General features: G+C 35.3%; 12 protein-coding genes across 13 annotated transcripts; 4 read left to right on the forward strand and 8 right to left on the reverse strand.

Annotated features, from left to right (window-relative positions):
• Window positions 1–1,826: 1,826 nt before the first annotated feature.
• LOC135696477 (uncharacterized) lies at window positions 1,827–4,565 on the reverse strand. Its single transcript, XM_089112404.1, has one exon. It carries the CDS (start codon window positions 4,382–4,384, stop codon window positions 2,606–2,608), a length of 1,779 nt encoding a protein of 592 aa, XP_088968530.1. The 5' UTR covers window positions 4,385–4,565; the 3' UTR covers window positions 1,827–2,605.
• Window positions 4,566–4,600: 35 nt separating this feature from the next.
• On the forward strand, window positions 4,601–13,584 carry LOC135687816 (uncharacterized). The gene is made up of 18 exons (XM_065204484.2): window positions 4,601–4,816; window positions 6,032–6,230; window positions 6,847–6,951; window positions 7,098–7,490; window positions 7,764–7,871; window positions 8,105–8,343; window positions 8,522–8,700; window positions 9,024–9,120; window positions 9,274–9,627; window positions 9,915–10,032; window positions 10,239–10,330; window positions 10,473–10,593; window positions 10,720–10,857; window positions 11,164–11,397; window positions 11,622–11,786; window positions 12,069–12,254; window positions 12,415–12,488; window positions 12,732–13,584. Exons 1-18 carry the CDS (start codon window positions 4,736–4,738, stop codon window positions 13,014–13,016), a joined length of 3,168 nt encoding a protein of 1,055 aa, XP_065060556.2. The 5' UTR covers window positions 4,601–4,735; the 3' UTR covers window positions 13,017–13,584.
• A 2,607-nt stretch (window positions 13,585–16,191) lies between these two features.
• Window positions 16,192–22,724, reverse strand: LOC135687815 (uncharacterized). The gene is made up of 5 exons (XM_065204483.2): window positions 22,589–22,724; window positions 21,206–21,234; window positions 18,702–18,872; window positions 17,833–18,013; window positions 16,192–17,118 (listed from the first exon to the last, which is right to left on the reverse strand). Exons 1-5 carry the CDS (start codon window positions 22,608–22,610, stop codon window positions 16,673–16,675), a joined length of 849 nt encoding a protein of 282 aa, XP_065060555.1. The 5' UTR covers window positions 22,611–22,724; the 3' UTR covers window positions 16,192–16,672.
• Window positions 22,725–27,428: 4,704 nt separating this feature from the next.
• On the reverse strand, window positions 27,429–33,907 carry LOC135696481 (L-seryl-tRNA(Sec) kinase). The gene is made up of 6 exons (XM_065215876.2): window positions 33,276–33,907; window positions 32,222–32,313; window positions 30,574–30,775; window positions 29,532–29,610; window positions 29,041–29,134; window positions 27,429–27,925 (listed from the first exon to the last, which is right to left on the reverse strand). Exons 1-6 carry the CDS (start codon window positions 33,722–33,724, stop codon window positions 27,570–27,572), a joined length of 1,272 nt encoding a protein of 423 aa, XP_065071948.2. The 5' UTR covers window positions 33,725–33,907; the 3' UTR covers window positions 27,429–27,569.
• On the forward strand, window positions 33,905–38,195 carry LOC135696486 (V-type proton ATPase subunit e-like). The gene is made up of 4 exons (XM_089112367.1): window positions 33,905–34,075; window positions 35,066–35,113; window positions 36,680–36,782; window positions 37,707–38,195. The coding sequence occupies exons 1-3, from the start codon at window positions 33,981–33,983 to the stop codon at window positions 36,777–36,779; spliced, it is 243 nt and encodes an 80-aa protein (XP_088968493.1). The 5' UTR covers window positions 33,905–33,980; the 3' UTR covers window positions 36,780–36,782; window positions 37,707–38,195.
• On the reverse strand, window positions 38,043–43,154 carry LOC135696484 (PACRG-like protein). The gene is made up of 7 exons (XM_065215882.2): window positions 42,850–43,154; window positions 40,623–40,687; window positions 39,944–40,034; window positions 39,468–39,602; window positions 39,191–39,298; window positions 38,340–38,420; window positions 38,043–38,233 (listed from the first exon to the last, which is right to left on the reverse strand). The coding sequence occupies exons 1-7, from the start codon at window positions 43,045–43,047 to the stop codon at window positions 38,180–38,182; spliced, it is 732 nt and encodes a 243-aa protein (XP_065071954.2). The 5' UTR covers window positions 43,048–43,154; the 3' UTR covers window positions 38,043–38,179.
• A 2,287-nt stretch (window positions 43,155–45,441) lies between these two features.
• Window positions 45,442–61,968, reverse strand: LOC135696485 (serine/threonine-protein kinase 10). The gene is made up of 22 exons (XM_065215883.2): window positions 61,323–61,968; window positions 59,323–59,487; window positions 58,309–58,357; window positions 57,711–57,769; window positions 56,599–56,689; window positions 55,987–56,059; window positions 55,595–55,652; window positions 55,262–55,398; window positions 55,016–55,097; window positions 54,228–54,335; window positions 52,891–53,679; window positions 52,433–52,575; window positions 51,475–51,598; window positions 50,746–50,874; window positions 50,510–50,572; window positions 49,834–49,914; window positions 49,162–49,291; window positions 48,819–48,943; window positions 47,641–47,847; window positions 47,152–47,277; window positions 46,450–46,563; window positions 45,442–45,737 (listed from the first exon to the last, which is right to left on the reverse strand). The coding sequence occupies exons 1-22, from the start codon at window positions 61,470–61,472 to the stop codon at window positions 45,618–45,620; spliced, it is 3,123 nt and encodes a 1,040-aa protein (XP_065071955.2). The 5' UTR covers window positions 61,473–61,968; the 3' UTR covers window positions 45,442–45,617.
• Window positions 61,969–64,731: 2,763 nt separating this feature from the next.
• LOC135696476 (DNA repair protein Ku70) lies at window positions 64,732–83,336 on the reverse strand. Its single transcript, XM_065215873.2, has 21 exons — window positions 83,177–83,336; window positions 80,618–80,725; window positions 79,697–79,771; window positions 79,211–79,258; window positions 79,029–79,083; window positions 77,359–77,455; window positions 76,527–76,605; window positions 75,094–75,117; window positions 74,857–74,940; window positions 74,461–74,540; window positions 74,106–74,286; window positions 73,474–73,536; window positions 73,027–73,078; window positions 72,294–72,382; window positions 71,462–71,590; window positions 70,567–70,678; window positions 69,302–69,385; window positions 68,378–68,455; window positions 67,463–67,551; window positions 66,749–66,826; window positions 64,732–65,068 (listed from the first exon to the last, which is right to left on the reverse strand). The coding sequence occupies exons 1-21, from the start codon at window positions 83,261–83,263 to the stop codon at window positions 64,955–64,957; spliced, it is 1,806 nt and encodes a 601-aa protein (XP_065071945.2). The 5' UTR covers window positions 83,264–83,336; the 3' UTR covers window positions 64,732–64,954.
• Window positions 83,337–83,351: 15 nt separating this feature from the next.
• On the forward strand, window positions 83,352–85,185 carry LOC135696483 (UPF0415 protein C7orf25 homolog). Its single transcript, XM_065215881.2, has one exon. It carries the CDS (start codon window positions 83,424–83,426, stop codon window positions 84,624–84,626), a length of 1,203 nt encoding a protein of 400 aa, XP_065071953.2. The 5' UTR covers window positions 83,352–83,423; the 3' UTR covers window positions 84,627–85,185.
• Window positions 85,077–92,955, reverse strand: LOC135696480 (solute carrier family 68 member 1). Its single transcript, XM_065215875.2, has 7 exons — window positions 92,751–92,955; window positions 91,358–91,437; window positions 90,861–90,914; window positions 88,546–88,959; window positions 88,024–88,123; window positions 86,643–86,911; window positions 85,077–86,258 (listed from the first exon to the last, which is right to left on the reverse strand). The coding sequence occupies exons 1-7, from the start codon at window positions 92,892–92,894 to the stop codon at window positions 85,814–85,816; spliced, it is 1,506 nt and encodes a 501-aa protein (XP_065071947.2). The 5' UTR covers window positions 92,895–92,955; the 3' UTR covers window positions 85,077–85,813.
• A 1,756-nt stretch (window positions 92,956–94,711) lies between these two features.
• Window positions 94,712–103,177, reverse strand: LOC135696482 (DENN domain-containing protein 10). Of its 2 annotated transcripts, none has more exons than XM_065215878.2 (9): window positions 103,053–103,177; window positions 100,710–100,903; window positions 100,034–100,066; window positions 99,571–99,769; window positions 98,169–98,280; window positions 96,933–97,102; window positions 96,410–96,448; window positions 96,210–96,304; window positions 94,712–95,257 (listed from the first exon to the last, which is right to left on the reverse strand). In XM_065215878.2, exons 1-9 carry the CDS (start codon window positions 103,165–103,167, stop codon window positions 95,084–95,086), a joined length of 1,131 nt encoding a protein of 376 aa, XP_065071950.1. In that variant the 5' UTR covers window positions 103,168–103,177; the 3' UTR covers window positions 94,712–95,083. The 2 variants fall into 2 exon arrangements, with proteins under 2 accessions (XP_065071950.1, XP_088968495.1); XM_089112369.1 differs by lacking the exon at window positions 103,053–103,177 and adding an exon at window positions 101,560–101,680.
• A 2,620-nt stretch (window positions 103,178–105,797) lies between these two features.
• Window positions 105,798–111,034, forward strand: LOC135696030 (E3 ubiquitin-protein ligase MARCHF5). The gene is made up of 3 exons (XM_065215293.2): window positions 105,798–105,957; window positions 108,007–108,703; window positions 109,696–111,034. Exons 1-3 carry the CDS (start codon window positions 105,857–105,859, stop codon window positions 109,813–109,815), a joined length of 918 nt encoding a protein of 305 aa, XP_065071365.1. The 5' UTR covers window positions 105,798–105,856; the 3' UTR covers window positions 109,816–111,034.
• Window positions 111,035–118,947: the final 7,913 nt, after the last annotated feature.

The raw sequence follows: 118,947 nt of genomic DNA on the forward strand, positions 1-118,947 counted from the left end.
ACCGTCAGTAGTAAGGATCAAAAATGAAAAACATCTGTTGTGCCAAAATGAAAAACAAGCTCTTTGTTGCTTGAGACACGCTCAATCAATTACGATCTATTTATGACTAAAAGCGGATTTGGCCTAGATGGGAAGGATCCTAGGAAAAAGCCATGTGCTCTGTAATTCCTATTATGAGCAAGCAGATTCAATAGAACTTGCAGCCAATCTTTGGCTGGGAAAGCAAAATAGATTTAATTTAAGCAACCATGGGTTTATCAGAAAATTCTATCAATTTGCATCCGCCTACTTTGTCGAGCTTAGTTCCAGGACAAACTCAATTTACTTCATCCCGTTTTCCGACTTCTTGCTTTCGACCTATCCATAACAAAGTTAATAAACATGGCCTAATGGCCCAGTCACATTGCAACACAGCCAGTGTTTATTTGCATATTTGCGGGTAGAAGCTCCCCACCTCCTTTTAATTAACGAAATTAAGTACAGTAAGAGCTTTCTTCGCTCATTGATTGATGGAATGAATAATTGCTGCAACGATATGACCGTTTTGCATGGCGTGCTAGTAACAAGGATCGACACAAAGCGCCCTGCCTCCATTTGAATTTAAGAAAAAATAGCCGCTCTTTAATTATTAAGTTTTACCTATGGCTTGATTTGTGATATGATACACGCATTTCATAAAAAATCTTGGGTGTAAAGAGTTTCTTAGGTGGTGACCCGATAATTGTAGAAAAAACCTCGAGGATGTTCAGAATAACGGTTTGCAGCCGACAACATTAGAAAATTTCCAGCCATTCGTGGTTAATTCTTAGCCCAGAAACTTTTTGGAGAAGACTTGCTAACAGATTCAGGCTAAGTGAATGTGACAGTGATAATGGTCATCGGCAAAGCTGTTTTTCAAATTCAAGTGTTGTAAAAATGTAGCATATCGATTGCTGATCAACTCAATTGGCAAACAATTTTGAACAATTTTTTGCCGGTACAAAATTTGAAAATGGTTTTGAAAAAAGCAAACATTTGACAGCATACTTGTAGTTTTTTTGTCTGACACCCCTGAGAGTGCAAAACGTCAGAATAAGGTTGCGAAAGAACAAGATGGGAAATATCTACCCAGTTGTGGATCGAAGTAAGCCAATTAGTAAAACGCTAGCACATGACTGGTAAAGTTGTCCATTACAATTGTCGTAGATATACATATGTGGAACCACGTGTTTTCTGAACTACCCTTATGTTTAGCAATTTGTCAGCGTAAAGTCCAACTTTCTAATGTAATAAATATTTGAATTAACAAAAGGGAAAGGTTGAGTAATATGGACTAATCTACTAAATGTTCCTTGAGGTTTAGCACCATGGATTTCTCTCTTAGTTACCAAGCAAGGTTAATTGTTCCTGGGACTTAAAGGTTTGATCGCATATCACAAGGAATCTTTTCCATAACGCCACATTAAAGCCCTTGGAGATATCATTTGCCGTGATTAACTGACAAATCTTTCAATTCAGAGCAATCAATTTCAATTTGGAAAAGGTTAAGCTCTCAAATGCTTATTTAAAAGGTTGGCTGAGATAGTCCACGCTACCAGAGGGATTTTAGTTTCAAACAAAAACCAGTAAAACCTTCGGTTAAAAATGCCAATAACTTTCCATATATCCGAAATGAGATGGAATCTGATCCTAACTTCGGATTTTTTAAGTATGGTTTCAAATGCGACTTTTCGAGTACATATCGTTTTAAACTACAATAAATCGCTCTAAAGTGTCAGAGACAAGATTTTTCTATGTAAAAGGTGCTTTTCGATAATAAACTTTGTTAAGACATGCGATTATGTGTCATCACAATATCTCTTTTAGTGGGTGGTGTCCTACAAATTAAAACACTTCACGTTATTGGGAGAAATTAAATTCTTCAAAAGAAAGCGTTTAATTAAAGAAAGGAAGCTTGATTCTTCAATTCGGATGCTCTTTTGAATTCATGTACAAAATCAGAACAATGAATTGCAGTTAACATCACAACACACCCAAAAAGCATTATTAAGCCCAAGAGGGGCTTGTTTAATTTCCAAGTTCTAGAGTGTGCTTCATAAGAGAGGGACTTATTACAGAGGGGGGGGGGGCTTTATCAAATATTCTATATCAAGGTTATAAAATTGCTTTTCCTGTTTATTCTGTGATACATCAATGAAAAATAACTAGCATTAGCAGCTTCTTAAATATAAATCCGAGAGAACTGCTAAGTCTATTAAAAAAAAGAGGCCTGGTTTAAAATCTGGATATAAAAGAGACTGGGCTTAGTATATAATTAACTGAAATTTATGGTAAACCATCTCGAATTTAATGATGAGGGGCTGACAGAGATTATGCTTAATATGAGCCTTTTATTTACAACCCAAAGAAATAGCTAAATAACAGCTAAGAATTAGCTGTTGTGAAGACACAACAACAATTTAAAATTATAAATTTCTAATTTATATCCCTTACTCATAGTAAATTATCAATTACTATATTGCCTGTAAATTGCAGGTAATCATTATACACAACATAGGTCTCTTGGACAAACTCTTGAAATATTTCAACATGAAACTTGTTAGGTAACTTCAAATCACAAACACCATTAGAAATCAAAATCTTCAATAACTTCTTCCTGAACCCTGCTTGCATTGTTTTCATTTTGCATAATATCATCATACCTCTGCTTTGCTTTTTTCCATCTAAAGTTGCCCGCCTTGCCATTATCATCAACTGATTTTGTAACCCCCGTCCCTAGTCCTTTGTTTTTCTCCCTGACAACCACATTAATAGGCTCTGTGATGCCTGTGCTTTGCTTCCCTAAACCTTCGCCTACTTTCCATCCCATCTTTTGCATCATTTGATGACCCTTGTTTTCTGACGGTATCATTTTCTTAACTGAAGCCTTTGTTGCAATGGCAGGCCTGTCATTTGTTATTGGCTCACTGCCAATATTCTTTCTTCTTTTATTAGCCCGATCAGTATATTTACCCTCTTCCATTGGTTTTAGTGCTTGCTTAAGACCATCACCATTGACAAGATATTTATTTTTCAGTTCCTTCAATTGCTTTTTTCTGTCTCGCTCTTTGGTTGAAACTGAAGTACTATAGTCAACAGGTTTAGATTCAATTAACAATGCCTGTACTTGCCCTGGCTCACATCCATCGCAGGTTTCCTGTTTCTGATGCACATGAAGGGCAAAAGCAGTGTTACCAACTTTAAGAAAATCTTTATGATTTATTTGAACCCAGTCACTCTCTTTCTTTTGATCAGATAATCTTTTTTCATTCAAAAATGTACCATTTATACTTCCTTTGTCTTTGATAAAGTATTTTGAATCTTTCTCCACATACTTAATTTCAGCATGGTTTTTGCTTGCATCTTTGTCAGGTACATTAAACACATGCTTTTTATCTCTTCCAATTGTCACCCCAGAACATGTCACCAAATATAAAGATCCTTCTTTCAGTGTTTCTGACTTTGTCACAATGGCTCTGATGCATGGGACACTCTCTGGTTCAGTTTCACTTTCAGTACTACTCAACTCTCCCTCACTTTTATCGTTATTGGTTGATGGGCTTGCTGCTCCTCCATTGCTTTGCTTTACATTCACTTGAGAATAGAATACATAACTGCCTTTAGTATTGTCATAATAATAATAAATTCCATTGTCATTGTCATAAAACAAATGTGTTGTAGGATCATAATACATGTGCGTATTCCAGTCATAATAAAGGCCACTTTTTTCGTCATATGACATTCCTGTGTTTGCAAATGCATTCTCAGCTGTTTCTTTGAGTATTTCAGCAACAGAGTCATTATTTGCAACTTCTTCAATTGTGTCTGTTTTTGTTGTTTCTAATTCATCTTTCTCTATCGCAGAAAGTGTCTTTGCCTGTGCTATTTCTAAACTTAATTCAGGGACTGAATTATTATAAGGGGCTTCATTTTTAACTGTTGAATTGTCTACATCCGCTAGCTCGTTCGAACTTTCTGTATCTTTTTCAAATTTTCCATTGAACCGAGAGGATAATTTTCCCAACCATGCATTCCAGTATTGTAGCTGAACATACATCGAGCTCACCGTCCCCGCCATCTCTTGGCGTTCTTTATCCGCTTCGTCTAACCTTGAATTCAATCGTTTGATCCCAAGTTTCGAGTCTTTCAGTTCCTTTTCGACTATCTCTAGCCTCCTCTTTAGTTTTACAGGATTATCGCGTGTTTCATTTCTATCTTTTGTGCCCTTGAAAGTTTTGTTTTTACGAAAAGGATCCAGAATAGGTGGGGACTGATTAGGACTCGTTACAGCCGGTAAGTTCTTCATATCCACATCTTCATCAGCAGGAGTGACATTTGTTTTCAACTCAGTAGCTTCTGAACCCATATCGATTCCAGTATATTACAGATAATTCTTTGTCAAATGCGGTGCTTTGAAAGTAGACCAGTTTGCAGTTTTTAGCGTTAAACGTTTTTCACATACCACAGTAAACATTTCTTGCCAGTTTTTGTAATGAAAATTCCCATTTTGATTGAGCCTCGCTCTCCCACCCCCTCGTAATCACTCTTAATCAATATTCCATATCAGTAGCTTTTGCAGCCCACTCTCATGCTTCATACATTCACTATGAAAGTATGCAAAATCCTTTGATATATCCACAGTGAATGTATAACGAGTTTGGGTTCAACATAATGCTAAAAGGTGCGCACGCGCGTTCTATAGGTAACCCTGTTTATAATGGCGGACAATAATTCGAAACCTGCGACTGAAAGTCAACCTGCAAATTCTCAGCGTTTAACCGCTGAAAATTCCCAAAAGGTATAAATGCCCACTATAGGGAAAAAATGTTTTTTCGAAATGCCTATGGTATCTGACGCCAGGAATAAGGGTCGATTCTTGGTTGGCGAAACGATAACCAGTTCTGTTTTCAAGTGCATGGGCCTAGCAGGAGCCGAACCTTTAGGGAGCATAGTATGGGTTTTGCGCGAATAAAGTGGCTTCATTGAGATGAAATTGCCCGACTGGGTCTTGAATTCGATTAATTTTGCCAGATTGAGGGGGGGGGGCAGGGCCCTCATGCCTCATGAACAATTTCTTGTCAGGCAGATGGCCATTGGCATGTCTATGTAGTATAAGTATGAACTGAAAAAAGAGGTGGAAATAAACGAGAAGGGGAATAAAAACGCTGAAGATACATCAATTGGGATTGAATTCTCTAAATTGGGTACAGTGAAAACATCTCTCTCGGTGGGGTCCCCAGAAGCACTCACATGATGACTACCTTATTCTTTAAAATTTCACGAATTTTAAGAGCTTTCTGCCAGGTATGACCAAGTTACAAGGGCAATCTAATCAAAATGGGATCATCCACTCCTATGGTTCCCTTTTCTTACCCCTCTGGTAACTTGCACATTGATTAATCTGTTCAAAATGCACCTTCCTAAGTTTAGACCAGTACAGACATGAAGGGACTGATAGGTTGAATTTTCCTATTTTATGAAAAGCTTTGCTTACAAGCTTTCAGAATTAAGAAACACAACATGAGATTGTGTATTTTTTTCTCAGGGGCAGTGGTCAATGGCCACTTTGTTAAAACATACATATCCACTCCATTTGCAGGAAATTCTCTGCTTGGCAGTTAGAAGATAATGCTTCTTTAAATAAAATTCTGAAAGAATAGTTAGCATTGATGGCCCAGCAGAGTGTTAAGAAATGTTTAGTTTCACTTACTCTCTATCAAAATCCTGGAAGAATGGTGATTCAATTCAAATAAAACAAACTTGATTACTGAACTAATAGCTGAAAATTGATATTTAAGTGGCATTTATAAACTACATTTTACAAATTATGCTAGCTACAAAGCCAGAATCCTTTCAGCCACTGGCTTTTCATGTATGTACAAGGATTTAGCTTGCTTGACCTCTAGTTAGTTTCATCCTTCTCATTTTGGTGATAATTCAGCCCATACTAGGTCTAGCCCAAATAATTTGACATATATAGATAAATTGAAAGAAATCTTCAAATTGATTTTAGCTAGCTGGGAATAAAAGGAAAAAGAAAACCCAGTCAGCTGAAGAGGCCATCAAAGAATTTGATGTATCAATGAATGAGCTTTTGTCCCAAAAGGAAACCAAAAAGAAAGTTTTTGTACAGATTCAAAAGGATTGTAAAACAGGCCAGCTGATTACAAAACCAAGAAAAATCTACGAACGCAAAAAACAAACTAATACATGTAAGAAGAGCAGTGAGTTTATAATAAAGAAAATCACAACAGGAACCTTAAAAATTTGTATTTTCCTTGTATTTGGGTGATTGCACGAATAAAAAAGGAAAGTTAAATCATGAAAATAGCACAGGAGATAGAGCAAGTTGTTGAAAAATTAAGAACTGTCAAACTTTATTTTAGATTGAGTTACATTTTCATGAAATGAAGGTACCATAACACATTAGGTTCTAACATATTGCAAACTAAAACTGATTTGGAAAAAAAGAAAAGCATCACAATAAAATAGCCAAGCAAAGGACTGCCACTAAAGGGTAATTTGGTTAATATAAGTTGCTGATAAAAGATTATTATTCATTCTGTTTGAATATTCAAAATAAAATTAAGCAATGCTGTCTTCTTTGTCAATAGCTGGCTAGGCTGTCTTTCAGGGCACTGGGCTCAAAAGGTTCTCCCAGTGTCCTGGGCAACTTATTTAATATTTTGATTAGTTTGAATATATTGCAATTAAATTGTAAATGTTGCTGAATCACATGAATTTGAACTAAAGAAACATTTTTTCTTCTGGTTTTACATAGTTTTTGATTGTTATCAGGATGCTAAAAGAAGAGTGCTTAATTTTTAGCTCATTCTGGTAAATCATCAGAATCATCCAAATCATCAGCATCAGCACTATTACCAGCTGCCCCATTTGCAACCTTTGATACTAATGATGACATCACTGAAAATGGTAAGTTTGGTCATCTCCCTCCTCATTTCAACAACTCTATCAGACTACACACCCCTTTTTGTAATTGCAATTGTACTGCTTAACTGTTTTTTGATAAATCATAAAATCTGCATCTTGTAAAATTTTAATGATTGATTTTTTTTCAGATGACAAAGCTGTTACAGATGATTCTGCTCTGGAATCCTTTGTCAAGTTTCTTTCAGATTTGGAACTTGAAACTTTTGGATCAACGGAGGGTGGAGAGAAGGAGTGGATGAGAAGAAAGCGTGCTTTAGATGAGAACTGGACAGGTATGAGAGAAAAGCTACATGCCTGGTCTCTCATGAAAGAAATTATGCCACTTGATGGATCTAAATGTGCATTTTGTGACAATGATGCGGAATTACGTTGTGCATCATGTAGAAAGATCCTATGTGTATCATGTGATGGTGAAATACATGAAAAGCAGCCATTTCACGAACGTGAGATTTGGAAAAATGGTTTCTTTGAGAGAATTTCAAATCGGGAAACTCTTTCCGAAGGGGTCATTTGCGTTAAAGGTAAATTTATTGTTTATATGAACAATATTAATCAAATAAATAAAAAGCTTCATGTTATAATATTTTGAAAACGTCATTATTTGAGGTTTTGTAATGAGCAGCCCCTTGAACTGCAAGCTTAGCGGCCATATGATGCAAAAAGTTTGATAGTGAACTATTATAAATACTGAATTGTTATTTGCGCCGATTTATGCTGTGGTATAGTTCTAGTTTCCATGCTGTTTGATGTTTTACAGTGTTAAAAGCTTTATTTTAAATTTTATGCCCTTGCAGAAATGCCCCTGCCGGTCTATTCACCACAAACCTGCCCACAATGTAGTGCTACTGCGTCTTTTAAATACAGCTGTGTCGACTCAGTTATTACCATAGTAACAGGAAGAGGTGTGTATTTCATTCTTACCCTTATAGTTTTTGCTTGGTTTTTTTGTTATATTGCTGATATTTCTAAAATTCTACCGGATATTTTACTTTTTTTATAAGACGAATTGGATATTACAAAAACTAGATAGTTAGGAATTAAAGTGAAGAGGAGAGCCAATAGACTTCCAGAAACTAAAAAGTATTATCTCTGTATTTCCATGGAGCTCCAAACAAAATACAACTCTTTTTTGAAGGACGATTTGAATTCAATGACACACTGTACCACTGTAGAAACTGCCTGCATTGTGTTATCGGTGGTAGTCAGCAGAATATGGTCCTGTCTGGTTATTGGCCGGCAACACCTCAACTTGGGCTGACATACTATACGATTGATCTATTTGAGCAGTGGAATGCAATCAGTTGTCAGTCTCCAGGAACATCGTTGTCATCCTTCGTCAAAAGTATAGATTGTATTTCTGTCAACGCTGGGAAGGTATGTTCTAAAGTAACATGAAGATGCTCCTATGTACTTTACACACGACGTGATGTATGCAGTAACGATGATTATTTGAAATTCATTACAATTATTAAATTTTGTTTTATTCTCGATGCTTTTATGTCTTCTATTTTATAGAAATCTAAGCATTTTTGACAATAGGTTTTTTTTCCAGCAAAGTCAAATAAATGCGACTTCTTTCGCGAAATCATTCCGCGAATGGAAATACAGTCAACATTTGGTTGCAAGTCATTTCACCGAAGACTCTTTTGCATGCCCTGTATGCGTGAATAAATGCCATTCAATTCACGTTGACGGTCACCGAAAAACATATCGTTTCAAGAAAGTACCACGGTAAGCCATTTGCCAAATTTTCAATAAAGCCCCGTCTGACCTTTGCTGCCATGTAAATATTGCCGGGGAAATGTAAAACCCATGGTTTCACGTTAAAACTGAACCATATTCTTTGTAACTATGATACACAGCGAATATTCTAAAGATTGAAAGGCCTTTGGTCAATGCCAAAAAGGTATGCCCAACTACTTCTTGACTGAGATGAGTAAAGCTGATATAGAACGCATCTAATTGACTTTGTTTTGACCTTTAGACCGCCCTAGGTAAAGCTATCTTTCATGAGAGAAGTATCCATAAATATTTCTCTTCTTTTACCATTTCAGTGGGGTAGAAGAACCATTATATAATAACGCATTCATCGCAAATGATGCCGAAGTTGCACAGCATATGAAAGCTGTTTACGACGTGATGGGTAGCCAGGTAAAGTATATTACCACTTCCTTTCTCAGAGAATAACAGCGAGTCTTAAAATGCCTAAGTCTATATGAATCGACTATAATTTGTATTTATGATATTGTAAGAAATTGAACAGTTCATAATATATAAATTAATCTAAATAACTATTCCTTACAGGATTATAAAGAAGATAAAATGTGTGGCTCCTCCTACTGGCAAGCAGCCCGCTCCAGAGCCAAAACTGGTTTTGCAACTCTGGATGAGACAGGACTTGTAGTAGCCGGCTGTCGCCATGTTATTGCTTTGAAAGCTGTAAACATGTTTGCAGGAGAACAGTATGGCTATGCTCTGTATCTGCACAAGGAGCTAATGTCTAATTTTAACATCCAGTTTTTGTGGCAAGATATTATGTGCAAATACTGGCCATGGCTTGAGAAAGTCTGCACAAGAATGCCGGAATTGTCACACCTGTTGTCGACGTCCAAAGCATTATCTGTTATGCATGCCAAAGCCCATTCACTTGACTGTCAGGTAACTTGTCTAATCTAATGATAATGATAAATCAGACACGTATTTTAGAACACAAAGCGTCGTGTATGATTGGAATAATAGCCCCAGTTATGCCCGCTACGCTGGCACGCTGCAGCCCTTCTGTCTACGAGAGTGAAATATGTCAAGAGTGTTTTTGTTAATGCAACACTCTGTTAATGCAAAATGTTAATGCAAAGAGTCTTTCAAAATTGATTTCGAGTTTAATTATGTTTTTCTCTACCCAGTTGTTTTTACAATGTCTTTATTGTAAAATAACATTTTTTTAGATTGTCTGGGGAGGCTTGTACCAGGAAAAAGCGGCTTTGTCAACTGGCGAGTCCATGGAGCAGTTTTTCTCCTATCTAGCTAAATGCGGGTTAACTACCAAGAACATGAATGCAGCTGGTATCTAATTTTTTTAAAATACTTATCTAGACGAAGTTATACCAAAGTTATGGAAAATGTCTTGAGCGAATACAAAACATTGAGTTTTGTTTAATTTAAAACATTGAGTTGCGTCGTGACATTGATTAAACGTTTTCCTTGATGTACTTTCTTCAAGTACTTGTAACTTAAATGAAAGTGAAGTTCATCTATGTTTCTTATTTCAGCTCGAATAGATTCGCTAACAGAACACACGGCGTTCTGGAACAGAAGGAAAATTGATAACTTGGCATTTTCATTATCAAAGCAATACAAAAAGGTGTCCTTTTAATTTTTTTAAGTTTCATCATTCTTTTTATCTTTTTCTCTCCTTTTAATCTCATTCTTTCCTTTACAAATCTGTATTACATATAAATTTAAGAAATTCTTTATATCCAAACCCGCAACTTTTTGTTTTATAGACAGTAAAGAAACTTAAGGAAACGGAGGATGGAATGAATTCATTACAAGTTGACTTTAGTGTCAATATAGATGAGGCCCAAATTCAAGACTGGGAAAGAGAATTGCGAAGAAATGCCCGTGGTAAGGAGGATGAATTAAACGATATCTTACGTTTCTCTAAAATGATAGATTTGCAGAAACTCTCATAGTGCTACTTAGATGATGCCCTATTTTTATTCAATTTTTTGGATTTCAAATGTGTTCTAGGCTCTCTCCAGCAACGCAGTTCAACGACCATTGTTGAATCTTTAGAGGAGTATTACAAACTCTACAACGAGCTTGAAGATGCATCCTCTCTCCAGACATTCATTGCAAACTCGAGCGAAGCCAGAAGTATAATTACAGGTTACATTCTATTTGTATTAATTTGATAAAAGCTTTGCTCATCGCTCGAAAGGATAATCTCTTCTATGCGTGAATCATGTTGCCTATACTACATTTTTAATTTTGTTGTAATCTATTATTTTTATATTTTAAAATTAAGAGATATTGAATTTGTGCTTTTATGCTATATGTAAGCGGCATTATGATCAATGTTCACGATAGAAGATAGGTATTTCACATGAGATGAATGTGAACAATTTTAGCAATATTTGATAATATCACCGGCAATGCTCATTACATTATAAGAAATCTGATCTGCTGTTTCAGGTCACGACGACATGTACCAGCTTATTGTCAGCAGCAATAAGGATACAACTGCAAAGAGAAGGCGGCTGGAGCAGTTAGAAACCCAACTGGCGTCAAAGGGTTACAACAAAGACAACATCCTTAACGACGGGAAACAGTTGTCAGCGAATAATGCCTTGGCCATATTGCAGACCAGAATTGTTCACATTTATCTAAATGTGCAACAATTACAGCTTGAAATTTCTCGACTAGCAGGTGACATTGATAAAGTTATTTCAAACTGATAATGTAAAGGAAATGCCAGCTTCACGCTAAAATATTTGCAGTCTGCAATTAATACTGTGCTATGCTAGTGACATCACAAGGAGAATCGCTTTTTAATACTTTTTATTTTTAAATATGGAGCCTTGATACATTCCCCTGGAAATGAAATTGGCTTACCTCTTGATAAACAAAATATAAACTTATTTCGTCTACAGATACGTCAAAGAAACGAACCAAATTACGTCGGAAGGTTTCTTCTACTGTTGTATTGCTTAACACTACAGTAGAAAAATACAACAAAGTCGCCCAGCTTCTTCAAGTACGAACCCTGGATCCAAATGATGTTAAAGCTGGGAAGTTCTCGTGGAAGGATCAAGAAGGTATGTGTTCTTTCAGTCATGATTTGCTCTCTTTATTTGTCAAATTCTTATGAAAAAAGGAATTAACAAATTAGCTGCGTGAAAGTTATCTTCAAAATTGCACTATAATCAGAAAGGAATTATGTTTTTAGAAAAAGACCACGAATTGCTCTCAGACATAATACAAGCTTGACCCAAAGATTAAGAAACAAACATGGTTGTTGCTGTAGAAATGTTTCTACCAATATAATAAAGTGTTTCTTTTCGAAATCAGTATTTTAGTTGAAGGTATTACTTTTCCAGCTTCCGCACAAGCAACACTTACAGAATGGCAGCAGAAACAACTGGTCGACAAATTCGTCATCATTAAGCGATGCAAAGAAGAACTGCTACTTTGTTTAGAAGAAATGAAGCTTTTTTGCGTCTTTTACAAAAACTTAATTGCCAAGCTGCAAGGAGACGTTTCGGTGCTCAAAAGAAGAATTTCAGGTTTTTATTTTCTCCAATTCATTTCAATGCATTTACCAATTTGGGTAGATTAACAGCAACACTATTTTCAACTTAATCTAGTAATCACACTTATGGATCAATCCACCCTATTTCTCTTTTGACATATCATTCTCTATAAGAATTTTACAATTTTTGATAGATCTGGAAGCTGGCTGTACCGTTGCCCAAGTCGTTTCAGAACTTGTGATGGATTCCTTTTCCATTGCTAAAAAGGTGCGCATACAGTTATCACATAAATTTGTCTTTACAACTTTAAAGTATGTGACTTTTATCATAGAAGATATCACTTTAAATCATAGAAGATTATCATAGAAGATAACACTTTTTGTGGTTTTGTTAACCCTTTAATTTTTACTCTAAAGCATTTCTTTAATCACGTTTTCATTACAGAATCATGTATAGAGGACAAAGACAATGATATTTAAATAAGCTTTTACTTTATGTGTGTTTCAACAGGAATCGTTTTTGCGCTGTTTGGAAAACGAGGTGCTCCATTCTCTATTGAAAGGCGTCTTGTCTTTAAAAAAGAAAGGCACCGTTGCATACAAAAGAAAGCTGTCTGCTAGTGCAGAACTTTTCCAAAAGGCTGTGGGAGAGGCCCCTGAATTTTTTATGGACATTGATGAAGGTGTGGATGAAGATGTTGACGATGATTTAGAAGAAGACCCGGTGGATGAAGAGAATGATGGGTTGAACGACGACTCCATTGATGCAGTCGTAGATAGTGTAATATTTACTTAAAAGTGTAGATAGCGTAATTTTTATTAATTTCACTTGCGAAACGTTTGGAAAAGTGCACTGTTACAACAATATATCTAATATAATTTATGCCCAGTCGAAAAGATATCGGTTTCTAATTAACCAAAACAATTATTTTGTGAGCTACCACTGCACAAATTCTCCATTTTCAATAACGTAGTTCAATAACGATATCAAATTTGTTTTTATCCATTATGAATTCATTATTTAATTTATATTAATATAATTTCCCTTGATTTGTGATCTTCTGATTGGATTCAAAAATGTCCCAGTTGCTAACCTCGCCTTCTCCAGAAAAATATTTGAAATGAAATATTTGAAATGAAATATTGGTGCGAAATTACTTTAGTATTCTTTTATAGCTTTTGTCAGTTGATTGGCACTCAACCCAGGGGCCGATTGGAATCCTTTTTGCATATCAGGAAATCGACCTTAAGGGGTCCAGAAGGTTGCATTTTGCGCCTTTGGTATGATTAATTGTAAGAATGCATCTAGAATTAACTATGTTGTGCATATATTAACTTTTAAGCAAGTCGTTGTCCAGATTCAATAAACGGTTTCACAAAGATTTCGAAGTTTTATTTATCCATCACTCTGCATATCATGAGTAGGTAGCCTTTGGTTGAAATCGGGAACTTTTGAAAAATTTATAGGACAATAATCCACGTGGCGTTCCAAAGTACCTTTGAGTGGGTGGGGGTGCAGCAAAGGAAATTTACATGCATTTTTTGTTTTATTTATCAATCGCTTTACTGAAAACCTGGCTGCACATTTTTTCATACGAACAATTTTTTAAGAACACTAGCCTCAAAATTGGTCAAAAGTCAAGAGCAAGTAAAGAACAAGCGAAGGCCGAGTAAATGATGGCTTACTCACTTTCATGGCAATCAAACACTCCTTTTGAGTACAATAGCTAGAGATTTTTGTGCTTACCCACTAACAAGAACAATCCAAGTTCGGAAAAAAAATAAAAACAGCCAGACTGAACTTCAATTTACTGGTTCCAGTAAAAACGATATATTTTAAAAACTGAGCTGTCATGGAGGTTTTTTGGGGGGAGGGAGGGGTACATTAGCTGCTCCATGAAACTCCGCAGCTTCACCAATAGGGTAAGATCAAGATTGCAAAAGGCTTTTGCTACTGATATGAATCATAGATAACGTAAGATCGTCAAAAGCAACCGCTATTTATTTCCCGTGTTAATTTGCCATGGTGATTGTGTACGTGTTCATTAAAGTCGATGAAATATTTCTTCCTTCTCCTGAAAACTGAATTGGCATTGAGCAACTTTTACTTTGCCCATCTTAAAGCTATTTGCTGCAGATCAGTTTTACATAAAAATATCTTTTTCACAACATAGAAGCATCAAAGAATTTACCATTTCATCCTTTGTTCTTGATCGAAAGAAAATCTATATAATTGTCAAAGAGCCAAATGTCCTTTGTTTTTTGGAACTGAAAAGGGTGATTGGAGGGCAAGTGCAAATGCCCGATTCGTAAGATAAAGCACTCGACTTTGATCAAATACTTCTGCTGCCGCATCTTTGATTAATGTTTTGTGGCTTCTCATCACCGTTATCATGACAATTTATGATAAGATTTTAGGAGGTCTACAAAGTGCAGGGGGGGGGGGAGCTTAGCATACACCCGTTAGGAAGCGTTGAGAATTTCTAGCAATGAAAGATTTTTAATGTTTTTAATTGAATTGGCTACCTGTTGTTTCTTAAAAAATTCCCACTTTCAATTGTTCTGTTTAAAATAATCTAATTCAACTTAACCACTGTAAAAAGAAAACAAACGATGCAGTGGTGCAATTTGAGATCCAGTGGAAACAGGGCTTCACAATTAAAACGATTCGAAGATATGCCTGCTCCAGAGTTTCAATTTTAATAAGATCTAAGATTCTTACATTGAAAGTCCCAAAATCCTAAGCTATAAAATTCACATATTTGGTCATAATATTTAGAAAAAATTCCAAGTGAACTTTTAAGTTTTCCAACTACAGTCGGATTTTCCAGCCTTGGGGGGGGGGGGGGCGTCACGCCCCCACGCCCCCTATTATTGACGCGCCAAAGGTTTGGAGCCTGGGGGACTAACGTTGGTTGTGCCCCCATTTTTTGCAAAGTATATCCTTTTCGTGTGCTAAGCAATTCAAAATATAGTTGATGTTATTTCTTAAGAATACTTTTTGGAAGGCCCATTATTCCTTTTCATAGCCCTGAATGTTCAGTTTTTCAGCAAGTTTTTATCTTTTTTAAGCAAGATAGGAGAACTTTTAATCTTTTCTGGTTTATCAAAGCCGTTACAGTAAAGTCCCGCCTTTAAGAAACTGCATTATAAGAAACTCAGGCCTGATTTTGCTAAATAAAACACCTCTTTGTAAGAAACCATCCAGGCTAGTTCATACACAGTTTCTTTAAAAAAGGTACATAGTAATATTATACGGTTTATATATTTCTATGTTTCTTCAAAGCTAGAACTAGCAAGTTTTCAACTGCTTTACAAAACCCAAAAGAAAGATAGATCAACCAATAAACAACATCAAAGTCCGACAATAAATACGACAAAGTCCTGCCTTTTTTAGAACATTTTTCAAGAAATTCAGACCCTGTTTTTTTGCCATAACAATAGTAGACCAATTGGCCAATTAAGGGAATCAATAGGCTCAATAGGCTGATTGAAAAAGTGGGTTTCTTGTGAGACTTTACTGTAAAGTTTCTAATACCATGGTACATATACCCTGTTTTGAAAAAGTATATTTGCAAATAAGAAACCATCAGGCTGTTTTTATGAAATGAGTTTCTTAAAGGTGGGTCTTTATATCATTTTCATTTCGATTACATTCTCTTCGAAGCAATTGCATAATTGATTTAGCTAATGGTACCTTTCGTATGCCAAAATATTCCTACGAAGGTCCCCTTTTAGAGCGATTCCCCTTTTTCTAGTGATGACATCTTTAAAGATTTCCTTCCTTCGTCAAACGATCTGCATCTTTGCAGAAATTCTTCAAATTTAGTTTATTGAGGTTTAGCTATGTGCAAAAGTATTTCTTGAAACGGCTATCTTAATCAAGACCTGCAAGACTTTTGTCTGGAAGCAGGCATATCTAAAAGTAGTTTTTGTGTCTAACAGAGAACAGAGAGAGGCATAAACAGATAGAGCATTGAACGTCGTTTTTTAGAATCAAAATACTCTGTTAAATGCGGGCTACAGTAAAAAAGGTATTATTTGCATATTAAAACGCTTTACTGTATCAACTTTTCAGTCAAGAGCAATTTGAAATCCTATTGAAATTATTCAACAACCAAACAGGGGAGTGACTTAAGGGAAGCGCAATATATAGTCAATTTTCTAAAAAAATTGTCTTCAAATCATTTATATCATTTGAAAAGGTTACATGAAAAAATACTATGTACAATGAATAAACAAAATTGTATTATACTTAGACTATTATAAAGCTTATTTTTAAAGACATTTCATTGAATCTATTGGCCCTAATTATAAAAAATGAAAAAAATCCTGCAAGAATACGTTTCTCTATACTTGAAACTTGAAACTTGAGAACAGAAAAAAACGTTATACACTTTTGGAAATAAATTTAGATGTTGCAAAGAAGAATGTCCTGTATACATCTAGTTATCAGGTGTCTAAAACAAAAAAACTTTTCTTCCCAACTGTTACAACCTTTCCAGTACGGCGCTTTGAACTTGCAGCTGCTGGATGCTGAGGTGCTGACGAAACTGGCAGAGATGTTCGACCGGTAACAGTGGTTGTGAGTGCAGTTGTTGGCAAAAGAGATGATTGAAGATTTGGCTCAGATTCTTTCAAAGAGGTTTGGGATGTTTCTAATATATCTGCCATCAATGGATTAGTGGCAGATAAGGTAGTAACAGGTTGACTTAATTCAACATTTGCTTGGAATGTCTGGTCATCTAGATTGGTTAGAGCAGTGGATGAGGTTGATGGCAATGTCCGGTCGTCCGGATTTGCTAGAGCAGGAGATGAGATTGGTGGGGATGTCTGGTCGTCTGGGTCAGACTGAGCAGCAGATAGATGACTGGCCGATGCAGATGAAGTTGTTGAACCTACAAAAAAATTTGTTTCAAAGCATGAAAGAAGGGAAAAAGTTACCAAGCTCTACTGTATATAGCTCAAAAGGCATGATCTAATTATTTTTTGGCATCTTGAAGTTCGGAATCACAGTTTTGGCAACATATAAAATGTGTTTCTTGACACCTTCATAAATGTTTTGCGAACACTGGATAGGTCTGCTAGATTGAATAGATCTTCCAGCTATGGCTCCCTGACCTCCTAAAGCCCTTCAAGGACAACCTCGCAGGGTCAACCTAGAATTAACTGCAAAAGGGATCATCTACATAGGAAGTTGATGTATTAAGTCCTCTTAAACACTATTTACACAAACGTAGAAAAGTAAAAACTTTCCTACCATATCAAAAGTCAAGCTAGTGAAGAGGAAATGGAAAAGATACTAAAATTACAATACGAAATCCATAGTTGTTTGTACTATATGCAATTCTGAAATCTCTGCTCAAACTTTGTTTAAATGAAAAGTCGTGATTTGAATTCATGTCCAGCGCAGACGAAAATAATTTGATGCAAAACAATTGCCGTTTTTGAGACATATTATTTGTGACACAATTATCGTATGGAAGAAAAAATTTCAATATTTTGATAAGTTACAGAGTGTATATACAGTGCTATATATTGATACAGTAATCTGTTAAATATAAACTAAATTTTATTCAACATTGAAACATTGAAACTTTAAATCTACTTACCAATAGGAAAGGCCTTCATTGCTTTAAAGACCTTATCTTTTATCGCCTCCTCTATTTTCTCACCGGCACCTTTTGTGGCATATGAATGAGCATAAACTCTGCCTTGCTTACTTGTTGGGTTGCTGTCGTGAATGAGGAAGAGGACTCCAGTCCACCCAGGTTTTGTTGCTAGTTGGTCCATCTAAAAGACGTATTTCCTGCATTAAATTTTAAAAAAATGTTCAAGCTCCAGTTTTTTTTACAGTTTTACTATACCTGGGATTATACTTATTTTGCAGCAATTAGCAGTTGAGCAATTAGCAGGTACGTACTTAGAATAAGACTTTTTAAAATGAAAATGTTAAACATAAACACACAAATATATTTTACTGTCATGAATGAAGTCTGCTTGTGGAAAAAAGGTTTCAAGAAATGAAAAAGGGACTTTTACCCTGCTTACAAGGGACAGAAGAAATAGGGTTACGATGCCCACTGTCCTATCTCTTCATTGCCAAAAACGAAAAAAGTCTGGGATCCTAATCAATTTGTTAATGAAAACTTGAGTGCGGAAGACATTGTGCCAAAATCAAATCAACAAATATTAACCTCCAGGTCCTTTTGCAACAAGTCTAGCAGGGTAACTATCTTAATTAGAATATTCATACCCAGCAATGTGATTAAGAGAATTGGTGAAAATTATAGGGGAACAATTTTTTCTCATTATGAAAAGACTCGCAGTTCTTCTTGGCTTGCGGGAGGGGAAGTAAGAATAAGATTTGCCTCAAATAGCCAGCTCTATTAGATAAAAACAGAACATAAAATTAATACACTTTTGAGAGATAATAAAGATTAAATGCAGAAAGCCAATGAATCTTGTAATGTAAACACACTCTTTCGTAAAGTTTTTCCTTTATATAGGAGTCTTTCATAGTTGCTGCATGATCGGAAATTTCGTCCCAGTTCTTTTGCTTTCTTTTAAAGGCGGAGCCACATGACTTGCACTTGATAGTCCTTAAGCCACAAGACTGATTGCAATTTGAGCAAACTTTCAAGCCATTTCTCTGAAAAAAGTAGCACAAATAACGATATTTCTGTGCTTTCAAATTGCTTGGAATGGGAATCTAAACACAATGTTCCATGTTATCACATATACACCTAATGTCTTGGTTTATAGGGACATGCATTTGTGATAGGAAAGAAAACTATCTTGACAGACACCTTTGTAAGGCAGACAAATTTTCGCCGTAAAATAACCAATGATTGAAGTAAATTTTTTTACGCAACTGTAAGCCTATAAACTTTGAAAAATTGACATTTTTGAAGTAAAATTTATCATCTTGAAACAAGTGCAATGAAACCAGTAATTAGAGGTAAAAATAGCCAAAGACTTGAGCAAGATCTATTGAGAAAATGTGAGCCAAAACCAATCCTGTAGGAAATACTTTGCATGGATCCTGTTTAAGATTAACAATGTGGACAGTAAACACTTTCCTAGACATCTACAGAAAAATAGCCTCTAAAATCCTGCAAAGACTATGTCATGTCTTTTTACAAAAACAATAAAATAAATAATCATTATTGGATATTTAAAGGTGTAAGTAAAAGTCAATAGTTGTTTCCAGGGGGCGTAGCTAGCTGGGGGGGTGTAGGGGGTATAACTTCATACTGTGTGAATATGTTGGTAAATCTTCAGTTTGTCTACAAAATCCCTAGTTTGTCGGTAGAATAATCTATCAGTAGGTGAAATAGCACCTAAATTCTTCTCTATCTATATCTTCGTCTGGAAATTTTTCTATTGATGACCCTCCACTCCCCTGGTCTTGAAGGCACCACTGGTTGTATCTATGGCTCAGGGCTAACTTCTAAAGAAAATGTGGAATTTGTATCAAGAGAAATGTTTTTTGTGGGACAAGGATTTGGATAATAAGTGACAGCAGCCAAGAAGATGAACAGCTGGATAATACATTTTTGATTAATTCCCTTAGAGAAATTTCAGGAACTAAGAACTTGTCATTTGACTGAGCAAAATTTGTGGTTTGTTCAAGAGCATCAAAGATAAAAACTTAAGGCAGATAAAAACAGAAATATTTTTTGTAAATCTTGAGTTTTAAGCATTTTGTGTTCTCATGAACCCATTTGAGCCTGTTTGATCTTTGATATCAACTAAACAACTTTCTCCCTCAATTTATGATATAGTAAGTTTGCCACCAGGTTGTAGTGCTATCAAAATAATAGAAAGGGCTCTTGAACAAAATGTTGAAATTACAATAGCTAAGTAGAAATTGGCTACATTTTGGAATTTATAAGGGGGGCTCAGCACTCTGAGACCCCCTAGCACTACACCCCTGGTTGCCATCAAAAGTTGAATGTTAGTGATTGCACACATATTCCTTAATGATTAATTGGCTCAGTTGCATTCATAATAAATGACAGGCAACTCATTAGAAGAGCAGCCATCAGAAGAATTTATAATGTTGCTACCTTATGTTGGAAAATAAAAAAATTTAACAGGAATAGAGTTGTCAGGTGATAATGTCACAAAATCTTTTTTTAAAATTTTTCCTCATTAAATACCACTAAATCTGCAAAATCAGATAAAGGTATTACAAATTGGCTGGGATATGATCAGATAAGCACAAGCCCTGGTCCCATCAAACCTCTGTAACTTTATGAACTGAGACAAAATACCAGTAATATGTAAGCAAACTTCAAATCTTTTATTGGCCATAGCTCGCCCAATTTTTGACTGATTTTGCATATATTGAACTTAACTGATTTTGCATATATTAGAGTAGTTAATTGTGTTCTCTTGTGTTATGTGGTCAAAATTGGAAAATTATAAAAAGGTATAGTTTTTTTGTGGCGTCACACTTGAGAACTCTATTAAAACTGAAAAACTACAAGAACAAGGAAAAAACTTCCTTAAACACTTCATTGCACATCACTGAATGCCTCAGTATAATAAGGCATGCAATCCACCACATGCCAGCAATTTTCAGAATGTTAGGCCTGCAAAGTGAACATGAATTTTGAGAACAGGTAATTTGCATTCTTCATCTATAGGAGTGAATTGGAAGAATAAATGAAGAAGGTGTTTTATAAGAACAATGAGTTGGTTTAATATCAAGTTCACAACTGATAGAGGGAAAGCTAAACCTTTCTTGATTTCAGAACCATAATGCATTCATTTTAAAAAAGATATATTTACATAGTTCCAAGCATATTGGCAAACCTGAAATGTAAAATATACTCTCAAGATGTCTAAATAAGCTTGAACCCTTGAATTTCCTGTTTCTCAAGCAATTGTTTGCAAAACAAACAAGTTTGCTGGGGTTTCATTGGGTATGAAAAGTGACAAAAAACAAAACACATGATAGTACAAGCATATTTTCACCTTTGCGTCAAATCCCTGTTGTGCCTGACCTACAACAACAAATAATTTCAGTAAACACAAAATTGTACCATTTAACTGATTGACTAAAATACCAATTAACTTTATATTGAAAACATTGGAAGGGGCGATTTCATCCACAGGACATTGATCTAAGGCACTCCAAAATATAAAGCAGGCATGAATTAAAGCTAAGCAGTATTTTCAACATAAAAAACAGTGTTTGAAGCCCTAAGAAAACAAGCAAAAAGTAAATAAAGATTAAATTTTCAACACAACCATTGGAATGGTGTTACTAAGCAAATTATAAAAGAAATTTACTAGTGTTCACAGGGAATTCTCTGGTTTAAGGTCAGATAACAAAACCATCCAAAAGTACAAGATCTTCACATTTCCCCTCTGGACATCGAAAAAGAGTAAAAGTGATAGTATAAGATCATTTGCAAATCGCAAGTTGTTGCTTATGTATGTATACAATGGAATTCAACATTTACAAAAGGTACTGAATATGAAGAAACTGGTACTTTCTAGCTTAACCCCAATCGCTATACCATAAATCCCTGGGGAGGGGCTTATTCAGGGGAGGGGGCTTATTTCAAATGTTGGTATTTTCCTCAATCGTAAACTTAAAGGAACATAATTTGTTTGTTGAAATCTGACAAAACTTATAGCATGACAAAGGCTGCCTTCCTTTGTGCTATTTTGTCGTCAGCCCAAGATGCAATACCATACCATAAAGCTAATGTAGCTGAGTATGAATTAGAATTAACCTTTCTGGGGGAAGCTAGTAACCAGCTAGTAAGTTGTCAATAATGCTTCCCATGGTGGCTTATTTGAGGGGGGGGGGTTATTTGCAAAAATATGATTTTTAAGATGGGGGTTTATTCGAGGGGGGGGCTTTCACCGAGGTAGGAGCTAATTTGAGGATTTACAGTAAGAAAATTGAATAATTCTAACTTTCAAAATCGAAAGCGGTATTAATATTTGATATTGACAGAACCCATCAACTCAAGTTCCACTTTTAGTCAGGTTGTAGCATAATTATCAACGTTTGGAGTTTTGGTTTATATTTTCACAAAATTACAGACATGTAGGATAGGCCTATTCAATAATATAACGCTTTTGACACATATTTCTATCTCACGTCTATTTCTCCAGCAGGAGCTTCTAGAATTCACAACCATGCTAATGACAGGGCATCTGGGGCAAGGTTTTTCTCAAAAATGCACCTTCTTGATGCAGGAAAAATTCCTAAACCGGGAAATTTAGACACGGGTTTTGGGTGATTTGTAGTAGCCTAGCATTGCTTTTGGGGAAAAAAAGCTTTCCTGACAAGATGAGTCATGACCGATGGGGTAGCAAAATATAACGACAACTTCATCTCACCATTGCTCCCCTTCTCGCTCATTTTGCCAGATTTGATAAAGAACCGCGATCGGCGCTAAAAATTCTTGTAATTTTCGCTATACATTCTACAACGCTGCATGCGTCTCTTATAGTGTTTTTGGACCTGTACTGCGCACACTTAAATACATTCATAGCATGTATAACGAAAGGTTTTGCTTACATACATAGTGTGTATAGGAGAGATGTGACTATGTTGGCTTTTGGCTCAGGAAATCGAATCCATTTCACGCCCCCTCTAAAATAAGGGACCCATTCCGAAAGCATTTCTAAAATCAGCGACCCCTCTTGAATGAGTGCCTCACTTCGGGACTTTCAATCAAATGAGTTGTTTTTATAAAAGTTTGGATTTTAAACGAGAAAGCAGAAATGGATGTTAAAAGTATATGCCAATGTTCTTGAATATACAGTTTTTGGTACAAGCTATGATGAGGCTTCCGTTTGGACATAATGATAATTTGGTTTAAGCTGTTCCTTCTTTATTTATTACCCTATAATTTACTTAATTTTAAAAGTATGATAATAAATATAATTGTTACCTGAGCACCCCCTTTCGAATTAACTCCCCAAAATGTCGTAAAGTACAGATAAGTAAAAACTATAAGCAAAACAAATAATTTATTCATTTTATTCCATTAGCCACTAAGATATCTTCTTTTTTAAGGAATTCTCGTTACACAAATTTCTATTCACCGTTCCGGGTTGATATCATCGATTCTGTATCTCGCTATCTAGAGACCATTCCAAAAAAACAACTTCAGATTTGAAATCATCGTCTTGAAATTAGATTTTACTGAGAACTTCATGCTGTTTGGACCGTCCGGTCGCGAGTTAATTTGTTTTGAATATTTAGACATTTTTTTATTTGATCGGAATTTGCTGCTGTAGTGAAAAAAATTCCATTGAAATTTATAGGCAAAGCTAAATTTTGAAAATAGGATAATTTGCTGCCTGTCGGCCCAAAAAACATGAAAATTTCGGCACAGACTATTTTCAACATGATGATTCAAATTCTATGATCCATTTTTGGCAAATACGAAGGTAAAAATTGCCCGGTACAAGAAACTGTTTTTTATCAATCCACTAACATATAAACAATATTGTATTCATTATTATTTTTATATCTAGCTATTTTGCTTCTTTTTTAGCTCTTATTATGTTGTGAATTTTAAAGTTGACAAACTGAGAGTAGACTGTATGCATGCGTGCACAAAAAGAAAATCATTTAAAACCTTCTTAATACTCTCTGTTACTCTAATTGGGCTAATTAACTAGTAAAAAATATCGGCGAGAAATATCAACAAAACATGGGCAATGATATTTTCTTGTAAAGCCAATTTACATAAGATTATCTTAAAAACTTTTTAAAAACAGAAAAATAGGAACAAAATGCTACAGTCAAAAAATGCAAGAAAAGCTAGTCCCATCGAAAACGATTTAATGACTTGCTTTAATACTAAACTGATTACGATGTCGACAAAAATTACTGGCTTTTTGTAATAATGCTAGTTTTATTTGGTAGAACCCGGATAAAAGTTTTTTCCTTTAATTCATTTTCGTTTTCTGTTTTAATTCATTATCGTTTGCATACAAAATGATAAGGAAAATTTGAAGCAAACACACTGAAGCACTTTCGTCCATGGTAGGCAAAAAATTTTTATCCAGGTGCAAATTGAAAGTAACTGGAGGGAAAAGATGGCTTGTCTGATTGGTTCCTTTCATTGCTAAAATCTTCGGACCTCAAACATGTTGGTTGTTGATTTCTTCAACACGGGGAGATTTTAAAACTAGAACAAGAAGTAGCAAATTTATATATTGCTCAACTCATTTAGTTTTTAAAATTCTGCTTCTCTTCTTCTTTAACTATGCGGTTTTAAGAGGATAAATAGCAAAACAAACAAAAATTCAAATCTTCGCGACTTTGCTGCTCCTAAGGTCAGCGGTAAATTACAGAATATATAAGCTGCCAGCAAAAATATATGGCTCTTTGAACACGTTTTTGGTTGAACATTTTACGGTGGTGTCACTAACTGCTAACAAGATTCCTTTGCGGCTAATGAAGGAAACGTTTTCCGTTAATTACAAAGCTTACAGAGTGCAAAATGGATTAACAGCTACTGACAAAAATTTACGATTTAACAGTGTAACGAGGGGCCGGCATATGGTGGAGCTTACATAGTCTATCATCCACCATTATATTTGTATTCGAGGTCAGACATTCTCTACATGGGTTCCAAGTTGACAGTACAGTCCAGTTTTAAACAGAAAGAAACCAATTCCTTAGCCACTAAAAAATGCGTCGAATAAGATTTCAGCAGAAAAACTTCGTCGAAAAATTTAGGACAAATTTTCAGAATTTCGTAATGACAAAATGTCGTCATCTGCAAGCCACTTCCAAGCAAGACATCTGCCATGATTTTAAATCATTTCTTTAAAATTCTTTCGAAATGTCAGCCTTCTTTTTTATCGGAGAGCAATTCTAGACACCACTTTACATTGTCAATGTAAGGGAGATGTCAAGTAGTAATCGCCTTTGACATTCGCGACAACTTTAATGCATAGTTATGTTAGTTTCCGTGTAAATGCTTCGATGTTATGTATATATGTCACTACTAAACTAAACACACTGTCCCTTGTTTGGCTACTCAACAAATTGGTACCGTGACCAGGATAGCCTGGTCTACCTGGGCGTCCTGGTGGTCCTGCTTAGTTGTGTTAGTTTACGTGTAAATGCTTCGCTGTTACGCATATATTTCACTATTAAACACACTGCCTCTTCTTTGGCTACTCAACAGGAAAAACGAATTTGTCAACGGGCTCCCATCCTTTCTTAGCCTATATTTTCGCGAAGCCTCATATCATTCTCCCTTCGAAAATCAGCTGCATTGAAAGAAACGCAACTGGACCCGTTATCTGATCTGTTCTCTTTACAAAACCCCAATGATAACTTTTTGCTTCCCTGTTTCTAAAGCGTGCTTAGAAGCCTAAACGTATGGCAAGGCTGTCTGTTCCAAACCTCCTTTAAATTCATTAGAAATCCCATTTTGAGTTCGAAGAACTTAATATTTTTGCATGATTTAATTCGTTGTTTTTTCTCTCTTAAAATATTATCGTAACGAAAAGACTTAACAAGTGAATAGATAAAATAAATTTTGTCCTTAGAGTCAAGGTTTTTGCAAGGCAATAAGAAAACAATCTCCCATTTCTTTAAAAGAATCTGTGAAATGGAAAGAACTTGAATCGAGCTGAAATTGCAAGTAGTTTAAGTCTCTATCATGATCAGACTTTCAAAAAGAGTAATGGCAGTTGCCAGCTCTCAGTTATTCCAGACACAGGAATCATGAGAGGAAGGGCCATTGTCCTGAAAACTACTTTCGGATGCAAGATAGAAACAAATTAAAAAGGAAAGTCGGTGTGGAAGAACCCCACAAGACTTACTGCAGAAAAAATAAGTCGAAGTGGAACATGGCCCTGACAGGGTGGCTTGGAAGATATAAGAGCAGACAGGCTTGTGACAGCTACAGTTGTGAATAAGCCACTATTGTGTATACAGAAGGAATTCGCTTTCTCTCTTGAATTGAAGGGGATATTCTTCTATAGGCACGCGGTACTGATCGGACAACTATACCGGTCATGTGCTTGCATCTTTCTGATTGGCCTATTTCGATCCACAACCGGGTACATATTTTTCATCTTGTTCTTGTTCGGACGCTTATTTTGACTCTGAGACGAATAAGCTTTCAGTATGCTGTAAAATGTTTGCTTTTTTAAAAGCCTACTGTTGGTCATGTTCCATGAGAAACATTCACAGCAGTGTTGTTTTTCTTATGAATAGGAGGATACTTCCAAGTTGCAAACAGACCATAAACAGACAAACAGACCAAGAATAAAACAGACCATCGCCAATAACAAAAGGTGCTCGTAAAATTGTTGCTTTCTGCTAAATTTAAAATTTTTGACGAAAGGCGCAAATAACTTTAGCGAAAGAAAGAAATAAATAGGCAGAAAAGACAGTAAGAATTATTTTTATCGAACAATGTTAAAAATGAACTCAGTTCCAAAACAAAATATGATGATGATGATGATGATGATAATTTTTATAATGACGACTAGTACAAGATCACTGATGTTATTTGCAATGCCTACAACATAATTATGAGAAAGCTTGATTTTTGCCCCCATATGAAAGTTTCAATCAGCGGATTCTCAGAATTCTTAGAATCGAAAAATGTTGTCGTGGCAAAATTTCGGCTCATTTAAGAAAGTGGTTGACGAAAACTTCGTCCAAGCATAAAATTTGTAACGACATATTTTTTTGCGGTTAATATAAGCTTTTCATTATGTTCTCATTACAAACAGTCTCATGGAGTTGTGTAGAACAATCAGAATCTGTGAGGAGACTGACCTACTCTACCCTCGTAAAAAGGACGCAAAACAGTTCTTTAAGACGACAGCGCGCCTAGTTCGCGAAACGGATAACTCTGTGATGAAGCTTCATTTGATTATATGAAATTTGATTGTTAAGTGATAATGCTATGTTCACATAATGAGATCCAAAAAAATTGAAAATAGGATATCCCTTCCCTTAACACGATAAACAACTAATTTATAAAGGATTGACGAAAAGAAACAAACAGCTGGGCTTTCACTCTGCAAGAAATCTTGTTTTGACTTGAATGTGTTGATCACTAGTTTTGATTCCTGTCGTTACACCTTATTTGTGAAAAACATAGAAAAATGGATTTGGTCTTGTGTATGCCAAATGCTTAAAAACATTCTGAAATTGGGTTTAGATAATAAACGTTATAGCAAAAACCATGAACCTTACAAGACGTTTCAATAGCTATAATAAGTTGAAAATTAAAATAACAAGATAAAAGACTAGATTATAATAGAGAGATTCTCATGCTTTGTATGAAATAATCAAGTCAAAATACATGTCCTATGTTACACCCATACTTATCTAAATACGTGTTGCACTGATGAAATCTTCTTGATTGTAATCATTAAAAAGATCTTGTACTTCTCCTTCAAAACTTTCGTCTTTCAATGGCAGTAATTCACTGCTGACGTCAACAGAAGCAAGACACTTTTCGGCCGTTTTACGAGAGTCGTGGCATCTCAAACCGCTAGAAGCCATTTCACATACCTGATCGGTGATTTCTACTTCAAAATTTTTATTTCTACCGTTGTTGGCCATCATTGAATCCAGTTTCTGCAAAGCTGTGCTTGATTTCTTTAATGCGCTCAAAAAAGCCTTTCTTTTTGAGTTCAATAACATTGATTCTCTTTGCAAATTTTCTTTGGGGAAATGCAGACCTATCATGTAAACAAATTGCAGTTGCCTCTTAGTGCTCAGAGCACACAACATTAGAAATATTTACCACCATTTAATTCGTTGTCAGGTATGCACTGCATTATTTTGTATATATGATCACTATCCTAGTCTCACTTTTCCTTTATCAAAAATCAAACAAACTACATCTTTATGCGACTGGAATTAAACAAGTCAATAGGACTGACATAGCAGAAAAAAGACTTTGCTTCGTCCTCAAAAAAACTCTTTCTGACTGTCCATAAGGGTCTTGAAATATGTAGCGTGTGTTTTCTAGCTATTTTTTCTAGCTATTTTTTCTAGCTATCTATCTACAACGACATCAGTAACATTATTCTGGAGTTGAATTTCATTTACAGCAACGAAGTCACAAGCATTCTCTTCTATGTAAAATTTCATCTACGCCATTCTGGTTATGCTACGTAAAATTCTTAAGTCTATCATTAAGGCATTGACATAACTTGTTATTCTGGCTATTTTCTGTATTCTTTCTTGTTAAAATATTTCTTTCAAAAAAATCCTTTCATTTTAATATGATTTATAGGAAGCAAATCTTCGAAATATTTCGCTAAAACAATTTTTTAACAACAAAATCAGTTTCATCAGCATATTTCGCCTTTTTGTTTTGCCCAAAGATGACCAGCATTTACTCTTTTTACATGAAAAGTTGCTCTACCTGGAGTTAAAGCTCTTGTCTCTTAACGATTTAGCTCTTTAAAAATGGAACAGAAAGCGAGACAAGTGACGGAGGACATCGGTTCTTAGAAATACCCACTGGCAGCGGTGACTGTTAGCACAAAGATGAGCAATGAAGCGAATTTTATTTACCCAAAAGAAAGTTAACAAATTGAATTTTTATTTATATCTGTTTTACCAAGGAAACTTTTCGATGTAATTCTAACGGTAAAGCAATATAATTAAAACAAATAACCTATCGAAAATCGTACATAACTCGGTTAAACTGCAAGTTGAAACATCGTAATTTCTTTGCAAAGTCCCTCTTCATTATTATTGAGAATATCTCAGTATATTTGAAGACCAAACTGTGCTATCAAACGTTTGAAGAAACATCTGAGATACAGAAGATTAAGAAAGATACCTTTAAGCCTTTTGATCTCGGTGGAAATCACCTTTCGGATAACCTGGTCTGCTTGGTGGATGATATTTGTCAAATTGACCTGACAAGCTGTTTCCTGCAAGGAAAAAATTTACTGGTAAACATTTCTCTGCAGGTTGAAATTTGATTCAAAGAAAAGCACTAATTTTTCCTAATTACTAGCCACCGTCATGCTGTACATCGGAAACAAAAAACCAAGCAATATGCTGAAGAAATATCCCTTTTAAAAAAGTCTGAATGGTTTCCCTCAAAAGTCTAAGATTTAGAGATCAAGACTATTAGTAAAGTTATCAAGCATCATAGATGAGCTTCAAACAAAATAATGGAAGAGAAATGCAAAGAACTTTAAGGACAGAAGAAACAATCAATACCAACCTCTTCTAATAAACGACAGCAGCCATTCAAAGTTTATCAGGGCATGTTACATCTATACCATAAAGCCAGTATCTTCTATATTTCATAATAATTTTTACCTTCTCAGCTGGATTTTCCTCCTCAAAGGGCTGCTCTGGATTTTCGAAACAGTAATTAATGAGCTTGAAGACTTCTAATCTGCAAGGTGTAAACAATTTATTGTGCAGTAAACTGCAATTAAATAAAAATTCAGGTTTGCGATATGCCTTGGCAACACACTACGGGATGTACAAAGCCTAGTTCATCTGAAACTACCACAGGTCGGTAAAATTTCCTTGGGAAACAGGCCATTACATCGCTGTTGATCCTAGTATTGTTTACACGACAAGGAGGGTCCTTCCATCCATTCAAAGGATTGCATTCCCACCACCAAAAAGAGTTCCGTTGTTTATGAGTTTACATGCCAGTGTGATTCTGGCTATGTAGTAGATACAGCCCAAAGACTGGGGGATAGGATAAAACAACATGCTCCTTCTAACATAATAAGCAAGGCTCTCTCCCTAAGAAAAAATTTACCAAAACTTGTGATTCTCCCATAGGGCAAAATTTACATGAAAGCCCAGATTACATACAAAACTATAATTGCGACATATGTTGGATTGGCAGAGTCTGGTTGTAGTTCCATCTAGCACTTTTAGAATCTATTTACATAAAAATTAAACAACTGCTTTTGTGTAGGCACAAGGGTTCGCTTTTACCCTATAAGTCATCATGGCCTATCATGGCCTACTTTTGTATCTACAAATGGGTATATATAATTTCTAGCTCAATCAATATACTGACGTCTTATAAGATTCTAAAAAGTTTGCAGTTTTCAAAACAGTTTTTAAATAATACTTTTAGCTATAGGGCAATGCATTTTCAACACTGTGACAAAGGAGATCGACTGCATCTAAGAACTTTTTAGACGTGCTACCATGGAAACAGGGGGGTCATAGTATTTGAAAGCGTCAAATGCAAATAGCAATGTCCTTAAATGTATGCTTAATCTAAAACGCTACAATTGCTATCTCAAAACGACATAAAAACAATCCAAACAAGGAGGGTATTTAAAATGTTTGGAGGAGAGAGAGATTGGGTGATCATAACACTCTTACTTACTGCTTGATTTCAAACATATCCTGTGTTGTGTTGTATTTCAAAGAATTTGATTCCCATTTATTTTTGTGTGGATCAGGGGCTTCAAATACAGAAGACATGTGACGAATTGTATCATCAGAGACTTGAGTTGATCTACTTGAATTCTGCCGCAGTAAAACATCCATATCACAAAGAAGATGCACTTCTAGGAAACCAATCGCATCTGCAAGGAGCAAAAAGAAAACCCACTGACACACTAAGAAAGAGACATTCTTCCATCAAATGAATATCCACGCTTGCCAATGAGAGAGCTGAATTGGGAGATAAGATGAGGATCTAGGAGCTTCCCCAAACATGATTTCAAGAATTTGTGTTCAAAATAGCTATAAAACGCCCCTTTCATAAGATCTTATTTGAATCCATGTTTGTACACATTCCGATAGAGGAATGTTTAAAATCAATATGAAAGAAATTAAACAATTATCATATGACAATTATTAGACAATATAAAAACATGACATAAAGATATTTGGGAAGAGCCAATTTCACTCTTTTTAGTCGTTATCATAGATACAGGATTGGGTACGGTGCCCATGAGAAATTTTGTTGATTGACTGAGGCCTTGTCCACACAGTGCCGGATTTTTTTGAAACCGAAACTATTTTTATCTGTTTTAAATAAATCCACGTCCGTACCACCAGCGTTTTTAAAAATATATCCGTCCACACGAAAACGCAAAACTAAATAAAAACGCTTGAAATTCGTGAATGAGCATGCGTGAATTGCTTGGTGCCATTTTTTCATTTGCTTTGTTTACTACTTCTGCACAGCAATAATAATTTTCAACAACAGGAAAATCACAATAAATGGCAAAGCAAAAAAATCTTCAGAAATAAGACTAGTAAGACTTTGTTGTGACAGACGATGAGGTTGTGCTATTACTAAAAATCGCTTATTATTATAAAGTTCATATGATAGGATTAGATATTCTGCTCCGAAACTAGCAGAACGATTACTTCACTTGGCATCTTGGCTGAAAATCGTTTGTGTGTGACGTCATTTAAAAAGTTCTTAAAAAGTTCCGTTTTTGTCATCCACACGTGAACACAAAAACGACGTTTTCAAAAATTTCTACTCTAGATAGCGTTTTCTAAAAGTTGCGTTTTCGCTGACAAAAAACCTCGGCTAGGTGTAGACAGAAGATTGAAACAGATAAAAATAATTGCATTTTCAGAAATATCTGTCATTGTGTGGACAGGGTCTGATTTTCATGAACAAAAGTTAACGATCTTGCTCTATGCTAAAATTGGTCCATAGAATGCTTTGCTCATATTGGTCCATAGAATGCTTTTTTTAAAGCTACTTCACAAATATTTTTATCCATTTTGTTTTGAGGAGAAATAATTATAAGTGATCTAGGGTTTGTTTCTGGTCTCATACATAACGCAGGGATGATGTTTTGATACTTTTTGGCCTAACCATTCCCCAAGTCTCAAGAATATACTTTACATCTTCATGGAACTGGAGCCTATCTAGCCATCAAAAAGTAAAGGGAATTTATATCTAGTAGTCACAGAACCAATTGGAGCTTGCAGCTTGGATATTTCATGACAGATCCTTTTTTTGCACATTGCCATAATTCTGAAAAAACAAAAGATGCATCTCTTACACTTTCTTGCAAGCTGATAATACTTGTACCTCATGCTACTGTAGAACATGTTATCATCAATAACAATGACATGTCTTGCATCACCATCACATCTAAATCAAGAAAGCAACCCAATAAATGCATCAAGATGTTTATACAAAACAAATAATTAGAGCAGCTAATAATTGCACTTTTTGATGATTTTTGTAGGATGATTCAGCCAATTTCCGTGAAGAAAGAGTCTACAATAATCTTAAGTTATATCATATAACCTATGTCAATAATCAATATAAACATACCAATAATCTTATAATGAATATCAATAATCTTTATCAACAAACCAAATTCTCTCTTTTGTTCTGACTGGGGTTTATTGACTAAACTTCCTAATCTAATACAAGATTATCAGAGAGGCAGGATTCTCAGAGGGGTGTTATCAGTTTTCTCGCATTTCACTTGTGTTTTGGCATAGAAATCATTGCATGTAAACTACAAAAATTGACAAAAGTTGGTTGGAAGGTTGACACAGATTGACTGAAACATTATTCACTCTTGCTGTCATTAAATTAAGACAGCAAGACTCAATCCTGAATGTCCAAAAATAATTCAAAGCTCAAAACACAGTTAAAATGCATTGGTTTCTTTTGTTCATCAAACACACATGCAGCAATATCAGAAAGGCAGGATTAATTTTTCAAAGAATAGAACCAGGGCAGAATTATATTTAGAGAGGTGGGAATACAAGAGGGTGGGAATAGAAGAGAAAATACAGTATTATTCAATGCCAGGTAGCGTTTTCAAGTTGAAACCCAAAAAACCCAACTGATAGAAATACAAAACAACTAAGAAAATTTCTTCAAGGTTCAAAGCTATATTAATTTATGAAAAGTTACAATTTTTAATAATTTTAAGAGAACTGTTTGATTTTCGCTAATAATTTGCGAAAAAGATAAAACTACAATCAATTGCAAATTAATTTAAAAACTATGCTTGCCAAAATAAAAGAATCTGGCACTTATTGGAAAATAGTGCAACATAGTGTAAAAAACCCTGTACAAGAACGAATGTAACATACCTTTCCCCCTTCATGGCAGATTCCCAACATTTGCAAACGTATCCAGGTTTTATCATCTCAATTGATTGTGATAACACATTCAATAGCTGTGAATGCTCTTTTTCAAGATATAATAGTTTATTGCCAGATTGTACATCTAGGAACAAACTAAGAATTTCATGAATCTTCTCTCTGTAACTTTTCCATGTTATACCGGCAGTTGCATTCCCGCTTAAACTTTTGTCATGGCTCAGCGCAACATCAGAATACAGCCCTTCAGGAATGATATCATCAAAACATAAATAAATAGTATGAATAACTGAGCTGGAACTTGAAAATTCTTTTTTCAATGTTTCAATTGATTTGTGATTATTGGTCTGTGATAATGTATGGATCAACTTCAAAGCAAATGTTGATTTTCCGACCCCTGGAAGGCCACAGAGCAATACTATGCAGCAACCAGCTACCATCTTGCTACGAAATTATATCTTTAGTAAATCCATTATATCTTTTTGCTGTTTATCACAATGCTTTGGGTAAAGTTACCATTATTCTAGCACAGTTTAAATAATGCTCCATTTTTGAGTCGCCATGTCAGACTTTGTTATTGTAGTTGTTGTTGTATTAAAACCTTCCCGCTAGTTACCAAACCTCCTGCCATCAGATGACCTTCTTCGCGAGCGACTCGAAGAGGAGAACTTTAAATTGTTGATTTGCTCATTCAGGATGGCTAGTGCAGTCATTCCATTTGTTGTAGTAACCTTAATCTGGCTGGGAGTTGGTGCTGTTGCTCCATGCTTTGTTAGAGGCCCAAACAAAAGGTAAGTTTTCAAACTTCAATAAAAACTACTGTTTTTTTCGATGGTTAGGCCTAATAAATAGGGCGAGTCAGGGTCTTGCTGTCTTCCACAGAGTTATTAGGCTAAATTTTTAATGTACCACTTGCCAGAAGGCTAAAGATAAAATTGTCCGGTGAAAGTATATAGTGTCGTTTTGTGTTTGACTTTGAAGCAAAGCAACGTAGTATTTATGCATTTTGTTTGTTAACAAAATGTAATTTTTCATGACCTGTTTTTAAGACATTATTTAGATTTTTCCCAGCAAATCACATTGTTGCCTTGACATACCCAAAGCATTTTCATTTTACTTTTCATAAACAATCAAAAATGAAGAAAAAATTCAAGAAATAAGCAGTTGTAGGCAGCAGAAGCTTTATGTTTTACCTGAAAAGATCAGGTTTCTTCTCACCTTTTAAGAAGTTCAAACCAATTTTAGCTGAATTGATGAAGTTCTGTCTCCTAGCTATAAATGGCTTTAAGAAATAAGATTTGATCTCCACTCTTCATTCCATGAATGTATGTCAGTATTATTTGGTCTGAGGGGGTGTGACTGCTATCATAGATACTTATTTGTACATATGTGTCTATTTTGCACAAGTTGTCAAGCATTCAAGGTGGCTCTGCAATTTTTTAAAGTGCAAACTTTTTGTCTTTGTTTAACTAAAAAGTGCAAGGGCCATACATTTTAAGCTAGATCATAAAACTATTCAGTGAACAACCAGTCTGCAGAAAATAGTTGCCCTTTATAAGATGCTCATTTGAATTTATTCTTCAATTGCAAATGAAAATAGGTATTTAATTTGAAATAGTTAAAATTGTTTTCAGGTGATAGAATAGGCAGCTAAATAACAGATGTGGAAAGGCAAACTGATTGTGACCTTGATTTGAAGTCAAAAGGTTTTTTATTAAATAACTTTTCTGCATACAGAACTTGATGTCTCACCAAAAACATCTCTCTTCTTCTTTTTTCAGCCTTATACAAACAATGTTGGTATTGACAGCAATAAGTGCATGGTTGTTGTATCCTTTCTGAGTTTAAAAAAACTTAATCATAAGTAAACTAAAATGGTTATTTTGATCCTCTGGAATATCACTCTGAAATTTAAAAAAATTAAGTTGTTGTGAAGTGGTGTAATAGTTTTAGAAGCAAACATTTCTAACTATCAGAATATAGTGTCTCAGCGAGAGCTAACTCTCGTTGACATAGTCAATGATGGTAGAGTATGATCTCTCAGGCTGATTCTTTTTAATTTACCGTAAAAGCTCTATTTAGCCCCTGAGGGCTTATTCATTTTTTCAGTCCTAGAGGGGCTTATTTGAGAGCAGGGCTTATTTGAAAGGGGGGACCATTAAGTATTCAAAATAAAACATATTATAGAAATGTGACAATGCTCTGGGATTTCTTTGAAAGAATAAACATCAGTGTCCTTTACATTAGCCGTGTTTAATGCACATGATTTATCACCATCACCCACGTCAAGAGACCCTCTCAATGGGCATGTTTTCTTTGTTTGAAGTCAGGGGCTAAAGACGGGTTCTTAATAGAGAGGGGGGCTTATATTAAATTTTGGCATGGTAATGGGGCTTAATAGAGAGGAGGCTTAATAGAGCTTTTACAGTATGCCAATTTACAAATGTTTATAGAGACTCATAATCATTTGAGCTGATTCACGATGACCTTTGCAGATTTATTATGACTCATGACAAATGGCATTGATAATTAACATTGCTTCATGGTGATAAACGCTTGTTCACAGCCATTTGCATTCATATCGCAAACTTGAAGAATTTATTGTTTCAATCGAAGTTTTATAGTTAGAAAAAGCAGCTTGTGATCATTGTAGTATATGTTTCTGAAGGTGAACATTTTAACAGCTTTACAGATTCTGGAAATTTCTTCATGACATACCTCCATCTAGGCACTGTTCCATCGACAAAACAGCTAATTGCAATTCAACCAATGATGTGAGAAAAGTTTCATGGAGAATTGAAGATTTTATCAAATAGAAAACCTTAAATCCTACAATAGCCATTTCCTCCTTTGTATGAATGCACAATTGCTGAATTGTGTGCTGCAGCTTCCTTTGATACTGTGCCAATTTCTCTTTTGGCACGGCCAAAATAAGAATTAGCAAAATTGACTTGCTGATGATGTTGGGTCAACATAATTTCATAGCCGCAAGCAAAAGAAAGGGGGACACTAATTGGAAGAAAATTGGAATTCTTCACGTAGCATTCTGTTACAGAAACCGTGTCACTTTGTTGGTTACTTGCTTACCTACTTACTTAATTACTTACAGGGTCCCCCACCACTCCTATATGTACTCATTATTTGTACATAAAAAAGAATGTTTGGTACAACACTTTATGATCTCAACCCTTTTTTATTTTTGGAGTGCATTTAGGATCACCAAATCAGTTATTTTTATTTGATGTTGCCTTGTATCATTAGAACTTTCCTCAAACTTAACGCTTTCTTTCCAGTGATTATCAATTTTGACTAGACTTAATGTTTTGGGATAATTTGATATTGTAATTTATGCATAGCCAGAGTCAAAATTGTTGATTTGCCTTAACTATTATCAGCTGGTTGTGCACCTATTTATGCCAACTTAATCCACTAATTGGCCCTGAGATCACACCCGAGATAGCAATCAGTATGGTCAAGCAATGGGGAAAAAAATAAAAGGTATTCTTATTTGTATATATTAAATCAATTCCTGAACTCTGAAGCAAGAAATCATATATAAAATCGAGGTCTGATATCCTATATATACAACTTTGACATTTCTTGGCAGATCTGTTAGGCAGTTTGCCTCCTTTATACATAAGGTTAATAGATTTTGTAAAATTTCTATTTATTTTATTATCTTTGTTATTTTTCTCAAGCATAGAAATCCTATCATTTTCCACATTTTCTATGTCAATGTGTAACTAGCAGTTTGCATGGTCAGTTGTGAAACCCCCTGTGGGTATTTAATTTTTGTAAATTTGATCCTTTCCAATACAAACAGTTGTTAAACTTGATACAATTTTAGACAGGCATCCCCAGCTTTAATAGAATCAAATTTCAATTCTTGCATAGGGTTGTCCGAAAAACAGACAGCTGTTGGTCGGTTTTATTGGGTGAGGCAATGGTCGGGGTTGCTCTCTTTTTAAAAGGGAGTTTAATCTTTGTTGTTAAAACAGGATAATGTTCCTTAATTTTTTTAGTATAGAGTGTTGTTTTGTTATGTTTCCCTTTCATTTTTTTTTCTTTCACCTCTTGAACCTTTTTGAAATTGATATAAACCATAAAAAGGCTGGGGCCCTTTTCCCTTCAATTTCTCTGCCAGTTGTACCTGCATTACTTCTGGACAAGAGCAACTGGTTAATACATTTCTAATCAAATATCAGGCTGCATATTACATGATACTATATTGCTTTTCATATTGGATTGGTCTCAGCTATCTGATATGAAAATCAACCCTCAACCCTAGGTTGGCAGGGCACAGTAATGTTGTTTGTAAAATCAGTTAATGCCTGACCCTAAAGAAATGGATAACAATTTTTTTATGAATTTTTTATGTTTTCCTAACTTCTTACTAATTTGAATTCATGTTTTTTTCAAAAGGTTAATGAATAGACTATGAATTTGAAGGATGAATGCAAACAATGATACTCTCACAAGGGAAGTCAGGAATTCTGATAATTGACTCTGATTTTTGTACATAAAGCCTTTTTGTGTTCATCAACTTGTTTTGATAAGATATTTCCAGTAATTTTTTCAACCTGTAGTAGTGTAATAATCTTAGGTTTGCAAAGGAAAACCCAATTGATATTAATTGGGAAAAATCTCCAACCATTAATGGACTGTCAGAGTATCAAAAAGTACCAGCAATTGCACCATTAATTTCTGTACATACAACAGCTTATGAATTTACGGCTTAAAAAGTAAAATTTACAAACATTCCCATTTTTCACAACAACAGTTTTAGTACAAATTATTTTCTTTCAACTTTAATTTCTTGTAACATTTATTATCTTGCTACAATAAAAAATCTGAAGCTTATTTTACAAGTTGATGTCAGATTCCAAATTATCTAACTAGCTCATTGAAGTATATGTTGGAATTCTTGCCTTTATGATCTTTGTGCTTTCCTATGAAAGGAAATTGTAACACTGCTTTAGATTGTCTCGTATAAAATATATTACCAATTGAAAATAATCAATAAAATTTGCTTACACAAAAGGGTTTGGTACTTACCTTTCCACCATTGTACTCCAGTCGCTGCAATGCGGAGAAAACTTTGTCCCTGTGGTTCCTGTCAAGAATTCTTCTAGATATCTGATGAAAGAAAGAAGGGACATATAATTTTGAATCAATGTTTTTTTGAAGGAAACAAAAATTATCAGGCCAATACCACAAATTGAAACTTGGGCAAATTGGGGAACTGCCTTTTCAGCAATAGTTTGCTTAATCTTGGAGGAAAATAAAATTAAAGGGCATGTGTCATGAACATGATTGGCTAATGCAATACAATTAGCTCTTTTGTTTAGTACAAAGCATGGAATCAAGGGTGAATTTTTACGGCAGTAAAAATTCAAGAAGAAGAAAATGAAAAGTCAGGAAACAATGGAATTCCACTTCACATGCTTTTGTTTTATAAGCCAACTTTTATAAGCCTGTGTAATTGGTAAAAAAGAGTGCGGGGGAATGACTCGGCCTTGGGTGATGGCTTGAAAGCACACATACAAAGTCAGGGGTCATGAGTTCGAGCCTCGCTTGGGTTGGTTATTTTCCCGCACTATCTATTAGTTGTCTTTAAAAATCCTGTTGTCTTTGCACCAACTGTTAATGTGACATATGCCCTTTAATAGGTAATCACCACAAATTTAAATTAAGGCTAGTTGGGAAACTTCAATAAAGCAATATTTTGCTTAAGAATTCAGGAAATGGTTGTTTTAAAATTAAAAAGAGGTGAATGAAAGTATAAAAGGGAAGTTTATGATGAAAAGAGGACAGTTTCAATCATAAAAGCTGGCTTATTTATAACATCATTAAGACCTGATAACACTATTGATTTTGTTGTTTAAAATATCATTTGAACAACAAACCTGTGGGAGAACAGACTTTAAGTGAGGATTCAATTCTGGTCCAGTTACATCACTTAATTGAATCAAAGCTTGCAGTGATTTGAAAAATATTTCTATGTCAGGAGACCCCTGAAGTAAAGAACACATGGAATTATAACAAAGGAGGTACAATTCTGAATAAAAATATTTCTTTTAAAAACGACAATGATGTCTTGACATTTGTCTCAAGCTAGACAGTAAATGAACTGCAAATTGCAACAAGGAAACAGAAAGTATTTAAAACGATGTGTGTACCAACCAGAGCTAGCCTTATTGGAGGTATGAGTTTGGGCAGCAGTGGGACTGTCCTTTCCTCTGCATCACCCACCATCAGCATTTCTCTAAAACCTTCGCAAGCAACAAAAGTGTAGGGGTGTCTTGTTTCTCTTAAACCCTAGATGTTCACAAGAAAAATGTTAAGAATCACATGGTTAAAAATTATTTACATCATCACAAACTTATGTGTTTAAGTGTTTGTCAGGTGTCTGTTATTTTAGTTATAAAATATAAACCTCTTTGTATCTGTTTGGATTTTTGCAATTTTCAAAACTATATTAAGAATCCTGTATAATTTTTTCCTAGAATCGTGATAATAAATTCCTTTCCCTTAAGAGCATTACTTTAAACATGCGTATCCATCAAGTTTTGAATATTCAGTACTAAGTTTAGTCCAAAAATAATGAAATGAATGAAAAAATTAACAGAAGAAGGATTAAGTAGGATAGGGTCATTTACCTCAGCTAGGGTAACTAGGATAGGGTCAAAACTAAGATTGTCAGGTTGTGTTGACCATTGCAGTTTGTGTCTCACAGAACCATGCTGTAGCCTGCAAATAATAAATTAAAGCAACTGAGTCAAAAAAGGGTTTAACTTAATTCCTATCCAACAAAACATACTAAAAATGGTATTTGCCAACAATTTTTTTGGTTGTTCAAAATTTAAATGGCTTTAAAGAAAGCAAAAATTTCAAGACATACTAAATGCTGTTGTCTACAGGCACGAATCTAGCCAAAATTTTTTACTGGTTTCGGGGTGCTTTCCCCTGCAATTTATTTGAATTTTCACTACCAGTGCACCTTTTATGTACCAGTATCACACTGGGGCCTTGCTATGTACCAAGCGTCCAAACTTTCAAGCTATGAATATTGATATCAAATATGATTTATAGGCACCAGTTTTCTTTGCATAAGGGAAACATATGGGCATCGGTTTTTACAGACTTTCAGAAAACCATAGCCACCAGTTTCAATATTGGAGCAAAGTTAGCATAGTCCAAATGGTCACTTTGAGTGGCAACTGATTTCCTAGATTTTGAATTCATCAGATACTTTGGGATAAAAGATGAATTAGGAACCCTGGCAGTTTGAAAGTATGGTGTGATAATAAATAAGAAATAAAATTAAGGCTGGCTTACCTGCATGGTACAGCACCATTGATATATGCAGTCTCAAAAGCAGATTTTGGAGTTTTGTCATCAAACTAGATAAAAGACAAAATACATAAACATTTGCTGTGATGGCTAGGTGCAAAAATTGATTGTGTCAGTTTGTAAAACATAACACAAAAATCAAAGTGGCTGTAGATAAGCAAACAATAGAACATTCAAATTAAGCTCTTAACTACAAAGGAAATCTTAAGTGTGTATGCCAAATGTTATGGTTCTCTGACCCCCTTACCCCCTTATCCGTGCAGGCCAATTTGGAAAATAACTCAGCTATATTCATGTCATATCATAAGTTTTGCTTTGGCTTATCATGGTCAAGGGATTTTTTGCTACCCTTTACTCTGAGAATTCTAAAGCTGAATGTACTTTTTTGACAAGTGGCTTATGTTGAAATTACAACATGAGTGATGTGTCGAAATTCTGAGCTAGCATGTTTTCTGACCTACACTGAATAATCTGGTACATTATGCAACTTACTACCTATCCTGATTTACTGTGCAATCAGTGGCACAATATGGAGTATTTGGGGGCGTTTGACCAACCTTACTCTTTACTGAAGATTGAATATTTTTTTGCATGAGTTGACATGAAGATTATTTCTTTGTCTTTATTTGTTCATTTAGAGTGAGGTCACATTAACCAAAATACTTGAGATTTTCAGTAAGTTTTTCCCTTCAATCTTGTATGTGATCATATGCTCTTGTAGAGTCTACTGTACAACAAACCTATGCCCTTATATCTGGCATAAACTACAGAAGTTTGGTTTGAGGTTTAATCAATTGATGTAAAATTGAAGACTTGGTTGAAAGTCCTTCTTGTGACACGGATACAGCCTTATACTGGACATGCCCCAGTCTTTGTAATACGAAAATGAACCATTTGGCTTTTTGCACCTCTTGATTATTTTGGAAGTGCGATCACTTGTGATACAACTGGAAGGCTTTCAGGCCCTGTTCACACAACACTGGATTCATTTCATATCGGATTCACTAACCCAATCCGGTACAAATATTAAGCTCTGTTCACACGATACCGGATTCATTTAGTATAGGATTGTTCACAGGGTGATGCTAGGCTTTAACACTGCTCCAAAAAATTCCTTGTCTTGAAGCAATTGCATAGCAACATGTTATTTGTTGTTTTGCTCTTTTTCTGATGAAATGCATTCTTTGATGTGACATATCTGATACACTGTTTTTTTTAATAAGAAGTATTTCAAAATCTAATTTTCCTTTGCATTAATCTTGTGAAGCTCATCATCATCGCAAGGAGCATATTTATTGTTTAACTGGAATCCACTGTTATTTTGTGTCTTGAAAAGAGTGCCAAATTGTTTTTAAAAACCCCAAAAACGAAGCTGCCTTTTCGAAACACAGGTTCCAGAGCAAAACGGTATCGGATTCTTGCGTGCTCAAAAGTGATTGATATGATGCCACTCCACATTCACAGTGGAATGGTTTGACTCTGCAAAAACGATAAACAGAGCGTATCTGATTCAAGGGCCATTGTGTGAACAGAAGGCCTATTAGATATGAAATGAATCCGGCATCGTGTGAACAGGGCCTTAATCTGTCATCATTCATTCCTGCTATCACAAAATATAGGGTGCTGCTTTCAAAGAAAGGTTTTGTGTTATAAATTGAACAAACACCAAGGAAATTGACAGAGAAAATGTCCTTGTTCTTTCATAATAATTTCCAGAATGTAATTAACGAATTGTTTTGCAATCATTTGAAGATATCTGAATCAAAACGAAGTTTTGTTTGTTCATAGACCCTACTGTCCATAAAATTATTGTCATGCAACATCATTGACATTCTTATAATCACTGAGTTAGCAGTTATGATTGCGTTTATTCATCAAAAACTCATTGAGAATTACTGGTACCTTTGGATCAGGCCACTTTTCAAGATAATATGGACAATAAATCGATTTTCATGAAACAGACAGAACTGCCGGCGACTTCGAAAAATATCTTCAAACTCTAAGGCTGTTGAATTTGTAAAAAAATTTTCGAGAATATTTTGCTCTGCGTTTGCAATGCCTTGCACACCTTGAATGATTTGCACACCAACAATGCCATTGTTGTGGACAAGAGGATATTTGAGAAGTCACCGTGTCTGTTTAATCAAACTAAAATAAAATGCTTAAGGGTAGAGTTGTTCTCGGCGAAACATTTAATCTATAAGGAACTTACTGGGTTGACAGTCTTCGCGTTTAGTTTGGCAGATGGCTTGGAGGTGGCAGCTGAAGTTTTTGTCTTGCTGAGCCTGGCATCAACTTCCTTAGTAGGGCGATTGCCATAGCTACTCTTCACGGCTGGGCTACTGTTTTTTGTTGGTAATTGCCGATGCCCAGGAACTGCAGGAGCACTTCGATTCCTGACGCTTCCCATCACGGTTCAAATATCATAGAAAAGATTCGATAGGTCATTTTGTTGTGCTTCACTACGGCTTGCTTACCCGCCAGAAACCAAACTTTAGGCCCAAACAAAACAGCCTCGATATGACTATTTCTATGGTTGCTCAATGATATAGAAGCGCCGAAGGCGCTAGATGTCTAACTGGGTATAATTGCCCTTTGAGCTGGTGAGGCAAAATCACTCAAGCGGTAAAAGGGCAAAAAGACGATTCCTCATCAGGGCACAGTATGGGAAATTGCAAGTTAGACGAAGAAAAACCAAGATTATCGAAAATTAGCATAATTTTGAAAGGTAAGTTATATTTTGCTAGCTTGCCGTATTAATTTCAAAAGTTTTAAGCCATAAATTGTGTTGTTAAATAGGGTTTCAAGATTTTTAAAATATTTATTGCTGCGGCGCTCGCACGGCCCACTCTGGCCCAGGCAATGTTTACCTTTTCAGGTAGACTGTTTTCGGGTTTATTTGCAAAAAACCAAATAAAATTTCAAAATTGGGTTTATTTTGTATTTTATAAGTTGAAGGGTAGATGTAAGCAAGTACTCTTGGTCTTATATCATTATGACAACTTGTTAAATGAACACTCCCCTACTTCGGCAACCCCCTGCATATGACTTCTAGTAAAAATTTCAGATGTAAGGAGTGAAAATTTTTATTATAAATATCCATTTCAAGTTTTTCCCTCTAACATTCATCAGCAAATCAGACTTTTATTTACGGACAACAGGATGTTGTAGGAAGGGGGCGTGGCTGAACCAGGATTGAAGATGACCTCTTTTACCACGGTTCCTTAATGTTACGATAAAAAATTAACACAACATTTTTGTATAAGCGCGACATTTTTGTAAATAAGCCCAAAAATAATCTTCCTAGAAATATAAATATTCTCTAAACCAGAGTGCCCTTATCAACGCCACGGTAAAAATTTTTTTTAAAAATCTCAAAACCCGTGTACAAACAAAAATTATGGCTTAAAACCTTCTAAATGCATACGGTAAGCTGACAAAATATAAGTTACCTTCCTAAATTAAATAGATTTTCTAAAATTTCGGGTTTCGTTTGCCAGCTTCGGATTTTCCCATACTGAGCCCTTATGCGGAATCGTCTTTTTGCCCTTTTACCGCATGAGTGATTTTGCCTCACTTGAGAACAATAGAGTTAGACATCTAGCGACTTCGTCGCTTATATATCATTGTGGTTGCTACCAAGTTTGAAAGTGGGACCAGGTCAAGTTCAATTTTGCAAACCATCTCGACTTCAACTTCCACATTTCATTATCAGTGATAAGAATTACAAACATAAACGATGAAAGTATATAGATAACTTTTTAGTCTTTGCGATGATAGGGAGAGGACAGGAGAAGAGATAATATGTATGTACCTAATGTTAATAACATATCAACTAAAATCAATGCAGTGACTTACCTTGCACCTACAAAGGTCCCCCAAATCACCCCAAGAAAATTGGCAACTGCGTTGTTGTAAATAGGTGGTGTAAATATGAATTACGATGTAAATATGGGTGATAGTTCTGATAATGATGTAGAAATGGGTAGTAACGGCGATGCAAAGATGCCTGATGATGTTATTATAATGATAATGTATATTCATAGGCGATGCTAATAATACAGTCAATGCAGTTAAAAATAGGGATGTTAGTTTGGATGACGGTGAAAGTAATGATGCGATGGCAGGCAATTTGGAGATCTGCAGCAAGAGAACAGATAGATCCAAGGGCCGAGACAGGTTTCGAAATCTTGGGGGTGGAAAGGCTTTAGTGATCTTAAATGAAGTAAATACTGTAGCTAAAAATAAAGTCCTTAAAATTATGTATTTAGGCAATAACGCGTTGAAGGATCTAAACACAATTTTCAATAGGCCAGTGTTTTAAAACGTTCCAAAGGCAATTTTAATGCTAAACATCCGATAAAAGGAAATTTATCCTTCGTTTATTCCTCGACTGATTTCACGTACAACTTTCTTCATAAAATTCTTCCCTTCCTCTGAGACGCTGCGCAAAAAACTTCCCCTAGCATGGTATATGGCAAAAATGGTATTTAGCATAAGATATATACTGTGAATGATCATTTCATCAAAAGCAGAGAGACGTGGATGCAATTTTTCATAAAGGAGAGCTTCTATTCGCCTTCAGTCTCGTTTTCATATGATCAAATGTGTTGTCTATATTACAAAATGAAACCCGCGATTTTACGATAAACGCTGTCCTAACGATCACATTTTAACTATTCTTTAGGTATATTATCCAGTAATGTTTACACTAATTCCGTCTATATTGGGAGTACAAAAAACACTTTTATATCTTCTTGGGGTACAAGCAGAGAAGATAATTTCAAGACAAAAACGCAAAGGATAAATTTACATGGGAATTGAATAGAAAATAGCTAACTATGATTAAATTAATCATTTGCCTACTTTTTGAGGGCTGTGGTATCGAAAAACATATAAATCGAATTCACAAAGCTCATACAACGTATGAGAAAAATCGTGGTTCGGTATAATTCGACGATATTTATTAAATTTGAAATGTTAAGAGCTGTTGCCCTTTTCACTATTTCCAGGAATATCTTCCGGAAGTGGACTGCTGCTAAGCTGATAATAGAATTGTCGCTGTTCATTCTTCTGTCGTGAAAATTCATCTTCTAAGGTCTATAATGAAGAGCATATGCAATTAAAAGAAGAGATCACGAAAACACATTCCTTAAACGACGTAGCAACAATAGGAAATATTAGCGATGTTATTTCCAACGAACGTTTCACACAATGTCTACTTAATCTACTTCCAGAATTTTTTACTTTTGGATCACATAACTTGTAAGACTATTATGGAATTTCTTTGAATGTGCGAAATCAACTAAATGTGTAAGAAATTTGCTGAAGTACAGGTTCTTTCCTTATCCAGTCCCTGTAAGTTGGTCTCTGTTCATAAATTTATGAAACAACCAAAAATAACAGTCATCCGTTAGCAATTTTCTTAATATTTCACATAATTTTGAAGTATTCAGCCGATTTTCCATGCTAAAAGAACTAAATTATATTATTTTAACTTATGTGATCAAAACTCAAAAACTCCAAAAATATGTTTTTATGACGTCACACACGAGGAGTCTGTTATGATAACCAGTGAGAGCACTGAAAAGAAAACAAATTCCAGGACGGTATCGAAATCACGAAACGATTTTATCTTCTTTCGTTGGTAGACTTCAGTTTTTTTGTTCCCGAGTCATCTCTGGCCTTTTGCATTAGCTTGTTTCAGACTCCCTATTTTATAATTTTGCTTATAATGACAGAGGACGCATTTTGGTAAAAAAAATGTTTGAGCATTGCTTTTCTCCTATTAGGTCATTAAAGACATATTCACCTTTTTCCTCGGGCCTAAACTTTCCCGCCATTGCTGCAACTCGGCACCATGCTTCTCATCTCGGTCTTTGAGTTTCTCGGTCTCACTTTGGGTCAGCATATGACACTTTTCATTCTAAAAGCACAAATAACATAAATAATCGCACACGAATGGACTTAAATTTGAGGTCAGCCTTGGTTTTAGTGCGAAAAATTCGTACAATGAAGTTTGGAGTCATTTAAAAAACGAGGTCGTAAACTGAATTGGTGTATTGTAAGGAAAGGTCACCTGGCTTCTGTGTCTAAAAACATTATGATGCTCGGTTGAAGACAACCAAAATAAGAAGTAAAAATAAACGAAATCCAATCATATAGGGGAAGCAAAATGTGTTTGCTTTAGAGCAAAATTTTTCCGGTGACCAAAAAATCATTCTTACTGAAATTTCATTTATGTATTAGGGGTCCCCTAAAAACCTTTTAACCGTTCAAAAACCTAATAAATTCAGCAACAAGGCAAAGAAAAGAAGTTGAAAGAAAGAAAAAAAACTTTGGAAGCTAAACGAATTCCGATATCATAACCAAACTACACGTCCATAGTTTTCAGAGAGAGCTTGGAAATGTTTTGTGTTTGAGGATGAAAAAAACCCAGGCAATACAAAACTTGTTAAGTCTGTACATATTATAATACGTAACTATCTGATAGTTTATCATATAAAAAATCTACCTGAAGCTGTTTGAGCTCCTGCAGCTCGTTTTCTGCAGTGGTTTTCAGTTCATCCTCTTCAATCTCTTGCCGAAGAATCATCTTCTCGTACTGAGTACGCGCGTTTCTTGTTAGAGCATCTTCAAACTGAAAGGAAGATTTTCCAAGAATTTAAACTATTTTCCGTGAACCGATACGTATGTAAAAAAGAATGATATCTTACGCATATAGCAACGCCAGGGAGCTAAACACTGATTCCTATGCCGGTTAGCAGTGGCTATGAACAGAAAAAAGCTTCCTATAGCCTCAAACTGCCTCAAACGTTTGTCTGGCTCAATCCTTTGTAACAGCAACGGCGAATAATTATCAAAATAAGACTGAGAGTTATTGATAATAACTTAAATAATGCGCATATGAGAAGCTACTCGATTAGATCGGTCTTGTGCGCTTAATCAAATCAAACGTTGACAGGCCTCGACGTTTCATCCAGGCCTGAGTGACGAAACCTACCTCTCTTAATTGCTCTTTGTCACCAGAGCTCAAATATCCCATGATCGAATCCCGCTTTCTGTCTGTTTTGAGCTGCCTCCTCAAAGCCTGAACCTGGTTCTTGATCTCATTTCGTTGGATTTTCGGCAGCCTCTTTTTCTCCAAATCATGTCTTCGCTTCAGTTCTTCGTCCTTGATTCGATACAGCCGGTTGTGTTGCTCAATTTCCTGCAAAGACAAATGATTGTATACACATGCAAAAAAATTCATGCGAATCTTTTAACAATATAGTTTAAATTCATGCGAATCTTTTAACAATATAGTTTACATTTCAATGATTGGGGGGGGGGGGAGGAAGGGGTCTCTTCTCGATTAGTTTACTTATTGAGAGATCTCCTCCTTTAAGTAATTCCCTTCATACAATTAATTTATTTTGTTCCTGTATTTGTATTTATACATTGCATTATATTGTATTGTTTTCTATTGTATTGTCTTGTTAAGTCTATTTCAGGGTTATGTATATAGTTTCGTACTTTGATGTATTAATTTATCATATAAATGCTTTCATTTTCTGTAATATTGCTACTTTTATTATAGTTTAGTTTAATCATTTGCTTATGTTACCTTTCAAAAATAATTTGTATGTTGCGAACTAATATGTTGATAATTTGTTGATAATGTGATAATTTGTATGTTGTAAATGATTGGCTACACATGCAAATACTTCCAAGCGAATCTTTTAACTTAACAGTTTACACTTCAATGGTGAACAAAAAGCGTAAAAACAGTTTTCTGTGCTGCTGATTATAAAATCTAAGCTAAAAAGCACTCGAGCCTATGAAACAACAGTGCAGAAGAGATTCTCATCGACTCATTTGTGCAAAGGTATTTCAGCTCAATGTGCATGCTCTTTCACTCCAGGACAGGGGGCTGCCTCCCCCATTTAAAACTCTCTCTTGTTCGTCTTCCCAACAAATCCGTTGTTTCTACATCCCATTAAAAATAAACCTGCTCATATATTTTTTGGAGAGAGGGGGGGGGGGGGTGCTTTGGCTGTCCAAAAAGATCGTATGTCTTGACAAAGCTCTAATGTACTAAAAATAATGAAAAAATAATCGAAAAATGTCATCTGCTTTTAAAAACTCCCTTTCCGCAGGGGGTAAAAACATGCTGCAAACAATTTCGAAGAGCAAAATCACCTTTTTGTGCCTTGCAGCCATTTGCGTTCGTTGAAGATAAAATGTCTCTTGTAGCTGCGTTTTTGTGAGTTGATGCTTGCGGTGGATATGTTCTTGCTCCAGTTCCCATTCATCCGATTTCCAGTCTTAAAGAAATAAAACGACTTTCACAGGCTTGCATTTGACAGGCACCTTGTCATCAGAGGGAAAATTCTGCAATTTACTTCAACCAATTTAACATCGCTTTGGGCATCCACTATTAAATTTTGCTACATTTTGTAAAGGATTTCCGATAGCAACAAAATCATCGCCCGTCATTTTCAAAGGAACATTTTTTCTTAATAATTTACATTATCAAACATACTTCTGAGGAGATTATGTTTTATTTCCAAAAATCCCATCTCCATTTCAAATATTTTGCGAGTTCTTTCTTCAGTTTTCTCCCTGTGGAAAGTTTCAAAGTCCAATGCTTGCCTTGCTTTGAATTCACGTTCCTGAAAAAGATGGAATAAATTCAACCACATTGGCTACAAATTATGCCGCAAAACGGCCATGGGACGTGAAACATTATCCTCATAGACAGAATTCGTATCAAAAACTCCTGCTAATATGTAACTGACACTAACAAGATTTCTTTGAGACAGAACAAAATATCTAACTTCTCTAAACTTAAAATACCAGCTTATTTTTTGAAGGTTTACCTTTAGACTGAGGGGCTACCGTGCCGAAATAATGAAAAATGAAATGGAAATGAAATAAAACCCGGGACGCTTGAATACAAGCTAGAAATTCGAGTGGAATCATCACAATTTCACACAGTATGACAAACAGTTATATGCCTTATATAATTTTTTAACTAGATTATTCTAGAGCTTGTTGAAATCATTTAGAAGTAGAAACTCTTTTAAAAACAGAATTAAACATAGCACACTCGTGTCTCCTATCCTCCAGTCAGGTAATTAACCCAATGATCAGAAAGGCTGTTGGTTTGTGATTATTTAATACATAAAACAAACTAAACAAAAGAGAGACATACAACATTTTGGTGCGAATAATCCAACAGCTCTTTTCTGCGTCTGAACTCTTCTTTTCGAACAGCTTTGGGCATTTTATCTGTCTGAAATTGGAAAAATAATAAAACCATAATTTTGTTTGTATTTCGATGCATATAACTCGAGGATAAATTTGATAAGCAAAGTAACTTTGTAACAAGATCCTGATTTGGCGGTGCGTTTTCTTGTTGCAAAAAGGAATTTTTAAATGTGACGAAAGAAGTCTGGCAACTAACATGTACATTTGAATCTGCAATCAGCAGAATTATTTCAATTCAAATCCAATTCAAGTCAGTCCGTAAAAACATCATGCTTTTAGATTCATTGAATTCTTGCAGCGTCAGTGCTAAAATGTGCTGATTTATCAAAAAGTTTGAAACGACTATCTTGGCACTGATTCATGGTAAAGCTGATTGTTTTTAAATTTTATTATCTTCACAGGACTATAAATTAAAATTTTTTCTCAAACCACAAGGAAGTCTGCACAAAGCTGTTTTCCTTGACACTTCGACAGGATATTACTCAGCATTTAGTTCACTAAAAGATTCTAAGAAGAAAGCAAGTGCTAGAAATCAAAATCTTTGTTCGCCGACAGACAGCAACTGTATTTTCTTTAACATTTGATGCTTAACAGAAATGATAAAAGCTACGTGGAGATACCTCTTTTTTAAGCGCCTTCTGTTCTTCTTTGAGTGATTCTTTGAACTCTTTGTACGACTTTTCCTGTGAACAAGTACACCATATATTTCAGAAACAAGCAAATTAACATAACACCTTGCCGTCCTGTGCCTTTACTCACAGGCTGAGTTCCGTTTCTATCAGGTCTTGAGCAATAATAATGAATCTTGCATCAGATAACCCTTAAATAAACAAAATCTCGAGCAAAAGTACTTCACCTGCTCAACTTTCAACTTTTTCTCTAAAACCTTCAGCTCCTGCTGTTGCTGAACCTCCAGTTTCTCGATGTCCCTCTTTTGCAGTTTGCCTGTCATCTCCAATTTCGTTTCATATACTTTCTTAAGCTCCTAGAATGTATCGAGATAAAAAAATCCCAAAATCAATTAAATAAACTTTGAGAAAAAGAAACACTAACCATCCAACTTGGGCCTGGTTGAACGTCTAGGCTAAAAAATGTCATCACTGTTCCTAAATCATTGTTATTTCATTGTTGTTATATATTCTCATCATTTAACATAAACTTCAATACTTCATTTTATAGAATTACACCTGCACTAGAGGCAGACAAATCGCCCAAATGTTTTCTTATTAAAAAAATCAGATGTTCTTTTGAGGGGTTAAACCAATATATTTATTTCTGTTCCATTCTTTGCAAAAATAAAACCACTTAATCTCATTGTATTACTTCAAGGCAACATTTCTCATTATTTCTTCTTTTGCTAGTTATTTACTTTTAAACACAGAAAGTTCTGCGTACATAGTGTAGAATAAGACAAAATGAAGTAAGTGATGAAAAAATAATGATGACACAAAACAGGGAATTTTGGAAAAGCCTATTCTCCTTTCAATGATAACGAAACAAATTATTTTCAATTCGCCAAACCTGAGTTTGTTTTTCGAGGCTATCTAAGGAACGGTAAAATCGTGTGACACAAAGGGATGCTTACCTCTTCTCCTTGCCTGAACTTTTCCTCCATTAAATCCCACTCCGACTTTATCTTCGCCATCAAATCGTGACCTTGCTTTTGCTCATCTCTCCGTAAAATTTTCATTTCATTAAGACCTTGCTTTCTGCAATTAAAATCAATTCACTGGTATGGAAAAGTTGCCTTGTACCGGAGAAAGGTCTTTTAATAATGGGAAAGACATGAGTTTATTGATTTCAGTTGTGCTATGCGAAGGGAAAACTTTTACTGAGAAGAACAGTAACGCAAGTCTTACATGGAAGTATCACACACGAAAGTATCAAATACAGGTGTACCAGGATGAATTTACACTAGCGTTGCATCAGTAAATGTGTTCTTTAGGAAACAGATATGTTGATATGAGCTAAGGTTATTTATAGAAATAGAATTAAAATTAATAAAATTAAGAACATTTACTTTACAGACAGCATGAAAAGGTCGTGTGGCCCTTTTCTCTACTCGCTGCCTTTAGCTTCCTTAGCATTGCAACCAAGTACCCATTTGCCACTGGTTAGAGAGGATACTTGCGTTTAAATGGAGCTGGGCTTCAGAACCCCACCCGCCCCATGCAGCCAAGCTCGATCGGCTTCCCCAACAACACAATTTTATATTTTCTGCAAGTTGTTGGTTAAATTATCGTCAGAAGTTATGGCAGCAACAAATATCAACACCTTGAAAGTTTGTCTCTAGCACCATCCCCGTCTAGCCTGCACCTTTCTCTACTGCATTAAAACGGTCTGGACGTTGGATAACGCTTTTGAGTTGGCAAGCAAAATGATTCCAATTTCTTCTGCTTTGCTGAAATTCTAATTCATATTACGGCTAGGTAGAAAGACTTTAAGACTAGGTAACTCTTAGTCGCCAACTTGTAGGGGTACATAAAGAGTTACCAATTTGTGAGAGCATACAAAAACAGAATTGCAATTAGAGATTTGAATACCTCAAAAGCTGCTCTCTTCTGACCGCGGCTCTGAAGTCCTCTGAGCTGACGTCAACAATTCTTGATGTCGTTTCCGTGACAACCTTTCCATTCACTTCATATTTGCGAACTCTTGTCAGAGTTTTGTACTGCTGTGATTCACCCTGAAAAACACATTACACAAGGTTTAAGTGCAAAGACAAGAGAGCTGCCCCGCTAATCATAAACAGAAAGCTCTGAGATTTTTATATCAAACGTTGCTGTTCATTAAGAAAAGTTTTACAAAGTATTACAATCTATGAAAGTCGAAATCACAAAAAAGCAGTGAAACCCAGAAAACAACTCTGGAACTGAAAATACATACTTGGTTTCAGATTGGATTTCCTCAATAGCACTTTAAATAACAAATTTAGAGCTTTTCGACATGTGTCCGGTATTTTAGAGGATGAATCACAAAACGCAAGGAAACAATATAATACCTTTTTAGGGCTCGTAACAGTGCTACCCGGCTCAGACTCTGAGAGAGATTTATCGTCTTCATTTTCGTCCTTCTTTCGACTATCCTTTCCTTTTTCATTCAACCCTAACTTGTCAAGTTCTGCTTTCAATCCTAGGACATCCTTGCCCGTGTTTTCCTTCCCTGTCTCCCCTTTGCTTTCACTAGCAACCGTGCCCGTCTTCTCCATTTCTTCATTTTTCGGCTTCATTTCCTCCTCTGCCTTTCCTGACCTCTTTCTTCCTCTCTTTTTCTGTTCATCCCGTGCTGCCCCTGGGCTTGCTTCTCCCAGCTCTTCCAGCCTGGCCAGAGCATCGTCTAAACGTGAAGAGTATTTGTCTCTTTCTTCTGCATCAAATGGCAGGCTTGGTTTTGTCTCTTCGTCCTCTGCTCCTTCAGCTTCAACATTTTGCACTGGGACCTCGCCTCGTTTCTGCAGCGAAGGCAAGTCGTTTCTGACAGCATCCTCTTTTTCAATCATCTGCATTTGCGCCTCCGCACTAGCCTTAAATCCCACAAGTTCAGCGGTCGATTTAGCCCCAGCCACCGGTTCCTTCGACTTTGCTTTGGTGATGTCCGTGTTTTCATCCAAATCATCGTACTCGCTCATCTCCTTGATCCTTCGCAGAGGCATGGGGGGAATCCCACTATCACTGTCTCTAACGGAAGAGTCGTCCTTCTGACTGGAGCTACTGTCGTCTTCTGTAGCTATGCTGTTCAGAGTGTCCGATGACAGCGATTTGGTGATATTCTTTTCATTCGCTTCTTTGCCCTTTCACAAGAATAACACACCAACATAAACTATGTAAATCATTACGACAAACTTAGACTGAAGAGCTAAAATATAAAATAGTAAAGAACAAATTGAGTTTTTATTGGTTATTTACTTGCAAACTTTGGAAGAGCATCCTCAGCCATTCAGCGATATGGTTTTGCTAATCAAATTACAAGAAGAAAGTCAAATAAAGAGAAAGAACAAAGGATGGTGATATCCATTTATTGGAAGCAAATACTGGTCACGTGTCTGACAAATGATATTTCTCGTTTCTCAGCCAAACTACTTTTTCAGCACACTTGTTACATATACCGGCATAGTGTGTTGATTTTGTGACGTCAAAGATTATGTCAGAAAGCATCTATAATATTTGCAAAATATCGTGGTACCGCTAGTTTTTTCGATGATTTATTGGGAGAAAAACGGCATTTTAGAGACTGCAGCGCAAAAAAGGCAACTGTATGTCTTTGCTATGAAGCAGCATTCTGCTCTGTACACAGTTGTTAAAAACACAAATGTGAAGGATTGCTGCACATAATACTCACATCTTTGTCTTCCGGTAAATCTTCAAGCACCTCGACAACTTCACTTTTCACTAAACGATATAAGTCCACTAACGGCTGATTGTCTGAAATTTCGCGAATAAAAGGGTGCTGGAAAATAAAAACAGTATCATTAATGCTGATTCGTGAAACAATCAGGTTGTAAGTTAGTTGTTTTATGTGAGAGTCAGGTCACTAGACCATCTTGTTCCTTGTGGAAATCATCTTTGTGAAGAAAATGTTATACTTTACAACATTCTAGTCGCGTCAAGATTATATATGATGTAAAAGGCAGAGAACAAGCAAACAATGAATTAAAACGAGTGGTTAAAATGATGACATAGAATTGATATTTGAATACATTATCCTGGGAGAAATTGCTCTGGGAGTCAAAGACAACAAGGCTTCAAAGTAAATTCTAGTCTTGTTTGCAATTTGAACAAGCAAAATTTGATATTGGTTCACATGCTCCCAGATAATAGCCTCCTCGATATCGTAGGTCTAAAAACATCGTTAACACGAGTGATTCTGCCATCGGTCAACATCTTTTAGACAACCCAGAATGTGTCAAAGTCTATAATGACGACATGTCTCAAAAAATTGGCAGAACCAGGTCGTTTTTATCTAGCAATTTTGGAATCGATCTGCATACAAACAAAAAACCGCTATTGTGTAGACAGAAGGAGTTCGTTTACACTCTTTGACTCCAGTGGTTAGTTGCTAAGAATATTTTTAATAATATAGGATACTTGTTGGTTAAAAAAGGAATAAAAGCAAGAGATAAAACAAACCTCTAACAATGTTTTGGCCGAAGACCTGACGGTGGGATCCTTTAGAAGGCAGTCTTTTATAAAATCATGGAATTCAGCAGACCTGAACGAAGGAATTTGATAAAAACAAGCTACAGGCTAATGCAATACTTCTGTTTGCAAAAAAGAGAGAAATCAGTTGCTCTTGAAATTTTTTTTAAAAATTACAAATAACATTCTATTAGGGTTATCATGAATGAAAGGAAAAACCGCCAATTCGCTTCTTACCAGTTTCCTTTATTACTCAGTGAAGGAGGATCGGATTTCGTTATTTTGAATAAGACTCGCATTGGGTGCATCTCATGGTAAGGAGGCTGCATCTCAGCAAGTTCTATCAAAGTGATTCCAAGACTCCAGATATCGGCCTGAAGAAACAATGCATTGGTTAAGAAAAGTTTAGCCTGTTTCTCTGCTTGCAAACTTCGAAAAACTCAAGTTTCAGTTGCAAAGTTCTAAAAGTTTAGGCATATTGGTGAGAGGAAGGATGAACACTTTTTTGATTCTGCGAAAAACATATATACATTTGAATTATTGGCAAAAATCGGAACTTGACTATCATACCGAGTAATCGTAAGGATTGTCCTTGCATGTTTCTGTTACGACGACCTCCGGCGCCATCCTAAAGAACAAGTTAAACATTCAATAATCCTTCCACAAAACATTATAAATAATAAAGTTCAGCAAAGACAAAAAAACTTCTGAGAATTATTTCAAAATTATATGCTTAACGTGAGATTAAATAAACGCACGTACAAATTATTCTTCTTAGTCAGAACAAGATCGATTTACCTTGCTCTAGAGGGCCTTGTTTAATGAGAATGAGATGGATTTTTAAACTATGAATCCATGACTTACAGTACAAATGAGCTCGATCAATTGCTATCCAGCATTTATAAACATTTCAATTATATGTCTGACGCATTTAGCCTTTAAACTCAATTATAGAGACGAACCAATAAGGAGTTCCAATGAACGTGTCCCTTCTCTGAGAGTTGCGCTTGTTCTTTGCTGATACACCAAAATCAGCTACAAGAAATTCAAGCAAGAACGTTTTAGTATTAAGCATTAAAATGCAAATGAAGGATTTGATAAAGGTTTAACCAACGACATTTTCCTTTAAAGGATCCATAGTAGCTTAGATCCTTACAGTAAAACTTTAAAGTGAAAGCGTTTTGGCGAAAAATCTCGTTTCAGTCTCGTTTCATCCGTAGCCAAACATTTCTTACCACGTTTTCCAGATGTTGGACAAAGTTCTTAAAGAAGATACGTTCATTTGCTTTTTTATTGAGGTACAAGATGCTCTCATCAGTTGATCAGTTAAAAGGTTAGAAGAGTTAGTGTTTAGATCATGAGAACAAAAATACAATCGGCACAAGTCAATGATCTTCACACAAAATGAACTGGGTACATAACACCAAAAATAGATTGGCAATAAAAAGTGAACAGGAATGCGACCTGCAGATCAAGATGCGATTAAATTTTGATCGCATCTTGATCAGGAAAATTTTGCGATTGAAAAGATGCGATTAAAAAGTAAATACGATCTAAAAAGTTAAGTTTCATACCCAATTTGATATTTCCATCTTCTTTAAGAAGAACATTCCCAGCTTTTAAATCTCGGTGGATAACACCTTTTTCATGGAGAAATGCAAGGGCCTAAAAATTTTTATAAATTGTCGACATGTGAAAAGCACTTTATGCATTCGTTTTTAAGTCAATAAATTCTATTTAGCTCAGAAAGACTGGAAACAAATAAACAACTTACAAAAAAAAGGATTTTTATTGCTGTTGAAGACTACCATTAAATACATGATGTTCGAGGGAATTCAGTTATCCCCTAGGGGATAAACTTCTATTGGATGAATTCTACAATAGGCTATTGTTAAATGCTCGAATTGATGATTGTTTTATTTGGGATTCAAAGAAGAGACAGAACTGAGCAGAACAGCCATAGGCACAGGAGATAAAGGGGGTGGGAGGGCTGCAGCCAGGCTCCAATCAGGCAGTTTCATCTCAATAAAGCAATAATATTCTGCAAGATCTATGCATAGCACCCTCAAATGTTTTGCATCTGCGACAACCATGATAACAGCAATTAACCAGGAAGATGGCCACCTGATTCTTCAATGTTAAAAGAAGCATTGCAAGGGGACACAAAAGGCACAATACACTGTCATCTAGCCACTCCTTTGATGACTCATAGAGCAAAATGACAGTATCTACTAACTGCTTCTCAATTTTAAAACATGCAACAGAACCTATTGTTGGTGCTAACCAATCAGAGATGGAGGATAATGTCTGATAAGAGACTGCGATTCAGCCTGTGTTACTGTCATTGGTAAATGCTATGTATTTATGTCATTGGTATTACAGTTCTGCAATTTATACCAGAACACATAATATTTCTCAAACAGACAAATGATACCATGATGCTATAATACCATGAATACCTTAGTAACCTGAGAAAGACAGAATGCTTTACCACAATCAGAGGGTGTTAGTGACTGAATGCAATAACAATGGCTGTTGACAACTCTTGGTTTGAAACAAAATCATATCACATGTAATAGATTAGATGTTTGACCACTAACACCACAAACTTGTTTTCCCCTCTCATTTTCAACACAAAAATTCTCAACACTTTCAGAAATGAAAAATCATTTCAAAGGTAACATACCTCAACCATTTGTCTACAGATGACTCTTATGACATCCTCATCAAGGCCTCTTTCCAAATCTATTGTGCAAAAAAAAGAAACAAATTTAAATAACACCACAATATGTGTCATTATCCCCCATAAAACAAAGATAAGTTGTAGAAACATTGATACATGTCTCAATATATAACTTGGTATCTCAGGAAGAAGAATAAGATGTTGTCTTTAAATGCACTTATTATACTCATTTTAGTATACTCATCATTTTTAAAAAAGAAAATTTTTTATCCTAATGCCATGCCATCAATAAGTAATAAAAGTATTGTGTGTTTAAATGTTGCAGATACTCGGTATAATATAGGAATTTTATTGTGGCATACAAGCTAGCCAATTTTGTCAATGAAACAATAGGCTTTAAAACAATATTTTCTGTCCTATGGAAGCTCCAACTTCAGAATTACAGGCCTAAATTTTTCAGCACTATCAAAACAATGTTGTCAATAATGGCTTAAAGGATTAGAGAACAGTTTAACTCAAAGCTTCGCATATTTGGCAAACATCAGACATCAGTAATAGCTATGATTAAAGCAGTATAACTGAAAAAGTAAACTTAGCTAACCAAGAACAATGTCATCCATTGCACCACCAGGGCAAAATTCAAGCATCATCTAGTTAAAGTTGAATTTAAATAAAAAATCAAAAGTATGGCAAAATATTATTCACTAGCCATTAGATTTGTCAGATTTATATCCAGCTGAACAGTAAAAAACTGAAAATGTATCTGTTGAAATTTAGCCTGCAAAATTCATACCCTTATTGTATACATCTTAATCTTGCTACATCTAATGTCACATAAAATGCTTTGCAAAGATTACAAAGAATGCAAAGATTGAAGTTTCCAAAATTTGCAAAGAATAAAAGGTTACAGTGAATGTATGCAAACAGAAAATGAGAAGCAGTCAGAATATTTGTGCATATTTGTGATATTCCTGAAATATATTATTTTACAAAAATTTCCAGCCAATATCATTAACTTAAAAATGAAGCAAAAAGGTCATGTTGCCCCTGTTTATATCTTCTTTAAGAGGAACAACAATTAAAATGTTGAGGGCTGTGTTCAAATATGCAATACCACCTCAACTCAAAGTTCAACATTATTTTATTAATTGGATTTCCTCTCTACAACCACAAGAGATAATTGTTGGTTTCCTTATCCTGGCTTTATTACTATCCCATCTTTTGCAGCATTCAATATTTGATAGTTTCTTTTTACTCAGTTTGAGACTTGTCAAAATATGAGTAAATGGTAAATGATTAAATTATATCAAGGTAACATAGATACACATGTTGAAGATCTAAAATCTACTTAAAAACTATGAAATACAGTTCATATCATTATGTATACATTCCACCGCATTAAACATGATTATGTATTCTACACCACACTGCAGAGATTGCAATTGGCATAAGACTCAAATGGGCAAAGATAGTTTTCAGTTTGGAAAACTTTGTGGATGCTTGCTTTACAGTGTGGAAAAGACTAGCATATAACAACTATGATTAAAAACCCTTGACATTGTCTTAAAGATGTTCTACAAAAAAAGAATGACCCAGGCAAGCCATAATTACATACCCAAAGCTTACTATCATGAACATAAGCCTGGAACATGTCAACAACATGTTTATTCTTGCATTCTGACAAAATGTCAATCTCAACCATGAAATCTTCCAATTCTGCTTCATCATTTATGGGAACTATTTTTGCAGCTGCTAAAAGACCATCACCTTTGCGCTGTGCCTGGAAAATAGTATTGGAATAGCCTGAAAATCAATTAAGTGACCTTTAATGATTTAAAAATTGATCCATAAATATGCTTCCACTTTGCCATGCTAACTTCAGGTCCCTAATAAGGAAGCTAAAAAAGTTTGGCGTGGTTTGAAGAATTGACTTTCAAAAAGATATACTGAAAAGTTGTCAGGGGGGGGGGGGGGGTTATAGAGCTTGTGTGGTTGGTCATTTGTTCAATTGTATAAACAAGACCAAATATTAAACTTTATGAAAAAGACCATTCAGGGTATGGACCTGACCATTATACGGTCCTTAAAATCATCAGGTTTTAAAAGGGTAATAATAATTTGTTTGTTAATGACCTAAATTTTATTCACAATTTAACTAGCAATTTAGCTGGCTGGCCAAAACCTAAGTCATGAAAAGTTATTTCTAGTAATCTTCTATTGCTGTTTCTCTTGAAGGCAAGACATATTTTGTTGTGGTCAGGCAGGCCTTTAAGTACCAAGGCTAGAGAAAGATTATTGCCAACCTTAATTCCGGTTTGAAAATAAGTGTAGGCTTTTGGCTTTGAAAACTAGTTCATACTTTGAAAATGATAAATGTATTGCTTTTTCAAAATCTATTCTTAAAAGTTCACAGCAAATTTTTATCTAATCATTTTACTCACACAATATTACTGTTCTATACTGCCTAAATTTGAAGGGTTAAAAAAACTTTACTTCAAAGACAAGTTGTTGGTTTTCTCATGAATGCTTTAAGCTGGCATTGGGAAGGAAGCAAAAAGCTGTCATTGGGAAGCAGAAATGCAAGGAGGAAACCTCCCATTAAGATGATTTTCTTTTGGTATTTATTTTAGCTGAATGCAGTTTCTGACTAAAAGGCCATTCTTTAAAACAAACTTCAAGTTTAATTTGTTTGTTAATTGTATAACTGAACCATTTGAAGATTTTTATGTGGCTAATCACTGGTTATAAACTGAATTGAAAGCTGTTAAATTTGTGCACAGACTTTGACATTAAACTATGTTGACATTAAACTTTGTTAAAAACTTTTATTTCCATTCAAAACAAAATGAGTTACACATTTATCTCTTTGTTGCAAATGCTTTTTCTAATTGATGATCAAACACCACACAAAATGGAAATACCTAAAGTGATTATAAAAGATTGTTTGCTATGTTAAAAACATAAAGGGAGAAAAGAACAAACTGAATTATAACAATATCACAAAAGGATGAGGACTTAGCTAGAGACCATTAGACAAATAAACAGTAATTTGTTTCTATGGTTGTGCAGTCTGAATCAGGTTTCTTTGTGTTCTCTGTTGAAAGCGAAGGCTCTTTTATTGAGCAATACCTGATGATTACGCAACCAAGCTTACAAACCCTGGTTTTTATGCTAAATTTAGCCTCTTTTGTTTTGTGGCCAACGATAATTGGAATTTTGATAGACATAACATTTTAAGATTTTAAAGACAAATCGGAAGGAGCAAACCAGGATGAAGATTTCATTTCCTTCATATTTTTTCCCGTTTTTTCCTTGAAAATACCTAAAGAAAACTGATGAAACAAATTTTCACATTTGATGGTGTCGAGGAGGCTATGATTAAAAGTACTGATAAAATGTGGCGGATAGAACAATATCAGGGGCAAATTCCATGAAAAGTAATGTAATTCGTTGGGTCCCTAAGCAGATAAGATACACCATAAGCTTTCAAGTTGGGGAAGAAAGATTTAAAAATCCCAGACTATCTAGAAAATTACAATGACTAGGTAAATAAAACAAGTGAATTCCCGCAGTTATGCATTACATTATAACCTGACAGTCAAAGGTGATACAAACCTTGTACACTTTGCCAAATGTTCCATCTCCAATCTCGTTGACGAGCTCCCAAATTTCATTGGGGTCAACCCCTTTAATAACATTTGAACATTCCTTTTTCCTCTCTTTTTTCGAGAAAAATGGGAAAACATTCTTGAAAAACACTGACATAATGACAGCGAAAAGATGACGGTAAAATTAGGCGGCAACTCGACAGGAAACTTGTCAGTTTCTGAGAAAATCTTAGGCCATAACTCTCTGATTCACTTGCACTATTAAAGGTTCACTCCAGGGCAATATAAGTTAAATCAAGTACAGCAGATGACCTTATCTTCTTCTCCACTGAATCGGCTTTCAGGTTTCGCTATGTGTACAAGTAGAGAATTAGGAGGATATCATGTATCTCCTATTTAAAAAAATTAAATCCGCAGGAACCGAAGATGATTTCGCCTTTCAGCCAGCTCCAAATCAAGGTAATGCTTGCCGGAACTTTGATGAAAACAGGGTATTATGGTCGGGAACTGTCATCCTTTAAGCATCCTCGATTTGCGTCATTCTTCGTCATTTCAAACTCGATTAGAGTTAAAAATTATACTCAACGTGTTTCAGCCCACCTTCCTTCTTGACATCGAGTGTTTATCCACCAATTACATCCCGTGCTTAACTTGCTTCTGCGTTGGAGCACATTTGTCCTGTCCAACTCTGTGCCAATACATTGATCCAATGTAAGGAAGTTTTCTGAACCAAATAATTTTGAGCTTAGTCATTTAAAATATTGTTTAGAATTTTGATAAAAACAATTTATTTTGAATGGAGTACCGAAGTGTGACGTCATCAAAATATATTTTTTGAATTTCTTGAATTTGGCCACATAATCTGAAAGAACGGCATTAAATCCCTCTCAATATGCAAAATCAACTAGATATTTTGCAAATTGGGCGAGATAATGCCAATGAAAGATTTCAGGTTTGCTAACGGATTACTGTTATTCTGGCCTGGTTCATGAAGTTATGAACCAAGACTAAATTTACAGAGGTTTGATGGGGAAGAGCCTGTGCTCATGTGGCCATATCTCAGCCAATTCGTGATGCCTTTAACTGATTTCGCATATTTACAGGTATTTCATGATGCTCTTTTAGGTTCTGGGATCAAAATTCAGAAATTCTAAAAATTAGATTTTTATGATGTCATCACTTCGGTACCCTATTCGGGCCCGTTGAAACCGGGAGTCTGGGGTGGCTGGAGCCCCCCGAATAATTGTCAAGCTATATTATGTTTCCTTTACGAAATGAGAAGGAATACAATGGGCAGCCCCCCCCCCCCAATATGAATTTTGTTCCGACGGCACTGCAAATTATTTTTTTTCTCAATAAACGAGTCGCAGAAACGATTTGTAAAAACTTCTTGCTGACCATCTTGGAGCCTTCTAGCAAATTGTCCAAATTTCCAGTTGCCTTATTTAGAAAAATTAAGAGATAAAATATTAATGAGTGATAATTTGGCATACTTTTTGAAAGATTTATCAAGCTGGGTACTTTGCTAGCCATGTTTTGATTTTCGAATCTTCGCCAGCCAGATTTTAACCTTTGCTCAATCAAGAATTTACACTTAAAATTGAAAGCATTCCATTTTGTGGGCTTTGTTTCAAATAGCAAATGCTAAAGAGCTGTTTAGTACCTATTGTAATGTTGAATAAACTGAGAAAAAATAACCTTTTGTTGGGGCGGCCGCCCCTCCCAAATGCTCAGAAAGTTGGTTTCTGAGAAAGGTGCAAATCTACAATAAAATTAGAACCTCAGGAGGGGAGTGATATATTTGACAAAAGTAACACGTTTTAAACGATTGGAAAAAATGACTGCAAGAAATCTTCTGAAGCTTATTTAAAGCCAATCTAAAAGACATGGTCATAAAAATTTCTTTTGTCTCCTGTCTCTAATGTTTTTTCCCATTTCCACTCGTTTTTATAAAAAAACGAGTGTTTATATAGAAAAGTTATTGGCATTCTTGAGACTTTCCCTATACAATACACTACAAGGGCTATAGCCAATCAACTTTTTCGCTGATGTATGAAATTAAGCCTAAAGTGACCTTCTATGACGTGGTCGCTGCAAGGAGAAGAAAAGAAAGAGAGACAGTTGCAAACAAAACATCGAGTCTGTTAGGGGGGGGGGGGGGGGGTGTGACACACGTATGAATCCAATTCCATATCCAATCCTTTCCCATCCATACAAGAAAATTCGGGCTAGAAACAATAGTAAAAGGCAGGCCACGAATCGAGAATCCCCAGGGTAGCCACCCAAAATTTTTATATACGGGAGGTCCATCTGCAAAATTCCCCTAAAGTATCAAAAACAAATTTAAAAGACCTTAAATTACTAGCTAAAATGTATTGCTAAGATCCAAAAATTCAAAAATACAACATTTTGTTGTAGAGCACATAAGAGGCATCTAGTTATAGTAATTTAGACTGTTTCCTAAAATAATCAGTTAAAACACATCGGTTCTTTGTTTGTGTTTTTGGTATTGTTATGTGGTAGTTGGACCAATAAGTATCAGCAAGGTATATTTTTAAATAAAGTACCCAAAAGTATCAGATCATAAGTAAAATTATTACCAATAATTACTGGACGGACCCCCCTCCTGTATATAAAAAGTTAAAGTTACCCCCTTAGCGAGAAACACGCATTTATAATGAAAAAAAATCCTTAAAAAGCCACTTCTTTACATGGATTAGATATTTTCAAGATGGGCTTTTTCCATAAAACTTTTTCACCCATCTCCTCCTGGCATATTTCGTCCCCAGGCTACTGGCAAATTAACCACTTGCCAAAAATATCAAATCGTTAAAATTTTATTTTCAGCTAGATAAAGCAAATAGCCAAAATTCACATATCGCACCAAAGAGCGAATATCTCAGGCATTCAGTCCATTGAATGCAATGCCAGATTAAGTCCAATTTTTTCCTCATGCTACACTATAAGGGCTTGTTATTTGGCCTATTCAGCTTCAGGAAAATTCTCGTTTATTATTTCAGGAATGGGCCTAATGCTGCGGCACCAATAACACACACCTTAAACAGACTCTCGCTGACTAAGTCCATTTTGGTATGCAGTCGCCATTCGTACATAAGACAAGAAATCTGAAACCCGGAAAAGAAAATGTGAAATTTACAGCATGCAAATATTTTAGTGTATTGACGTGAGTGGGTAGAAAACAAACCCACACATTAATTCAAGGAGCTCGAGTGACCGATTTTATAAAAGGGCAGGATTCCACAAGGGGTTACATGGAACAGTTTCATATAATTTTAGCGAATGTATTGAAGTGATGTTATCCAAAAACAATAAGTGAAGAAAGGCATCCACAAATCACAAGCAGGTTTTGTTCAGTTGAAAGTTTAAAAGTCTGAAAGAGATTTCTATAAAAACTGTTACCACATATAGCAAATACGTTGCAAGCCATACATCAAATATACAAAGGGTTTGAAATCGTCTATAGAAAGGCATCCCTATTTATTGATCTGGATATAATCTTGACTGTCTGCGGCACTTTTTTATTGCTGTAGCTGGCTTTCAGAAGTCTGGCTTTGAACAAGAGAGCTTTTAAAGTTGCTGACACGAAGCCATTGGATGGGGGTATCATCATCATCATGACTATTGCAGGTGCTTCGTAATGGCTTCAATAAGGTCAGCTTTCTTTGACGACGCAGGTTTTATTTCTTTCGACTGGCAGAATTCTTTCAAAACTGGAACAGTCAATTTGTTTAACTGCAATGAAATTTAATTATTTATGTTTAGGGGCGTTGAAATTACCAAAAACTTACAGAAATTGGCACTTAGCTCATGAATGATGCACTGCTGTGAAGAAAGTGCTGCTGTGATGAATTTAACTATTCGAAGCACAGCTATCCGTAAACACATTTGCTTGCTGGAAACATTAGCAAATGTCTCTTAATCAAATTGAAATCAAATGATTTGCAGGTTAGCGGACATCCTGCATAGTTGCTTTTTATCTTCTTGTACTTCAAAACAGATGAAAGATCGAAAACCTGAAGAATTAATAGTCGATAATTGTGGAAAACTCATACAGGATGACGTCATCATCCCTCGTAAACACGAATCAAGTCAATTAATAATACATGATATCTTAAAAATTGATAGACGAAGGTGAAAATTACACAGAAACAAGAGATTTAAGAAATTCGCCAGAATTCAATTAATAAAGACCGTTTAAAGCAGCAAAACAACGAAGTTTCTAAGCATTCTGCTATTCCTTCAGTTATACAGCCTTACTAGTCCCAGTCCTTCCCCAGACGGCAACACCTTACGTCACCACTTCAGAAGCAAAATCTATCAACGTTTGTTAGGCAATTATTCCCAATTTATTGAAACACGATTTCTTAGGTGTTTCAAAACTACCTTTCATCAAATGGTCAGATTATTTCTCAAAGAAACCCATCTTGAAAACACTTGTTAAATAGAAAACATAAGGATTACGGAGACAAATTTGAAGACATAAACATAAGGAGACAAATTTGTCATCGATTCATACGAGTTCCAAGGATACCAACCTGATCAAGTTTGAAACTGCTAATGCAATAAAATATGTTAAAAAGGACAAACTTAAAATTTGAATTTTATCGTGCGTGTTTGGTAAAAGAGGTTTTTTTTACCGGTTTCGAGTGTAGACAAAAAGTCTCAAAAAAAGTCGCCCATAATTTCTTTCAAACAGGTTTCTCCTATCAAAATCTTGTGTCTTTGGCAATGACCAACTGGCAGTGACCAAGACATATTGTAGAAGGAAAATAGAATTAAACAATTAATTTGATGATCCTATTGTAAACAAACAGTTCTGGCGTCTAGCAAAATAACATATTGATTTGGAAAAGTCATATTCAAACGTTATTCGAGTAAACACAAGCTGGTTGAAGAACAGGTAAAATGACTTATATTTTTAATTTGTACTACTGCAGGCAAATGTTTAACGCTTTGTTTAGCAAACGAAATTTGTTCTAGGAGGATAAATGCAACCAGATTTAATTTAAACCTGACTTCTACCGAGTGTATATTTCAAGGGTTGTTTGGTGTATGTTATGTGCCAAGAGGAAAAGAAAATTCGAAATGGTGAAAAGTAGAGAAAAGGAGGAGGGTTAAAATTGTGAAAAAGAGAATAAATATCCTTATTCTTATCGGGTAAACGAGGAACTCCGAGGAAATTTAATTCAAACATTGCGAAAGCAGTTCGAATTGTCGTAAAAATCCAGAGATGATGCTATGTCGGCTTAGTCTATTTGTTTATTCACTCAATCCATTTGATCATTCGATGTAGGAAGTTAGTTTAAATGCTAACTTTGAAAGGGGAGACGAATGTGCCAGTGTTAAATGAGAAAGAATCTGGGGTCATCAACCTCTTCCAAATGAAACCGCTGTTGACATAATCATACTTACTTGATTTTTCTTGGCTTTCTCCTCGATTTCAGCATCACTCACTTCGACCTTTGCTACCTTAGCCGGTTTGGCTCCAGCCTGAAAAACAAAAGGCAGGAAGTGAAAACTATGGGGTTGCAGTCTAGAGTAAAACGAGTCAAAACAACCAGCACTGATTGAAACTTGAAGTCTCTTGCCTATATACAACTGCCCAATACCAGTGCTGCAAAACAACTTGTTTACACCATCTGATTGCTATTTTGATGATCTAACGCAGAACTTTCAACATTACTCCCATTAAAATTGCATACAGCAGTGATATTCACATCAAGATAACAAACGGTCGTGTCAATGTTTCAATTGCATATACACGCAGAAGCTTATTTCATGTACACCTTCGTTCTCTTTATGACATGTGTATTGGCCTTCGCTCAAGTACTTGAAATAGACGAAATAATTTTTCAAAAGAGTCTCTAACAAAAAATCATTTCAACAAAAGTTATCAATTCGTTTCGGTTTTCATCATAACCATCAGAAGGGTTATACTGTCCTCAGGCAATAACCCACAGCAAATTAACTGTGATCTAAACCATAATTGCTGTTCTCCCCTAAAACCTTTAAAGATCTGAGCTCAAATTCACAGACAACATCACAATATCTCTGAATCCAGTAAATCTACAAACTGGGGTTTCAAGGCCCTGTTCGTTCGGTTAAAATAAAATGCTTGCAAGATACCGTTGGATCATAACCTTCCGGAAACACCATATTCTTGAACTCATTGATGATCTTTCCAGCCCTCTTCTCCATAACCTCTACGTCAGGCACTGGAAAATAATTTGTAAAAATAAACCCAGATATCTGTAGGATCAAATACACTGCTAACGTCCGTTTCCAAAACGTCCCATAAAAAATCATACATGAATGCACGGCGTTGAAGCAATTTTATAAAGTTATAATGACGATAAAATCAAAGCATTGCTGATTTTCCTCAAGTTATTCAGATTGCTGTATTTAGATGATCAGAAATTGTGGACAATGTTAGCAAAAGTTTAGAACAATAAATACTGGTAAAATCTTGTTAAGTTTTTGCTACTTTAGTTGCACTTTAACAGTCCTTTGCTAACCTGACGATTAACTTTCTGGTGGCAAACGCCTACAGAAGACTATTGATAATCTAGGGAACATCTTTTGAACCTTTAAATGTACAGGACCCAAACACGACCTTTTGGTTCAGCAGGCATTTTTCTTTATTCTTAACACATATTGTTAATAGGCTGTTAACTTGTCAAGCTGAAAGAAGTTCGTGTATAAATATCGATAAAATGAAAAATAGCTGAAGGTAACAGATAGAGCTCATGACATTACAGTACTATAAACGAGAGTAAGGGTAGCACCCAGCGGGTGGATACTTGACCTATAAAGTGACGGGGGAATGCGAAAAACCTTCTAAAACCCTGACTTTGTCCCATAAAAATGTGAAAAGCATACCCCCGGGGGTAGCACTTCAATGGCGAATTAACCAGAGAACTGCTTTCCTTTCAGCGTTTTTATAATCGTTTTTATAATCTTGTAAAAATTTTCATGCGAGCAATATCAGTAAGAGCAAATCAAGAAGAAACAAGTGCAAATTAAAAAAGTGCTGGAACATACTTGTGGTATCATGGACAGGCTCAACATCATCTCGATCTAAAGCAATTGCTTCTAATGTTCTTAAAAAATGTTGAAGATCTAAAGGAAAAAGAATACAAAATTCTAAGCAAGAAAAGGAAGCTTACATTATCATAAAAAGAATCTGAAAATTACAGAACATATTCTCAAAATTAAGTTTATTTTCTCAAGCCCTGTTCTGCACTCAACCCTATCCTATTGTGGTGACTTCGATTGTTCACCTTGTGTGGAAAGTCCTCCCTCATAGCATTTCCGGTGTGCAACGTGATGGAAGCTCCGATGGCTCCCTTGCGCACATAGCTAATCGGGGAGGGGGGTGTACGAGTCACAGGCTTTGGGCTTCGATTTGAAAACATGACCGGGTAGCTTAGTTGATAGAGCAACGAATTCCATTGCTATTGATCGCGGAAGAGGGCGAAGGGGGCGAAGGGGGTCGCTTTCCAAATACAATGCTCTTTTATTCTAAAACAATGAGATAATGCGGCACCATTTTATCAAAACAATAGGCTTGCCCATCCCCCCAAATTGTCCGCCACTGCTATTTAAACTGGAGGGAACGAAACGGCCCAGATCTAACACTTAACAAAATATAGTAAAAGATGAAGTGTTGATACAGCTAGGTCAATAAAAATCAGCTGTGGCTAAAATCTGTTGTAAGGTTAATAAAAATGACACCATATGACAGACACTTTTTTTCCAAGGAAGGGGCTGCAAGTGCTCCTGAAGTTTAGCTGAATGTAAACTTTGTGGTTCAAACAATCGAGTATATGTAAGGTTTGGGTATTTTAATGAATGAAACCAACTTTCTACCTAAAGGGCAAATCGTTTTCAAGTAGAGACATGATAAAAACTATAAATTTTTCTGTAACTGAGCTTCAAGGGTGTGAAAGGAGACTCCTAACTTACGTGGGTTTTCAAAATTTTCACTGCTAAATTTGAACTTCAAGTTGTTGATCATTTCCTTCGCTTTGTCAATCTGTTCGTGTGTCGCTGCAAAATAAAGACAGTTCATAATCTCACAGTATCCACCTGAAGATTTGTTTTCTAGGGAAAAGCAAACTTGTAACCTTGATTTCGGTTTCATGTGAGAGGAAAACAGAGCAATCTTCATTATTATGAACGAAATTTGTCTGTGCTGCGAGGAAATCATTAAAAATTGGAGCAGTTTACTGACTAGCTAACGCTAACAAGGGTGGACATAGGCATTTTTGGGACAGCCTGTTTCACTGCTATTGCAGATGTAATTTTTTCCATTTTTCACGATATAATAAATCAGGTGTAATCTGACTGCAGGCAAATGTTGGCTAATTTTTAATCTTTTAATGCTGATTGTTTAAGAATCCTCTGTGATGATGAAAATGGTGACAGTGCCTCCATTAAGTCCATAGATAAAGCACCTGCCACTTGCTTGCAAAGGCTGCAAAAATACAGGTACAGATTAACGGTTGCGATATGAAACAGTATATTGGCTGCCCTTTCCTTGAGGGCACTGGAGTGCAACTGAACTGGCTTGGAGGATTGCAACTGGCAGCAAAGGAGGAAAAGTTGATTAGTTGGGACTTGGGGGCACAACAGAGGAATTCTGATAGGCTGTTAGTGAGATCCCCTTATCAGGAATCCCCAAAGAGAGGAATCCTCAAGGGGAGGAATCCTCAATTGGAGGAATCCTCAAAGGGCTGAATCCTCAACGGGAGGAATCCTCAGCTTTCTGTCTGATAAAACGCCGGGATAAGGCTAAAAAATTGGAAGTTAGCATAAAATTTAACAGAAGGCCAGTCAATAGACGATACCTTATTACGGAAGTGCTTTTGATAACTAGCTTTCTCTTGGGGCTCTTGAAGAATTTTATTTTTCATATTTAATTTGCATATTTTTTCGAAGTACACCTACACTACGCTCTCATTCGTAAATAATTGCTCTATATCAGTAACAGAGTCTAAATAGAAATAGCAGAACCTTCACATAACTGGCAGACCTCTTGGCACGAGGGGCAAATCACTCTATAAAAATTTCCTATTGTTTTATCACAAAATCCATGAAAATCATTTTCTTTTCTAGAAATCTCGTACGCTATTTGCAAAAGTGAACTGCCCCTCGGCTTGAGACAATATTTGCCCCGAGGGTCCTCTTTAACTTGATGTAACTTCACACGAATAATAGAAAATGAAAACCTTTGGGGGCCTCTTCGACATTGAGCTTGCGAATGTCGTCAACATATGGAAGGAATATCAAGTTGAATCCCGAGGGCTTTGACTGATAACCATGTTCATCGTACTCTTCTTTCTGTTGAGAAAATTCAGCAAGAATCAGCGTTTTCATCAAAACGTTTACAGATATAAAATATATTTGAAAATTGACGTTTGGCATGTAAAAATAAGGCGCGTTGGAACAAAGCAGCTTGAACAAAGCTTGAACAAAAATCTGTTTTATTTCCGAGACTATAAAAAACATGCATTATTTTGCAGATGGATTCATTGTCGATTCAAAAGTGTACCCCAAAAGCAAAAAGAGCAGGAGCAGTAAGTAGTGGAGTTGGTAAATAACAAATTGAAGATGAAGCTGCACGACAATTCGCAGGTCGAAGGCATAGTCTGTTTCTCGCTCCGTTCAACGATCTCCCAGCAACAGTTCTGAGAATTGCTCTAAAAACTACCAAATAAGGCTTCAAAAAGCGCAGCGAATATGACATGACTGATTTCATTTTAATTCACTTCATTTTACAATATTCAAAAAGGTTACGTTTCACAAATATAATATATTTTTCAAACCGACACGCAAGAACGAAAAATAAACAAAAATGAAAAAAACGACTAAAATGCTTAATTTACTTAGAAAGGAAAAAACGGAATTGAAACTACATCCTCGTCTGAACTTGTTCTTAAAGAGCTTTTGCGAATCTAAAAAGCCGATAATGGTTGAAGGCATACATACAAAACCGAAGGATCAAATTCCCGTAGAATATACATAGGAAATCTTTATTCCTTTCTGAGAGAAATGGCAATATTTGAAAAAATTTGAGAGAAAGACGAAAAGGAAAAGAATTATTAACAAGAAGCTTGGACAAACCTGTGGAGATAATGCAACAAGCCTCGGCACCCGGTGGTTTTGACCGATGTAAGAACAAATTGCAACAACATTCTTCGCCAGGCACCTTTTCAGCAGCGCGGTGAAAATCAATTTGCTACCAGATATAACCTGATAAAAATAAACTGACATTTGAATCCAGCGAATATAACTGAATCGATGAGGCTATAACAAATTTTTATATCTTCTTTACGCAGAAAAGAGACACTTATTTTGCTTCCTTCATCTCTTTTTCTTTCTTTACTATATAAGTACCTAGGGTGCATCTTAAAATGTCTTTGATTGGATTCTTTGAGTACCCTAAATGGCTAAAAAATTGTACACTGAAATGATGTATACTGCAGCTCATACCGTTTACTTAAGTTTCCATAGCAACAGTTGCCATGTCAACAAATTCCTCTATTCATCCAAGTCTACGTTACTTACTCTTTCATTTGGATGGTTGCTTATCTCCTTAAGTCGAGTGGATTTGAAACCATTTTTAAAGTTTAAGCCTGGTCCAGCATTTCCAGTCCATAAAATACACCCTGGTCACAGGACCAATCCAAAATATATTGTAAAACAAAATTTGATCATTGTCTAACGTAATGTAAAATTTCATGCGCATAGAATGAAATTTTACTGAAATAGAACCATTTGAACTCTACCATATGCATTTTTGTGCAAAGGGTATAAGACCACCTTAACTCTGGAGTTAACGAGATGGTAATTTTAACAAAGCTAAAATAAACCAAATATACCAATTGAATACAAATAAATGCAAAAATATAGTCTTCAATGTGAGCAATTCACGTGCCACAGGAGAAAATCTCACCTTCTCATCAGGGAAAATAAACTGACCAGGTTTGACATAGTAATAAGGTTTCATCAGATCTTTTGATTTGAATCCCAACAAATGAAGACCTGAAAGAAGGGCAGTCTGTTTTGAAGGTAGTAAGGCAATTCGAAGGGCTAGATAATGCGAGACGTGAGCCACGTCTTTGATTTTCGATCTTACAAGGCTTATGTCTACGTACTACAAGCAATACTTAACATAAACCACTGTAAAAGAAGGATTTTCGAACAGATTCAAGCCTGTTGGAACGTAGCCAAATATTTTTCCTTTTAGAGAGCATAAATATTCTTCGGGAGGCGGTTCACTCCAGTAAATTCGCACGTGTGAGCAAAAGGCGAAGGTAATATGAACAGGGAACATGTGTGAAGGGGCGGGGAGAGGAGGACAGGGGTTTTCGCCTGCCTAAGAGGGGGCTTCTGCAAGGAGGCTTCTGCAAGAGGGCCTCTGCATGGAGGGCATTCGAGATACTTACAACAACTGCTTGGAAACCTAGTCAAATAATAATATAATAATGATATTAAGTAGTTGATTTTTTAAAGCGACCCTATATTATACAATATTCTGCGGCGCATACAATTTTTACGTACAAATATATTAAGCTAAAACAACTCTTACAATTACAATTAAGACCTTTGAAAGTTAGATACTGTATTTGTCGATATAAATGATAAATTAAAAATCAAATGCTTCTTGAAAAAAAGCTAATTCCTACCTGGCTCTCCAAATGTTTTCATTTCCTCAACTTCATTTTTCTCAAAAAGGACCTGGCAAAAATTGCTAGTTAGAATGAAGATTAAAATGTTTTTGACATTCAATGCGATCAAAAGGCAACTGTAAATTACAAACACAGTCATAGATAATTAGACCTCAAATACTAAGTGAGAGGCATTCTCGCATATTTCACAATTACATAAATCAAGTTTCATGAAAATTACGTTTACCCGTTTGTCATAAAGTGCTCGATGCCATAAAAACAGAACTGTACATGCTTTTTGGTGTATAGAACAGGACAGTTCTGAGTTGGTCCTACGTCCTGTTCCATACAACAAATAGTGCAAATATAGTTGAAATACTAGATTCAAATTGAAATACTAGATTATGTAACCATTTAGAGTGCTAAAACAAAAACAAAAACTTAAAGAAGGTTTTAATTCCATACTTTTTCACCTCCAAATTTTCTGGCATACTTGATGTCGGTGGGCATAAGCTCCTGCCCAGTGTCCTGAAATGTAAAGACGCTATCTATTACATCATATCATATAATCGTTTCAACATGGAACATATTAATTCAATTGCACTTGACACACTTTTTCTCACCACACAAAGAACCTTTGTATTTTCCTTGGTTCCTTCCTTATCTATGTGCATTTCAGCTCGTTTCTTGTGATAGTGACATTACATTAACACCCTGACTACACAAAATTTATTTTCACGCATACTGTCATTTTTCATCAGCACTTGGTATCAGTCTGGCTTTTCCATCAACTTAAGGGGTTTTCCATCAAGTTAAGTATGCATGTATAAAATTTAGCTGAAGTTAGATTGCCATTCACTTTACGAAAATAAGGGCAGCTTTCGCTGTAATAAGAAAGTAACCCTTAACAAATAACTATGTTTAGCCACAGTCCCAGCACCCCAGGAAACTTTTGGCAACAAAAACATTGGCAAATACAGCAGAGAATCAATTAAGTGAAAATGTGAGCGAATGCTACGACACCATACATCATCAATGGAATGAGCGTTGTACATTATAATTTACAAGAGAGATAAAAGAACCTCCTCGAAACGCACCGCGCATATTCTTTTCGTAACCGTGGACAGTTCTTCGTTGCTTCTGCTGTCCACCTTCACGTAATTTGGCTTTCGCGCTTTCCTGGCGAGAGCGTACACTCCAACACCAAACTCGAGATCTTTCGATATCTTGAATGGCAGTCTTGATATGGCTCTCTTCTTGTACTCTTTTCCTTGCACTCTACAACATGAAAGGCTTACCTATCAAAGTAGCAAAAAATTGAAAAATATTTATGCATACAGAAAATTTTTTGCTCTCCCTCAATCGAAGTATAGTATTACCCTAAAAGAAAGCATTGCATTGATCTTTAGCGAATTTTAATTACGCATGTAAAAAGAAAAAAAGATCAGCAACCTTGCTAAAAGTTCGTCGAATTTTTCAGATGGATCAGCAAGAATTTCTAAATCCTCATCTTCGTCACAAAAAACGACATCCTGTAACAAGATTCTTTCAGGTAAAATTCACGACAAATTGATGTCAAAACCAGAAACAGAATAGACATTAAGAAGGAGTAGGTCAATGCAATATATTTAACAGACGATCATAACAGAATCAAAGAATTAAAACTCTTGTAGAATTTGCAAGCCCGGTGATAAAAACTATGAATGTTAAAATACAAAATACCAGATCTTCAATGAAAAATAACCAAAAGTTAATAAGATGCCAATTATTGGATACTCCTGTCCGATTGACATAGAATTTTTTTATCAACAAAACACAAGAAGCATACTAATCGTTACCTAGAATTACCTTATAAAACTTCTGAACATCAAACTTGGAATCAGGCTTTTGAATGTGCATCAAATCGATAAAAATTCCAAGGTCGCTGAGGTCCTTAAATGAGAGAAAGATTTGGTTTCAGTAGAATTTTAAAAAGTAAAGAAAGAGCATATTAAAAGTAAGGAATAAAATGAATCTAAATAATCAGCTAAAGATGTCAGAAATAAAAAATACTTAAAATATTAATTTAATTTGATGAGCACCAACCTTTGCTTTCTTCAATGCTCTTCTCTAGAGAAGAAAACATGAAAAATTTAAAAATGATGAAGAGTTAGAAGAGTGAGAGAATGATTTCAAATATGTCTAAGCAACAGGGTCCTAAAGCAGGGCATCAACATTTTTTTTCCTTCCTGCCACCGGACAAAAATAATGCATAAATTTCCTGCGAGAAGGTAAAGATAAAAAAAGAAAGGATCACATTCTTACAACCATAATGATGTGTCACCAGTCTTATGAAAGCATAAGCTACATTTATAAAATTTTAGGCAAGTTTACTATCACTTCAAAGTAATTTTTTTCACGAACGCCCAAATTGTTCTGGAATAGGGGCTTAGCTATAATAATTTACTCTCTAACTGGTGAATATCCACTCAGAATGTTAAAGTTTACTAGAATGCAGTTGGAAAAGTACAAGTGGAGATCAAATTGAGGCAGATGCTATCTTTAGGAAATGGAAGCAAGCATTAGAATAAACAACATTAACAGAATGAGCTTAAAAAGATTAATCATATGATGTCCCTGTATCCATGGAAGTTTTTAACAAACTATTTGATTAGATATAGGCCAGAATCCTGAGAAAAAATCAATTGCAAAAAGCATAAGAGAAAATTTGCTTTAATCAGCAAGAATCACTGTTGTGGGCAATGTACGGTTGGGGCCTTGCATGCATCATCAGCATAGCAAAAATGTGCAAAATTTTCAAGAATTTTGCAAATTATAATAAAGATCCTCAAGACAGATGAAAAATTGTAAACTTTCATCAAACAAGAATTTTTAAAAACATTCTCAAGGGTTCTTAGGTAGAAAAACCATTTTAACCTGTACAAGGCACATACATAAGATACATTTGTTTGATCTTCATGTTTTTTATGAACATTAAAGAAACAAAGCTGCTTGTTGGAAAAGAGCTTATTTTAAAAAAAACCTGCAGAGCTTTATTTATGAAAAATTTCTTGCGATCGTCCCGTCACATGGTCGGGTGGGTTTTCATGCACTGTCCTAAAGTATCGAATTAAAAACTCAGGTCGGATAATTAGGATCATGCAAAAACTCATATGAAGAAGATTCTAAAAGCTGCTGGATCTTGAAAACTCTATCTGAAACACTAAAGAGGAAGTATGAGAAAGAACCAATGGAAAATAATTTGATTGGCGTTGACGAGCAAGGTCCATTTTTATGATCCTCTCTTCTTATAAAATACTCATTTCTAACTATGCTTTTGCATGAATTACATGGATAATTGTATAAGATATTCGACTCCACCTGAAAGAGATTGCTCAAACAACACAAAACTTGTCGAAACAGAAACTCTAAAGAAAAATGAAAGCAAATCAACCAATAAATCATAAAAGCACAAACAATTCATTCTGTTTATTTGGAGTTTGGTGTTTTTGGAGTTTGCATACCCATGTGGCACATACCTTTAGATCCAAGTTTAGTTCATGAGGATCGTCTGTATTCGTGAATAGCAATACTCGTCGGTTAGCCATCTTCATCGTACTAAGACAAATCAAGTTTTTCAAATAAGACAATATTAGCACAACCTTTTGTATCCTTTAAAGTGGCGCCAATTTTTGAAGGAAAAGACGAATTCCGTAAAGAAGAAGTATAATCTTTGTGATTTTGAAAAAGTTTGAATTTATTTTTGAATAAAAATTCATCAATAAAAAGACCGCTTTCAACAAGATTAGCCAAAGGACAAAATTTGAAGCTAAGCAAACCGTTGTCAGGGATCTGTTGGTATAAAAACATTCATCAAAACTTGCAAAATCTTTAGGTTCCACATTGAGGTTTATAAATGTCTTTAAATCCTGGGGTATAAGTGTGTCCTGTGTAAGACCAAATCATACTTGAGGCTACTACAGAGTGCATCAAATCATCCAGACCCTTTGTTTCATTAGACGATGAAGATCATTAACTACAGGCACTGTATCTGGACTTTTCCGTAGTTTTCTGGTGTGTGAGGCATATGTGTGTATCTGTTTGTGTCTACTATTAGAAGAGGTTTTGTTAAATTGTGAGTGTAATACAAAGGGGAATCGCTGACGATATGTCCATTCCCGCTATTAATGACACTTAGTTAATTAGCCTTGTTGTGGTTTTATATATTTGGTTTCTACTGAACAAAAAACATAACACGTTTTATTTTTTCTTATATTGTACCATGATTCTTCTAAATTTTTCTCTGAAAAATCCAAAATCTCCAAAGGCAAACACAAATGTAACTTTCCATTAAGACGAAGCAACACTTACCAGCTGGCAAAAATATTGGAACACGCCCAAAGGACGTCAGACATCGAAAATTGCGGGCTGTGTCCTAGAGAATTCTCAAATTCACCTTGCTCAGTATCTGCAAATGAAAAAGGTACTTTGAGCGAGAAAAATATAACTGACAGTATCCTGAAAAAATCGCCAATGCAGCGACAAAAAAGACATCGTGATAGTAGTATTCCAACGTAAATCCATTTCTATTCTATTGACGTAAATCCATTTATATTCTATTGACGTAAATCCATTTATTGACATTCCAATTTTTGACAAAAATCCATGAAAATTACAGAAAGCCAAATAGTTTAGATACATTTTGACAGTATCCTGAAGTAAGCTGTCAGTAGCAGCCACAGGGCGATAAGTCAATTATAAGGAAACAATATTATGCACTTGAAAAGAGGGGTGCAAGATTAAAAAAAGGGATCCAATTTTACAAAATCAAGCGGTGGGCAACAATCCCGAGCTGCACCCCAAAAATCAACTAAGGCTTAACTGATTTTGTACCAATCTTTCGTCATACGGCCCCCAGTTTAAACCAAACGTTTTGAGATTCATGCAATAAAATTTTTCAATTTTCACTAATTATCCATCCCTCATCATCAAAAGACATTGTTTTTCATTTCAAAATTTTTAAATTTTTACTTTCCAATTTACCAGAACTTATACTGAGTGTTACACTTTTTGTTTTTTGAGAATGAGCATGGTATTCACAGGCCTTTCCAATTAAAGTCCAGTGATATTTCCGGTCAATAACCAATAAACTGTCATTGTGAGTCCTGATTGTTATAAGTTTTTTAAATGGCCAGTAATTCAAAGGGTCAAGCCATAGAGCTATCTGCTTTCGCAAGTATCGCAAGGACGAAGTTAGCGGATCAAAGACCGAAGATAGGAATGGGAAGACAATTGTGGTTTCGATTTGGTGTAAAGTTTGCTCAAAACACAAAAGCGTTATTTTATCAAATCCTCTTAGTAAAGGAAGTGCCAGGAAAGCAATTGAATCGTACGTCAATGGAACGAATTCTGATTCTTCCACTTCTTCTGACTCCGATTCTTCATCGGAATTTGAGCTAGACATTGACGAACTGCAACTATAATGTGTTTTTTTTCTTTTAATCCTTTATTATATTTCTAGATACAAAGTATTTACATGCAAAAACACGCCGTTTTCGCCTACTTTAACGTAAATATATTATTTGGTAGAACGCGCGCCTTAGCAAGGCGAGGCGCGCGTTTGAGCACGCGGCCGCTAAATTGCTCACGGAGAGGCCTGTATTCAGCCCTGTTTACGAAGTACTGGATAACTGCTTATAGTCGAGTTTGATCATTTTACCATACCACAATACTACTTGTGATAGGCTAACTGCCATAAAAACAAGAGCAAGTCACTAACACTGTCCAGCATTGAACTTGAAAGAGAAAACGATTGCCAAATACTACACCAAACAGTTCTTTAAATGGGCTTTAAAAATCAAATATTGGATCGTATGGCTAATGTATAGGATGTAAGGTGTATTTCTACTGGCATAACAGAGTGACCACCAGGTGCAGGAAGGCTCCTGGCTATCATGACAGCATTGCCACAGTTTAACCTGATACCCTTTCAAACATATAAACGATGTAATTCAACGATTATAACTTAGTTTTCATTTTACCTTCCATCAGTGCTTCAAGCTCCTTGATTCTTTCAGCATCAGGTGTATCCAGTCGCTAAAATTCAAACCACCAAAATTACGAATTAAAAAAAACAAAAACAAGGATTGCTTTACACGTTTATGTCAAAAGCAGAGAAGAATTTCAGTTGTACACTGTTTTACTGGACAAGCAATGCACCCACCTGGACAAGGTATATGTGTTTGAAATCATTGTCGTTCATTGTTTTCTCCTGTTGAAAACAATTTGATCGCATAAAGTGACCATAAAACTAAAACTATTACCAACATTCTGCCAATAAAGGGAAATGAATTGAGAAACATGGACGACAAGAGGTATTGACCCTATTTAACTACAGTGGGTAGTCAGGTTCCTTTTGTATTTGAACAATATATGCATGAATTTGTTGCTGACAAGAAACATAGGGGCTAGAAACTTAGAACTGCTAGTACTATTGAGGAGTACCAAACCGTATGTCATTGATTCCCAAAAATCTATCATACTGGTTTCTACAAATGCAACTGCACTGACAATTTGAAATTCTTGATAATAAGGCCGCTAAGGGACAGTCAAATAGAAGACACATCTATACATAAAGGCCGCTTCTTGGTATAAAGATTAAAATTCATATAGAGTTAATAGAATTACTAAAATCAACATTTTAACTCACAGTCCCAAAAAATACAACTGCCACAAGATCTCTATCACTGCTGATCGCCTTTCCCATGAGTGTGTTCCTTGCACACTAAAAAAAATATTTTCAGACATTAAATAAAGTTATTCAAAACACATCAAATACAACCTCCTTATTCTTAGCAAAGATTTCAGGCCTATCATAGGTCATACAAGACTCTTCTATAACTTTGCTTTCTACAAAACGTTCATGTTGCTTCTCAAATTGGTTTTAAAATATGGTAATTGTTACCCATTTTAAGTATGTTCTTCTCCAAAAGATTTCCACTTTCATATGAAAAAAGCTGCCCAGCGTAAACTTTTTTCTCAAAATTCATTGACTTTTTTTTGCAATGTTTTGAACTTCAGAGTGATGACAGAGATTCTCATAGGTAGAAATCATGTGTAGCCAGTGGTAGTACCCATCAGTGCATGACCACATCTTTAATCAGCTATTGCTCCCAGTAGCATGATTTATCACCAGCCACACACTTCTCAGTTAATTTTTCTTACAGTTCTTTGAAGCAAGTAGAATGACATGGAATGGAAATGTGGTTGAAAAAGCACAAGAATGATATCAGCTTGACGTCTTTGAAATTTGTTAAGGTTGGAACTTGCTCCTTTTTTGTATAAGTTACAACATTTTACTGCTAAAAAAAGACTTATTTTCTTATAATGTAATTGTTCTGAATTTTTTGCTTTATATGATATTAAGCTTTATTTTTCAAATGAGGTTTTATTTTTAAAATTTTCTTAACCAATGTCCTATCATTCGTCTTATCAAACCATATTCCTCAGTAATATACTTAGAAACTCATGACAAGACCTATTTCCTTCAAAAACCTTTCAGAGGAAGAAAGCCTTGATTCTCCTTTAAGAGACCATGCCTGCAAAATCAAAATGCTAATGACATATTTACCTTCAGGCACATATAGAATGGACTTTCCCCATCTTTGTTTTTCACGAACATTGGCCTTGTGGCATCAATAAGCATAATAACACCATCACGACCAGAGCTCCAATTAGCCTTGAAACAAAATTGATTTTTAGAATATTGAACAAAACAAAATTGATTTATGTATAACTAGGGTTGAATCACAAAATTCTAGGCAAAAAAATGAGAACTAAAATCTATGAAAAGAAAGGTGCCTTTCCAATAAGATGTGTGCAGCAATGTGAGAGGACAAAACGATAGGATAAGTGACAATTCCAATAGCTTGAAAAATATATTTCTAATAAACTGAACTGATCTGAACTGTCACATCTAGAAGGCAGACCAGGACATCATTGACAAGTGTAGCTTCTCAAGGTACCAAAACTACCTTTTAGTGCAAGGTAAAAAAACAAGAAACACTGAGCCTATTTTGAACCCTTCCTAAACAAAACCCTTACATCTAATAGATTAAGTATGGACTCAGTCTGGTGATATATTGCATGCCAATTAACGGTATTGATATGGATAAAGGACAGAAACAAAGGACCCATAACTTATATTGCAAATGTCCTTTTCAGGAGGAGTAAGTGCCCCTTTTCAGTTGAATATTTTTGGATGACTGATGACCAAGAATAAGTGCCCTTTCAGAGTTGTGACAAATCATCAGTTATTATTTTTCTGAGCCTGTATACTCTTAAATATTTTCTGTATTTAGCATATTCTTAAATCATTTTTGATCAGCACCTTGTATAAAAGAACAAAAGGCTTTTCTTTCCATAATTTTGAAACTTTGCCTTGAGCTCATATCAAGCTGTGCAGTTATTTATGAAAATCAGACCTGTTTTCAATTAGCAGTTTATAAAGCAAAAAATTGAAAAGCCTGTGAGAACAACTTTTGGTAAGCAAAAAATCATACCTTTTGCAAACTTTGCGCATTGCCATTATTTTTTAAACTTATTCTATGACATAAGCAATTTTGAGCCTCAATATTATCATAAAGCATTTTCTTACAAAATTTCTTTAGAAATTACATGCATGTTTGACCCTATTGCAGAATATGTTGGCATCTCCTCATCTTTCTTATAACTTGAGCAGTATGGAGATAAGAAAATGCCTCTATTTGAGTCGTAGACAACTCCATTGTTCAACACCATTGCTCATTGTTTGTCAACAAATATTTTATGTACCCTCCATGCTAGCATGTGATTTCTTATGATTTAATAGGTCTGGGCAGGCTGACTACTGCTCAGTGAAGCTGGAATCTGCTCTACATTGACTTGGCCCCCCATGTTAACAAGCAATGTCTGCATAACTGTCTGTTTCTGCTTAGTGCAACTTTGATCTGCTCATTACTGGCAAATTGCCACATTCCTGTCATGCAATTTCCATAGAAGTAAGAATTCAAAAACATTTCAATCAACACTCTCTGTGGTTAGTTTATGCTTGACTAATTGGGAAAAGTTTGACCTGCAGTGCAATCAACTCATCACATCATGGGAGGCTAAAAAGAAGTCTATCAATTTCTAAGGTTAAAAGAGATGGAATCAGCATTTAAAGGATCCTTGTTCTTATAAGTTTTATGAATAATACAACTACCGTTCAAGCAGTAATGGTGGTAGTCTTCATCCTCCACTGAGAGAACTGGATTATAGTTGCCAGGCTGCAAACTTTGTCTGGTGTCCACCAGATTATAACCATTACAAATGATTATAGGATTAGCCGTGCAAAAAATTATTTGTATCCAAATGTATCAATTTTTGACAAAAATAACTCGTGTATTTTTTACCTATTTTTTACATCCTTGGACATTGCATCTTGGCAATTAATACCTTTGGTTGCAAAAAGTTATGTATGTTTTAGTTGAGACAATGCAAAAATAAGTCTTTAAATTGCTTGCTGATACAGATAACAATATCAAAGTTTTCAGACTGACATAGTTGTATCTAATAGAACAAACAGTCTGCATCAAGACCTGATTTGTATGTGCCAGAATTGTAGCCGGCATAAGTTTTTTTAAAAACTGGCTGCTGTTACCCTAGGTTGATGAACTGATAAATATGAAACTAAGCAGTAATTTGAAAATTTCAAGTTATTAGAACAGTAAGTTAACATTAATTGAAGCAACATTAGTAGGCTGCTAGCAAAGGGGTAAAAATGAGAGACCTGCATTGTGTATTGAAACCTTCTTGTTTTGTGCTGTGTGTTCGTTTTAGTGAACAGGTTTAAAAAATTTGTGAGCCATGTATACTGCCACTTTTTTCTGGGTAAATTTTGGCTAGAATCTATGGCAAGCAGAAATCTTTGAATGCATACTGGGTTGGGTTAGTTAAGAGCTTCCACCCAGATTCGCCAGCTCTCTGTAATTCCAGGCATAGGAATCACGAGATGTGGCCACATCGAGAGGAAGGACCAGGACACTGCTCGATAAGCATAAGCCTCTCAGTGTCCTAAAAACTACCTTCGGATGCTAGGTAGAAATAAATACAAACACAGAGTTCTAACTTAGCGCCACAAATACCAAATTAAAAATAATTCATCCCTTACCCCATCATCTAGGTCTTCTTTGCCTTGTTCAAATTCGTCAAGGTCGTCCAGAAATCCCTTTGTATCTCCCCAGAATTCTGTTGTCATCTTGAAGAGTGAAGTTTGGGAATGTTGAAGAATACAGCATCAACAACAGTTCCCCCCTTCCCGCTTGAACAATTCTTGGGATCGAGGCATTCTCAAGATTATTGTTGGCAACAGTGGTAACAGCAACAGAGGCAGTTTTTGTCATGCACTGTTGATTGCAATGGAAGATTTACTTGAACAAAGAAAACTGAAAGCAAAGAACTTGGTTTTTCGAGCAGAAAAATTAAAAAATGTTGAAGGGAAAGCAAAGCTGCAAAAGAAGATAGTTGCTGAACAAGAATTTTTAAATTCGTTAGAAAAACGATTGAAAGATGACGACAACCAAGCATTGGAAAATAATCTTAGAAGCAGCAATCTAGCCCATCTTGAAGCTTTGCTGACAACAGCAGAGGCAGCTAGTAATTTAGACAGTATTTTAAAGAAAATTCCATACCAGATAAATGATAAAATTATCGGAGAATTAGTCGTTGATGTGGAAAGCCAACATGGGAAATGCTGGTTCAAAGTGTTTGCACGTAATCCAAATTCTTTGCATAGAATATGGGAGGGGCTTGGTCAGTATGGCGATAAAGATGTCTGTAAGGTTGCCTTAGATTACAAGAAAGCAGCAAGCCAGCACCTGATTCACTTTTGCCAACCAAAAATTGTGTTTTTGTTTGCTTGCGGAGTGACAAAATCTGTTGCTAAAGATTTGGAAGAAATGAGAGTTCACGTTGTGGGGAACCAAATTGATGACCCAGATTCAGAATGCTTTGTGAAAATTACAGATGTAGCAGACTATGAATTGATGCAGTCTTCGGTTAGTTCACTTGTGACTTCATGGGAACTAAGCATAAATGCTGAATCAAGTATTAGTAAAGTCAATCTTGATGTCACTACACTAATTGCCATAGTTTCATCACTGAGCAATGGAAATTGCCATTTTGAATTTGAGGATGAAGTTTTAAATGCACAGGCAGCAGAAGAAAGAGACAACCCTGTTCTCCCATCCCTAAATAAGTTTATTCATGGCAAAGACCTCTTTGCTTCAGAAACAGCCATAAATGCCTTCAACTCTATTTTAAAGACAATTGGTGGCAAAATGGAACATAAAAGAGCAGAAAAACTTGTTAAACAGTTGACTATTGTTAAGGATTCTCCATCAGAAAGATCTTTGCAACTTTGTAAGAGTGCCAGTATTAACTCAAGGTCTAAGGTAATATTTGGGACTGGAGACTCATTACAGGCAATAACAACAACCGCTAATAGGTCAGTTGTGAGGGCAGCCCAGAACCAGGGGGTTGCTTTCAGTGTATTTCTACATGCACCCAGGGCTTTGACTGAAAAAAAGGAAACAAAAGCGAGGGCTTTACAATCAAAATAAATACCATAGAATGTTCTTGCGTTCTTTAGAAACATTTACATTTTCAAAATAATCCCAGTGAAACTGGAATTAATGATATAAATGGTAATGTACCATTGCTGGTAATTAATAACTGGCTATAACATATGGTATAGGGTCAAACAAATATCAGTAACAGCAGTACACATAATGTTGTTATGTCATAAAATGTTGTTATGTCATTAAACCAATTCCAAATGGTTAGCTTTTACCTACAAACCTTGATACCATAGACCACAGGAAACCTCTCTGGTGAATCCCTGTACGACTGAGTAAAATACCGATTTCATTGTTATATTTTTGACCTGTGTTAGGTATGAACTATTCGTGTTGTATCTTACCTCCTTGAATTATGTGTTTCTGCACTGCTGGTGCAAATATAATATACATTTGAAAAATGATTGTTTGCAGTGAAGACAATTTACAACTATATACAAGTCACAAATTTATCATTCATTATCAAATATGATACAAAAATATTATTCTCTGTCAATTAATGCTATGATTCTCTGTCAATTATTAAAACTGCTAAGGTTACAAAGATAGTATTTTCTAGGGCCTCTATGCTTTTAAATAATTTTACATTGATAACACATGCTGTTTTTCAATATAATAAAACTTTAATTTGACATCAGTTTAACTATTTGTATCCCTGAGTACAACAATAAATACCTAAGTCAGTCTGAATTTCCTTTAATTAAAGGAGACATCTTCCAAAATTTGTTTTTCAAATTATATTAAATTTTATTATGTAAACAAAATTATATTTCAAGGCCCCAATATAAAGAATTTACCTAAATCATGAAAGGCTACACTATAATTTCACATACAATGATGTGCTCAAGCAAAGAAGCAAAGCATATATAATTTGTATCCCATAATTTTATGACCTTCTTAGAAGATAAATACTCTCGATTACCACTGATAATGGAGCAGCAATATCAGTAAGGAGAAGATCAATTTCATTTGTTGAGACAAATATATCAAGCTACATAAATGTTGTGAACATTTTAAATTTGGGTTGTTTATTAGCTTCATACTATGGTAATTAGTCTTCTTAACTAAAATAACATTCTAAAACCAAAACATCTGAGCAATATTACAATTTGCTGATATGCTAATTACATCCCCATCCCAAAAATATCTACATAAACAACCAACTATAATTGCTAATAATCAAAAGCCCCATTAAGCTCCTCTTTGCTCTTACTCTCGAGGCCTGCTCTGAGTGACTTTACTTTATTCAATCTTGCCCCATGAAGTTTGAAATTAGACCATGCAACAAGTTGTAATAGTCCACAAACGATTGGCACACACACCAATACATTGAAACTTCCTTGTCTCAGTCTATCAACATTGTTTGTATTTTTGAGTGATGGTAACACCTGCTTTGAATTTTCATCAAAGAAAACTGAAGTGCCAGTCTGCAGGAACAAAAACCATGTACCAAGTAATGGAGCCAAAGTTTGCCCAGGTTTGGATAATAAGGCTGCCATGCCAAATATCAAAGCAGAAACTGCATTTTTTCTTCTTTGTAATACAAAGTCTTCATCAACCAGATCACTTATGACCAGGCTGAGCAGCTTACATGTTCCTTCTGTGAACACACGATTACTAGAAAAGGAAAATCATTTTTTCAAACTTGGAACAAAGAGAACTGTGGGTATGAGCGAAGTCATAATTGAGTGTTTGCATCAAATAATAAAAGGGAATGCCACAGAAAAAGAGCAGTGTCAAATCTACTCTGGATTTTGGGGCTTATAAAATTTTCACTGATAGACTAGCCACAAGTCATGTCTAAAGGACAATAAATAAAATGAATGTATAATATGAATCTTTCTTTCAAAAGAATGCAATAAAATGTAACTTGAGCAATTACTAGTCTTATGAAATTGATAACACACTGGAAGTTATTTATATTATTTATATATACTTTGCATTCTTTGGGATTCTAGTTGTCAAGTTCTTGACTAGAAGTTATTTCTAATGTTAAAATACCTTGCAATAAAAATACACAGTATTATCCACCAGCCAGGACCCAGAAGCCACATTGCCACAGCTAACACAACTTTGATGCAAAACAACCACTTGATGATGAAGTAGGAGCCAAACTTCTGGCACATTGAGAGAAAGTAAAGATTGTTGATGTGTGGAATCAAGAAGGAAAATCCAAGAATCAGTGCACCTGTGCCTGGTGTGATAGTATGACCAAGAAGGTGCTCAATAAATAGTGGAAAGAAGTTGCTGTTGAAATGACAGTGAAATACCTGTAACAAAAAACACATGTTTGCAAGGTGCGGTGACCACATATATATTAACTGCATTTGTTAAAGTTAAAAAAAAGAATACTGGAGCCGAATATAAAACTGTTTAAAAAAGCAAAAATTTTGCAACATAATAAAGCTTTTGTTTTAAAACAATTGTAATGATTTTGTATTTAATCAATTTAATAAATGTTCCTTGTTGTGTGTTTAGATCACATGTTCTGTTAAATCCTGTTGTGAACGCCTTTTTATGGCAATGTGTTTGTCTCTCAACATGTACTGTGATGCTCGTATTGTCCTGTTAATTAGCTTTTGTTTATGTTATTAGGTTATTAGAATGTGTTGAACACGTTATAAGTTAGTCTTTCTATTGCAGCATTAGAGATAACACCAAAGAAGTAGTATTTTTTGTGCGTTACTTATTCGGGCCTGAGCTCTTTGGCCTAGCTCTTCACTCCATCAACGAGCTGGTTATTAATGTGCTATTCATTGTCATAACAAGAACCTTGATCATTACACAATGGGAAAATAAGACGCAATCTTATCAAAACAATAGGCTTGCCCCCAATGTTTGACCAAATGTCCACCACTGACATAATACATTACATTATACAATGCTGTACAAATATTTTTAAATAAAAATAAAACAATGATCCCCTGCCACTTAGCAGCCTCTTTCATATTCATATTGAACAAAGCTTTCCCAAGATTAGTATCATCATAAGCACAAAATTACCAAGCATGTAGCTTCTAATCTATTGCCTTGTCTCCAGCTTTTCAAGCATAATTTTGTAAACATTTCTATTTTTTTGTTCTTGTTTTAATAAAGATTAAGACAATTTTATTGATAAACATATTAAACCTTGCTGATTTGTAAAAATAGCTAAGTTTAAATTTATGCATTCCAGTAGTTCAGGAGGGAGCGTAACTCAAAGTTTGCAAAATCCTGTCAAAAGCTTATTGGAGGAAGGCTTTCAAAAGATGGCAGTACTTATTTGAGAAAATTAGAATGCTTTTGTGACTTAATAAACTCCTTATATATGCTCTTAGTGCTTGTGGATTTTATTGAGTCAGCTTACATTTGAGATGAATACAGAGTTATTTAAAGACTTTACCTGAATGAGATTCATCAATGCAAACCACAAGAAATTCTTCTGCCTGAACAGTTGCTTTGCATATTCAGTTGCTGATATAGGCCTTTCCACTTTTTGAGTGCTGCATATAAAACAAGAAACCATTATACAAATGAATAGAACAAAATATATGAAAAGGCACAATATAGTTTTACCAAAATTATAAAAAAGTTTATTTTCATTGTCTGGTATTTCTCTAAACTTTGATTTTCTTGCTAATCTAAACTGTTTGAATATTAAAATTAGACTTGCAAGTAAGGGCACACATCAGGAATTTGTACAGTGCTGAATCAACTCCTCCTAAATGTTTGCCCCAAAATAACATTAAGTACCTGAAACTCCTCTACCATCTAAAAATCTTATGGAATTTTCTCCCTGCTGGCCATTTAGGATTCAATCTTCATAAAATATGAATAAAAAAAGTTTAGCTGTTAACAAGTGCTTTCGCAATAATAATAATAAATGACCTTTCTAGTAAGAATCATATTTTTAAGGTATGAATACCTCTCATGTGTTATGACTGAAAACTCATGCATAGCTTGTTCTTTGTCTTGTCTACCTTCATATTCCCATTGAAGGATTGTACAGCAAATAAGAAATCCGAATACGACAGCAGTGGCAATACTAAGGCACAAAGTTTGGAAAGGTAGGAGTTTATTCTTATTCCAGACTGCATAGGAAATAAACACAGAGGCTGAACCAAGAGCACTAAAAAAGGAGCAGTATGAATTTAACTTTGCTCTATCAGCAGAACTGATTGCCATGTCTGCTAGAAGAGCTTGGTGGTGAAGGTCAACCATTGTTAAGAACCCATCGTATAGACAGAGACAGAAAACAAACTGAACAGCAGCTGGAAAGACAGGAAACCAAAACAGAAGAAATGATAAAGCAAAGAGAGGACCAAACTTCTTTAGTGCCCTGCAAAAATACAAAAAATAATAATAAGGCAGTTTTGCCAATAACATCTCAAAAAAATATATATCCAAAATTAAACAAACATAACACTATTAAATAAGACATTTCTGTGTTCTCCTTTACAAAAATAATTAGCTGTTGTATGTGATGGTTCAAATCATTAGTTTTGTAAGCATGCTAGATGTGAAGAAAAACACACAAATGGAAATAACAAAAAATAAATTTACAGGCAAAATAGACAAAAAATAACATAAGATGTTGTTGACATTGGATAATGAGGAAAGTTAAAACTCAAAGGAGAAATCTAAAGATTTGGATGCAAAAGTTGAAATCTAGAAAAACTTCAAATTTTACTAAAACAGAATCTTACAAACAAACATAAACAACTCAAAATATAACACCTTGCATAGCCTTTCCCCAGGATAAGTCTTAGACTATTGTGAGATATCCAGCATGAAATCTTGCACATGACCACGGGTATAAAGTTTGTCTCGACTTTTTATTAAATGTTTCTATTACATTCTGATCATGTGGTAGCAGCTTCAAAATTCTCAATTGAATATTAAAATATTAAAACAGTAGCAAAGTTTTGTATGTCTTGAAGTAAATTCAGTGGAGGCTCGTGACTTTCACAGTTGGGAGGGCAGACCATCAATACTTCTACAGCCCATGCGCAATGTGATTTGTTACCCTAAATATTAGAATGTAATGAAAAGTAATGTAATCATGCCAAGTTTTTGCAAAAAGCCTAGGCCTTAAGTAAAAGTTGAAAAATAGCTCTTCAGAATTGGAAATTTATAGACTATGCAAAATCATATTTTCTAAAACAAAACAGCACAGAGAAATTTTCTGCTCCTGGAATCTGGATAAAAATACACATAAGAAAGCACCAAACAGTACACTGAATGAATTCACTCTTAATCTTTATTATAGGTTTTAGCCACCCCACCCTCCCAAATATTTCCACAGTGTGCTTAAATCCATCAAAAAATTGCCTTGATCTTTGTTCTTAAACATACTTAGTCCCCTAAAAACGTTTAGCCCCCTCAGTCTGTGATATGCTTCCTAGCCATTTGATTGTAGATAATCTAAGGCATATTTCTAGATCTTTTAGTCATTATCTAAACACGAAAAGTAAATCTTTGTTGCCATAGAAAGTCAATCATAAAATTAGGAACATAATGAGATGTGAATGTGGCTAAAGCCAATTGTTATGTCTTAAGTACCAACCAAGTCAACATCCTATTATTGATTGAGACAGGAATCCTCCTGTAGAATTAATTTCTAACACCAAGGAGGAGCCATTAAAGCTTAAGGAAAAAACAGCTTTTCTTGGTACTAACAGAAATATTTTTCAATAAGAATTAAAAAATAATGGGGAAAAAATTTATATCCAGTCATTATTAATTCTTGTACAAGAACTTAGCCCTTCTAATTTTAAGGCTTGCAAAAGCATTTATGACATAAGCGAAAGCGTTGTCTAAGCTAAAGCGAGTGAGGCTATTGTTCATTGCAAAAGTGAGGCTAAGAACTAAACTGGTAGCAAGAAACTTTTTCTAGCAGAGATATAAACTCAACCAAAGTAAAACTAGCTTCAAAATTAAATATGAATATCCTAGATTTCCTTTGAATCTTTTTGAGGGGGGCATTATCCCCAGTTGCCCATTAGCAAGAGCCGCCACTGGGCAAATTACAAAATAAAGTCCAAACAGTATGGTCCAAGTTAGGTATGATAACATACATAATGCTAAAACATAATGCTAAACTTCAGCTCCCACTTTTCATACCAGGGTGTTATTTGCTTTAAGAAGTATGGAGGGGCAGTGCTCCCTAGCCTCTTGGATTTGCTGGCCTTGAAGTAGGTCAAATCTGATTATTTGAAAGGAATTTATTAGAAATAATACCTGATTCTTTTTAGCACAATCTCATTGCTAAGGAATTTTCTGTTTCTTGGATCACTAAAAGAACAAGACATGTGTTCTATGACCATGACAACAAACCAAAACTCAGATTTTGGGATCGTTGGAGGGTCATGGTAGCTAACCTTCTGATAGAAGATGGTACCTGATGATGATGAGAAGAACAAGATTTTAATTGAAAATTTCAGAAACTAAACAAATTAATTTACTATCAATTTTGATTATGAATAATTCACACAAAAGTTTGCCATTATGGACATTCCTGACCTTGCTATGGTCAGATCCAAACAAGACCACTTCCAGCAGTTTCTGAAAGCAGATAAGGGATCTGGATCTGCAAGACCAGATGCTAATGCATAGCCAATATTTACCAGTTAGAGTGTAACTCCAATGAAAACAACTCAATTCTAACATATTTGACAGCAAATCTTAGCAAAACCATTTGAGCCTGAAAGTAAGAAATAAATCAACTAAAATCTTACCTTGTTGATGACAGAGATTTGTGGTCACTCATCCACCCAAATAATGGATCATTAACAGAGTTCCAAATGAGAAAAATCACCTAGAAGATAGAGTTTAGTATGAAGTAGGTTTAAGTACAGACCTTTTAACCTAAAATTGTAAAAACTTTGATATTTTAGACTTTTTCTTAAAAAAACAGGGAGATTTGGCCCAAAACAGGGAGATTCCCGGAATTTGTCAAATCACGATGAAATAATAAAACTATTATTTGGTTAAACTTATAAACAACATACCTGTAAAAAGTCATGCTGGGCAAACATTTTATGACAAAAAATATAATAGGAAACTTCTTCATAATGGTTTATCTGAGTTCTTATTAATTTGTAAATGTTAAAACTGGGTCTCCAAACATAACTGGTTGAGTTGACTGGTTCTGAAGTATTAAGTATTGTCTAAGTTGACCTAAAAAAAGTAATTTATTATTTATATTAGTGATAAAGTATTTATCTTAAATCTTAAATATATTAATCTTAAATCTTCATAAAGAAACCAAATTTGATTTCTAATTTTTTTGGGGTATGAATTAGATGTAAGAATTTTATTTGCTGATTAGAGGAATAACTGATTCCACCAAGAGGCATAGAATTAACGCATAAAAGTTGCATAAATCAAAACACAACTCCCTTGAAGAGCAGCAATAGGCCCTAACAGTTTATTGTATATAGGTTGTAAATTTAATTAGATAGCTCTTTGATATGCTGAAGGGTTTTTGTATGTTAATAATTTAATATGAATATGACAATATACCTTAATATAAAAAATATTTATTTTTTTAGACTGCAACTACCAAAACCATTGTTCAACATAAATTATGATAATTTTAGCTATATACCAGCATATCATTAACTTTTAAATATGAAAATATGTTAAAAAGAAAAAAGATAAAATTAACCCTCCCTATGAGAAGAATTGAACCTGCCTAGGAAAGGAGTAAGGGCAGGTCATCGGGTAGTGCCAAAGAAAATATAAAATTTTACAATCCAAATTTGAAAATAACTCTTAACAACCCCTTCCAAAAATCATATCAATAAAATGTCTGAAAATTTTGAGACAACTTCAAGATTAAGACAAAATATTGAATTTGTTACGAAATTCACTCTAAAATGTAGGACTTTTCTTCAAAACTTTGGCAAACATAATATTTTGGTAGGCCACTCACTTATAATCAGTCCTTATATTCAATCTCTAATAAACGTATGCGACTTTTTGGATATCGGATTTTCACGTTTACCATATTCACAAACATTATTTCGTTTAAGATCTTTTTAGACACACAAAACAATTAGGTAATAATCAAATAATATTGCCTTTAAGTTGGTAGGCCTTTTACTTCGCACAATGAAATATACATACCTCTCCGATCCAGAAAGACCTGCTATCAATCTTGTATACATTAACAAATGTATCTACATAATACAACAAGAATATGTTATTCAATAACGAAATAAACAATGCTATTCCGCCGTAAGCGGCGTGATATGTTAACTTCACTTCCATTTTATCATTTCATCCTTCTCGGTGATGGTGGCCTCGGGAAGACTACGTCATCACGTTCAATGGTAACCCCGCAACCGCGAAGTTCGAATTCCAGGGGCCGAAGCAAAGGGGGCAAAGGGTATGTTTCCATTCAATAGGCCCAGCCCTCTAACCGATTTTAGAAATCCACCCATATTTTTAGAGAATACTCAAGAAGTTTGTCATTGATAGAATATTGTTCCCACTGAAGCTGCAATTCCAGAGCTGAAGAATGCTTGTTGCCTATTTTTCAAAATACAGAGAGTTGATAGACTGCATAACAGACATGCAACAAAGCAATTACTTAATTATATGCCGAAAAAAAGATTTATGAAGTCACACATGAAGCTATAGTATCTATGAACTTATTGTCAGTGGTGCAAAACGCGGAGGTGTGGGGGGGGGGCAGATTTCCCCAAGTTTTGCTAAATTGTCGGTTAAGGCACGCTTTTGTCGGGTAAATTATGCCATTTGTCGGCAACTTTGCTTATTTTTGTGGGCATTGCCCCCCCCCCTCTACAACCTGAGAAATGAATTTCTGCCACTGCTTTTTGTCATTAGCTGCGTCGACATGGAAGATATGAACATATTTGTTTTCAATTCCACATAATTCTCAGCTTCAGTATTTAAATTTTTGGCATCTTTAATGGCTTCTAGACCTACATAAAATGATACAGTCACCTGATTTGCTAAACGCATTTGTCTGCATTCACGCTAGACATTCGTTTGAAGGCTTATGGATACGACTTAAAGCTAGATGAACAAGAAGTCTTAAACAAGGATGAGATTTAGTGAAAATGAATGTAATTGTAGCACAATAACAAAGATATTGAAATCGGAAGGTAATTTTACCATTAAAAATCGTACAAAGAACGTCGTACAAAAAAATATGTTTGTTATATTTTCTATTGATTTTCAAACCATCAAATATTCAACTTTGAGATAACAACAGAAAACAGTACAGTAAACAGACAAATGACCAAAGCAGATTTTTAGAGAAACTAAATCACGGAAAACTGTAGGTTTTTGCACATTATATAAATGCATTTGCACACCCTTGAACAGTTGCTAATCAGCACAAAGCTTTAAATTTGAAGCAAACAATCTTTCATGGAACACTGCTCCATGCGAATGCTCAAATTTTGATTAACAGTTAAAATTCGCAAACACAAATTTCTGTTTAACTAAACATTTTACATGTTTATCTGGGCTGAAATGAAACCTATAGAAATGAAGCTATTGGTCTAAGCTATTTGAAGTAAAAAAATATGCATTTAAAGGACAGCAATTTGCCAAGCGAAAGGAAATACAAATTGATCTCAAAGTAACCCATTTTACCGAGGGGCTAAGGTTTTCCCCAAAACAAAAATGTTTCTAGGGATATTTAAGATAAAACAACAAAATGTCTACCAAAGGTGTAGGTGATTTCCATGGAATGAATTGCTCATCGCTTTTTATCACCTTTATTTTGAATTTCAATTCAAGTTTCTAATTAAAATATTTTTAGAAAATACAGTAGTTATCAGCAATTATGATCATTTGGTTGGAATACTAGAAAAAAAGCTATGAAGTTCTTTCCTTTCTAGAAGCTTGATTAGCTTGATTCGTTGATTCGAATCAAGTTTATTCGTTGGGTTGTCAATTCGTCGGGTTGTCAATTCGAATGATTCGTTGAATTGTCGTAAATTTAAACTTTTGGCATATGCCCTTCTACCACAGTAAAAACTTAACTATTTGTCGACTTCTTCATTTGCTTTGAGCACAAGAACTGTTTATATGTGAAAAGAAATGACAAAGCCTTTAATTTACAAATTTTTAAATTACAAATTACAGCAAAAGCTTAACTGGTTTTTAGAATGCTTCATGAAATGTAGCTTTCAAAAAAGATGCATTCAGATAACATTTACTCCTTCGAAACAACAGTGAAACATGTATCGACGTCATTTGCTTTGAAGTTTACTTCAATAAAAATAATGCAATTAACAAACATAGACTACGAAAAAAGAATTGTGCATAATACAAACTTTATTCCTCTCTGACATAGTAAAAATTATCAATATCTATTGTTCCTTCTATTCTGCGTTTATTCATTTAAATCCTCAATTAAAAAATAGTTTTCTGATAACTCAAGTTAAAAAGAAATTCTCTTCTTTCCGACTGAACAAATTTTATCAGTTTTTCACTAAATTCTCTGCAAATGCAAGATGAAGCAGAAAATTTTGCATAACAGCAGAGAAGTTTCTTGACTTTATTGTTTCCAGAGTGATACCAGCTTCAACGCCGTCTTCATTAATGCCAAGTGACTTCAGATTTGAAATTATATCTTTAGTCTTGCCGGCCAAAAGCTGCAAAAAAGGATTTAAAAAGATAAGATTATATCAAACATCTTTATGTTTGGATATTATCAATGGCTTATAATGGAAGAAATCATCAAATCAAATTGAGTTGGTTCTCTAGATAATACAAGAGATCTGAAGATGGCAGAAAATAGAGGAAACATCGCATAATGACAGAAGGCAAGCATAAATTTCATAACAAAAGATAATGAATTTCATGACAAAAAGATAGCGAATCATTGGAAAAGATAATTGCAGATTAAGGACATCTGTTGATGGCTGACAGGAAAGCTAAAGATACCGAACGACTCAAGCAAAGCCCTTCGCGGTTCACTCATAAACCTTTTTGGTATTATAACGAAAAGAAAACAACACTTCTCATTTCCTAATCATCTTCAAATAAAAATGAAAATAGGGGAAGACGGAAATGCTTGGCTGGCGCATGAGCAGTCAGTGTCTTTTAAAGGAAAAAGCAGGGTGATTAGGCTTCGAATAAAGATTATCTTGCCTATGACTCTTGTCTACTGGCCACAATACTTCACTTAGTATTTCAAACATCATTAATCGCTCTAACTGCAATGCTTTTCTCTTTTAGGTATTATGTTTCCTACATTTCAACATTCACATAAAATTAAAAAAATCACAAAAATATAAGTTTTTAGATTTTTTTTAGACCCAGTTTGTGGACAGGGCCTTGCCGTTTGATGCCGTTTTGCCTTTTAAATTACTTTAGGCCTTTTAAACTATATTTGCAATTCCCGATAGATTCTTTCGGTTTTCAAACGATAACACCAACAGGAATCATTTTCAAATCGAATTAATTCAAAAATCATTTCTATTGTACATTAAATAGCAAAACCTTTCATCGCAAATGAAAATAAAAAAATGCATGATTTCTTATCAATTTCATTTGTAAACAGCATAGTGAGGACTTATGCTAAAACACTAGGCCTAGGCATACCTTCACTACTTGTTGGTCGGTGACATCTTCATCGTTTGCAGCCTCTACTAGGGACACTGCAATCTCCTTGTGAAGTTTACCCATTTGAAAGTACTCTGAAATTATAAAATTTTATAATATTGACGTCTTCAAATAAAACAAACAGAGCTGAATTATAAATAAAAGGTAGAAAGGAAAGGAGATAATAACATCATACATACCTTTTGCATCAGGATTGATAGTTATTTCCCCATCTTGCACTAAAATAAAAATATAATATCAAGTTCTTCCTTCTTAAAACAAAACGAAGGTACTGACTTTCCTATAGAATATAAAGGACGAAGGCATCAGTACTGCTCGACTGAACCCAAACGAATTCATGTGATGATGTTCAGATTAAAAGGATTTAAGGAACACTTCAATGAACCGAGGGAGCAATGGAAAACTAGTTCATTCTAACATAAAAGGCCCAAAAAGTTACATAAAACTGTGTTTTTCTTTCGACAATGTAACATGAAAAAGAAACGAGGAATATTATTTCCTTTTGAAAGAATGTAGCAGGAACTCTCCCATTCATTTAGCAGAAAAAGGTTTCTCGCCAAAAAGCTTGAAAGATTTAATGTCTTGTTTGCCACCACTGGTAACTAAAAACCAAAGTATAAAAATTTACGTTTCTTGAAGTGGGAAAAATACATTCGAAAACAGTTCTAAAATTCTTAAGGTATAAAAGCCTCTGTTTCTTACAATTGACAAAAATGTCATAGAGGTCTGTCCTTTCTTCAACCGTCGGATCTATAAATCCAGCAACAAATGTAGGCCTTCTTTTCAGCTCGTTTATTTCAGCATCATCGAAACTTGTAAATGGAGATACAATACTCCAATCCTGCCTATGCCAAACCAACGCAGGAAGGGTCCTGTAAAATGGACGAAAAATTGTCAGGAAAAATACACATGATGGCTGCAATTTAGATAAAGACTTTCTTAGGTGTCACTTTTATGATCCAATGATAGCTGTTCCCATGACTTCTACCTTGAGTTGGAGTTGAACGCTGGTTGGACAGAAAAGGACAGACACAACGAATTCTTTTTGAAAGATACGGACATTTGGAAACTGCATAGCTAAGTGCTATAAGAATCTTCTGTCATACGCACAGACTAAAATGAAATCATAGAAGTTGCATATGGCCATGCTAAATGCATAAAATATTCGCTTTTCGAGTTGGAAAGTATTCCAGCAAAGACTAAAGGAAACAATGATCCCCTTGAATGATAGGCCAAATTATAGCAAAATAACTACTATAAAAATACGCATTTTCAAATGTACCCCAACAACAGATTTAACTACGGACATACTAAATTTATTAGAGTCTTAGAAATATACTTTCGAAACTTGAAAGTGATAGTACTTAATGTAACCAATCAGAGAAACGTGAGGCAGGAGGTGTCCTTACAGAGACATTAATATAACCATAGGCAGTCAGTGAGAATGTCCCAATGTTATAGCAATTTTTTCACTACTTCTTTTATGTTTACGTACAAGAAAGCTTAATCAAACTGATTAACTAACTAATAAACAGCAAGGTTATTAAATTTACATATATTGTTATGATTAACAGTCCAAGCACACAGTATTACTAGCAAACTGCTTAAACAAGTCTCTGGTCCATTTGTTCCTAATTTGCAATATATTTAAAATGTCATTGTCCTTAGTTTCCTCCTTGAAAACCTTCAAAGATCGTGAATGCCTGTTTTCATTTGGGAAATGCTTCAAAATTTATCTGCACCTATAGTACAATACAATGCTAAGTATCAAATCCATATAACTTATAATTTATCCCCAAGTTTTTTTAAGGCTTTATTAAACTGAAGGAAAGTCAGCATTTAAAAATTTGTTCCATAAATAATCTTTACCAAAAATCAAACAATCTGTGTCCAACTGAATTCGATACAAATGCGATACAAATGTAATCAAAGCAGTACCTGCAGACATGAAGAAGGGTGTCAATCTTGTTGCTGAAGACAACAACCCTCTTTTTCAAAAGTAGTGCAGCGTATATGAGGATGGCTTCCACTCCAAACAACTGAATTACTTCTGCAAAATGGGAAGTAAAATGATAAGAAAATTAAAAAGAAATGAACTTCGTTCGAACTTTAATGCCAACTCTGATCTGATGTAGGAGTTGTCATTGTTATAATGGTTCTTGTCTCTAATCCAACCTTGCCAAAATTTGGTATAATACAACTTGTCTAGCCACCATATTCGATCATTGAGCACACAGTTGCATTGACTAATGGGCATTGAGCAAGGGCAGAGCAAGAAACCTCATTTGGAGAGGGTCCAAGTGATTTAAGATCACAGTTTTATTGCATCTGAGAATAATTCAAGTGCAAAAACCACGACCCACCAGTCACAGCGCAGCCATTGGGCTAGCAGGGGCTATAGCCCCTCCACTTTTTTGCGATAATACGTTAGAAAACTTTTTGGAAAGCTTACTCTAGCTATGTTCTAACGCAACATTGAATAGTATAATCCTAAGAAGTAGTAGTTTTTCTCAACTAGGAACCCTTTTTGTTTCTTTTCTAGGTGTTTTTCTTGATGTTTTGTTATCCCCGAACTAATTTTATCTATTTTTATAGCTATTGATATCTTCTCTGAATCAGATTGTTTATAAAATCCCAGTAGAAATAAGCCAGTATTTTCTAAAAGGGGCGTTTTCCGGCGTTCTAGAGGGCGTGGCCTCAAAAAATTTCGGTCACGCCCTTTTCAGCCCTCTCGCATTTAGACTGGTGCGCGGTCCCTGAGACCCACAACCACACAGCTTTCCTGCATATGACTAAAAGAACAGTACGGTGAAAGAGGCCCTTTTTCTAACCAAACTTGAAATATCAATTATTACAGCATCATGTCACACAAAATCATTTAATATTATAATGCTTGTCTTGGTTGTGTATTTTTCATTAAACAATTTCACTTCATGTTCATTACATGTTCAAAAAGTATTGCACTACCCAGAAAAAATTGTTTGGTATTGCACTACCCACAATTAGACAAAAGGAAATATTCAACAACTATTCAAGTCAGACATTGCATTAAGTCACAAGTACGGAAATGGCACGAGTCTCCTTTTGCAGACAGAGTACCAGTGAAACATTACATGCCAGTGAATTATTTTTTAAATAGAACGGAGCAACAATTTCACTGCTCTGAATATTTATAAAAATTGGTTTCCACTTTCTTTCAAGTGGACGCTTGAACAAAATTAAAAAGAGATTTATTTTTTTGTACCTTAGCGAAGCAAAGATTTACAAGTTTAAAAGCTTTTATGATATGGTTAGGCAGTCGAATTCTATTTGGTTATAAGAAGAAGTGTATTTTCACCACCTTTTAAGCAGATCTTTAGCAACGCATTCCTTGGGTCAAAGTCTTTTGATGTAACAATAGCTCCAGTAGAATCATCCTCAACAAAACCCTTGGTATACAATGTCAAGAACCCTGTCAATGTGCTGGTTGGGGTTCCTGATTTTAAATACGATTTCAGAAAGACAGTTCCAACAGCATTGCACAGTTCTGGGTTGAAATTCTGTAAGAAAAGTTTTGAAATTTCAATTTCTTTTCAATGCTAAAACTAACAAACCTCAGAAATCTACTTACTAAAATGTAGATTTATTAATAAAAAAATTACTAAACATTGAGTAAAACTTGTTCAAAATTTGATTTCGATTTTTTATAGACATCATTTTTCATTCAATCAACATAAAAGGCAACGAGTTACATCTGTATTTTGCAGAAAAAAAATGAATGGTATCTATAAAAGTTAAAAATTAAAACAAGGTTAGAAACAAACCTTTGAAATGATGACCAAACTTATAGCAGTCACCTAGAAGAAGGTTCATAAAGAATTACCAATAGAAAGAAAAAGCTATTCATAAAATGCTTGAAAAAGCTGAACAAAAGCATCCTGAACAAAGGCTGATTTGAAAGGCAAGGATTGGGGGTGTTGGATAATGATTGGATTTTGGTGTGATGTCCTTCCATTGCCCTGGAAATGAAGGAAACATCCACTTCTACATTTCAAATTATCTTGAATGAATCTTTGCTTTGTGTAACATAAATTCCAAACTTAATTATTAAATTGGTGTTCATTTTTACAAAGATAAAGAAGATAGACAAAGTTGGATGTTGCTATGTGCCATGTCCTTGACACTGAAAGTTCTCATTGTCTGATGCTCTTCAGTTCAACTCCAAAAAGATAAAAAAGACTTAACTTGCAGGTGAAAGCTGATTATTACAGGTACATTATGATCTGCCAATGAATTCCTTGTTATCTTTCTGGACAGAAATTCAATAAAAAGGCCAAGTAATAGCATTGTCAAATATGAAAGGCCAAAAGAGGCCAAGGAAAGGTGGCAGGTAAAAACTTAAACTGTCTGTGTGTGATTTACGAAAAATTTTGCTGAGTCACGGATTAGTTAGGAAAAAGAGATACAGGGAAAAATCAAGGAAGAACAAGGTATACAAACCATTGGCAATTTAGAATTTTCTGATATTTTCACTGTTATAAAATGGTACCAACTTTTATTGAACTGGCCATAGACAAATGGTGTGCCATCAATACCACATGCCAAAGGACACTTCTTCATCAAGAGTTCTTTAAGTTCTTTCTCAATCGATGGATATGTCCAAGTCCAAAGTAGATCTCCATTATTATCTTTTTCTAAAAGATATTTCATATGATATCTGTTACAAGAGACTATCAAAAGTCGCACAACATCACAACTAAACAAATTCATTTAATTTCACCTTGTTTTAGGTCAAAATATTAACGAAGACAGGTTGATTATATCATCAACAAAAATTAAGCCTGACATCTCACAGGAGGTCACCTGACAAAAGATAGAACAAGAAAATGGGAAAAATCAAATTTTCTGCTGGGACCATCAGGCCTTTTTGTAAGAAAAAGCCCACATGAGTGGCTCATTGCTCATGTGATTTCTTTGCGCTTAAGCAATCACTCTGATAATGAAAAAATTGTTCCTGTTATAAGGCACTCTTTTGTTAAAGGTAACATCAAATGAAAAAGACCTGTTACGATGACCTTTAATGTACTCTAGGAAAGATTAAATACCCAGTATAAATATGCTTCGTTCATAAACTTTATGGACACAACGAAGGTCATTGCTGGATGATCGTAAATGCCACATGATCGCAAAATGTTGTTCTATTTCTTTTTAAAAACGCTTTTACTGCCCAGAAAATGTCCTCAATGATATTGTAGTTCAAATACCAGTACCTAAAGTATTCCCAAACATTGTCTGTGGAATTGATTTTTCAAAAGCATTTTTTTACTGAGATGTGGTTAAGTCAGCTTACTTATATTTTCTGTGTTTTGATGTACTGGCTTTGTTTCCTGTGTTTTGATGTACCGGCTTTGTATTGTCTATGTCACTTGCTTGATTCACAAAAGACAACTAGAATTGTGTTAACTGATATTTATTCCTCACAATTTGCCGTTTTGCCTGAATGATCAAACGCTTGCGTAGTTGGGTTTGCGCAAGTGCTGATGCGATCGGGAGTGATCGCTCCTGTCAAACGAAAAGTGTTTAAATTTATCCGAAGCTGTGACCAGGCATGAATACGAACAAACATGATTATATAACGTTAATTGAACAAAACCAGGCCTAATACAATGGCTAACACATTCGAGGGTAAAGCAGCGTGGTAAGTTTTAACAGGTTAGGGGCCCAGGGAGCGCTTCTCGGCCTAGTTATTTGCTGGAATAACGGTGTAAATCGGCGGTAGATATGTGACGTTCGTTTGTCTCTTCGACGTGAGTAAACTTTGGAATATTTTGTCGAGAAGGAACGTGGTTGTGTCAAGAATCAAGGAAAGATGGCCGAAATTACGAAAATTGAACCTCTTGGCGGTACAAACTATCAAAGCTGGAAATAAAACATGAAACTTGTGTTGATGGAACGTGGATTATTGGGTTTTGCAAGGGGCACAGAGGAAATTCCAGGAAGTGATGAATCTGTTGCCGTAAGGATCGAAATAGGCCAATCAGAAACATGACCACATTACTTTTGAGGTTGTCTAATCAGTGCTGCTTGCCTATAGAAAATGTTACAAATGGATCCTAAGATGCAAAAAAACTCCTTCCTTCTAGACAATAGTGGTGTTCTTTTCATTTTTACAGAGATGGATTGATTTGAAACATGTTGCCTTTTTTCATAATCTGAAACATGTCACCATTATAGTTTTTCATGCAAACTGGGTTTACCAGTAAATGCCCCTCGATTATGGAATTGCATGTTTTGGTCGTTATTTTTGATCTGCAAGACAGAGTAGGCTGTTCTCTTCAGGCAAAAAATTAATGGCAAAAAATGCAATTACTAGAGAAATCAACTATAAAAATAAACCAGTGAACCTTTGTAAGTTTTTAGGGTCCTGTAAATACCATAGGTTGGACATAAATGCATTCTGCAGAGCTTATCAAGATAAGGCTTATATAGAAATGTAGAATAACAAAAGATTTTGAGGCATTCTCCTTAACCAAAAAATCTCAAAACTGCAGTGCTAATATTTAACAATACAATCTTTTACAAGATTATTTGCTGGAGAGAACATTGTCTCTAGTCTGGATCAAAGCAAATCAAAAGAAAAAACGTTTATTCATTTAAATCAATAAATGAATAAACGTTGTTTGTTGTTGACATTTCATTTACCCCCCGACAATAAACAGAAAAGATTACTGTGGCTACATCAAATTGCGCTTATATTGGCTTATTAATGAACAGTAGGGAAACGAAAATAAGTGAAAACCATAGTAACCATTATTTACAAACAATGCTGTAATAATTGCTTACCTAAAATACCAAGAACATCAGGCGGAGCTCCCTTTCCTGGAACCATCTTTAGTTGCGGCAGGTAAACGAGGCTGAAGGGACATTGAAAGAGAGACAGCTCATCAGAGTTCTTCATCAAAGAGTTTTCTTCGAAGATGGGGGAAACATACCCCCTTTTTAGAAACAGAGGTAAAAGATTGTCAACTGTGCTTCCGCTATGTGCGAAGACGAAGAATATGTTATATCAAACAATAGAGCTTTAAACAGTGGCGTTAAACCGGGCCAGGGGTGGGGGTTGGGAGTATTTCATGAAGATCCACCAAATATTTGTCGGAATATTTTGTGAGACCAAAGAGCGTCGAGGCATGATCTGTTGCGTAACATTCAAAGGCATTTGGCATCTATAAGTACAGCGAATCCAAAAATAACTCGATCAGAACACGCGCGTTTAAAAGGAATTTGAAACTACTCACGTGAATCCACTTTAGGGTTTCGCCGCTTTTCATAAAGGTTGAAAATGTTCACATATTTTTCTCTGTGTCAAGTGGCTGTAAGCCACTTTTACCTGTGTCGATTGCCTTTAACCTCTTTCTATCTAGGATGACACTTTATCCTATATATAACAGGAGCAGTAGCATGCAAAAAATGAAATCGAAATATGATTATGATTAAACTTATTACAAGATTTTGATTTTATGTTAACATTCAAAATGCAATTGTATCAGCAGAACATCGCAATTAAATTGTGAGGCATGGGCCTCGTCCGCCAATTTGATCCAGTCTTTTTGCTGATCGTTGCAGTAAGAAAATAAAATGGAATGCTTTCTGTTGATAAATTTCCATGTTAGCAACGTTTTAATGCCAGTGCTTTTACTGTTAAAAGGTCCTTAGAGAAATAATTTTTATATTTTATTTGTGTTTTTATGTTATAGATAACAAATTTAAGATACCGAGCCATTACAATGTCATAAACGAAAACAGCTTTTGCGAATTAGCTAAAATTCACCTTACCACCAAAAATTCCTAGCTACGCCGCAAAACCAAATTGCCAATATCAAATTTTAAATTTCAAGTTTCATTCTCATTCAACGACAAATTTCACAAAAATTTTACTGATTTTTATTATAAAAACAGAAAATTACTACTTATGTTTCTTGGGTAGAGTACATTCACATGAATCATTATGTCTAATGACAAAATCTGACCGCGTAACAAGGCGTTTACAATTTTGTTTAATTTCCTACCAAACTTCTGCTTTTATATTTCATGTGCTCTTAAATCAATTAATTTCAAGACTAAAGCGCTTGAGGACGTCAGTGATGTTGACTGTCTTGCGTTTTAATTTGGCCCTGAGTTCAACATTTGGGCTCCTATATTTACTTTTTATATCGCTTTCATAGCCTGCGTGCAGACTTCACTTTCCGTTGCGAAGGAAAGTAAACGCAACGGAAAGTAAAGTTTGCACGCAGGCTATCGTTTTCATTATAACACAAATTTCCCCATCGCTCTCTGTACATATGGCATTTTCATAACAATGGTATTTTTCACAAGAACCATTTTATAAGAACACGAGCCTCAAAATTGGTCAAAAATTAAAAACAAATTAAGAGCAAGCTGAGGCTGAGGTATTGTAAAATGCAGTTTGAAAAATGTTTTATCTTGAAAACGAAGATTTTTAGCCGCTATGTTCACATTGCTCCGTATTCGTTTTTATCCGTTTTCATATCGATCCGTTTTGCCTGTTCCCACTGCTCCGGATACATTTGATAACGGTAAAAAAAGAGGACGCGTTCACATTGCTCCGCTCTTGATAAAAAGGAAAACGCCACTAACTGGTCTACAGCACTCGCGACTGCTAAAAACTTTTTAGACAACTCACTGCCACTTATATTCCTCCGAGTAGTGTACTAACTTCGAGTTAATCAGCCATGTTAAGAAAAATTGTTTAAATTGGCGCGGTCTAAGCATCTTGCTGTATTGTTGTTGTTGTTGTTAGCGTTTTCGAAAGTATCCGTTTTCGGTGTTCACACTGCGTTTTCGCGTTTTCAAAAGACTCCGTTTTCAAAAGTCTACGTTTTTGCAAAGTGCGTTTTCAAAAGTCTCCGTTTTCAAGGTGGAGCAGTGTGAACGCAAGGCACAAACAGATACTTTTTTATCCTTTTTCATTTGAATCCGGAGCAATGTGAACGGGGCCTCACTTTGTTCACAAATGAAGCCAAACACCTCCCTAGAATGAAAAATTACCAATCACACTGCCTACTTTTAGCAACCCTTACCAGCGTCAGATTTTGGTAAAAGGCACATCAAATCTTTGTCTTCGGATCTGTCATGACTGGAAGAGACATTTTAATTTGAACGACCAATGAATAAAATGAAAATCTGTTTTTTGTCAAGTTTACTTATTTTGGCATCAGTGAAATTTTTTGTGAGGGGGCTAAATAGACAGAGGGCAAATTAAATTTTTACTTCTAAAAAAGGGGCTGATAGGAGAGGGGGCTTAATTGAGAGGGGGCTTAAAAGAATATTTACGGTACATTCGAAATACTACTGAAATCAATGAAACACAGTATTTCAGCGCTTTATAGATTCCTTCAAAGTCATGTGGCTGAATTTGAGAATGCAAATTTGGTTTCCCTGAAAACGAAATTACGTTTCTGGAATTTATCTCCCCACCCTTCCATGATATTTTTCCTCTTTCGAAATAAAATGATTAGTTTTCAAGAAGAACAGCACGGATGACCCACAAAATGAATGGAATTTTCGAAGAATAAACCTCTGCGAAGGTGATTTCTTGAACGGCCGCCCACAGGACGCGAAGAAAGAGGATGATGGAAAATGATGGGGAGTGTTTCGATAGTGGAAGAAATCCCGGAAAGGATGGAGAATACACGGGTGTTGTTCAGCGAGATAGGACCCAGAGTGAAAGGTATATACTGATATTTTAACTGAACAACATTCCTTTTAAGGAAGTAACCACTACAGGCATTGCAGAGCTGTATGTTTGGTAGGCCATGTAAAGATTAGCCCTTAGAAACTGAATTTAAGTCAGGTGTAAGCCTGGAAGATGAACTTGAAACTGTGGTGAATCTCACAATTTATGGATCTGCATTGTTCTTTAATTATCTACGCTTTTCTTATCTACGTATGTCTTTGAATTGTTTCCTTTGTCGCCTGAAAATTCGTATTCCTTTCTCTGTTGGAGGCAGCACCCTTTGTGTAAGCTCATTAAAGAGACAATCGTGCAGCCGAAGCAATGTATTTGCTTTTAATTTAAAATGCCCGATCTGATTTCATATCATCGTCATTTTAAAACGGGATCGTTCCTTTTCGATTTTTGTTAACATTTGCCAAGAAAACGGCAAAGGTTTTCTTGCTGTAAGCTATAAGAGATAACAGTTTAACTATATGATAAAAAAATATAGGCTAGCCTTTTTTTTAAAAAACAATTTACAGAACAGTTTCATATTTGATGTAAATATGTGATTTCTGTACAGTTATGCAATACTCAGAAAGTGTTATTTTAAGTTTACTAGGAAATAATGATTCAAAATATCCAAATGCCCCTGGCAAAGCTTTGGTGAGTGAAACCTCAAATGAATGTTTCCTTTGATAGTCTATAACTTTCTAACATACTACTGGAGGTGATGTATTTACCCATGGCTTGACATTGATACTCAATTGTAACACTGAAGTAAACTCGTTCTAATTCTAACATTATAGGTTATAGCAGCAATTAGAAATACAATTTTTCTTTGACAATTTTATGTGTTTATTGATTTTTAGACTTTATACACACAGTTGAATCCATAAAGGCAGACCTGGGATACTTCAGACTTTCACTATGTCAGATCATTATTTTCCACCCCTTGAAGATTCAACTTAACATGTTGAAACATATTTATAAAAGTGACATTCAATATTGGATGAATTTTGCATTCATTCTGTTGTGAATAATAGCTCAAAATGTAGAGCTGAACTAGCAATTTTTCATAGAAACTAACAAATTTTTAATTTTTTGATTTCAATCATAGAATGGTCAAAACATCACCCTGCAAATACTGGCCATGCCAGCTTATATATTATTTTCTTGCTTATAATTTGTGTACTTAGTGTATCCTTTTAATCTAGTCAATGCCAATTTTGTCATTATTCTCATTAGCACTTCTTAATTATCTTTAAAAACTTTGTCAGGGTGAAATTTTGTCATAACATGTCATAAGTTTTGATTGCATTATGTTGGAGAAAAGTGGAATGAAGCAAAAGTGGTCAAAAATAATGAAATGGAAACATAGCCTTATTTTGCACTTTGCACATTTTTTTAAAAAAGTAACCTGTCAAACTTAACAATAAGAGCTAAGATTAACAGTGAATAATTGAAAGAATTATAAATTGTAACTTTGAATATATACTTGAAGAAGAAATGAAAATGGCAAATGCATAATGTCTCCATGTAGGGTTTGCCTGAACAAACTACCCATCCCTTTGATGGTCTGCATGAAAATTAGATTCCAAAACAAATTGGTCTTGATATGGGTACATCTGCACTTGAAGGACTTTTTTGTTAGCAGCAACAGATAAAAAGAACCGATTTCAGCATATAACCTATATGAAGCTTTGTAGTAGGGTAACTTTATGTCATGGAACTAACATTTTGAGAATTCCCTGGTGAAGTATTTTGATAAGGACCAAAAATAGTTACTTGATCATAGAGGTGTGGAAAGTTGATTTGTACCCTCTCAAAATCACAAAAGGATGCCTAAAAATTAGGATAGATGTTAAGCTAAATATCACCTGAAAAATGGTTTTTCATCTAAGCATTGTTAAAAATATTTTTCTTCATCTTTGTTTGGGTGCAAAATTCCCCGTAAGATTCTGGACAATGTACAGGAAATTTCATACCTAAGTATTTCATTAGTTGTATAATGTTGTTGTTTGTATTAATTGTTTTTTCTAGCTTGTTCTGTTTATGTTTTAGAGGAAAATGCTGTTGGGTATGTTTTGCAACAGAAGAAGACGAACCAGATGCCAAGTGGATAAATCCATGTTTGTGCCGGGGATCAGCCAGATGGGTTCATGTTGTTTGCTTGCAAAGGTGGATTGATGAGAAGCAAGCAAATAATCCCACAGTGCGTGTTTTCTGTCCCCAGTGCAACACTGAATATCGTATTAAATACCCATCATTTGGTCCTGTCCTTATAATTATTGACTACGGGGACAAACTTCTCAATAAGGTTTGCCCTGCTTTGGCTGGTGGCATTGTCCTTGGCTCTCTATATTGGTCAGCAGTTACATATGGAGCAATAACAGTTATGCAGACTGTGGGCCATAAGACTGCTTTTGAAATGATGGAGAAAGAAGATCCCCTGTTTCTTTTAGCTTTTTTACCAGTTATACCTTTTGGCCTTATCCTTGGTCGCATGGTGAAATGGGATGATTATTTACTACAGCTCTGGAGAAAACACTCACCAAAGCTTTCATCGTGGATTGGAATAAAGGAGCCAGAAGGGAGTGTTGAGGATTCTGCAAGAGTGCCAGTTGAAGGTGGAAATGGCATGGATTTTGTTTATTCTACAAGAGTCTTGTGTGGTGCACTTCTGCTTCCCACATTTGCATCAGCATTTGGAAATTATTGCTTCAAGAGTGTACACAGTGCATTCAAAAGAACATTATTGGTACAACATTTTACTATACTTTATTATATTACAACAATGTAGGAATAAAAATAATCAAGGAACAGAGCTATGAGCTGAGAAAAAACAACAAAATTACAATATAATTGAATGAGTTAATACATAGTTAAAAGTATTCACTAAATGCTGACTATATTTTTTGGTGAAAATTCAAGGTTATGAAAAACATTACAGGTACTTCTATATAATACTGCAACCACATCAGTTGTCTATATATCAACTTGTCTAAAGATTGATATATAATGTTTGAAATATAAATACTGAATAGTTTTTTAGGAACTCTAATAAAGAAAAATGTGAATCAATGTAGAATAGTGCAATATAAAAAGGAATAGTTTACAATTAAAATCAGTTGAGTCATAATGAAATTGATCGTCGTTCCATCTAGCAGTTTTGGAATCTATCTACATAAGCACGAAAAAACCGCTATTGTGTAGACAGAAGGAGTTTGTTTCACCCTAGGACTCCATTGGTAACATTCTCAATAGGCAAGCGGCACTGATTGGTCAACCTCAACATTCATGTGCTTGTGTTTCTGATTGGCCTATTTCGATCCACAACTGGATATATATATATTTCCTAGCGTAGAGTTTTCGATCTATGTTCTGACGTTTTAAACTCTTAAGAGTGTCAGATGAAAAGCTTTAGTTTACTCAAATGTTTCCTCTTTTTGAAGCCATTTTCAAGTTTTGTACCACCAAAAGACTGTCTGCATAATGAAATTATAAAATCGCTGAAATCATTTCAATATTACCTATAGACTGTTATCTACTTAATTAAAAGACTGCTTCTGTAAAATGATAACCAATGATTTTTGTTTCTGAAATATTATTTTTTTATTGGCCATTTGGTCATGCAAGTACAAGTGGCAATTCAAAAAAATTGACTGTTTGTTATTGCTTTTCTTTCTTGCAAAGTACCTTAGTTTAGATACACTTAAATTCATTTAAGCAAGCATCCATATTGTTTTGCAGGGTGGTTTGGTGTTTGTGGCTGTAAAGGGTGTCATACGTATGTATTTCAAGCAGCAGCAATACTTGAGGTTGTGTCGAAGAACTATCGAGGAGTACCCTCAGAATTCATCTGCACTATAATGGAACCTACAAAGGAACCACTAAAGATGCTTATTAGCTCAAGGGTGATGGTCAAATATAATGTATTAGGTCAAGTGTTATTGGCATGTTTCCACTCAGTTTTGCTTTTCGCTTGCTTAAGTTTTACAGCATTTCACAGAAAGCAGGATTGCAAAATTAGGTAGAGTGAGAAGCTGTTAATCAAACTGGCTGTAATGAAGTAATGCTTCTGTCTGTTACTTGCAATGTGCACAATGTTACAGCTTTTAGCAAAGTATTTAGAAGGTTTAGCAAATATTTTTGTTGATCAGGGGCAAATTCTCTTATCAAAATTGTTACCTCCTTTTTATAGCTGTTGGTAATCCAAATTTTCCATCTGAGAATTCTGTATGAATATTAAACACTATTATATTTACATTTATTGCCAAAACTTCCCACATCTTTTCAAAAATAGTTTTCATTAAAATCAAGTTTACTATCTCCTGGAGCTTGCATGGGTGCCTGCTCAATGAGGGCCAAAGGGGCAGTTGATAAAATCCCCTTCCCCTTTTGAACTTAAACAATTTTCCTTTTTTTGAAATCTTTGAAATCTACACTTTGGCTGCTATGCCCCTTTGTCCACCTTGATTGCAGTCATCCCTGGATGTTTACACTGTATACGATTTAAGTAACCAATTCAAGTTAGCATCTTGTTGTTGTAATGGAGTTCTTATAACTACAAAGAATTTCCAGTTGGATAGTATTGTCGATTTTGACACGTGCCCCAACAGGCCTGCACCTGAGGTGTATATGCACAAAAACCAAAAACACCCCACTCAGGTGTACCAGCACTATCAAATTTCAATTCCATAAACGAAGTTTTCTAATGTGCCCTCAGCTCTACACATTGCATCTTTGGTATGCCATTGCCATGCTCTGCATACTGGGAAAATTTGTAATGAGTGAATAGCCCCAGCTTGCGGTATTGATCGAGAAGTCCACGTGGAAATGAGACTTTGGCAACACAAACCAATATTGATGCAAAGATTTTAATTTCATTCAGTTTAGATTTAGTTTTCCAAACCGTTGTGATTTATTTAAATAATTACTTATCCTCTTGAAAATGTTCGTTTTAGATATTGTAAACTTGTTTGCTTCTTATGTTTCATTAGTCTTTATATATAATTAATTTGATTTTTTTATTTTTGATTGGTTCGTTCACATAATGCCGCAAAATAGTATGACAAAATATCGCAAACTATCCTTTTTATTTTGTCCAAGGAAGTCCTTTGTGCACAACTGGTCGATTGTAACTAATTCAAGCTGCTAAAGTTTGTTCTCTATAGCCTATAATCAAACAGGTTTGTGACACGTTAAGTGGGAATTTTCACTTTCAACTTGTGATATTTCCGTATCAAGAGTGCAGTGCTTCCACTTTCCAATAACGAATTTTCCATATTTTTTCCCTTCTTTGTGTTCAAATTTTCTACTGATTTCCTTCCATGTTTATTTGCGAAAAGGCTTCAAACATGGCAAAATTGGTTGCAAAATGGCTGCCTAGCTACAGCATGCTGCAGTGACAAAGTGCCCAACTAACCTGCTTGACCAAACTGTTACAATTAAATGGCACCCAGAACTCATTCACACAGCAAAATAGTTATCGCATTGGAGCATAGACATAGGAGGTAATTGTGGGTAGAGGCATATTAAGGCAAAAAGGGGCACAGCAACAGCATAGGCTTTAAATAGGAAAACATAGCTTCTGATTTTGACAAATTGAGGACATGTGCCCCCTATGTCCCCTGTGCGCCTGGCCCCTAGTGCATACATCGGGAAAATCTATTCGAAAAAGATTTTGCAATTCGAAAAAAACTAAACAAGGCGATCATTATAACAGTCATCAAGTGCTTTCTATACTTTCTTTATAAACTTTCTTTTCAAATTAAGATGCTTGATCCCTCACAGTTGCTTCCTTAGCCATCATGTTTTCGCATTAAGTTTACATCTTAAAAAGATTTTTAAAAGCTAGTGTCATCGTCAGAAAACAGCATCGACGTCGGTGATTCTGTTTATACTGAAGAATATATAAGCAATGTTTTCAAGCCAGAATAAAAGGCAAAGATAATCTAGAACAAAATGAATTTTGAAAAATGAAAATGAAAATGAATAATGAAAAGATTTAAAAAAATGTCTTTGCTATCCTTGTATTTCTATTCCTTTTTTCTTCCAATTTCATTTCCTTTTGGAAGGAAATTTCTTCAGAGTGGAAGCATCTCAGGAGTGGGCATTGAGTGACTATCCTGCATCTACACGCTAATCGCATACTTCGATTCGATTTGAACTCATTTGGCTGCCTTGCTGTGATTTGATATGTTGAGAATATTCATCAGTATCGTCATCATCATCTCAACAATACCTACGTCATGTGGCCCAGCTTTTGCAATAAGCTTTAACAAAGTGAGATTTCTAAGAAGGATTAGTTGATAGCCAAAGGTATGAATAGGCACGGCTATTCAATATTTCGTGTATATATTTTTTGCAGTATTTCTGTTAACTTCAAGCATTGAATTGAAGATAACTGAAATGATTTCGATGCCAGCTTTTGTGATGGCTTAAAAAATATTCCAAGAAATGAAGCTTTTCAAAGCTTAAAAAGGTAGTCCAAGAAATGAATGTTTTCGTAGATAAAGATTGAAGTTTGAATGCTTTCTTTGAATTCCGAAATACAAAACGAATTTTTTAAAGTAGTTGTCGGGTCATATCGTCTTATTATGTTTTTAACCCGCCTATCAGTTTTATATTGGAAATTTTATCAGTTTACGGCCATAAGCGCTACAAAAAAAATTAGAACAGGGTTTATTTGTTTTGATCACTGCACATATTAAAAATATTTTGATGTTGCCTTTGGAAAATTTTCATGACCATAGCCATCAAACTAACTGTAGCGTACGGCGTAAGTGTCCTGTATGAAATTTTCGAATTGCACCACCTCTCGCCCAAACTTTTACAAAAAATCTTACTAAAGAAGAAGTGGAGTATGTTTAAACTTGTTTTCGAGAATAAAAAACTTAAAGGGGAAGATGAAGGACAAAAATATTTGTGAGCAACTGTTAGTAGGACTGAACAAATGTTAGAGAGATTTGAAAGAGTATAGTCAGTGTGACTGTTATGGTCGCGATTTAATATTGTAATACTCTTAGATAAGATACTTGTGATTACAAGTAGTTGCTGCAATCTTTTGACCATTTTTTCATAAGCTTTTAAACCTTAATCAAACTTGATCAGGTTAGAGACAGGTAACAAATCCCCACCTTTAATTTTGGCGTTTTCTGTAAAATGCGGGCCTTGACTGGTAAAGCCATAAGTGTAGTTTAAGAAAGGGTTCTCTGATGACTCTCGACAAGTACGTTGTAAACCTAATTTAGTTTAGACTGAGATGAAATAGTTTGAGGCTTTCGGAAGGACGAGAGTCTATTTTATAAATTCCCTTTGAGAATTTGTAATGCTTGATCAAGAAAAGGCCCTCGTCAACGGTTACCCCGATATTTTTTACGTTACAGATTTATTCAGAAAATTTGAAGTCATTAACATGAATTATACAAAAAGGAGGACCAAGGCATTATCCTTGCGGCATCCCACAAATATAGGCACATCTCGATTTCTTAGCAATCATGTTGCATAATTGTTATCGGTTGGACAGACATGACGTAAACCATTACTGTGTAGTTCCTAAAATACCATTTGCAACTGACTTTGACACGAGTATGTTGTGATCGACTGTGCTCCTTTCAAGAAATGCGAGAATTTTATCTTGACTATTTAACTTTTCAGCGCTGCTCAATACTGGCTTTTTGAAAGAGTAATGAAAAGGCATTATTTGTCAAGTTTTTGGCTTTACCTTGCTGAACTGTTCTTACCCCTTGTTCTGTTGGCCTTGAATTATGAGATGGAAATCTCTTATCGAATGCAAAAGCAGAATAAAATCAAAACAAAGTTTTTTAAAGTTTGCAAAATGGCAACGGACAACAACGAATACAGAGACATCTGACAAGACGAATATGTAAAGAATTCAGTTTAAGTTAGATAACATTTAAGAGCGTGATAGAAAAAACTGCTCTATATCAGATTAATAACAAAGAAATGCGGAAATATAAAGCCAAATAGAATGTGGCAAAAATGTATTTAAGTACCAAACTAAAGGAGCATACATCAAAACCATCTTTCATAAGAAACTCAGGGACCTTTCAATAATTTCACGGAATCGTTTTGGCGATTAATTGCTAAGAGAGGACTGATGCATCTAATCACCAGTGGAGGCCATCCAAAAAAGCAATGTCTTGTGTTTGATGAATTATTTTTAACAGCTGCTGATGTGTTTTGTTAGGCAGCGAGCGAGCATTACTCGGCTCAACAGTTAACAACGCAAAAAAGCATCCGCGGATGTTCCTGTTAATTAATTTCGCAATCAAGGGCGCTGTAATAATTCGATCAGCCTTTCGCTCACTGTTTCGAGATCAATCTAGTAAACAGTCGAGCCTAAAGAAAATTGCTTATTCTGTAAAAATATTTACTCGGCTATCGATGTAGTTAATTTAGGAAGAAAATCAGTTTTAAAACTTCTCTACTTAGCTAACTCAATCTTAAGTGAAAAAACTATTTGTGTTTTCTAGGGCACATTTAAAGGTTTGTCAACTATTGGGGAAAAACTAATTGGGTCCATAAATACCTTGTTTTTCTAAAAAAAGAAGAGCAAATAAAGAAAATGAGCGCATGTTATTTACCCTGATTTTATAAGCAAAACATTATGCTATAAAACCACAGATAATTAAAAATAAAAATGCACTTAGACTGCATCAACAAATGTTATTTTAATCTTTGTCTTTTATCTTAATTTTAATCTTCTTTGAACCTACAGCCACCTATCAGGCAAATTTTAAGGACGGATCAAGATGGCTACCTCCTCACACTTGATGTTTCAAGCTGGTGCTTAATCACTTTAGACATCAAGACATTTCATAAATGGTCTTCTTTCCTTTTTCTCTTCACTTCTTTGGGATTCAATATGCTCTTTTGAAGAGGCTATAGCATTGCAAAACTGAGACATGCAATGCTCAGTTCCATGCTACTGCTACCGGACCCAGGGGCGTAACTTGGCCAATAGGTTTGGGGGGGGGGGTGAAAAGGGTTTCTGCCCTGCAAAACTGAGTGGTGCCCTGCAGACCTCGTAGCAACGGTTTGTCTATAGGTTACTAGTGAAAGCTTTACCAGTGTACTGTAAAACCACTTAAAAAGGGGGTTTTACAAATGTGAGTTCGTAGGTCGTTCGCAGAAACGTACACGATAAATACGGCAAAAACTGTTATCCAATTCTCTATACACTTCTTCTAATTCATCAGTTCACGGCAAACGACTAAAAATATCTTAAATGGCTAACGGCGAAAATGTAACGGCAAACACAATTCTGCAAGCTAGCGACAAGGTACACTGAGTTCGACAAAGCTTACGGCAAGACTGAACCTAACTATAAAGCCACCCCTTATATACCCTAAGAATAATACAATTTACAGAAGCTGATGCAATTGCAGCGCAATGATGCAATTGTCATGTGATGTCCTGCAATGAATGGGAACCCTGTGTTCTAACAGTACACTGGTCTTTACCAAGGACAAACTTCTAAGCAATAAAAACAAACTTGAAACTTCATTGTCTATGAAATATTTATTTCTCTACTTGAGCGTAAATTGTTTTTTTTATATTCACTTCATTTAATGTTGGTTTGCAAAATACTAGCTAATAAACAGCTAATTGGGGGGGAGGGTACATGATGTAGACAGCGCAACGAAATTTAGCCCAGTGGGGCTAAGAATCAAATTTAGTGAGGAAGGAGGACCCACCATGGTTGGGTCCGACGTGAAGAAAATTTTTGAAATTATACCTTGTAAAAGGGCTAAAAAGCATCTTTCAGACAAAAATTTAGCAGAATACTATTGTCACTTTGGTCAAGATAAGAATTTTTTTATCATTTTTTCTATTACTTTTTAACAGTGCATGAACTAAAAAACATAATAAATCGTTAAGATACCGATTTTGTTTCATCTAATTGCTAACTTTTTCACGTATATTTTTATTATTTTTCTTTTATTTGCATTAATTCAGTAAATCACTTTCTGTATCATTGCAATGTTATAATTTTGGATGTGTAAACATGGCCTTCTCGAGACAAGAAACTGCACATTTCTGTTCAGGAAATAAAATTCCCCTCTGCCTCTGCCCCTCCCCTGGGCCTTCAGCCTCTTATTCCCCTCCTGTGACGCCGTGCTTGTCATGAAAATAATTTACAACTCAAATTAATTTGCATGAACTCAACCTTGCCCTCATAAACATATGCATCAATCATTGCATCCATTGGCTATGACTTTCGGTAAGACATGCTTTCGCTTTGCAAATAACGGAGCTTTTCCTTACATACCTGTTCCGTTCTCTAAAATGCAATGTCAGGAAGGGAGGTTCATAACAAATACGATATTTCCATTTCAAAATTCCTAAACGGCCCTTTACGAACTTCAGAGGTGGCATTTCTGCGTGGCAATAAAGCTCTTCTTGGCGCCCTGCGACATCTTCGATTGCCCTGCGAAATCGACTATTTTTTGGATTGGGGGGGTGTTACACCCCCCCACACCCCCCCGGTAGTTTCGCCCCTGACCGGACCTCTACCTACAGACTGAAAGAAGATCCAATCTAAAGATGTAGAGCACGTCACACACAATAGCAAAATGTAAAAATGAGAACTTGTTCTCATTAGCTAGGGGAAGCTGAATTATAAAGTTCAGTTGAAGAACTTTAGAAGCTTTCGAAAGTTGTTTGAACTTGAGCAAAGTTTAAAAATTATGTACGTAAAGGCATCTTGAACACCTTTTGGTCGGGAGCCTAAACTGCATTAGGCCACTGGCATAAGGGAATGCAAACGTGAATGCTAGCCCTTTGACCAAAATCATCAGGAAGGTTTGCTTCTTCTACCAAATAGATTCTGCAAATCAAATAGATCAAGCAAAAAAAGTTTGTGAACTGCTGAAAACGATGCATGATGATAATTTTTCGGATTTAGTTCCACATTTTGCTGAAGAGATTTAAATCCTGGCAGGCACCGCGGAGCAGGGGCAAAAGCCCCCCCCCCACCCACCCCTGCTTTTTGAAACAAAATGCACAACATTAAGAAGTGAACAACCAGTAAAGCTTCTTTTTATTCGGTTTTAGCCCCTGCACTTTTTTAGACCCTTCACTTTTCTCAATGCTCTGCAGTGCCTGAATCCTGGCCACTATTCCAGCAGCCCAGCAGCATCATGTTAAGCGAAACGGTCATTCACCTCCTTGAGACACATAAAACATATCTTAGTTAGTTAGTTAAGCTCATTTCAATGAAGTTGAAACATTTTTGCTCCCCCGATTGCGAACTAACCCCGTACGCCTATGCTCATCGTCATGTTAAACCAAACCAATTAAAATATGGTTTATAAATGTAAAATAAAGCTTATAGATGTTGCCTAGAACCTCCCTTTAGATATCAGATGCAATTCTAGGCCATATCTATAGTGTCCTGTTTTCATAATTTTTTTGCAAAAACCATGGTTGCGGCCTTCACTAAATCCCTGAAAAATTTTGACATCTTGACCTACCCCACAAGATTTTATAATGTTTGGCCAGCACAGTCAATGCTGGGAAAATATAAAATCAACCTCGTCGTGTTTTGATTGAAGATTACATGACACGAACAACTTTGATATTTCGTTAAGCTCGTGGCTTTTTCTTTAGTAAACATACAAATTCATTGAAGGTTTGTCTTGTGAAATAGCATTTTACATAATTAGGTGTTGAGCCCTACCTTGATACACAGCAAAAATTAAAATTGTCATCCCTTATAATCGCTGTTATTTCGTTTCATGGATAGAGGCACTACAATCATACAGGTGTGCACCCAGAATTTTACCAACGAAATTAATGTACTAACAAGAAATTTCTCGATTACAACCTGTTGACAAACCTACCACCCTGGGTATCATATCCACAAAATTCGAGTCAGGAAATAATATGGGGGCGGAGAAACGAAGGAGCATCCTCCGCACCTGTGTATGGTTACAAATGACGCTGTAATGGAAGGTTTCGATCTTGTTTTTTAGTTGGACTATTTTCGAAATTGTATTGGTTTTAGTAACAACGCCTTTGACGTTGTGAATATCATACTTCTAGCTCCACCCTCGTAAAGCCCTTTCCGTCATCCAAGTGAAATATGGTATGCAAATACGTGAATCGATGAATTATGGTATCTTATATGGCGTATTCAATCAGTGCCTGGTGATATCAAGCTAGTGACTAGCAAGCGATAAGATCTTAGGCAAAGGAACTGGAAACTTTGCTTCTTGCGCGAGCAAACATCCGCGCCTGACTGCACGACTGCGCGCCTGAAATCATGCCCTTTTAAGAAATTTGTATTGTTATTAATGTGAAATGTATTCAAATAGGGACTTGCGCGGCCAAAATGCAAAAGTGCATGGATGGAAAATTTGAGTGCGCGGGCAAAATATCGAGGGCGTGCGACAAAGTTTCCAGTCTGGGCGCAAAGGTGTAATGCTAGGGGGCCCATGGGGTTTCGGGGGGCTTAGGGGGCTTAGGGGGCTCAGGGGGCTCAGGGGGCTCAGGGGATCAAGGCGCTTATGGGGCTGAGCCTCTCTTGTTGATGCCGAAAATTGGCAAATTTCTACTTTTGCTATTGTTTATCGCAACATTATGAACAGGAGCCCCCCTTGTTTCTTTGATAGCGCTACACTACTGGTCTTAAGGGAAACTGCATGCACAAACGAAGACTTCGAGAAATACAAGCAAGTAGTTTTCAGCAAAATGAGAACTCATGGTAGTCGCAAGTTTGTGAATGGAAATCGTCTGCGAGGCACATTCTAACATAACAAATATGAAGATTTGCTTCAAAAATCTCCCTGTCTAAGCTTCCATGGTGGAAGGCTGCATTTTCAGCATCGGCCATTCAAATTGCGTGTCCCATCCTAGCCTCGTTTATAAATGGTAAAAACCCGCAACTAAAAACTTTCTTTCATTTTGTCCAATTCTATTTTCGTTTGTCCCTGAAGCAAGGCCGGAGCTAGCTACTGTGCTCGAGGGGGGGTT

This window comes from Rhopilema esculentum, chromosome 14 (assembly GCF_057945365.1).
Source record: "Rhopilema esculentum isolate cy_ngs chromosome 14, ASM5794536v1, whole genome shotgun sequence".
NCBI lineage: Eukaryota > Metazoa > Cnidaria > Scyphozoa > Rhizostomeae > Rhizostomatidae > Rhopilema > Rhopilema esculentum.

Coding starts and splice junctions, on each gene's coding strand:
- LOC135696486 (XM_089112367.1), top strand. CDS start 33,981: ATGGCTAGTGCAGTCATTCCATTTGTTGTAGTAACCTTAATCTGGCTG. Junction 34,076..35,065: donor GTTAGAGGCCCAAACAAAAG/GTAAGTTTTCAA, acceptor TTCTTTTTTCAG/CCTTATACAAACAATGTTGG. Junction 35,114..36,679: donor GCAATAAGTGCATGGTTGTT/GTATCCTTTCTG, acceptor AACTATTATCAG/CTGGTTGTGCACCTATTTAT.
- LOC135696484 (XM_065215882.2), bottom strand. CDS start 43,047: ATGGGAAGCGTCAGGAATCGAAGTGCTCCTGCAGTTCCTGGGCATCGG. Junction 38,421..39,190: donor TAAAGTCTGTTCTCCCACAG/GTTTGTTGTTCA, acceptor TTCTTTCATCAG/ATATCTAGAAGAATTCTTGA. Junction 38,234..38,339: donor TGGAGTACAATGGTGGAAAG/GTAAGTACCAAA, acceptor TTCCTTTCATAG/GAAAGCACAAAGATCATAAA.
- LOC135696481 (XM_065215876.2), bottom strand. CDS start 33,724: ATGGTAGCTGGTTGCTGCATAGTATTGCTCTGTGGCCTTCCAGGGGTC. Junction 29,135..29,531: donor AGGAAAATCCAGCTGAGAAG/GTAAAAATTATT, acceptor TTTTCCTTGCAG/GAAACAGCTTGTCAGGTCAA. Junction 27,926..29,040: donor CGAGATCAAAAGGCTTAAAG/GTATCTTTCTTA, acceptor TTTACATGATAG/GTCTGCATTTCCCCAAAGAA.
- LOC135696030 (XM_065215293.2), top strand. CDS start 105,857: ATGATGGAAAATGATGGGGAGTGTTTCGATAGTGGAAGAAATCCCGGA. Junction 105,958..108,006: donor GATAGGACCCAGAGTGAAAG/GTATATACTGAT, acceptor TTTATGTTTTAG/AGGAAAATGCTGTTGGGTAT. Junction 108,704..109,695: donor CATTCAAAAGAACATTATTG/GTACAACATTTT, acceptor ATTGTTTTGCAG/GGTGGTTTGGTGTTTGTGGC.
- LOC135696476 (XM_065215873.2), bottom strand. CDS start 83,263: ATGACAACAGAATTCTGGGGAGATACAAAGGGATTTCTGGACGACCTT. Junction 79,772..80,617: donor CATTCTATATGTGCCTGAAG/GTAAATATGTCA, acceptor TATTTTTTTTAG/TGTGCAAGGAACACACTCAT. Junction 71,591..72,293: donor TTATTTTCCCTGATGAGAAG/GTGAGATTTTCT, acceptor TATTTTTATCAG/GTTATATCTGGTAGCAAATT.
- LOC135696480 (XM_065215875.2), bottom strand. CDS start 92,894: ATGGAAGTGAAGTTAACATATCACGCCGCTTACGGCGGAATAGCATTG. Junction 90,915..91,357: donor AAATCTCTGTCATCAACAAG/GTAAGATTTTAG, acceptor TTGTTCTTTTAG/TGATCCAAGAAACAGAAAAT. Junction 88,960..90,860: donor ATTGTGCTAAAAAGAATCAG/GTATTATTTCTA, acceptor GTATTTTTGCAG/GGCACTAAAGAAGTTTGGTC.
- LOC135696485 (XM_065215883.2), bottom strand. CDS start 61,472: ATGTCAGTGTTTTTCAAGAATGTTTTCCCATTTTTCTCGAAAAAAGAG. Junction 58,358..59,322: donor TTCATGATAGTAAGCTTTGG/GTATGTAATTAT, acceptor AACTTTAACTAG/ATGATGCTTGAATTTTGCCC. Junction 57,770..58,308: donor AATGGATGACATTGTTCTTG/GTTAGCTAAGTT, acceptor TTTGCACAATAG/ATTTGGAAAGAGGCCTTGAT.
- LOC135696483 (XM_065215881.2), top strand. CDS start 83,424: ATGGAAGATTTACTTGAACAAAGAAAACTGAAAGCAAAGAACTTGGTT.
- LOC135696482 (XM_065215878.2), bottom strand. CDS start 103,167: ATGAAGAACTCTGATGAGCTGTCTCTCTTTCAATGTCCCTTCAGCCTC. Junction 100,067..100,709: donor AAAATTCTAAATTGCCAATG/GTTTGTATACCT, acceptor ACCTTCTTCTAG/GTGACTGCTATAAGTTTGGT. Junction 96,305..96,409: donor TATCAATCCTGATGCAAAAG/GTATGTATGATG, acceptor TTATAATTTCAG/AGTACTTTCAAATGGGTAAA.
- LOC135687815 (XM_065204483.2), bottom strand. CDS start 22,610: ATGAGCGAGAAGGGGAGCAATG. Junction 18,873..21,205: donor AACAGGGATTTGACGCAAAG/GTGAAAATATGC, acceptor TACTTTTTTCAG/AGAAATGGCTTGAAAGTTTG. Junction 18,014..18,701: donor AGGAAAAACTTTACGAAAGA/GTGTGTTTACAT, acceptor TACGTCTTTTAG/ATGGACCAACTAGCAACAAA.
- LOC135696477 (XM_089112404.1), bottom strand. CDS start 4,384: ATGGGTTCAGAAGCTACTGAGTTGAAAACAAATGTCACTCCTGCTGAT.
- LOC135687816 (XM_065204484.2), top strand. CDS start 4,736: ATGGCGGACAATAATTCGAAACCTGCGACTGAAAGTCAACCTGCAAAT. Junction 9,628..9,914: donor CCCATTCACTTGACTGTCAG/GTAACTTGTCTA, acceptor ACATTTTTTTAG/ATTGTCTGGGGAGGCTTGTA. Junction 11,787..12,068: donor CTCGTGGAAGGATCAAGAAG/GTATGTGTTCTT, acceptor TTACTTTTCCAG/CTTCCGCACAAGCAACACTT.